Source organism: Stomoxys calcitrans, chromosome 1 (assembly GCF_963082655.1).
Source record: "Stomoxys calcitrans chromosome 1, idStoCalc2.1, whole genome shotgun sequence".
Lineage (NCBI taxonomy): Eukaryota > Metazoa > Arthropoda > Insecta > Diptera > Muscidae > Stomoxys > Stomoxys calcitrans.
In genome coordinates, this window is record NC_081552.1 from 138,545,563 (window position 1) to 138,689,741 (window position 144,179).

A 144,179-nucleotide genomic window follows, 5' to 3' on the forward strand; every position below is an offset into this window, starting at 1 on the left:
TGTGCAATTTCAACTCTCGTTCCAGGAGTTGTCATCCCATGGACGTATCGAAGACCGAGGAACAAATAGCACAGATAGGCATGCGGCTAAGTTCCGTGCATGCAAATCAAGTAAATACCCAACCCGATGAAAGAGACTTCTGGCACAAACCTGAAATCGTAGGAATGGTAAAACGAACCTTATTGACCCCATTGTGTACATACACAAGGAAATATCCCCATGCAGGGCCATGGGCCTGGTAATAATTGCAAATGTGTAATCGTGTCCACTTGTCGTAAAGTATTGTAACGTAGTCTGAGAGGTTCAAACACCCAGCGTAGCATAGACATTCAAGCCAATGTCATGATATAAAATAGTTAAAGTCGTCAGGCACTTAGGTCCATATCACAGTCGAGTAATTCAAAGCACTACAGATTAAAAAATGATTCAATATTAGGACGAATACATGCATTTAAATATATTTGCTATCAATAATTTGTCTTATCCTAAAATTGCACCATTAAAGAAAGTATAAATACTAGGACAAATACAAACATGTAGATAAAATAATTACAAAAAAAAAAAAAAATAATGAGTATCAACCCAATATTGCACTAAAACCAAAGTTTTATCTTAAATCCGCAATGATTCATATTTGAATATCCTTCACTTGATATAGTCCTATGGGCCTGCCTTGCAAATTCTCGAGTTCATACATATTGTGTCCTATGGGCGCTACTATACGGCATTTCAAAAACTTCTTGGAAAACTTTGCATTCCGGTCCTTCGCGAAATCGAAAAGTACTGTTTTCCGTCGATAAACCTGCTGATCCGAAAGGAATCTAACGACGCGGGCCCGGCTGTTGTGCCGTGTGGAGCTTCGTGCTTCTTCCTCTTGACCTTCTCGCGGATGAATTCAAGTTTCTCAGCGCTTTGAAGACCCTGAATTTCGTAATCGGACATGGATTTCAGCTTCTCACCAATTTATAATCCAAGCCGCTGGAAAACATGTGGTAGCCAAATAAACTAAAAAATGGGGTAACCCCGGTCGCCGAGTGAACCGAAGTGTGAAGGCCACAATCAATTTCAAACAAACAGAGATCCCAATCTCTGTTGTCCTCATCCAAATAAGATCTTATCGCAGCCAATACCGATTGATTAACCCTATACGAAGCGTTAGCTTGAGGAGAGTATACCGCAATCCGCATGTGATTAATCTTATAAGTGTGTATAAGATCTTGGAAACTCTTCGATGTAAATTGTGCCTCATTATCGCTGTGGATCATTTCAGGCACTCGAAATTTATGGAAGACCTCCTGAATCAAGAATTGTACCACGTTACTTGTGGTGGCCTCCCGCATTGCCTTCAATAACGTAAATTTGATGAAGCGATCCACAACAATAAAGATATAGGCATTTCCACTCTTCGACCGCGGATACTTTCCCAAAAAATCTATATACAATTTCTGAAAAGGCCGGTCGAGGACAACCTTTTCTCCAATCTCCGATCGTAGGATCTTATTGCACGGCTTCACCTCCCTACAAACCTGACAACTTGAAACATACTGCCATATCTCGCTGGTCATCTTCGGCCAGTAGAAGTAACGCTTTACTCTTTATTGGTCACACCTCCATGATCCAAGGTAAGCGATCCATGGGCCTTTCTGATCACTTCCTGGGTAACTCCAGATGGAATCCGTAACTTCCAGTTGCACTCATCCTCCAGATCATGATCAAATCCGGTCTTCTTTTTTTTCTGTCAGCCAACAAGCAGTGGATGTCCCCTATGAATGCAGTGCATTGCGTTGGCGAGATGAAATTGGAATTAGGAATTGGAGGGGGAAAAGGATGTAGTGCTATTGACATTTGTCTTAAATCTTTGGATGTCAAAGTGGATGGGAAAAACATTAGCTGGAAGTCGATTCCACATATGAACGGTTCGGGAGAAATAAGACTTCTCTCAATAATGCATTGTGCGGTCCGCTGGCCAATCAATTACAAACGGGTGTGTGTTCCTGGAATGTCTAGTTTCCTTGACATACATCCTTACATCAGGAATAAGAAGACGAATATCAGACGAACACACACCATGAAAGTACCGATAGCACAGCGCCAAACAACCCACATTGCGACGATGATGAAGGGAGGCAATACAGTTGGATACCCCACTGTCCCCAATCAACGCCAATCCGTCTTGAACTATGAGATCTGGCAATTGTTCCTCCTATGCTCCTCACTTCCAAATTCCTCGGACCCAAAATCCAATAACTCAGACCGCGACAACTCCCCCACGATCGCCTCCCGAGGAGTTCTGGACAGCATGTCTGCAACTATATTTTTGGAACAGAGGTGAGGGCCTTCTTCAAATCCTCAAGGGCATTTATTGCCGGCTCGGCCATCTCAAAGCGTTTCGCCTTCTTCAAGGTGTCGGTCAAAGGCGCTGAGATTGTGGCGAAATCCTTTATAAACCTCCTGTACCAGCCGGCGTTCACCAGAATACTCATTCTCGCAGGCTGCTTGGGATCTTGGAAACCGTTATGGCCAGCATTTTATCGGGGCCTGTCTTCAGCATTCCGTTCCCGATTGTCGTTTGAGGGCAACCCTGCTCGACGGTAACCCTGCTGTTGCAAAATGCTGGTGCAACTGACAGCAATGAAGTACAATGGCTGAAACATCCCAAGCCAATTTGCAATATATCTTCATTTTGTTTATTGTTTTTGTTTATTTTTAAGCCAATTTTTTCGTATAAATAGGCCCTTCTGGCAAATACTTGTTCTTTTCTATTCGTGATACCAAAAAAACATGTAAGTCGTGCTTTGCATTTTTTGTTGTAATTTTTATTGAACTTGTTAAAGTTTTAAAGTGTTAAATGTAAATTTTAACTTGAATCTTTATTTATTAATAGTGAATAAACAACACATTAACGTAACCTCACACCTTAAACACACACACACACATCAAATGTACAACCCTTATATTTAAAATACAAAACACATATCAAGCAAAATAAATATATCCAGCAGTTTCATCATTTCAAACATAAAGCCATACTTCAGTTTTATTATTTTGGAAGGCCAACTGGTGTGAGACGTTTATTCATCGGTTCACGAAGAAAAGAAAAGCAACAATTTTATTCAATGTTTAAAGTCATTTTGTGTTATATGTTTGGCGGCAAGTAAACAACGTTAAAAAAAAGCCGTGGACGGACGGACATTTTGTGTTATTTTTAATGCAAAATTTATTTTGAAGAAGCCAGCCCTCAAATTTTTGCCAAATTTTGCATTAAAATCAAGGCAGCCTTTTGTGTGAATTGTGTTACTTACCTTTGTGATCGAGATTCAGCCAAGTTTATGTCCAATTGTCAAGATCAGCCAAGAAGAACAAGCAGCAGAAGCACAAAAGGAACCCCGCCAGCCCGATATCAGCAATACGTCAGCGAAATGTCTGTCAACCACTCACCAAAGTCAGATACGCCAGCAAAAAGCCAACAAAAACAGCCACAGCTACAGCCAATAGACGGTACTACTCATGTCAATACGATTTATACGCCTTCTCAATTACAGTACCAGAAAACTGCAGCCAATTAACCAGCCGGGACATCAAAACCTGTAAATGAAGTCGGTGAGTTCATGAAGCAAATGAGAGTGCAAATGGAGCAGATGCAGCGTCAAATGCAGGTAATGCAAAGTGAGTACATTGCATCAACGAAGAAGATGCAAGCACAACTTGTTAATACTGCCAAACAAGTGGAAACGCAGTTAGCCAATCAAATGACGTCGACGTCGCTGTCCGCATTACCTACATCGACGCTGCCACAGCCGCCATCAAATATGCCAGAATCAATACTGCCAACATCTCAGCCATCACTGCCACCACCAAATCAGTCACAATATCAGCCGCCACAGAATCTTCTACAACAGCCGCCACAACTGTCGCCTCTACAACAGCAAGTTTATCAGCCAACGCCACAATATCCGCCGCCATCACGGTCTATGAATTCGGATATGTCTGTCCACAATTCGTATCCACAAAGTTTTATATCTGTTCCACACAAGAAAATTTATCCTCTTCCCACATTTTCAGGTCTTCCAGAAGAATGGCAAGCCTTTTATGAAGCGTACGAAAGCACCACAGCCGAATTTGGATATAACAGCCTCCACAACATTATGCGCCTCAGAGATGCTATCAAGGGTCGAGCCAGAGAAACCGTCGAATCGCTGCTAGGTAATTCTGCCAACGTCGACACCATTATAAAGGGTGATTTTTTTGAGGTTAGGATTTTCATGCATTAGTATTTGACAGATCACATGGGATTTCAGACATGGTGTCAAAGAGAAAGATGCTCAGTATGCTTTGACATTTCATCATGAACAGACTTACTAACAAGCAACGCTTGCAAATCATTGAATTTTATTACCAAAATCAGTGTTCGGTTCGAAATGTGTTCAAATTTTGACAAATTTTGTTCAGCGATGAGGCTCATTTCTGGTTGAATGGCTACGTAAATAAGCAAAATTGCCGCATTTGGAGTGAAGAGCAACCAGAAGCCGTTCAAGAACTGCCCATGCATCCCGAAAAATGCACTGTTTGGTGTGGTTTGTACGCTGGTGGAATCATTGGACCGTATTTTTCAAAGATGCTGTTGGACGCAACGTTACGGTGAATGAACACATTTCGAACCGAACACTGATTTTGGTAATAAAATTCAATGATTTGCAAGCGTTGCTCGTTAGTAAGTCTATTCATGATGAAATGTCAAAGCATACTGAGCATCTTTCTCTTTGACACCATGTCTGAAATCCCACGAGATCTGTCAAATACTAATGCATGAAAATCCTAACCTCAAAAAAATCACCCTTTACGAACGCTGCTTGAAACCTTTGGTCGTCCGGAACAGCTGATTAGAAGCCAAATTGAAAAGGTTCGTGCCATTCCACCTTTAGCCAATGACAACCTGGAAGCCCTGGTAAACTTCGCCAACAAAATCTCGAACATGGCCACATTTGTCAAGAACGTGAAGGGAGATCACCATCTTTCCAACCCTTCATTGTTGAGCGAACTGGTCGCTAAACTTTCCACAAGCCGCCAAATGCAGTGGGCCGAAAAATGCCTCCAATTACAACAACCAGCCACCATAGTTGACTTTGCAGAATGGCTATCAGTACTGCGTCGCCTGGCCAATATCGCCCATGACACCTTGCCGTCAACTTCGACCAATGCCGCATCAAACCGCCGCCATTTTGCTGCTACTGCACCGCCACCAAACCGAAAATACGTCAACGTCACTGTCAGCCAATGTCCAGTATGTAGGGTGAGTGCACTAACATAAAACACTGTACAGAATTTTTAAACATGTCCATCGACAAAAGATGGAACACTATAAAAGGGCTCAAGATTTGCTTTTGTTGTTTAAAACGGGCAGCCCATAATTTTGCCGAAAAATCATCGGTACACCAGGTTATTGGTGGAATTCTACCACAGAAAGTTCCTGCACATCAACACTGCCACTGCTATGAGCGAAATACGTCAAAAGTACTGGGTGCCATCACTGCGTCAACTATTAAACAGCATCCAGAGCCACTGTTCCGCCTGCAAACTTCGTCGAGCCAGGCCACGTCAACCCCAGATGTCTGCTTACCGATGGAGAGGGTGACCCCATACTTTCGAGCCTTCACATATACAGGACTTGATTATTTTGGCCCAGTAAGTGTTGGAATCCGCCGTCAACGTGAGAAAAGGTGGGTTGCTCTTTTTACCTGCTTTACAACCCGTGCCATCCACCTGGAGATTGCCACAGACCTATCCAGCGATGCTTGCCTGATGTGTATCCGCAACTTCATTAATAGAAGAGGTGTCCCTGTATCCATAAGAAGCGACAACGGGACCAATTTTGTTGGCATAGCAAAGAATTACAAGGTATTGATATGTTTTTGGATACTAATAGTCTCTCTTCAGGTTTGACGGCACTGGGCATCAAATGGATATTCAACACTCCGTTGAATCCAAGTGAAGGCGGCGTATGGGAACGGCTTGCGCAGTCCGTGAAGAAGGCATTGTACATCATGTTGAAGGAGCAGGCTCCAAAGCTCGAAACGCTCCAATCGTTTCTAATCGAAGCAGAGAACATCATCAATTCGAGACCCTTGACTCATCTACCTGTGACTCCCGAAGACCCGGAACCATTGACCCCGAATCATTTTCTGCTTGGGTGCACTAATTCAACCCAAACTCCGGCACCATATGAGCCCAGATTGATGTGTCTTCGAAAGCAGTGGCGTGTGGTGCAGAACTTAAAGAACGGCATGTGGCTTCAATGGCTGCATGAATATCTTCCTGAGCTGACGAGAAGGACGAAATGGTGTTTGCCATCACAACCGTTGGACGTGGGCTGCCTTGTTTTTATTTATGACCCAGATCTTCCAAGAAGCCAATGGAAAAGAGGGCGTGTCATCGAGCTCCATCGCGGCAAAGATGGTGTAGCACGTTCAGCCGAAGTGCGCACAGATGTGGGTGTCTACCGGCGTCCTGTTTCCAAGTTGGCCATACTAGACGTTGAAGACTCTGCTGGTGAAGGTGAAGCCTCCCCCTCTGGGTCAGTTCACGGGGGTGGGGATGTCGTTTGAGGGCAACCCTGCTCGACGGTAACCCTGCTGTTGCAAAATGCTGGTGCAACTGACAGCAATGAAGTACAATGGCTGAAATATCCCAAGCCAATTTGCAATATATCTTCATTTTGTTTATTGTTTTTGTTTATTTTTAAGCCAATTTTTTCGTATAAATAGGCCCTTCTGGCAAATACTTGTTATTTTCTATTCGTGATACCAAAAAAACATGTAAGTCGTGCTTTGCATTTTTTGTTGTAATTTTTATTGAACTTGTTAAAGTTTTAAAGTGTTAAATGTAAATTTTAACTTGAATCTTTATTTATTAATAGTGAATAAACAACACATTAACGTTACCTCACACCTTAAACACACACACACACATCAAATGTACAACACTTATATTTAAAATACAAAACACATATCAAGCAAAATAAATATTTATATCCAGCAGTTTCATCATTTCAAACATAAAGCCATACTTCAGTTTTATTATTTTGGAAGGCCAACTGGTGTGAGACGTTTATTCATCGGTTCACGAAGAAAAGAAAAGCAACACCGATAATAAACTCCAAGTATTTCAATTTCCTGAAACAGAACTGGGACTTCTGTCGCGACCTGCCTCAACAAACGCATATGTTCATCGAAATCGCTCGATATTACCAACAAATCGTCCAAGTAAATAAAGACGTTTTCCTTCAGGCGTTGGGCGGCATTACATGGCCCGAAGGGCATAATGCGAAATTGATAAAGGAGTTGCCCCGGTACCGTGAACTCTGTGTATGGCTTACTTTCCTCGTCTAACTCAATTTGCCAGAGGGCGTATTTCAAATCAACACTACTTATGAAATGGGTTTGTCGACTCTGCTAAGGATGCCATCAATATTTTGAAGGGGGTACTCATGTTGTTGTTGTAGCAGTTTATTGTGTACTATCTTTCGTCTGCTTGATTCTGTTGAGTGTCAAGACCCAGGAACTCCGCGGCTAAGATGGGGTGCGTCCACAGGGATCTCGGTCTGAGTCGAGTGGGTCTGGCCGGGCAGTTAAACAGGTGACGTGTATCGTGCGGTCCCTGGTTACAGTCGGGACATACATCTTGCACATCGGCATCAATCCTAGCTCTGTGGGAATTGAGGCGGCTGCATCTGCCGGAACGTAATTGAGCCAGAATCACTCTGGTTTGCCGGGGGAGGTCGATTTCTTCGGGTGCAATGGGTGGCGGTCGTTCTCCAAGGACTACATTCACCCGGTAGCCAATTAACGCGTCTGCTACCGTGTCTGCATAAATGTTGTTCAGACCCGCTTGATATGCCGCTTGATCTAGAGGTTCTCTCTTGTAGCGCTGGACCTCACGCTCTAGATTATGTAGATCTACCTTAAGGCTTCTGGGCGGTGGGTATCTATCCACAAGATGATGATTTGGATGATTTCTGCGATAACAGCCCAAAAGGTATTGCTTAGACAGCATGTAGTTATGTCTTCGCACTGGTAGGATCTTTGTCTCCTGGTGGAGGTGGTCCACATGAGAACTAAGGAGGCAGCCCGTCGCAGTTCGGAGGGCGGCATTCTGACAGATCTGAATATTATTCCACTGCGTGTCACAAAGCTGACGTGACCACACTGGCGCTGCATAACTTACCACAGACCGGCCAAATGCTTTGTACGTGGTCAACAAGGTTTCTTTGTCTGCACCCCAAGTGCTGCCAGCGAGTGACTTGAGGACCTTGTTTCTACTTTTGACTTTATTGCAGATTGCTGTGGCATGTGGGGAGAAAGTGTAGAAGCTGTCAAATGTGACGCCAAGTATTTTGGGACACTTGATGGTCGGAATCAATTCTCCATCGACCATCACAGTCAGCTCAGAATTCACCTCACGCGTATTTGTAGTGAACAGTGTGGCTGAAGATTTGGTGGCGGATATCTTCAGATTTCTTGCAGCGAAATATGAGGCAAGCTCGTTGAGGTAGACGTTCAACCTATCGCAGATGTCATCAATGGGTGGGGGGCCTGATGCCAAGATCGTACAGTCGTCCGCATATGATACGATCTCTATGATGTCTGGAGGAGGTGGGATGGAGGATAGGTAGAGGTTAAACAGAGCCGGAGATATCACCCCGCCTTGGGGAACTCCCTGTTTCACTCTACGGTGTTTCGACTTCTTATCCCTAAATTCCACAAATGACTGGCGGCCACACAGATAATTCGCGACCCAACGTTTAAGGCCTGGCTGGAGGGACGTGTTGGCGATGTCGTCAAATAATTTGGCATGGCTGACCGTGTCGAATGCCTTCGATAGGTCCAGTGCCACGAGGACCGTCCTATCACATGGCCTGGGTTGATTGAAGCCACGGCAAATGTGTGTGGTGATGGCATGCAAAGCTGTTGTTGTGCTGTGCAGTCTCCGAAATCCGTGTTGATGCTCGGCGAATGGAAATTCTCCTACGAGGCTCGGGAGGAGTAATGCCTCAAGCGTCTTGGCCACTGGTGAGAGAAGGGAGATCGGTCTGTACGACTCCCCCAAACTCGGGTTCTTACCAGGCTTCAGTAGCGGGATCACTCTGCCCATTTTCCAGACATCGGGAACTATAAGAGTGTTCAATGAGAGGTTAAGGACTGTGGTAAGGTACTCAACTCCAGGTAAATCCAAATTCTTCAGCATCAACGTAGAGATTCCGTCGGGGCCCAACGCCTTGGAAGGTTTGGCGCCACGGATGACATTCGTAACTTCGCCCACGGTAAATTGTGATGGCTGTTCATCGGCTCGGAGACCACGAATACGGCAAATGGCTCTCCTCCTTGCCCTGTCTCTCTCGGGATGCACAATAAATTGACGGTTGAACAACCTGGCGCATCTCTTCGGATCAGTCACGGTTAACTCGCCAAAAGTGACTGAGGTCCTGTCGTCCCGTCTACCGGGGTTCGAGAGAGATTTAAGAGTGGCCCACAATTTGCCTGCACCGGTGCCTAAGTTACATTGCTCCAAGTGTTCCAGCCACAAATTCCGCTTATGTTCGTTGACTACCCTGTTTATTTCCAGATTCAGCTCGCTGATTCTGGGGTTAGCGGGGTCCATAGCACGAATCCCATCACGCTCGTCTGCGAGTACCACTGCTTGCGCCGGGAAATTGGGTCGCACTTGCGGTATTCGACCGGCTGGTATAAAGCGAGCGGCTGCTGCGTTGATGATGTCTCGGAATTTCCTCTCGGCCACAAGCACATCAGAGGGGGGTGGCAGTTCATTGAAGCGGCGATTGGTATACTCTCTGAAGCCAGTCCAGTTGGCCTTCTTATAGTTGATGAACGTTCGGCGCTCAGAGGTTATGAAGTCGGGTGGTCGGTCGATGGTGAGGATTATGGGGAGGTGGTCTGACCCCAAAGAGATGACGGCTTGCCAGGATACGTCACTCAGGAGATCAGGGGATGCGATTGAGATGTCTGGCGAGCTGCTGCACCTCCTCGTGATCCTAGTGGGGGCATCCTCATTCACCGTGCAAAACGTGGAGCTATCTATCTGCTCTGCCAAAGCTATGCCACGCTGGTCGTTGCCTAGGGGAGAATGCCATGACGAGTGATGTGCATTGAAATCCCCCAGAACCAGACGACTATGGCCAGATAGCAACCCACTTATGTCGGGGCTGTAGGCCTGGCCATTAATCGGGACACAGCTGCCAACCGGCGGTATATACACGTTGTATATCTCTATCTCGGCAGTACCAGACTTGACTGCTACCCCCATACATTCCATGTATGGGTCACTAGCGTCAAGCGCAGGCGAGATAGGTCTATACTGCACGGAATGGTGTATAACGAAGGCCAATCCCCCACCTCCATTCCTTGAGCGATCCTTACGTAGCACATTGTAGCCGTGACAACTGTGCAAGCTGCAGGTGTTAGTCAGCTTTGTCTCCTGGATCGCTGCGACCGATATGCTCTTCCGACTCATAAAATCCACAATCTCATCAATCTTGCCTCGCAGTCCATTGCAGTTTAACTGCAGGAACGATACATTTCCCGACACTGGCCTGGCAATAGTAGGGCTAGGGTGCTGTCTTTGCATAAATTGCCGTACGGGAGAGGTCGGGGGGGTCACATAGTCCGACGACGAGGACGCCGAAGGCGACGACGGCGACGCTTGTGACCCACTGCTGGCTATGTTCGCACAGCACCTAGCGACATAGCTAGTATGACTATACTCCCGTAGCGAGGTTAGCCCAGAGCAAGAACGGAAATGTACCCACTCCAAGCACCGGTTACACCTCACCGACACTGACCGATGATGAAGGCGGTTCTGGCAAACGGAACAGAACCAGGGTCCGGGGTTCTTTTTAATCCCGGCACGGACCAGAAGCATACGGAGAAGGCACTCCGGGATGTGCCTCTCCCATGACGAAAAAAGACGAACACGTACACTGAGGCGGCAGCCCTTGCCGATGAAGATTCCATCGGGTCAATCCGGTGCGTACAACCGGCTGCCATGGGATTGGGATCTTTCACGGTAATCTTATTAACTTTCTGGCATCTAAGCAGAGACGATTCTTTCCCGGTTTACGAACTATGGTGGTTCGATTTTTAATGGGGCTGTTACTCTCCTCAATCACATTCAATTCCAACATATAGACCTCCTGATATAGGAGAGCCTAAACCGCTGGCGACATAGTGTAATGACTGTTCTTAAAGGGTTCCGCTCCCTCTATCAGTTTTATTGAATGTCTCTCAAGATGTGCCAATCCCAGTCCCTTCTCCTCAAAGGTATCGAATTCAGATATAACCTGTTGCAACGTCTGCCTCTGCCTGTCATGGAGAACATGGGGATTCAATTTATGCTCATTATCTTCCACAGCCAAATCCTTATGCAGCTTTTCTACATCGGGACACAAATTTAATTCCATTCGATGCTTTCTTCCTTCATATACTATTTCTACTTTAACTTCACCCACAATTCTATGCCCTTTTCCACCGGCAGTTCTGGCATTAGAAAATATTTTCTCAATACTACTACTTATTTTTTCTAGTTTTAACAGCCTTTTCCCAACACACTAACGGAGGCGCCTGTATCAGCAGTTCTTTCATAGGCAGGCCTTCTACCTCAACGTCAGCAAAAATTCTTGGATCTGATGGTAGGCTAAGTTTTTCTACAGACTCCACCAAAGTCTTTATCTTCCTAATAATATTCAGTTTAGATTTCTTCCAGGTATTCGTCCCCATTACTTGTCGGACGAGGAGGGGTTCTGAGGAGGACGTGTGTCCCCCGCATTGTCGACGCTCTTGTTCAGGTTTCCCTGTAAACAAGACTGACATTTAGGTGACGTTGTGCCCGTCTTTTCGCATTTATTGTTGTTGTTGTTGTAGCAGAATAGAGTTCTGGTTGTAGAATCACATTTCCTGAAAACATGTCCTAATTCTTGGTAGTTCCAGCACTTCAGAGGTTGTTTGGGCTGGCGATTATAATGGATTGCTGATACGTCTTCATAGTCCGTGACTTCGTATTCGCTATCAGACGGACATTCAACGCTTACTGCTCTCTTTGACCTAGATGGTGGTGCTATATTTCACGCCTGGGTGGTGGTAGATTTCACGTCTGGGAAAGTTTTTTCTGCCTCATTGCATTCTAATCTTAACTGCTCCACTGAGGAGACCTGGATCGGGTAAACAATCCTACCAATGCTATCATTAACGTTCTTTTTCATGATTTTTATTATGTCATACTCTGATATTGGCTGTACCAGTTTGGCTCTGATATGGCCCATATTCTGAAAGGACATGTCTATCGTCTCACTTGGCTGTTGTTTTCTTTGAACCAAATCTGTAAAAATGTCGATGTTTGACCTTGATGGTTGGTACTGGCTCAACAAACAGTGCTTCAACTGAGGCCAATCGCGGTATTTATTAGTCTTTTGTGACAACCAAAACCAAGACTCAGATGACCCCGATACAATGAGTGGGAAGTCTCGAAGAATTTCCTCCCTGAGAATACAATATTGTTGCCGATAATATTCCAGTCTGTATACTAACTCCTCGACCCCTAGATTCTGGTAGCTACCATCGAATTTCAGACCTATTTTACCGATTCTGATTCGATTATTGTCTTTGCCACGGTTAAATATATTATTTTTCCTTTCATTACCTGGGACCGAATTTTGTTACCTGTATGTAAACCTGTTCCAGCACTATCTTGGCTATTTCCTGAGGAACCTGCATCGGATATGGACGTTACCCTCGTTTGATTCAAAGTAATATCCCTAAAACTCTTAATGGCGTTTGATAACTGATCCACTGTTCTCCTAAGGTCCGCAATTTCATTCTGTATCATATGGACATTATTTTCCAAAGCCCTGTGCTGTCTCCACATCTAATCTGGAACCGTCGATGATGTCCCCCTTTGTTCATTCTGGCCTGTCCCCAAACCATTCTGTGGAAACCTCGTATTGGGGTTATTTGATCCTGGATTTATAGTTTGGGACAAATCTGTGACCTCAACCGGGTGACACGTTAGAACAACCCAAAAATTCAAGGTTCGAGGATTTCTCGTCGCTCCGATACGAATTCCTCCTCGTTCAATTCAATGACCGATATAAGAAAAAAAGAAGTAGACGTCCTACATTTGAGTGCCCTCGTCTATGGCTACATTGCCCTACAATTCTGGGCCAAATTTGCTCATAAAGATATTGCACCATATACCCAAATGAAAAATGCGAACCAATGCGGAAGGTATAAGAGATTGTTTACAATTCCCACCTTACGGTGGAGGGCATTCCGTTTATAACACCTCGAGATAATAATGCAAAGCGTTATTTTAATACGATACGGTATTGTTGTGGTATTAATTCACGGTGTTGCTTTGCTATCAATACCATTGATACCATGTCCGCTATATCGCTGGTTCAAACAAATGTAAAACAGAATCCGACGCACAATTTTCTAGTCCAATCTCCAAGAGAAATAAAAGCCCCCTTGCGACTAGATGGTTTTTCCTATTGAAAAGAAAATAACTTTTATTAGCTACCCCATCTTCACGGTATCTCTTTCCTTTTGTCAACACATACCTTTTTCTCTCTTTTTAATGAAGACAAAAAAAAATATAAGTTTAATCAAACCCCGAACACACAAAAAAAAGAAGAAAAAGCACCCATGCCAGCAAATGGGATTTATTTGGGTTCGGGAGAGCTGTGGTACAACCCGAACGCAAGGGGTAAGCTACTCCCGCCAAAAGACACAAAAAGAACCAGGCAGGAGACAAAATGCCTGCCAGTGAAGATCAGCAGTCGGCCACAAAGTACCACACACCATTGGCCGCGATGACACACAATCACAACCAGGACACGGCACATAACCGGACAACATGACAATGTGGCTGCAGTATCCAGGAGCTCTCTCCAACTTCTCAAGCAAATCTTTCCACTGGGAGTTGGAGATTATCGTGGTTGTAGAGGCCTCCACGTAGGATCTGTGGCCTCGCCCGCCGAGAGGTCCACGCAAAAATATTTCACGTACCCGTCCGGCAGTGTGGTTGTGTGAGACCCGCAACACTTTCCCTGAGTGTGACAAAATCCGCATCGATTTAGTTGTTGTTGTAGTAGTAGTGTGATTTGTTCTATCTTCCGTCGGCTTGATTCTGTTGAGTATCCAGATCCAGGATTTCTTGCAGCGAAAAAAGAGGCAAGTTCATTCAGGTAGATGTTTGACCTATCACAGATGTCATCAATGGGTGGGGGCCTGATGCCATGATCATACAATCGTCCGCATATGATACGATCTCTATGCTGTCTGGAGGGGGTGGAATGGAGGATAGGTAGCGATTAAACAGTGTCGGAGATATCACCCCGCTTTGGGAAGCTCTACTGTGTTTCGATTTCATATCTTATAACTGGCGACCACATAGATAATTCGCTACCCAGGCCTGGCTGGAGGGACATTGGCGATGCCCTTAAAGAGTTTGGCATGGCTGACAGTGTCGATATACTCCCGTAGTGACGTAAGGCCAGAGCTAGAACGGAAATGTACCTACTCCATGAGTTTCGAAATAGTAATCTAGAATGTTTGTTCTATGAAAAACAGTCTTGAGGTCGTATACCAAATTATAGGTAATAATCTTCCCTTTCATTTAGTATACACACTTTTTTGGACGAAGTCCATTTATGGTCCCCAGACGGAATTTTGTATCCTGCCCTCGAGTTTCGAAACAGAAATCTGGAAGGTTTGTTAAACGAAAAACAGTTCTGGGGTAAGTGTGGTATACCAACTTAAAGGTATTGATCTCCTCTTTGATTTTGTACTTTTTTGAACGAAGTCTATTTTCGGCCTCTAGAATGGAATAAGTTTATTCACAGCTTAATATTCTGGCGACAGAAGCTAAAAACGGTTGATAACATCCGCACATTCTGATTTTTTTTATGTAAGTGTCGCCCTGTAGTACTGCCATCGTACGAGTCAATATATTTATATTCATTTACAGGTGGTGGCAGTTGCCCAACAACAAAATATTGAGTGCACTATCTGTCAAAATCAGTGATTAGTGCAATTCTGATTTTGGGTACTAGTTCGCGCCATTTTTCGTTGTTTGTGTATGTTTTGGTTTATGTTTATGTTTAACTATAATACATACACACGACCAAAACTCGTTGACAGATAGTGCATTCGCGAGAAAAAATTGTACTCAGCTGTTTACGGTCCACTACCTGGTATTTATATCTTGGTACGAGTTATCTTGGTGGTTATCGTTGGTAACTTCACGCAGGAACGAAAATTTCGCCAGAAGTGTTTACTGCGCTTTTGCTCGAATCCTTTGTCCAAATCTGATCAACCAAATCAACAAGTCCCAAATCAGAACAAGCAAGGAAAGGCAAAGTCAGGCGATGTCGTCTTTATAAAAACCTACACCTACCCTTTAAGTGGAAATTAGGAGCTAATCTTATTCCGAACCGAATTGAATAGACTTCGGTGGAGGTTTTCAGATATATAACAATCCGTATCAAATTTCGAGCAAATGTGTTTAAAATTGCCCGATATATGTGCATATAAATCGGTATATATGTATATGGAAGCTAAATATAAATTTGAACCGATTTTGATGAACTTTAACAAAAATGTCTACAGTCATAAAATAACTAACTTTATATGCAAATTTTCGTGACAATCGATTGAAATTAACTCATTATTGCAAAATTGCTCAAAGTTGGACGAGCATATATGTATATGGGGGTTATATCTAAATCAAAGCCGATTTCGACCAAACTCTTTAAATATTGCTAAAGTCGCAGAGTCGTAAAATTGGGGTTTAAGACCCCTTTTTTATATAAACGATTTTTTTCAACAATGGTTGACGGTTCATATAAGTTTCACAATTTTTTACCATGGTCATACATCTAAAAGGTATAGATTATATCTAGCGGATAATTACTGACATAAATAAATCTTTTCCGTTTGGTTTTAGCGCTTCATATGTTACGTGTGCCCTACGCAGCAGGAAATGAGCTATGCTCCGGCCAGCTTGAACCGGTGTCTCTGCGTAGGTCCTAACCCGCCATTTTCGCCCGAGGCCCGTATCAATAAAGAAATTAACTTACCAACGTTAAATGCATCAAACAAAAACCCCAGGTTCCCCTAAGTGGGAGGAAGATGTTGTCCTCCAGCCGCCCTGCCCTACCGTGGTCATGAATATAATGTACATGAACAAAATCTCACTCACACTTACCTGCCGTATTCACGTCAAAACTCCCTTGAAATTCAAAATAGCACATTATTTTCTCCTTGCCTTATATATTCACGTTATAAAATCATGTTTTTTTTTTATTAAACTAAATTCTCTAAGGATGATGAAATGGTAGAAGTTAGATTTTTATCGTAAGAAACTAAAGGTAGTAATAAAAAACATAACTCATCAAACAAAAAAAAAAAAAATAAACAAGCAATATTTAGATAAAATTAAAAACAAAAACATTTGAAATTTGGCATAATTAAAAAAATGGGAGAATTTGCAAATCAAAAACCTTTTGCAATTCTGCATTTCTCTGATCAAAAAACATCTTCTCTGGAGTGCTTTTAGGAGTTTCCCTTATTGACTTTGCAACTTCCCTAACAGAATTTCATAAAAAAATTTAAAAAATGATTTAAAAGAGGAGCAATTCTCTTGTTTATCTCTGTTATTTTTGGTTTCATTGTGTGAATATAATTATCTTATGAGGCATTTCTCTGATTAAAAAACGTCTTTTCTGGAGTGCTTATAGGAGCTACCTTTATTGACTTGCCACAAGATTTGTCGCCTCACTCCCCGGGAGGTCTACGCAAAAATTGTCCTAATGTCCGTCCGGCAATGCAATTTGGAGGGACCCGCCACACACACAAGTAATTATGTAAGAGATTTTTTGGTCATTAACTGTTTTCATCATTCTTGTTTGAACCATTGAATGAAGCGGATGTTTTGTTACTTCATTATTTTTGAAAACAAAAATTAAGTCACTCAATAATAGCTACGATAGTGTTATCCATTAGGCAGTTGATGATCTGCGTCTGTTTCCAGTGGAGCGGGAGACCTAGAGCCCGAGAGTAGGCTTAGAATGGACTCCAAAGACCCAACAGCTGCGGTGGTGCTATCAGGTCGTAGTATATTGTCTGCTTCTGAAACCTCGATTGGTAGAGCGGCTCTACTAGCCGACAGACGACTGATAAGCAGGGGTTTTGACGAAGACACCTGGTTCAAGTCTTAAGGACAAGCCCGAGCCTATTCTATCTTTGCATGCCTATAATTTGCTTGGCCTTCGGCCTTTCCCGGCAAACAAACACGCGTTTTAAGAGGTTGGAATAATAGAAGACGCATCGCTCTCAGGTTTATTGAGAGGCTTAGTGTGAATGATCCTAAGACTCTCACTAATAGGGGATTCGCTGCGCAGTCAGCCAAAAGGCTGCGGTCACCTGGAGGGCATCCGATGCCTGAACTAGGGGGAACAATAGTAAGATGTATCCCAGAACCTTTGTTAATGTCGCTAGCAAATTTTGTAAGGAAGAACTCCTGGCGGAAACAGAAAACGAGGCTAACGTAACAGTGGTGGAAATTCTGAATCCTGACTTCGGTCTGGTTTCTGCTGATAAATCTTCACCATTTTAAGGTCGCTTCGGTGGCACTAAAAATCCTCCTGATGGCAGAGGGATAGAAATAGCAACCCTTGAAATAAATAAGTCTCATTACTGGTTGGCTTACCTATATATGGCACATCATTCGAAGATGCCGCCTTCAATCTTTTAGTTGCTGTTTGAAGCTGCTTCTGTAGGGAATAAGAACCTCATTGTAGGTAGTGATGCCAAAGCACATCACCAGATATGGGGAAGTTCGGATGTCAGCGAAAGGTGAGCTGCTTATCGAACGATTGGGACATGTATAAGGCTGAGCTAAGAAAATATTAGGCCGTGCTGAGAAATGCTCAGAGACAATCCTGGGTAGAATTCTGAAGCTCCGTGGAGGATATATTTGAGACCTCTAGGCTAAGGAAGATTCTGTCCTCGAGACCTATTACGATGGGATACATTCAGAAGTCAGAGAATGTGTGGACAATGTCTTGTGAGGAAAAACTAGAACTACAAATTAATACATATTTCCCGGAAAATTCTCCAACGGACAACGTGGCGCCAGAAGAGTTTGTCACTGGTATGCATTCGTCGGCGGTTATTAGGGAAATTGTGTCTGAGCCGAAAATCCTTTGGGCTATAAGAATATTCGATTCCTTTAATTCGCCAGGCCATGATGATGCATCACCGGTTGAATTACAAGCTGCGTCTGATAGACTGGTTCTTTGGGTTAGGGAGATATTCTCTGCTTGCATCAGCATGACATACATACATGCGGAATGGAGGACACATAAAGATCATTTTCATTCCGAAAGCAGAAAAACGCTACCACTAAGGCGAACGATTTTCATCTTATTAGTCTGTCATCCTTTATGCTGAAGACTCTTCAGAGTTTAATAGAAACATATCTTAGGTCGAAGATCCCTGGATATAGACTGTCTAGGCAGCAGCATGCATATAGTAAAGGCAAATCCAATGAAACAGAGCTTCACGACTTAGTCGGCTACATAGAGGGTTCTCTCGCTGTCAAGGAATATACAATGGTAGCTGTTATGGTGGAGTTCTAAGGTGGGTACAGGCTGGACGATAAATCGCCAGCCGATAGAGGTTGGAACTATCCCCTTTTGCATTGCCGGTATGCTGGCGTTTTGCGCGGCTATCGCTCGCCGGATGGGGGGTGGTTCTTGCCAGGGAAGTTCCTAACACCATACCAAAAAAATCATACCGGTCTTAAAATCAAACATGTACTGAGGCGGAAATAAGTCGACACACAAAAAGGTAACTTGAACAGGAAAAAAAAGGAAACCCAACTGCACGTCACACTCACGAATCACCTATTAGCATGGCAGCCTACCGATACGCTGCTTGGCTGGTGTCCCGCCAAGCTTTTGGCCCTCCCTCAGAGACTCCCCAAGGGTCTCTCCTTGATACCCCATTGCATCGCTGGGCATCCCCTGATCAGCACCTTTACTTACCCTGTACAAAAAAGAAGGATCCAAAATATACAGGAAAGTGAGAAGTTATAAAAGGAGTGTAAAACAAAAACCAATAGAAGTCAAGATCTATTAATAACATTCATTTGCCGGGGAATTGTCCCCCTCGAAGTTCATTCGCCCTCCTTCTTCAAAATGGTCAGCGGGTCTCTTTGACTGACAGACGGCCGTCCGTGTATTGTAGACAGTATTCGTTATGTCCGTCTGTCTTGTATAAATGTTCATATATGTATGTGTACCTTTTCTTTTTTTTCTTGTCTCTTACTAATATATTTCTTTCCTTATACTCTTCTTCTTTTTCAGGCTTCCTTTTAGGTTGGACAAGTGGCTACGGGGTCAAGGAACCCCAATCTAAAGTCTAGGACCTACCTAAGATAAGAGCTCATATCCTAGCGCCTATTTGGTTCCCTATATCCGGGACGAGATTACCGTGAAGAGCACTCCCTTGTCTAACCGAACAGTAAGTAACACTTTTCTATATTCTTCTTTGCTTTCGCTTATTCTCCTAGGCACAAATATATATATGTAAATTTATTTGTAAAATAATAAAATGTTTGTATCTGTTTTAAGTCGTCCGTCAGTGTCCTAGTCCTGGATATACCGCTGCAACCAGGAGGGCTGCAGAATGCTGGATCTCCCACGCTGGACTGGAGCGGTACTGGTGGCTGACGGTGGGAACGATGAGTTCGTGACTTTTACCGATATTTTGCGTGCTTAGCGCTTTCGTTGTGATTCTGCTGGCAGGTTCATATGCTTCGTGTGTATATTAGGTGATGGTTTACGAGCGTTTACAGCCTTCGAAATTGTTCACAGGTTTGATAATTAAAACAAGGGGAAAAAAATGTTCACCGTGTTTAAATAAACGCTACTGCCATCTATTAATAAAAAAATGCACTTTCCCACCATCGGTGGTGAAGGGGCTTTTCTGCTTCAAAAGCGTTCAAATTGATTATCGTGTTTTATTTAACTATTTCGCCAGGTAAAAGCACTGTATTCTCTTCTTCTTTTTCTTCTTCACGCCCACGTCTGCCAGCTCCAATCGTTGACATCAAAGAGAAGGAAAACCGGCAAGGAAGTAAGCCATCTTTCCCAAATTTCCCGTCATGGCAGACTTTCGACCAGTCCTTCCTTGAAGCTTTTCCTCCCCTTCCACCCGTTTCAACCACTGAACATAGGACACACCCAGGGCTGTTATCGTATGCCGACGTCATTCACAATAGTGTAAAACAAGAGCCTAAGGGGTCTGCCCACCGTTGGAAGCGCGCACACAACAAACCCAACCATCCTGCCGATATCCCTGTCAAAGGATGGGTGGGAAAAAGTGCGATTTCTCGCAGTGTACAAAGGTCTAAAATCCGGCTGTTTACGAAAGGGCAACCCTAAAAGATGATCCGAACTGACATCCCTATCTTCTCCTATCGATAAATCGTCCAATCAGAGGAATTCCTCGTTCAAATGGGGGAATTTGTCGTTCACTTGGCTCAACTCTTTTAAGAACATTTATGCAACACAGCTCAATTCTAGGGCCTGCCTCTCACTGGGGAAGGTGTCTAGGACCCGTCAACGTATACCACGCTGTAGCCTTTACCTTAAATAGATGATTTTCACAACTAAAATTTGCCCTTCCATACGTGTGTCCACTCCTTTATTCCCTATCGCCGCGTGCGAACCACCCTAATATGAAATGACATACGCGCCCTTCACTAGAGCCGGGCCTTTTGATATCAATTCGTGATGAATGAAATGGATAGCTAAAGGGCCAAAGAAGAAGAAATAACATCATTTTGTCAATGGGACGACCGCATCAGCACCAATGGAAGCAGAAATAAAATGGTAAGTATAATTGTGAAAAAAAGGAAAATTAGAAAATTAACTGGTGGCCGAGTATAATCAACAGAGTGTTTTAGTAAAAAAAAATATCGGTGCGTGCCCGTTGAAAACAAAATCAAAATAGTGCGAAAGTGAATAAAATACTATGAATGAAAACGGCAGTTGTGCGAGAGTGTGTGTGCGTGTGAAAAAGTTGCAGCAAATAAAAAACCCAATAAATTTGTCTAAAAATCGAATGAAATATCCAAGGAAAGTGTTGGCCAAGTTCACAGAATCACTAAAATACAATACAAAAACATCCAGCCCCAAATCAAAAATTTCAACCGAAGTGTCTTAGAAAACTAATAGCGCCAGTACCCAATAGCCACCAGTAGCTAAGGCCACTGGCTAACTGTGATGGCGAAAAATAATGAAAATTGTTAAAAAAGTTGGCGTCAGTCCAATACACCCACAAGTGTGTACACAACAAAAACAGGCCACTCACCAATTTCAATGGTGCTAGTGCGTAAAAGTGTAATGATAATAGTGTAGCGCAACGGTTGTAGGGTGACTTGTCGCTGGTTTTCTGCTTTATATTTTTTTGCTACAATTTAGCTACAAATTTTGTTCTATTTTTTTCTTATTTTCTATTTTTTTTATTTTTTTTTTCTCACGCGTTTGAATAACATCAGGCGTTAGAACAATAAAATTTATTTCGACCGGTCCGGGATTCGAACCTGGGCTTCCGGATTGCAAGGCGACGTCACTAACCGCTAGGCTATTCCTATAGTGTGGGTGGGTCTGTCGGAGTTGTGGTTTTCCTCTAAGTGCTTGTATAGGACCTCCGTGGGGCTTGATCTGGGCCTTGAGATCCATATTAGCATTGGCTTGATTGTGTTGAGGAAGGTTTTATTTTTGTATTGGTTTTTAGTACGTATACGTATACGCAGTTCCCGCAACAATTTAACGAAAATTAGCTGAATTAGCGCATTATTTCCAAGGCTTTTTATTTTATAAATAGAAGTTAGGCTCAGTGAAATTGTCTATTTCAATAAATTTTCTGGAGCCATTTAAGGGGTGAGACTATTGAATCCCGTCGCTAATGATTTTTTTTTAGATTCTATTTTTTTGTTGTTTTTTTTGCTTTTTTTTCTTTTTGATTTTTTTTGCTTCAGCAATATATTTTTTTTCTGCTGCACTTATTGGAGCCTTTTACTATTGCATCTTGACTGCTCCTGCTGCAATTTTTTTTTGGAACTTTTAACCTTGTTTTTGGTTGATCCCCATTCGCCTGGCTGGACTAGCTTTGTTTGAGATTGATGTTAGCTGTTTGGACCATCAAAGGCCGATTCTTTTTTTTGGGAACGGGAAACCCTCATCGACAAACCCGCGTATCCTTTCGATGATGAATTTGGGAGAAATTCGCCGACGGCTTTTGGGCATTTCATCGAGTAATTTGTGAAGATTGTGAAAACTTGGCCCTGCGTCTGGTTACCAGACCAAGAAGTGTTTTAGAAAGTGTAAAATTTTGTTGACTAAGTCTCTCAAACGTCCAGAGCTAAAATTTTTTTAAAGAGAATATATCAAAATTGGTTAAAAACCTGTAAAAAAAAAAAAAAAAAAAAAAAAAGTTTTATTTAAAGTAAAAATAGCTATAAATATTGATAGAAAAAAATTTGAACTCAAACTTTTGTAAGTGTTGTGCAATTTCAATGGTAAAAAGAAAAAGTCTAGAGACAAATAAAATAAAGAAAATTAGCTAAAACTGTTGTGCTAAAAATTAAAATTTTTTTTTAAAAAGAAAGTAAAAGACAGTGGTTAAAGACAAAAAAAAAAAGGGAAAAAAAACATAGACATTGAATGCGTGAGTGTGTAAGTGCTTTGTTGCTGATTTCACCAATTTCCTGTCCATATCCGCTTTTAAATACCTCCTTGGAATCGCTGTGTTGGAAAATATCCCGGAACCGGAACACTTGAAAGATCTTTCAACGGGGGACATTTTTCAAAGTGAGTAATTAAACACCCTTTTTGATTAGATTTTAATACCCACCGAAGTTCAACGTGGTATTCACCTTGTTTTTTTGGTGTAACTAAGCAAATATCATTCAAAGTGATCAAATGGCCGCTTAGCCATCATCCCATTAAGTGGTTGGTTGGCTCAGTGGTGGGGGTCGCTGACTCTGAAGTGAGAGGTCGTGGGATCGAGCCCGGGTTCGGTCATTTAATTTTTCTTTTCAAAATGTATTTTTTTTTGTCTAATTAATTAATTAGATCAATAATTTTTGTTTTTTTAAATAATTCCATTTTGGTTTGGATGATATTTGTTTGGTAACTCTCGTGGGTAAGGCAGTATATGGGAGGAAGAGGAAGCACTTGGGGCACTTTAATGTACCATACAGAGAAATAATTCTGATTAAAGCTACATACATACATCCAATGCATTTCGAATGTAATCCACCACGGCACAGTGGGTCGCAGGTTCATATCCCCGAACCAGAATGAAATTTTAAATGGATTTTCATTCTTAATTAAAGTTTTTGCCATTAACTTTTATTTTACATTTTCTTTTATATTTAAATTTTGCATGCACATTTGATTTAAATTAACCCCATGATATCCGAATGGGATATATTTCTTTCAGCTTTTTTTTTTCCTTTGAAATTGCACATACACCGGTTAGGTTTATTTGTCATTTAGCTAGGCTGTTAGCCTTTTAGTTTTGTTTCCTGTTTTTAAAGTAAAGGGATAGTTGTTTTTAGAATCATTGTTGCCTAAATTATTATTGGACTAGTTGCTATCTAAATAATTATTGTTACTTGAATTAGATTTGGTCTAGGCCACAATGAACGTTAATTATCTGGAAATTGTTTTAATGAATTTATTAATGCTGTTTAGGATTAAGGTTATGTGAAAGTTCAAGTTAGCTTTTTCTAGAATTTTAATGGATTATCTTGGATTTTGTTTAATAAACAACATAATGAATATTAGCTAAATTTCCGTTTTGTGATTCCGGGGCTACAAACATTTGAAGGGTAGGTACAGTGGGACCAATGGATAAATATGATATAACTTTGGGTTTCAGTCCTGGTCATGGATGGGCGGGCGTATTACGATGTGAACATCTCTGCATCGGTGGTAGACAAAACCCTCTCTTGAAAATTCCCCCTTTTTTTTACTTTCCTCTCTCTATTTCTCTCTCCCTCTCTTCTATCTTTCGCACGCACACTTTTAAAATAATATAGTGTAGACATCCCATAGTTTGAGTTTTCAGCCTTAAAGAACCTCCCCATTGCCGACGAGACAGAAGCCGGGAGCTAGCTGCGTGCTGCTGATTTCAGCTCAAACATTTCAGACCATCTTGGGGTTTACTAGACCTAGCGTTGTATGCTACATTATATTTTGGCGCCCAACGTGGGGCCCGACACACAAATTATTCATTATTTTTTTTCCATCTTTGGGTTTTATTCCAAATAGGCAGTGTGGGTCCTTAACTATATTTCATTTTCCCTCTAGAGATTTTTTTTTTTTCAGTTTATATCTATCGGTTGGTTGTTGTATAGGTTTGGAAGCTGTCTATGGATTTGAAAGCTATTGTCAGGCCGACCTATTCGCAACTCATCCCCCAATCTATCCCTTTGTATTTTCAACATTGACTTCTCTTTAATCTGGAAATGCTGTCATTGGACTTTTTTTTTTTTTGCTAGTGCCAGACCGGTTAGGGTGCTGTTAATGATGTTGATACCCTAAATATTCTTTTAGTTTAGTCCGGAATAGACTATTTGTCTTAAGTTCAAATTAGTACCGTCTAAACTCAACTCTTGCTTCTTCTTTTCTATTTCTTCTGAATTTTAAGAGATTGGTGATTTTTCTACTTTTTTTTATACCCTTCAAAATTTTTTGATTTCCCCGGGATCAGGAAAGAGCTATTTCTTGGTGGTTTTACTGTATATTTTTTATTTATATTTGAACGAAGTCGAAATATTGTGGCAGTTACTTAGAATTTGTAGTCGGATTCGAATAGTGAAGGTCGATCAATACTATAACTTTTTTTTTTTGCGTACATTTTGGTTTTTATAATGCCTTTACGTCATAGTTCGGAAGATTTGTCGAACACTGGTCGTCATCCAGAGTGCGGCATATGTTGTACATCGGTGGCTAAGGCGGCCTATTCTTACACTACAGCTTGTGGACACGTATTTCATAAGTCATGTCTCACAAATCACACTAAGACGTGCCCCAATTGCCCTGTTTGTGACACCGTTTTGACTTCACTTAGTATGTCCACAGCGGCACATGCAGGAATTGCTCCATCACCCATGGGTACCAGGTCACAGACACAAAGAGCTAGGGAATTTGATTCTTCTCGAGCTGGGATTCAAAATACGACTTCTCCTTCTGGTATTCAAAATACGACTTCTCCTCACAGTAATGAGGAAGCAGATGTAGCTGCGACTGTAATGAATCAGGGTGATAACCCGTCTACTTCACAGAATTTTGATGCCGGTCAGACTGATCCAATTAGGAGCATGGTTGAAGAGGCAGTGAGGGCACAGCATGATGAGCTGTTGGCGACTGTTAGTCAAAGATTGTCGAGTCTCATCGAGACTAATTTGGCTGCAGGCTTTAGTAGGTTGAATACTGTTCCCCAGGACAAAATTTCGTCCCGACATGTTTTTCCTCCACCCTCAACCCCTGTTGAAGTTCGAACCATTGAAAGGTTATTAGGTTTGCCAGAGAATAACAATGACGATAATAGGGGTAATCCTTTGAATCATTCCCAGGATAGGAGGCATGGTCCTACGTCTGATCGACAACCATCATCCCATTCGTATGTTTCTTTACGTCCAGATAAGGCTGGACATATTATTCTTAATTGGCGAATTAAATTTACAGGTGATTCTAATGGCATGTCCATCGACAATTTCTTATATAGAGTTGAGGCATTGACAAATCAAACCCTGAATGGTGATTTTGACTTACTTTGTGGCCATATTTCTACCCTTTTTGATGCTAAGGCTAGTGATTTTTACTGGCGGTACCACAGGTCGGTTTCTAGGATTCGTTGGCCGAATTTATGCAGGGCTTTACGGAAACAGTACCGTGACACTCGCACCGATGTCGACTTCCGTGAGATGATTAGGGACCGGAAGCAACGGTCTGGTGAGTCCTTTGACACCTTTTATGAGGCCATTGTTAGCATTGCCGATAAATTATCTGAACCTTTATCTGAGAATGTTTTAGTCGAAATTTTAAGAAGGAATCTTCTGCCGGAGATTCAACATGAAATTCTCAATTTACACATTTCTTCTGTTTCTCATTTACGTGAAATTTGTGGCCGTAGGGAGTTTTTCATGCAAGATGTTGCCAGGAAACAGACTTTTTCTAAACCAGTTGGCCATCGCGGCAAAATTAACGAGATTTTGGATGCCCCTTCATCTTCTGAGGAAAATGAGGAGCAGGTTTCTGCTATTTCTCTGGTTTGTTGGAATTGCCAGAAAACTGGGCACCGCTACCACGATTGTATGGAAGATCGCAGGGTGTTTTGCTACGGATGCGGTGCTTCAAATGTTTATAGACCAAAGTGTTCTGTTTGTAGTTCAAAAAACTCTTCAGCGAATGCACCGAAAGGTGCGTGCAAACCCCTAAAGAATCCTTGTGCGAGCACAGATTAAGCCCTGTTAATACTGTCGACAATCAACCTGATCTTAAACCCAATTCTACACCTTCTATTTTGACAACTCTGAATGATAGTCCAATTAGTCCGACTGGAAAATGCGATTTAGTCCCGAACAACAATGTTAAAGTTTTACGTTCTGGTTCTGATTCAAAACTCAGTTCGCCACCTAAATCTTCTCCACATCCCCCAACATATTTTAAACCATTTCATGTCCGCTTAGCGGAATATAATGCGAAAAGAGCCGAGATTTTTGGTAAGGCAGTTAGCTCTGTTAGAAGAGTGAGGTCCACCGGACGTATGAGGAATTTTTGGCGACAAATTAATCATACGCGGCATTTGCTGCTAAGTTCCATATATGACAAACCTAATGATATAAGACCTTACGCGCAAGTTGAACTGCTTGGTAAGATGATTAACGGCCTTTTAGACACAGGAGCTTCTGTTAGTTGCTTAGGTTCAAATGCTGCATTATACGCTTTACAGTCAAGTAAGGATATTAAGAAATTTAGCTCTTTTGTAAAGACAGCTGATGGCAAATGTCAGCCTGTTTCTGGTGTCATCAGTACCCCCATTTCTTTTAGAGGCCTTTCCAAGCCAATTAAACTATATATTGTTCCCGGTCTGTCGCAAGATTTGTACTTAGGCATCGATTTTTGGCGCGCTTTTGATTTATTACCTATGGGTCTCGTATCGGAAATTAATACCCGATTGTTTTCACCGGTTCTTTCGGAGATTTCTACCTTAGGAACTTTGACAGATATTGAACGTGGTCGTTTGCAATCTACCATTAATAGCTTTCCATCGTTTTCGAAGCAAGGTTTGGGCCGAATAAATGTCATATCGCATGTTATAGACGTTGGAGACGTAGCTCCGATTAAACAACGACACTTTCCGGTTTCACCAGCCATAGAAAAACTTATTTATGCCGAAATCGATAGGATGTTAGAGATGGACGTTATCGAAGAATCGGAAAGTGCCTGGTCTTCGCCAATGGTGCTAGTTCGCAAGCCTGGGAAAGTTCGTTTGTGCTTGGATAGCAGGAAGGTAAACTCAGTGACGGTCAAGGATGCTTATCCTTTGCCCCACATAGACGGCATCCTGAGTAGACTTCCTCGCGCCGAGTACATAACGAGCTTGGACCTCAAAGATGCGTTCTGGCAAATTCCCCTCGATAAGTCGTCGAAAGATAAAACAGCATTTACCGTTCCTGGCCGTCCCTTGTACCACTTCAAGGTCATGCCCTTTGGCCTTTGTAACGCGCCACAGACCATGTCAAGGTTGATGGACAAGGTGATACCGGCGCATTTGAGAACGGAAGTGTTTGTTTATCTGGATGACTTATTGATAATCTCTGACTCCTTCGATCGGCATATGGAAGTTTTAAAGGAAGTGGCGGATAGAATTCGGTCGGCGGGCTTGACTATTAATATTGAAAAGTCGAAATTTTGCGTTCCCGAAGTCAAATACCTTGGCCACGTCGTAGGAAACGGGGTAATACGAACAGATCCTGACAAGATATCTGCCATTGTTGAATTTCCACCGCCGCGTTCGGTCCGACAAATAAGACGGTTTCTGGGTATGTCCGGTTGGTACCGGAAGTTCATTAGGAACTACGCTTCTATTACCTCTCCTTTAACTGATTTGCTCAAAACTAATCGTAGATTTGTATGGTGCGATAATGCGCAATTAGCTTTCGATGAATTAAAGTCCATTTTGTCCACTGCCCCAGTGCTGCATAGTCCTGACTTCTCACAGCCGTTTTACATACACTGTGATGCTAGCAGTACTGGTATAGGAGGCGTGCTGGTGCAAAAAACTGCGGAGGGCGACGAGTTTCCCATCGCCTTCATGTCGAAGAAGCTCAATCAAGCCCAACGCAAATACTCTGTCACCGAACAGGAATGTTTAGCCGCCGTGCTAAGCATTAAAAAGTTTAGAGCGTATGTGGAAGGACATGAGTTCACAGTGATCACTGACCATGCGTCATTGAAGTGGCTCATGTCCCAAACTGACCTCAATTCTCGGTTGGCAAGATGGGCTTTGAGACTTCAGGGCTTTAGATTCAATATAGAGCATCGTAAAGGTAGCAGAAATGTAGTTCCAGATGCACTATCCCGTGCCAACACGGAGGATCTGTCCGGAATTGAGACTACGGCTTTAGATGGGTCCGGATTATTTGTCGATCTAGAATCGCCTCACTTCAAGAGCGAACATTACCTCGGGTTGTTGGAAACGGTCAATAAGACGATTGTAAAGACACCGGATCTGAGAGTTATTGACGGTTACCTTTATAGACGCGCGGAGCACTGCACCGGAGAGCAGTTACAGGATAACTTCGCCTGGAAATTATGGATACCCAAGGAAATGGTTAACGACTTGTTAATTAAAGCGCATAACGACCCCATATCGTCTCATTGCGGCATAAACAAAATGTTGGAAAGAATTCGAAGATTTTATTTTTGGCCGAATCTAGTAAATGACGTTCGGAACTTCGTTAATAAGTGTGAAATTTGCAAGGGAACTAAACACCCGAACATCGTTATGCGTCCACCGATGGGAAAGACACCGGAAACGGAAAGATGTTTTCAAAAGCTGTTTATAGACTTTTTAGGTCCTTACCCTAGATCGAAGTCTGGAAATGTTGGTATTTTTATTACCGTCGATCATTTGTCCAAATTTTGTTTTTTAGAACCCGTTAAGAAGTTCACCACTGATGTGGTTACCAAGTATCTGGAGCAGAAGATTTTTCATGTATTTGGAACGCCTGAAACAATTGTTTCAGATAATGGGTCCCAATTTAAGTCGAGTAATTTTTCCAAATTTCTTTCAAGTTTCGGAATCCATCATGTTTTTACGGCTGTTCATTCGCCCCAATCGAATGCCTCTGAGCGGGTCAACCGTTCAGTTCTGTCCGCAATAAGGGCTTACTTGAAACACGATCAAAGTAATTGGGATGAGTACCTCAGCAGCATCGCTTGCTCTTTACGTTCTTCGATACACACTTCGATAGGCACTACACCTTACTTTATGGCTTTCGGTCAACACATGGTAACTCATGGGCATACCTATTCTTTGCTCAGAAAACTGGAGATGCTAGAAGACAGGGCTATTAAATTTGATCGTGGAGATAACTTTGATATAATCAGAGATAGAGCTTCTAAAAATATGGAGAAACGGCGGCAGCAGAATGAACGTAATTACAATTTGCGATCTAGGCTTGTTAACTTCATTGTAGGTCAAGAGGTCTACAGGAGAAATTTTTCTCAAAGCTGTTTTGAAAAGGGGTATAACTCCAAATTGGCACCACCATTTTTAAAAGCTAGAGTCCGGAAGAAGATAGGAACGTGCTACTACGAAATAGAGGACTTAAGTGGGAAGAAAATTGGTATTTATCATGCAAAGGACCTTCGTATGTAAGAGAAATTTCAATCAGCTCCAGGCATTGTCAGCTTTGTGGTCTTCTATGAAACCCCCAAACCTGATTTTGGTGGGGGGGATTGTAGGGTGACTTGTCGCTGGTTTTCTGCTTTCTGCTTTATATTTTTTTGCTACAATTTAGCTTAAAATTTTGTTCTATTTTTTTCTTATTTTCTATTTTTTTTATTTTTTTTTTTTCTCACGCGTTTGAATAACATCAGGCGTTAGAACAATAAAATTTATTTCGACCGGTCCGGGATTCGAACCTGGGCTTCCGGATTGCAAGGCGACGTCACTAACCGCTAGGCTATTCCTATAGTGTGGGTGGGTCTGTCGGAGTTGTGGTTTTCCTCTAAGTGCTTGTATAGGACCTCCGTGGGGCTTGATCTGGGCCTTGAGATCCATATTAGCATTGGCTTGATTGTGTTGAGGAAGGTTTTATTTTTGTATTGGTTTTTAGTACGTATACGTATACGCAGTTCCCGCAACAATTTAACGAGAATTAGCTGAATTAGCGCATTATTTCCAAGGCTTTTTATTTTATAAATAGAAGTTAGGCTCAGTGAAATTGTCTATTTCAATAAATTTTCTGGAGCCATTTAAGGGGTGAGACTATTGAATCCCGTCGCTAATGATTTTTTTTTAGATTCTATTTTTTTGTTGTTTTTTTTGCTTTTTTTTCTTTTTGATTTTTTTTGCTTCAGCAATATATTTTTTTCTGCTGCACTTATTGGAGCCTTTTACTATTGCATCTTGACTGCTCCTGCTGCAATTTTTTTTTGGAACTTTTAACCTTGTTTTTGGTTGATCCCCATTCGCCTGGCTGGACTAGCTTTGTTTGAGATTGATGTTAGCTGTTTGGACCATCAAAGGCCGATTCTTTTTTTTGGGAACGGGAAACCCTCATCGACAAACCCGCGTATCCTTTCGATGATGAATTTGGGAGAAATTCGCCGACGGCTTTTGGGCATTTCATCGAGTAATTTGTGAAGATTGTGAAAACTTGGCCCTGCGTCTGGTTACCAGACCAAGAAGTGTTTTAGAAAGTGTAAAATTTTGTTGACTAAGTCTCTCAAACGTCCAGAGCTAAAATTTTTTTAAAGAGAATATATCAAAATTGGTTAAAAATCTGTAAAAAAAAAAAAAAAAAAAAAAAAAATTTTTATTTAAAGTAAAAATAGCTATAAATATTGATAGAAAAAAATTAGAACTCAAACTTTTGTAAGTGTTGTGCAATTTCAATGGTAAAAAGAAAAAGTCTAGAGACAAATAAAATAAAGAAAATTAGCTAAAACTGTTGTGCTAAAAATTAAAATTTTTTTTTAAAAAGAAAGTAAAAGACAGTGGTTAAAGACAAAAAAAAAAGGGAAAAAAAACATAGACATTGAATGCGTGAGTGTGTAAGTGCTTTGTTGCTGATTTCACCAATTTCCTGTCCATATCCGCTTTTAAATACCTCCTTGGAATCGCTGTGTTGGAAAATATCCCGGAACCGGAACACTTGAAAGATCTTTCAACGGGGGACATTTTTCAAAGTGAGTAATTAAACACCCTTTTTGATTAGATTTTAATACCCACCGAAGTTCAACGTGGTATTCACCTTGTTTTTTTGGTGTAACTAAGCAAATATCATTCAAAGTGATCAAATGGCCGCTTAGCCATCATCCCATTAAGTGGTTGGTTGGCTCAGTGGTGGGGGTCGCTGACTCTGAAGTGAGAGGTCGTGGGATCGAGCCCGGGTTCGGTCATTTAATTTTTCTTTTCAAAATGTATTTTTTTTTGTCTAATTAATTAATTAGATCAATAATTTTTGTTTTTTTAAATAATTCCATTTTGGTTTGGATGATATTTGTTTGGTAACTCTCGTGGGTAAGGCAGTATATGGGAGGAAGAGGAAGCACTTGGGGCACTTTAATGTACCATACAGAGAAATAATTCTGATTAAAGCTACATACATACATCCAATGCATTTCGAATGTAATCCACCACGGCACAGTGGGTCGCAGGTTCATATCCCCGAACCAGAATGAAATTTTAAATGGATTTTCATTCTTAATTAAAGTTTTTGCCATTAACTTTTCTTTTACATTTTCTTTTATATTTAAATTTTGCATGCACATTTGATTTATATTAACCCCATGATATCCGAATGGGATATATTTCTTTCAGCTTTTTTTTTTCCTTTGAAATTGCACATACACCGGTTAGGTTTATTTGTCATTTAGCTAGGCTGTTAGCCTTTTAGTTTTGTTTCCTGTTTTTAAAGTAAAGGGATAGTTGTTTTTAGAATCATTGTTGCCTAAATTATTATTGGACTAGTTGCTATCTAAATAATTATTGTTACTTGAATTAGATTTGGTCTAGGCCACAATGAACGTTAATTATCTGGAAATTGTTTTAATGAATTTATTAATGCTGTTTAGGATTAAGGTTATGTGAAAGTTCAAGTTAGCTTTTTCTAGAATTTTAATGGATTATCTTGGATTTTGTTTAATAAACAACATAATGAATATTAGCTAAATTTCCGTTTTGTGATTCCGGGGCTACAAACATTTGAAGGGTAGGTACAGTGGGACCAATGGATAAATATGATATAACTTTGGGTTTCAGTCCTGGTCATGGATGGGCGGGCGTATTACGATGTGAACATCTCTGCATCGGTGGTAGACAAAACCCTCTCTTGAAAATTCCCCCTTTTTTTTACTTTCCTCTCTCTATTTCTCTCTCCCTCTCTTCTATCTTTCGCACGCACACTTTTAAAATAATATAGTGTAGACATCCCATAGTTTGAGTTTTCAGCCTTAAAGAACCTCCCCATTGCCGACGAGACAGAAGCCGGAAGCTAGCTGCGTGCTGCTGATTTCAGCTCAAACATTTCAGACCATCTTGGGGTTTACTAGACCTAGCGTTGTATGCTACACGGTACCAAACGCAAGTGTGCGTAACCCACTCAAATAATGAATGGGGGTACGCTAATAAACGCGCCAATTCGTTTAGTGGAGTGAAACAAAAGTAAATTGTCATAGAAATCAACGAGTGAAAAGCCTGAATTGAAACACCAAGTGCAACAAAAACGAAGTGATGGAGTGAAGAAAAAAGACAAAGAGAATATAGGATCCTATTAAAAAGAATTGCGGACGGACAGCAAATTGATAATTAGAAAACTAATTGAAACTAGTAAAATACTCTAAATAAAAAAACTTGGAAAGTGTTAAGTAAGTCCCGGTTAATAATTGGAAAATGATCTGTGCTAAAGTGCGTAAAAAGAAAAAACGAAATAAGAGCATGACAGCTGTGAAACATAATACGAAGGAAGTTAAAAAAAATCGGGCAAAAGCCAAATTGGTTCGTGACTTTGTGAGTGCCGTAAAGAGTTCAATGACCTGAAAAGTGAAAGTGTAAGAGAAAGTTAGTGCGAAATATCAAAAGGATTTTAAAAAGTTAAAAAAAAGACGAAATAATAAGTGATTAAGAATACGCGATAACGATTATAAACTGGCCTTTTGGAAATTTGGAAAAATAAAACAAAGTGAAGTGTAGCAAAAAAAAAAAAAATAAAAACTAAAAACAGAAAACAGAAAACGGAAAAATCATGAGATTGAAACAGAAACTAACCGCTAGGAACTTTATTAAGTCAAGCATTTAGAGCGAAATGGCCAAAAGAGAAAAAAGAAATGGAAAAAAAACAATAAAAATTTAAAGCTTAAAACCTTATCAGGTGAATTGCACTAAATCAAAATTTCTCTTTTTCTACTTGCAGGTCCACAGAATACCTCCCAAGGAAATTGTTCACTACCTCATCGAGGACGAAGGACAACACCGGAGAAGCTTAAAGTAAAGGACAGGACCAGGACAGAACGGAAAGGAAAGGTATACCTCTTTACAGGTCCTGCCATGGATCCAAAGGAACTATACCACCAAGGCTTAACCCAATCCACCAGGAAACAGGTAAGTCCCTCTTTCATCCTTCACTCTCCTTGAACATCTGTCCGTAGACAGGAATCGTGGTGTCCCCTTGCGCTCCAAAAACGGGATTAGGCTTTGAAAAGTTTAGGAATTGCGTGAAAAAAAGGAGAAAAAAAATAATAAAGCCCACAGGTAAGAAGATGCGATCAGGTAATTATGAAAAAAAAATAATAAAATTCGATGCTGAGAAGTCTTGGTTGAGAATTAAGAGCCTGCGTAGGCATTGGTGGCTGACACCCTCCCCATACCGTTTACCAACCCCAGAGCATACGTGGTGCTTCTGACCACCCATCTGGAGATGTGTACCAGAGTCATCGTCACCGGATACCGCGTTTCCGGCTTATTTACCGCGGTGAATTCGCCTTGTGTCTCCCTCACACTGTGATTCCATCAGCTATAACTGTCGCCTGGCAGCTCATATTCCTCATTCGTCCTCCCCCCTTACTACGATGTGCATCCTAATGTCATAGTTTCGCTGGGGCACAGGGGGGTAGGCTCCGGAGGTCTATGACACGTCACAAGTTGGCCGCCCACCGACGTCAGCACACGATGGAATCACAACCCGAGGAAGCTTCTGTGGTACTCCGGTCACGAAAACTCCGGCGCCCATCTCCAAGAATTGGTGTAGAGGGCTCACCACTGAACCTTTGGCCAGTAAGCAAAGTGGGGAAAGCCACAGCCGCCAATGCAGCGAACGCGTGAGCTAAAATAAAGAACCTCGTGTAGAGAAAATGCCATAAACCTTGCGCCTTGCACATGCGCATAGGAAAATCATCAGAACAAATAAAAAGACAAAAACTGACAGAAAAAAGTGAAGTCGTGACTCAAAAACAAATTCATCAGAGAAGTACGCTCTCTTCCAAGCCAAAGAAAAAAAAAGGTATCAAAATTCGGGGTTCAGGAAAAAGAAGAAAAAGGAAACATATTGCCAAGAGCGCTACGCCACTCTGGCTTCGGGACACTATGCTATCCCATCCTAAGATAATAGTATACCAAAAAGAAATTCTCTATAACGACCTTATATCAAAAGCCTAGCCTATAAAAAGCAATCCGTACGCCATTCAAGGCAATTCAAACGGATAATAAAAACAAAAATAATAGCAATAACAAAATAACGAAGTTCATATGCAATTCAAAGCAAAAAGTAATTCATTTACCTAAACCTAAAATTCTAAACCTATGACTACTACCCATGGCCTTAAACTATTGCCTTAAATCTTTGGCGTGAAAGACGCCCAAAAATTTACCCTGAAGATCCTCCACTTCGTATAGAGAAGTCCCTACAGGCCGCACAATTCTACACTTGAAGAACTTTTTATCGAGTTTCGCGTTATAGTCCTTAGAAAAGCTACTTTGCCGAAAACTACGGCGAAACACTTCCTGTCCGGGCAAGAATTTAACTTGTCGGCAACGAAGATTGTAGGATTTTTCTCCCCTAAGGTAGGCGTTATGCAGGTTAGCTCTGATCAGCTCTCTGGTCTGCTCCATATTCTCCGAGTTAGGAATAAGGTCGATATCTGGGTCATTTAGTAGTTGAAGCTTACGCGCGATCTTGTAAACGCTGCCGTGATTTATCATGTTAACGCCGAACAAAGCGTAGTAAGGCGTCACGTTTATTGCACTATGCACCGACGAGCGCAGCGAACATTCCACCTCCGAAAGGTGCTTATCCCATTCGCGGTGGTCTTCCTTGAGGTACGCCCTTATCGCGGCCAGTACGGACTGGTTAACGCGCTCCGACGCGTTGGCCTGTGGCGAATGGGTAGCGGTCTTCATATGGTTAACACCGAAATTTTTAACCAAGTCCTGGAATTCCTTACTAATGAACTGTTTGCCATTGTCGGAGACAATGACTTCTGGAGTGCCAAACTTGTGGAAAACTTCTGAAATCAGAAACTTTACCACATTCTTGGCACTCGCCTTAGCCATTGCCTTCAACAGCACGTATTTAGACAAATGGTCTAAAACAATAAAAATAAAGGAATTCCCGGACTTGGAACGCGGATAGGGACCGAGGAAGTCAACGTAAATGCGTTGAAATGGACGCTCCACTTCAAATTCTTTGCCCATGGGTGGACGTAAAGTTGTGGTTGCCGGCTTCGTCTCTTTGCAAACCTGGCATTGTTTCACAAAACTTCGCACCTGCACAGCCATGTTTGGCCAGTAAAAGTACTCTTTTACACGGTGCAAAGTTTTGTGAAACCCGCCATGAGCCGATGTAGGTGGGCAATGAGCCCTTTCAATGACTTGTTCAGTCAGCTCGGCCGGCATCCACAACTTCCATGCGAAATCTTCACGCAATGGGTCGCCATCGTAATGTCGCGTTCTTTTGTAGGCGACACCATCGATAACCCGAAAGTCGGGTAAACTTGCCGCGTTCTCTTCGATACTCCGGGTAAGCTCTTGATAGGCGTCAGACTTAAAGGCTGGCGAGGAGAGATCCAACAACTGTCCTAAGTCCGCAGAAAGTTCGTCCATATCGTACCTAGACAAGGTATCCGGAACAATGTTCTGGGTACCCTGCCTATGTCGATATCGAACGTAAAGGACTGAAGATGGAGGCTCCACCTCGCCAGTCTTCCGCTTAAATCCCTATGGGACATCAACCATTTGAGGCTGCTATGGTCAGTGATTATGGTGAAAGCCATTAATTCAATATAAGGCCTGAATTTTTTTATTGCCATAACCACAGCCAAGCACTCTCTCTCCGTCACTGAATAATTCCTTTGAGCGGACGTTAATTTCTGTGAAAAATATGCAATGGGATGCTCTCCGCCCTCGTCATCCTTCTGAAATAGGACTGCTCCTATTCCCCGGTCGGAGGCATCACATTGCACATAGAAATGTCTATCAAAGCTCGGGTGAGAGAGTACTGGGCTTGTAATCAGGGCCTGTTTCAACTGATCAAAAGCAGCCTTCGCCTGGTCGGTAAAAACAAAAGCCTTACCCTTTTTAAGAGTATCGAAGATCGGGGTAGCTATCGTCGCGTACTCGGGAATAAACCGCCTATACCAGCCGGTAGCGCCCATAAAACTTCGCACTTGCTTGGCCGTCTTTGGGTAGTCAAATCGCGCTATAGTTTCAACCTTTGCTGGATCCGCCTTGAGAGTACCTCCACCAACAATATAGCCTAAGTATCGGAGCTCTTTGAAGCAAAATTTTGATTTTGCCACATTGATCGTGAGCCCCGCATTGGCTAACAATTCAGCCACACAGTTCAGCAACTCCAGGTGAGTGTAAAAATCTGGTGAAATCACCAAGAGGTCATCCAAGTAAACAAAAACACGGTCTCTTAGTGCTGCGGGAACCACTTTGTCCATTAACCGGCATAACCTCTGGGCTGCATTACACAACCCAAAAGGCATGACGGTAAAATGATAAAGAGGCCTCCCCGGCACCGTAAAGGCTGTCTTCTCCTTACTGGATTCGTCGAGGGGTATCTGCCAGAAAGCATCCTTTAGGTCAACACTAGATATAAAATAGGTGTCACCAAGCCGGCTGAGTAGACCTTCAATATGCGGAAGAGGATAAGCGTCCTTGACGGTGAGAGCATTAAGTTTGCGAGCATCAACACATAGTCTATTTTTCTCGCCCTTGCGGACAAGTGTCACTGGATGGCTCCAGGGACTTTCGCTTTGCTCTATCACACCCAAGGATAACATCCTATCCAACTCCGCATACATTAATTTCTGCACAGCTGGTGACACCGGATAGTGCTTACTTTTAACTGGAGTTGCATCACGAGTGTCGATTGTGTGTATCTCAGACTGTGTCCGTCCCAAGCCTTTTTTAGTAAAGCAGGGGAACTTTTTCATGACATCCTCCAAGCGTTTCCACTGGAAGTCTGACAACACATGGACTTTCTTGTCATCATTGATACCGCCGTCAGCTTCTTCACAAAGGCTGATATTGTTGGTGGTGATGCTCTCAATTTGGGCAAAAAGCTGAAACTTGCGCATAAAATCTATGCCAAGAAAAAGCGACCTTCCCAAAGACGGCACCAAAAAGAAGGTTATTTCATGCGACATTTTATTAAAAGTAACCGTGGCCGTGACGCGACCTACTATTTTATGAGGGCTTTCATCCGCGGTATGTATATATGAGTGGAATGGATGTACCACTAGATTCGCATGGCCGACGAAGTCGACGCAACCTTTCCCCAAACAGGATACCGTGGCACCGCTGTCGAGCAGACCCTCTATTTCTTGACCATTAATAACTAACCGTGTATAAAAGCGAGTGTCGTCACCCTCGTAGAGCGATGCGGCCGCAATTTGTCGCCGTAGAGCTTTCCTCTTTTTGTAACGCTCGCGCGCTTTCTTTACCTTATTGGAGATCCCAAACATCCTCGCCTTTGCCTCGTTATACTCTTGTACCCGGACATGTAAAGGCTTCAATTCTCTAAGCTTTGGGACAAGTGCAGAACTATGCGTATGCTGTTGGGGGTTCCTAAGAAGGGTGATCTTTCTATCAGGGGCTGGGACTGGAGTTAAACTGGTGTCGACCGCACCTCTCCAGTCTGAGGTGGGATCCTCTGTCGGTTTCCCTGACATTTCGGGCAGTTTCTGACGGTTACTCCATCATGACCACACCTGTAGCAAAAGAATTTTCTAGGCGCGGCACAATCCACCCAGCTATGACCTTCCAAACCACAATTCCAGCATTTCAGATTTGTTTTGCCTTGAATTGCATCCACTTCCATGGCCTCCGAAGGCAACTCTTCCTCCCAGGCTAATTCGTGAACGCGCTGCGGCCCTAGATTAGTTACTGTTGACGTTGGCTTGCAAGAAGATTTTCTGCCCTTTTGACTTCTCTGTAGAAGCTCCCCAAGTCGTTAACTCTCACTGAGAATATCATCTGTGCCAATGATGTTTTCAGGTTGCCCCTCATAATTTCCACCATCTCCGCCTCTCGATAGGGTTGCTTCTGCTGGTTTCGCAACTGAATCACCGCATTATAAAAATCTTCAAATGTTTCTTGGGGCTGCTGGCGACGATTGAGAATTTGTGTTTGAATCTGGAATTCGTTTTCAAACCGCTGGTATTGCGTCAGCAGAGCCCTCTCAATTTCTTCCCAAGATCGAAATTGGACAAACTTGCGGTGGTTCCAGTACCAGTCTAGCGCTGGTTTCTCCAAGAGCTGGTGAAACTTAGTTAGGAATTCGCCTTCCGGGCAATCATAATCTCTTTTAAGCTCTCCTACTCGAAAGATAAACTCCTGCCCGTTCATGGTTTTGGAGGTGCCATCAAATTTAATACCCCACTTGGTCAAATTTAGCTTGCTGGTCGAATCAGTGTGTGTACTGCCTCCAGGCCTTCCAAAATGTGAAGAAGGACCTGGAAAATGCGCCGGTTGCAACGGCGGCTGCAAATATGGCGGTGGCTCACTTGTGTTAGGCTGCTGTGGCCTCTCATTCAATGGCGTGTAATAGTTTGGCTGGGCTGAACCCCAGGAATTGCAGTACACCGATGGCACGCTGAGACCGCCGGCCTCCGAAACTGGTGGTGCTGGCATAGATGAGTGTGGGACAGTGCTGGTGGTTGGTACAAAAGGCGGTGGTTGTGAGTATACGGCCCCAGCCTGTTGATATGACGAGACTGGTGGAGCTACTGGCGCCTGCATATCTGACAAACCCCTAGGCGGATGCGTTTGCCCCAAAGACATGTGCTGTCCCTGGCCTAGTAGTGGTCTTCCAGGCTGTCCTGTTGCCAGCTGAGCCATTGGTACATTGTTCGTAGGAACGGAATTACCCACTCCTAACGATCGTTTAGTAGCTTCAACAATGGTAGGTATCAAGCTGTTGATTCTTTCAGTCTGCTCCCTCTCGAACTCTATTCGGGCTAGACCAACGGCTGAAGAGATAATTTCGCGCATGCCAATACTCATAGTCGGGTTTGCTGGAGGCACTGGGACGTTGAGACCAGTGAGTGGGCTAAAAGTTGGAGATGATACATGCCCTTGCGAGCTGAATGTGCTATTCAATAGCCGTGACAAATCGTCCATGCCTTGTGGTATTGGTGGAGCGACGGATGAACGCGCAGATGCGATCGGCGCATTGCTGGCTGACATTGTGGTTGTTGTTGTTGTGGTAGTGAAAGTCACAGCTGGTTGGGTTGTGCTCACCGGAAAATTCTGAGAAGTTCCTGGCTGCATCCTGGAATGGCCAGAATCTTCCCTATTTGCTGAACGAGTGTTAACCATTAGAGTAATATATCTGCCAACATAAAAAAAATAAATGCCAAAATCGAAATGTAAAGTGACTAACAGCCAAAAACTGTAAAAAACTCAAAAGGAAAAATATATCGCCGAAAAGGAAAACTCCTTTATGACTGCAAATGCTGAATGTATAGCCAAGAGGAAAACCCTTTGCGGGTAAGAAGCTGAAATGTCGTAAAATAAAGAAAACTCCAAAAATAAAAAAAAAATTAAGTGTCAAACTTTAAATGACAGAAACTAATAAGAAAAACAAAATTCTCTAAATAAAAAAAACAGAATGCGTAAAAAAAATGATTTGGTACCTCGAGATATGAGATAGATAACCTCCTGCTACTAAGGGAATAAATCTACCAAAGCAAAACCAGAAGAAAAAAAAAAAGACTACAAATTCATGTAATGGATCGGCGGTAGGTAACAAACTATCAAAAAGGTAAGTAAAGGTAAAATGATGTACGTATCGTATAGTGCCAGTGTATGCATGTTCTAATATAGGTATTTATTTTGATTCCAGGGTTTCGTGAGTGTAAACGCAAAAACAAAAAAACGATGAAACATGGAAAGATAGCTACGATGGACAACACGTGGAAACATAAAACTTTGTCTGGCCTTACAGCCCATGGACTAAGCCACGAATGCGTACGAAGACGAAGAAGAATGTGTATCCCGTGATAAAAAAAGGTAAGTCCAAAATCAAATAGGCTATAACTAACTTTAATATCATTGACTCTAAATATGGAAAGATGTAGGCAGAAGTAGACATTTTCCTCCAAGTCCAAAGGCATTTGATGACACAAGGTATCGCTACCACTAGTCACCAAGACCAAGGGCGAGGAGAAAATTGTCACTTTAACGCACATCCTGTAATCTCCAAGTATCTACCGCCTCCTTTGATGAAGCTTCTCGTCCTCCAGAGTCTCTCGACTCGACTGGGCGGGACTTCACCAAATGAGACGTCTTCCACTTGGCGATTACATAATGTGTAGAACCGATAGGAAAAAAAAATGAACGGGCTAATGCAATGATATTAGGGACAAAACTAAATTAAAACCAAAAAGCAATTAAAAGCTTACTTCCAAGAAGCTATCAAGACTTCTGGATTAAAATAATCGTACCCCAAAAGAAATTCTGTTTAGAAAAAGACTGCTTAACTTGGGTCTTAAATGTAGCAAACGCGTTAGGGACTCTTAAATGACCTAAACGGGACTCATCTTTGACTAACAAGTAAACTAAGACATTTTCTACACAAAACAAAAACTATTGACACTAAAAGGACTTAGCTCGGGCCCCACGTTGGGCGCCATTTTGTTATGGTGAAATTCTAAGGTGGGTACAGGCTGGACGATAAATCGCCAGCCGATAGAGGTTGGAACTGTCCCCTTTTGCATTGCCGGTATGCTGGCGTTTTGCGCGGCTATCGCTCGCCGGATGGGGGGTGGTTCTTGCCAGGGAAGTTCCTAACACTATACCAAAAAAATCATACCGGTCTTAAAATCAAACATGTACCGAGGCGGAAATAAGTCGACACACAAAAAGGTAACTTGAACAGGAAAAAAAAGGAAACCCAACTGCACGTCACACTCACGAATCACCTATCAGCATGGCAGCCTACCGATACGCTGCTTGGCTGGTGTTCCGCCAAGCTTTTGGCCCTCCCTCAGAGACTCCCCAAGGGTCTCTCCTTGATACCCCATTGCATCGCTGGGCATCCCCTGATCAGCACCTTTACTTACCCCTTTTGCTTTACCCTACCACCTTTCTAAAAATAGCCTAAGCCAACATGGTTAATCTTTCGTTAAACGTTATAAATGAAAGTGTTTATTTCCTTGGCAGCCGAATACACACAAAAATAAATCAAATTTTGAAATTGGAAAAAAGAAAATGAAATGAGTGAAAGTACAAAAAAGAAGGATCCAAAATATACAGGAAAGTGAGAAGTTGTAAAAGGAGTGTAAAACAAAAACCAATAGAAGTCAAGATCTATTAATAACATTCATTTGCCGGGGAATTGTCCCCCTCGAAGTTCATTCGCCCTCCTTCTTCAAAATGGTCAGCGGGTCTCTTTGACTGACAGACGGCCGTCCGTGTATTGTAGACAGTATTCGTTATGTCCGTCTGTCTTGTATAAATGTTCATATATGTATGTGTACCTTTTTTTTTTTCTTGGCTCTTACTAATATATTTCTTTCCTTATACTCTTCTTCTTTTTCAGGCTTCCTTTTAGGTTGGACAAGTGGCTACGGGGTCAAGGAACCCCAATCTAAAGTCTAGGACCTACCTAAGATAAGAGCTCATATCCTAGCGCCTATTTGGTTCCCTATATCCGGGACAAGATTACCGTGAAGAGCACTCCCTTGTCTAACCGAACAGTAAGTAACACTTTTCTATATTCTTCTTTGCTTTCGCTTATTCTCCTAGGCACAAATATATATATGTAAATTTATTTGTAAAATAATAAAATGTTTGTATCTGTTTTAAGTCGTCCGTCAGTGTCCTAGTCCTGGATATACCGCTGCAACCAGGAGGGCTGCAGAATGCTGGATCTCCCACGCTGGACTGGAGCGGTGCTGGTGGCTGACGGTGGGAACGATGAGTTTGTGACTTTTACCGATATTTTGCTTGCTTAGCGCTTTCGTTGTGATTCTGCTGGCAGGTTCATATGCTTCGTGTGTATATTAGGTGATGGTTTACGAGCGTTTACAGCCTTCGAAATTGTTCACAGGTTTGATAATTAAAACAAGGGGAAAAAAATGTTCACCGTGTTTAAATAAACGCTACTGCCATCTATTAATAAAAAAATGCACTTTCCCACCATCGGTGGTGAAGGGGTTTTTCTGCTTCAAAAGCGTCCAAATTGATTATCGTGTTTTATTTAATTATTTCGCCAGGTGAAAGCACTGTATTTTCTTCTTCACGCACACGTCTGCCAGCTCCAATCGTTGACATCAAAGAGAAGGAAAACCGGCAAGGAAGTAAGCCATCTTTCCCAAATTTCCCGTCATGGCAGACTTTCGACCAGTCCTTCCTTGACGCTTTTCCTCCCCTTCCACCCGTTTCAACCACTGAACATAGGACACACCCAGGGCTGTTATCGTGTGCCGACGTCATTCACAATAGTGTAAAACAAGAGCCTAAGGGGTCTGCCCACCGTTGGAAGCGCGCACACAACATAGCATTTCTTGATATTGAAGGTGCTTTCAATAATGTAAACCGACTCAATCATGAAGGAGTTGGAGTTTCTAGGCATCAACTCTACAGTAAGAAAGTTTATTAATAACTTACTTACTAAAAGATGCATTACGTCAGGCTTGGGATATGTGGATCTAAAAAGATGGGTCAGCAGAGAACACTTCAAAGAGGTGTACTGTCTCTTCTACTTTCGAATATAGCCATTAACAATATATTATTATCTCTGGAAGAAAAAAAGCGGTCGCGTATGATGATGACGTGGCAATTGCGGCTAGGGAAAAGTTTTTCAGCACTCTAAGAGATATACCTTAGGAAGCTCTACGTGCAACAGCGAAGTGTCTATGAAGGTGGTCTAGGTATAAACAGTGCAAGACAGAAGTAGTTCTTTTCAGCAGGAGATACAAGTTGCCTACAGTAGCACCTGTCTCCTTCGGAGGAAAGAATGTTCCATTTACAGAAAACGCAAAATATCTGGGTGTTTTTCCGGGCAGGAAAATGAACTTCAAATCCAACATTTTGGAAAGGAAAAGAAAGGCATCTCTTGCCCTATACACCTGCAAGGGAGCCATTGGCAAAAGTTGGGGTTAAGACCACGTGTCATGCATTGGGCATATACTGCAGTTGTCAGACCTATTATGCTATATGGTTGTTGTTGTTGTAGCAGTTTATTGTGTACTATCTTTCGTCTGCTTGATTCTGTTGAGTGTCAAGACCCAGGAACTCTGCGACTAAGATGGGGTGCGTCCACAGGGATCTGGGTCTGAGTCGAGTGGGTCTGGCCGGGCAGTTAAACAGGTGACGTGTATCGTGCGGTCCCTGGTTACAGTCGGGACATACATCTTGCACGTCGGCATCAATCCTAGCTCTGTGGGAATTGAGGCGGCTGCATCTGCCGGAACGTAATTGAGCCAGAATCACTCTGGTTTGCCGGGGGAGGTCGATTTCTTCGTGTGCAATGGGTGGCGGTCGTTCTCCAAGGACTACATTCACTCGGTAGCCAGTTAACGCGTCTGCTACCGTGTCTGCATGAATGTTGTTCAGACCCGCTTGATATGCCGCTTGATCTAGAGGTTCTCTCTTGTAGCGCTGGACCTCACGCTCTAGATCATGTAGATCTACCTTAAGGCTTCTGGGCGGTGGGTATCTATCCACAAGATGATGATTTGGATGATTTCTGCGATAACAGCCCAAAAGGTATTGCTTAGACAGCATGTAGTTATGTCTTCGCACTGGTAGGATCTTTGTCTCCTGGTGGAGGTGGTCCACATGAGAACTAAGGAGGCAGCCCGTCGCAGTTCGGAGGGCGGCATTCTGACAGATCTGAATATTATTCCACTGCGTGTCACAAAGCTGACGTGACCACACTGGCGCTGCATAACTTACCACAGACCGGCCAATTGCTTTGTACGTGGTCAACAAGGTTTCTTTGTCTGCACCCCAAGTGCTGCCAGCGAGTGACTTGAGGACCTTGTTTCTACTTTTGACTTTATTGCAGATTGCTGTGGCATGTGGGGAGAAAGTGTAGGAGCTGTCAAATGTGACGCCAAGTATTTTGGGACACTTGATGGTCGGAATCAATTCTCCATCGACCATCACAGTCAGCTCAGAATTCACCTCACGCGTATTTGTAGTGAACAGTGTGGCTGAAGATTTGGTGGCGGATATCTTCAGATTTCTTGCAGCGAAATATGAGGCAAGCTCGTTGAGGTAGACGTTCAACCTATCGCAGATGTCATCAATGGGTGGGGGGCCTGATGCCAAGATCGTACAGTCGTCCGCATATGATACGATCTCTATGCCGTCTGGAGGAGGTGGGATGGAGGATAGGTAGAGGTTAAACAGAGCCGGAGATATCACCCCGCCTTGGGGAACTCCCTGTTTCACTCTACGGTGTTTTGACTTCTTATCCCTAAATTCCACAAATGACTGGCGGCCACACAGATAATTCGCGACCCAACGTTTAAGGCCTGGCTGGAGGGACGTGTTGGCGATGTCCTAAAATAATTTGGCATGGCTGACCGTGTCGAATGCCTTCGATAGGTCCAATGCCACGAGGACCGTCCTATCACATGGCCTGGGTTGATTGAAGCCACGGCAAATGTGTGTGGTGATGGCATGCAAAGCTGTTGTTGTGCTGTGCAGTCTCCGAAATCCGTGTTGATGCTCGGCGAATGGAAATTCTCCTACGAGGCTCGGGAGGAGTAATGCCTCAAGCGTCTTAGCCACTGGTGAGAGAAGGGAGATCGGTCTGTACGACTCCCCCAAACTCGGGTCTTTACCAGGCTTCAGTAGCGGGATCACTCTGCCCATTTTCCAGACATCGGGAACTATAAGAGTGTTCAATGACAGGTTAAGGACAGTGGTAAGGTACTCAACTCCAGGTAAATCCAGATTCTTCAGCATCAACGTAGAGATTCCGTCGGGGCCCAACGCCTTGGAAGATTTGGCGCCACGGATGACATTCGTAACTTCGCCCACGGTAAATTGTGATGGCTGTTCATCGGCTCGGAGACCACGAATACGGCGAATGGCTCTCCTCCTTGCCCTGTCTCTCTCGGGATGCACGATAAATTGACGGTTGAACAACCTGGCGCATCTCTTCGGATCAGTCACGGTTAACTCGCCAAAAGTGACTGAGGTCCTGTCGTCCCGTCTACCGGGGTTCGAGAGAGACTTAACAGTGGCCCACAATTTGCCTGCACCGGTGCCTAAGTTACATTGCTCCAAGTGTTCCAGCCACAAATTCCGCTTGTGTTCGTTGACTACCCTGTTTATTTCCAGATTCAGCTCGCTGATTCTGGGGTTAGCGGGGTCCATAGCACGAATCCCATCACGCTCGTCTGCGAGTACCACTGCTTGCGCCTGGAAATTGGGTCGCACTTGCGGTATTCGACCGGCTGGTATAAAGCGAGCGGCTGCTGTGTTGATGATGTCTCGGAATTTCCTCTCGGCCACAAGCACATCAGAGGGGGGTGGCAGTTCATTGAAGCGGCGATTGGTATACTCTCTGAAGCCAGTCCAATTGGCCTTCTTGTAGTTGATGAACGTTCGGCGCTCAGAGGTTATGAAGTCGGGTGGTCGGTCGATGGTGAGGATTATGGGGAGGTGGTCTGACCCCAAAGAGATGACGGCTTGCCAGGATACGTCACTCAGGAGATCAGGGGATGCGATTGAGATGTCTGGCGAGCTGCTGCACCTCCTCGTAATCCTAGTGGGGGCATCCTCATTCATCGTGCAAAACGTGGAGCTATCTATCTGCTCTGCCAAAGCTATGCCACGCTGGTCGTTGCCTAGGGGAGAATGCCATGACGAGTGATGTGCATTGAAATCCCCCAGAACCAGACGACCATGGCCAGATAGCAACCCACTTATGTCGGGGCTGTAGGCCTGGCCATTAATCGGGGCACAGCTGCCAACCGGCGGTATATACACGTTGTATATCTCTATCTCGGCAGTACCAGACCCGACTGCTACCCCCATACATTCCATGTATGGGTCACTAGCGTCAAGCGCAGGCGAGATAGGTCTATACTGCACGGAATGGTGTATAACGAAGGCCAATCCCGCACCTCCATTCCTTGAGCGATCCTTACGTAGCACATTGTAGCCGTGACAACTGTGCAAGCTGCAGGTGTTAGTCAGCTTTGTCTCCTGGATCGCTGCGACCGATATGCTATTCCGACTCATAAAATCTACAATCTCATCAATCTTGCCTCGCAGTCCATTGCAGTTTAACTGCAGGAACGATACATTTCCCGACACTGGCCTGGCAATAGTAGGGCTAGGGTGCTGTCTTTGCATAAATTGCCGTACGGGAGAGGTCGGGGGGGTCACATAGTCCGACGACGAGGACGCCGAAGGCGACGACGGCGACGCTTGTGACCCACTGCTGGCTATGTTCGCACAGCACCTAGCGACATAGCCAGTATGACTATACTCCCGTAGCGAAGTTAGGCCAGAGCAAGAACGGAAATGTACCCACTCCAAGCACCTGTTACACCTCACCGACACTGACCGATGATGAAGGCGGTTCTGGCAAACGGAACAGAACCAGGGTCCGGGGTTCTTTTCAATCCCGGCACGGACCAAAAGCATACGGAGAAGGCACTCCGGGATGTGCCTCTCCCATGACGAAAAAAGACGAACACGTACACTGAGGCAGCAGCCCTTGCCGATGAAGATTCCATCGGGTCAATCCGGTACGTACAACCGGCTGCCATGGGATTGCCATTATAAATGGAATGTGCTGGTTCGAGGCAATTTGCCAACTTCTGCAGTCGCTTGTTGCAATTGTTACTTGGTCCACGCTTCTGCTATACACATCTTAAAAAATCAGTTGATGCTATATGGTCTTATGGTCTGGTGAAAGGCGCTTCAAAAGCCTACCTACTGTTCAATACTTAACTGGATCCAAAGGATGGCTTGTTTGTAAATCACAGCCGCACTGAGGACGGCACCATCTGATGCACTGAATTTATTGCTACATCTAATGCCTCTGGACATTGTGGCTAGACAAATTGCTGCAACCACTGCCGTGAGGCTAAGGGAGCATCATAATTGGTCATGTGGCGGTTACGGACATTGTGTCATCCATGATACTATGTCTGATGTTCCAGGTAGTGTGGATTACACCCTATCTGAGCCGCTTTTTGATAAAAAAAAGTACTGTGGCACTATTCCTGATAGAACCGAATGGAACTACTGGTAAAATAAGTTATATAGATTTCTATACGGATGGTTCCAAACTAGACGACCAGGTGGACTTTGGGGTGTACTATAAAGATCTACAGTGTGTATCAAGCGGAGATCCTTGCAATTAAGGAAGTGTAAGAATGGCTACTCTAAAGATCTAGAACTCGTCATAACGAAAAGATTATCCGACCACTGCAGTGTGTATCAAACGGAGATCCTTTCAATTAAGGACATGTTGAAGTGGCTAAGATATAATGTCATAACGACGATTGGCATAAATATGTTCTCAGACAGCCATTAAATCCCTGGAGAAAGTAGTTCTAAGCACAAAAGGTGGTTCCTAGTCTCGCAAGCTCGTCCGCTTAACAATTCCCTGGGACATCTCTGTGGCCCGGCACCCGGAACAGGTGAATTTTGAACTGTTCATCTATCTCGTTGAGAGATCTGCGACACTCGTGGCAATTGTAAAGCGGACGAGCTTACGAGACTAGGAACTACCTTACACATTTCAGGGAAACTGGAATCTGTGGGTATGCCTGCAGCGACATGTAAGCTAAGTTTTCAGGGCCAGGCCCACAGAACAACGTATGATAGATGGTCACAAAGAGGGGATGTGAGCATTCCAAAACTGTGTGGGCTGTTACGGGATATCTATTAGGACCATACAGACCGGAAGATTGAGGTCAGATCTGTGTGATGTTCATTGTTATCACGAGAAGTTTAGCTGCGAGCTATCGGGCGCGTCCACTGGTTGCGGATAGTGCGATGCTCCATACGGAGCAGCTGCAATGGCAGTCGCGGACAATCAACGGTATCGAGCGGAGAGTCTCAGTGAGAAGTCGGGCGGCACCGGCTCTTGCACAAATACTGATTTCATATGATGCTCGATATGAAAAGGCGAGTAATTGGCGCCTTTAAATAACCAATGGACACCTTGTTCGACGGGTGATCGGTCTTTTGGACCGGAACGAGCTTGCTCACCTACAGGAGCCAGAACTACTCTGGTTTGCCGGGAGAGGGCAATTTCTTTAGGTGCTTCATGTAGAAAAAAGGTTAATGTAAATACACTCACACATAAAGGGTGATTTTTTTGAGGTTAGGATTTTCATGCATTAGTATTTGACAGATCACGTGGGATTTCAGACATGGTGTCAAAGAGAAAGATGCTCAGTATGCTTTGACATTTCATCATGAATAGACTTACTGACGAGCAACGCTTGCAAATCATTGAATTTTATTACCAAAATCAGTGTTCGGTTCGAAATGTGTTCAAATTTTGACAAATTTTGTTCAGCGATGAGGCTCATTTCTGGTTGAATGGCTACGTAAATAAGCAAAATTGCCGCATTTGGAGTGAAGAGCAACCAGAAGCCGTTCAAGAACTGCCCATGCATCCCGAAAAATGCACTGTTTGGTGTGGTTTGTACGCTGGTGGAATCATTGGACCGTATTTTTTCAATGATGCTGTTGGACGCAACGTTACGGTGAATGAACACATTTCGAACCGAACACTGATTTTGGTAATAAAATTCAATGATTTGCAAGCGTTGCTCGTTAGTAAGTCTATTCATGATGAAATGTCAAAGCATACTAAGCATCTTTCTCTTTGACACCATGTCTGAAATCCCACGTGATCTGTCAAATACTAATGCATGAAAATCCTAACCTCAAAAAAATCACCCTTTACATAAAAGTGCATCGTCAATCTATTAGCACAGATAGCGGCTAGAAGGCGACCAGACAGAGATGTGAAAGTGCATGCATGCATTTAGATTGGTAGGCCCTTTATAGTTTCAACCACTCGTCCCATTTGCCATTTTAGTGGTGGTAAATTTTCATATTTTATTATCTCCATGGCATCAACGGATATGTTGTCACTTTGAGACTGTAATTTTGACCGCTCTTGCAGAAGAGTTAAATATGAACTTGTTGCGTGAGGGCTGCTGACCACATGGATCGTGAACCATCAATTGGTTATCACGCCAAAATGCACCACCTATTGTTTACAAATTTTCTTGCAGCTAATTTTTTTTGGGCCAGCAGAATTTACGGCGAGGACACATTTGTAAGGCCAGGGACCGTGTTAAATAGTCCTCTGACGGCGATGGACAGTGCACACAGCGATTCTCTCCTATTTTATGTGGCAAGGGTTTGTTTTATTGTCTTCTTGCCGGCTTGATGTGCTAATGCGTTTGGGTTTTGTCAGAAATGAAGAATGAATGGTGCTGCGCTGCTATGTAGATGTACAAGTGCCAGATGTCATGTTGGTTCCGGCGTTGTTACACTACGATGAACTAATTGGTACAGGGTTGGTACGTGTGCCATCCCTGAAAGCTGGTGGACGTAGAGAAATGGCAAAAAAAATGAGAAATTTAAAAAATGAGAAATTGAAAAAAATAAAATAACAACTTTCAGTTGAGAAAAAGAGAAAGTAGTTTTGGAAACTAACCCACACATTGAAAGTAGATGTGAAATGTGGGAGAACCGAGATTATAAAAAGGAGAATAGTAGCCAAAATCGTCCATATTGGTTTTAGAAAAAAAAGTCTCGGCGGTAACGAAGTTATGCAGATTTTCGCGGCTATTTAACGCTCTAGTGGTGCCCTATAGATGATTGTTTATGGGAAATATATAATTGGAGGCAGAAATAAATAAGCAAACGGCAAATTTATAAGTGAGTTTAAATGGATCAATGATGTATATAAGAGGACGATGAATGTACAAGGAGTTAATGTGTGTAAATTTCAATAGGTGCCGTGGTGATTGCGGAAGGAATTTTTCTGCTTGAAATTGAACAAGCCCTAGGAGGAAAGCCAAAGCGACTAGCTCACATCGGTAAGCGTGTGCATAATTTATTCTGTCCGTTCGCCCATACGGCGTTCCGCCGGGTTACGTTTTGGGTAACCACCAAATTGGTACCAAGAAAAGTACATGTTGTGGAACACCCTGTCCAAGTTGGGACACATAGCTGCTGAACAATTGCAGCATCGACTTCAACCTAAGTTGGGTGATATACGTGTGGGACGCATTGAGTGCTGGTATATTAATTGTTTTGTTCGGGAACAGATGGTGTCCCGGTGGAGACGATATACGTTCCACGAGATTTACAGCCCATAAAGTCCACACTGCGAGAGGATCCAAGACTGGCATACAGTCAGAAATAAAGCCCGCTGTTAGGCGCGTGCGTAAAAGAGGCAATTCGCCTCCATTCAATTTATTTTCCAACCCCTATTTATTTTGGTTATAAAATTAATGTAGTCATAGTAGTAGATAACCTAGTTTCATTTATTTTTTTTTTTATTTTATTTACTTGTTATTTTTTTTTATGATCTTCAATTTTATGTACAATTTTATTGACCATTTATAAATTTATTCTTATTTGATTTTGACGCTTTAAGGATTTAATAATTGATTAATTTTTTTTGTTTGTGACTTGTGAGGGACTGTACAAAACAGTGAGAGGGTTTTATTATTGCAACAGCCTGAATACTGAGGCAAATAGGAAAACGTCTACTTAACTGAGCTCATTTAGGTAGGGAAAGAAAGATCCTGATATAGTAATCCGGTCCACATTGGACACAGAACCCCATCCAAAGGTTTGTGTAGAACCCGCAAGATTAATCTGTTTTTTTTTTTTGCGTTTGTTGTGATTTTTTTTTTAAGAAAGAACATAATTAAATAATGCAAAGACGGGAATTTAGTGTTTGTATTTTTATTTATCTGATTCAATTAGATTCTTTTTTTTTATAATTAAATAAAGAGATATATATTATGTACTGTATTAACAGATTTGAAATGGAGTAAGTTTTTTTTCGTTTGGGAGGGGAAACGGTTGAAAGAGAGAAGTAAGTGGTAGAGGGAGGTAGTGGGGTCCATACCAAATGAGGCAAGGAGCATATGGACCATGGAAGGGTGGGCAGAGTGTGGGTCTGGAACACCAAAGGACTCAAATCCCAAAGAGTATCCCCGTGGTTTTGTAAGTGTTTGTGTTGTTAAATTTTGTGTGAATTCCTTAAAAAAAAAAAAATGATGTTAGACCATAGGCTAGTTTTGGGTGGGTTGAGGATCTCCCTGAGGCCGAAGAGCTGCCGGAAGGCCCAAGTTAGCGCATGTATGTGGTCCTAACAGAAATGGCGCCCAATGTAAAATCGATGCTTTCTAGTCACTAGTACTAAGAGTAAGGAGAATAAGTGCAATGTCATCTACGTATGTACTTGGTAATAGCCAAATTTTTGGATTCAATAGCCCAAATCGATCTAGTCAAATACCAATTATGTCTGGTTGGTATTGCATCCAGCCCTATATGGGAGAGGCTGTTTAAAGCGCAATATTAGATTAAGATATATTAGTTTAGGATTAGATTTAGAATATAAAAATGGGTCAAATGCAATATCTAGTTGTATATTTGTAACTATGAGTGTTTGTTATCGACCTGTGTCCCGTTTTGTTCGTATATGTTAGATTCGTTAGAAAAAGGAATACCACATACGTAGGATTTATGGCAGGCGAAGAATGATAGCCGTTACGGTAGGATGGATGCCGTGAGTCAGAGTGTCAGAAGGCCTTATTGCCATGAGGACTTTAGTTTCGAAAGGAGAGAAGTTAATTACCATGGTACAATGGTCCTATTTTAGGTATTCCATATAGATGTGCAATGTTTTACAAGATATTCTTTGGGATTTTTTTTTACACCTCATGAATCGATACGATATGAATACACTCCTAACACATACATCTCTCTGAGAATACAACCGTGAACCTCCTAATAGTTTGAATAGATTTGAATTTTACTGAATTTACGATTGATTTAGGTGAGCTAATAGCTAGTATATTTTTTTTATACAGTGAGAGGAAAAGGAAATAACGATACATTTATAACCCTATGGAAAGTAAACCTTTGCCAGGAAAGGGAATTAATAATAATAATACATTTTTATGGTATATACTGTCTTAAGTTTGAGAGATAACGGCTGGCAGAATTGAAATACCCGATTTACATTATTCCAATAAATCTGGGGGCGCGAATACGGATATCGTCGTGAATCAGAGCCTAGAGTAGGAAACCTTCTGGGTGATGAATACGAGGTCTCGCTCGGAAAGTAAAAGAGACCGGCCAACGACATTCAACGAGGAGTCTGAACGGTATAATCGTGAAACTAAGAAGAAGAAGATGAACAGTTTGAATAGTAATGTGGCTAGTAAGGATGGTCAGATTAGGGACTTATCTTCTACTATTAATCGACAACCTGCCCAGGGGGATGTGGCTAGTCCGGCATTCGTGGCACAAACCGCAACCGACAGTGGTGGCGAACGCTATTCGACTCCCGGCACACGGCCGACAGGGCTCTGGAAGACAGAATGAAAAATCTGATTAGTAACGAGGTAAATGATATAAGAAAGGCATTATTTACCTTGGTTAGAACCGTGCAGGGTATGGCCCTCGGAGGTAACAACGCCGCGAACGGAACAGGTAGCCGCAGCATGAGTACAAACGCGTCCCAGCCTGGATCCTCGGGCTCTAGTTCACAAAGGGACAGGCCACCCTCAACGAGCACGAACTACTCACAGTCACCTTTGAATGATGATCGATTGCGCATAAGAGTCGATAAATTCGGCATAAATTTTGATGGTAACACAATGAGACTCACCGTTGAGGAATTTATATTCCGCTTGGAGTGCCTACAGTCGCAATACGGAGTCCCGTGGGAGGAGATCTTAAGGGACTTTAGATTATTAGTATCTGGACCCGTATTGGAGTGGTTCTGGCAATCACAGAAACTAAGGAATTTCACCCAGTGGATTCAATTGAAGGATGCTCTCCTGTGCCAATATCGCTCTACCAAATCGGCGTTCGAAGCCATGAGACACTTGGTGGACAGAAAACAGTTGTCAAATGAACCGGTTGATGCGTATTTCCAGGCCATGGGACAGCTGAGATCTCGCTTGTTACACCCTATAACTGACCAAGACATGATTAGCATCATAAAGGTAAATGTCAAGGAAAATATTAAGATGGTGGTTTATCCGATGTCCATCGCCACCGTAGAGATGCTGCGTGTTGAGTGCAAAGAGGCCGAGAGGAATTTTCCAAGGCGAGATCCAAGGCCTGTGGCTCCTCACACGCGTCCTACGAGACATGTCAATGAAGTGGCCCTTGACGAATATGAATTTGACGAACACGAGACGCACCGGGAAGCCCCCGAATGTATTTCGGCTATTCGAACGAACATTCAGCAAAATAGGACCATCGTTTGCTGGAATTGTCGTGCAGAGGGCCACATGTTTATGGATTGCCCATCCTCCGAAAGGGGATTGTTTTGCTACCGATGCGGCAGACCAAATACTATTACCCCGAGATGCCAAAACTGCCAATCGGGAAACAGCAAGAGGGGCGTGGCGAACCCGGGGGAGACACGTCCGTCAGAAAACCCCGCAAAGTAGAAGTATTTCGGCGAAATCCAGAATCTGAAAAGAAGGAAGAAGAAAACAAGATTAGAACAGACAGTAAATGCCATGATTCATATGCCAGTCGCAGGCACTATATAACAATGGAAGAGAGACAAAGAAATTATGATAATGTTAAGGCCAGGATATTTGGTCAAGATGAAAATGCAGGCAATATATCAAGGCGTATCTTTAAAATTCGGCAAAAGACCGCAGATAGACGCAAGATTAAGCGTATGATAGTTGAGACATTAAATCGTGCAGAAATAAAGGGCAATGACCCTAGGGCATATGCCGAAATCCGTTTAAAGGATAAATTAATAAGAGGTTTGTTGGATACTGGCGCCTCAGTAAGCCTTCTTGGCAGAGGATGCAGAGAATTGATTGAAGAGCTATCGTTTGAAATAAAGCCGATTTACAACAATGTCACCACAGCCAGCGGACATAGCTACGGAGTGATTGGGAAGATCGAGTGTCCCGTTGAATATGAAAATAATAAAGAAAACATGACCTTATATTTATGCCCAGATTTGGAGCAAAACCTCTACTTAGGTATTGACTTCTGGCGCAAATTTAATCTAGCCCCAGGTATATTGGGCGTAGAAGAGATTAATATGGAAAAAGTCATCGAAGATTTTGGGAGTTCAGGCGCGCACCATCGGCTAAAACCTCATGTCCTGACGGAAGAACAACAGGCCAGATTGAACGAGGCCATTAAAGAATTTGACTCATTCGAGGAAAAAGGGCTTGGGTGTACCAAGCTGGAAAAGCATACTATCAAATTCATAGAGGGAGCGAGCCAGTGAAAGACAGGCACTACCCCATGTCGCCCGCAGTGCAACAAATCACATATGAAGAGATTGACAACATGCTTAAATTGAATGTTATAGAAGAAAGCGAGAGCCCGTGGAGTAACCGGACCACAGTGGTGAGGAAACCCGGAAAGAACCGGTTCTGCCTCGATGCCAGAAAGCTAAACAAGTTAACGGAGAAGGATGCCTATCCTCTCCAAAATATAGATGGAATATTAAGTCGGATTGATGAGACGTACTACATAAGTAGCGTCGATTTAAAGTATGCTTTCTGGCAGGTGGAAATGGACGAGGAGAGCAAAAAGTACACCGCTTTTACGGTACCGGGACGACCCTTGTACCAGTTTCGCGTCATGCCCTTTGGGCTATGCAACGCTGCACAACGTCTATGTCGCTTAATGGACAAGGTCGTCCCCGCCAGGCTCAAAGAAAACGTGTTCGTCTATCTGGATGACTTGCTGGTGATCTCTAGCGATTTCGACCAACACATGCGGCTTTTAAAAGAAGTGGCTAAATGTCTAAGAGATGCCAACCTCACTATCGGACTGAGGAAATCACAATTTTGTTTTAGAGAACTCAAATATCTCGGGTTTATTATTGGCGACGGTATGTTGAAAACCGATTTAAAGGTGCATGAAGGCATGGTCTTCAAACGCATGAGACAGGAAGGTAAGGAAGAATTAGGTGAATATGAGTGGAGATTATGGGTACCAGAGCCCTTGACCCACATTTTAATTCAGAAGGAACATGATTCACCTATGGCGGCTCATGGTGGTGTGACGAAGACGTTGAGTCGACTGAGACAGCAGTTTTATTGGCCCACTATGACGTCACAAGTCCGTCAATATGTTTCAAACTGCGTTACATGCAAAGAGACAAAAATGTCAACTATACCACACGTCCGACAATTGGCAATGAGGTGAAAACTGATCGGCCATTCCATAAAATTTATGTGGATTTTTTGGGGAAATATCCCCGGTCGAAAAGTGGGAACGCATATATTTTTATTGTCATGGACCACTTCACCAAATTCGTTTTCCTCAAGTCAATGAAAGAAGCTACGGCCAGCAATGTAGTACGATTTTTAGTGGAAGAAGTTTTCAGGAAGTTCGGAGTACCAGAAACTGTCCATAGTGACAATGGTGCACAGTTCTGTTCCAAACAATTTAAAGACATTATGACTGCTTATCAGATTAACCATATGAGAACCGCTCCATATTCCCCACAGTCGAACGCCTCAGAACGGGTTAATCAATCCGTCCTGGCGGCAATAAGGGCATACATGGAAGAGGACCACAGGGATTGGGTCCTCTATCTATCTGAAATCGAATGCGCCCTTCGTACCTCAGTACACGCAGCCACAGGTGTAACCCCATTTTTTGCCCTGTTTGGCTATCATATGTACACCAAAGGAGCCGATTATAAACTAGCAAGAAAGTTGCAGTCACTTACAGAGCATGAGATATCCAACCTAGACAAAAGAGATCGCCTGGAGCTCATTCGGCAGAAGATCAAACAGAATATGCATCAGGCCTATGAGGCGAGCGCAAAGATATATAACCGAAAGGCAATAGTCGTGAGATTTGTGCCAGGCCAGGAAGTTTTCCGGCGAAATTATATGCTCAGCGACTTCCAAAAGAATTTCAATGCGAAATTTGCGCGAAAGTTCACGAAATGTCGAGTGGTCAAGACGATAGGCAATAATATGTATGAACTGGAAGATCTCCAAGGTCGCCCAGTGGGTGTGGCTCACGCAAAGGACCTCAAAAGGTGATATATTAATTGTGATAAGTTGCCTGTGGCCAGAATACGACTGTGATACTAGGGACTAAGTGCAATATAGGTTAGATATTTATTTTTCGTGAATGTCATCTATATGTGTGTTCCTAGGTTAAACCCTATTGGGGGTGAACTTACCTTCAATCGACTCGAAGACGAATCACCACAGTCAAAGCCCTACTGGCTAACCGGATAACAGAATGGGCAAATGCATCTGATTAAGAGCCTGAAATTTCAAAGAAAGTAACAATGCTCTAGGTACACTGAAACGTTGTGAGAGATACTTCCCTGATGATACTATGCCCGGCTTGTGAGACACCAGGGTGTGGGAGTTCCCCACGTTTGTCTCTGGCGACGACAGGGAGATCCAGCACGATGCAGATGGCACTAAGGGAGGAATGATACCTTCAGCACATACGGGAGATGACGGACCTATGATGGACCACACCCGCACACCGTCCAGTCCTCTCGGGATTCGTCTCGCGCCGGAGTTTTGTTGCGTGAGGGCTGCTGACCACATGGATCGTGAACCATCAATTGGTTATCACGCCAAAATGCACCACCTATTGTTTACAAATTTTCTTGCAGCTAATTTTTTTTTTTGGGCCAGCAGAATTTACGGCGAGGACACATTTGTAAGGCCAGGGACCGTGTTAAATAGTCCTCTGACGGCAATGGACAGTGCACACAGCGATTCTCTCCTATTTTATGTGGCAAGGGTTTGTTTTATTGTCTTCTTGCCGGCTTGATGTGCTAATGCGTTTGGGTTTTGTCAGAAATGAAGAATGAATGGTGCTGCGCTGCTATGTAGATGTACAAGTGCCAGATGTCATGTTGGTTCCGGCGTTGTTACACTACGATGAACTAATTGGTACAGGGTTGGTACGTGTGCCATCCCTGAAAGCTGGTGGACGTAGAGGAATGGCAAAAAAAATGAGAAATTTAAAAAATGAGAAATTGAAAAAAATAAAATAACAACTTTCAGTTGAGAAAAAGAGAAAGTAGTTTTGGAAACTAACCCACACATTGAAAGTAGATGTGAAATGTGGGAGAACCGAGACTATAAAAAGGAGAATAGTAGCCAAAATCGTCCATATTGGATTTAGAAAAAAAGTCCCGGCGGTAACGAAGTTATGCAGATTTTCGCGGCTATTTAACGCTCTAGTGGTGCCCTATAGATGATTGTTTATGGGAAATATATAATTGGAGGCAGAAATAAATAAGCAAACGGCAAATTTATAAGTGAGTTTAAATGGATCAATGATGTATATAAGAGGACGATGAATGTACAAGGAGTTAATGTGTGTAAATTTCAATAGGTGCCGTGGTGATTGCGGAAGGAATTTTTCTGCTTGAAATTGAACAAGCCCTAGGAGGAAAGCCAAAGCGACTAGCTCACATCGGTAAGCGTGTGCATAATTTATTCTGTCCGTTCGTCCATACGGCGTTCCGCCGGGTTACGTCTTGGGTAACCACCAAATTGGTACCAAGAAAAGTACATGTTGTGGAACACTCTGTCCAAGTTGGGACACATAGCTGCTGAACAATTGCAGCATCGACTTCAACCTAAGTTGGGTGATATACGTGTGGGACGCATTGAGTGCTGGTATATTAATTGTTTTGTTCGGGAACAGATGGTGTCCCGGTGGAGACGATATACGTTCCACGAGATTTACAGCCCATAAAGTCCACACTGCGAGAGGATCCAAGACTGGCATACAGTCAGAAATAAAGCCCGCTGTTAGGCGCGTGCGTAAAAGAGGCAATTCGCCTCGATTCAATTTATTTTCCAACCCCTATTTATTTTGGTTATAAAATTAATGTAGTCATAGTAGTAGATAACCTAGTTTCATTTATTTTTTTTTATTTTATTTACTTGTTATTTTTTTTATGATCTTCAATTTTATGTACAATTTTATTGACCATTTATAAATTTATTCTTATTTGATTTTGACGCTTTAAGGATTTAATAATTGATTAATTTTTTTTGTTTGTGACTTGTAAGGGACTGTACAAAACAGTGAGAGGGTTTTATTATTGCAACAGCCTGAATACTGAGGCAAATAGGAAAACGTCTACTTAACTGAGCTCATTTAGGTAGGGAAAGAAAGATCCTGATATAGTAATCCGGTCCACATTGGACACAGAACCCCATCCAAAGGTTTGTGTAGAACCCGCAAGATTAATCTGTTTTTTTTTTTTGCGTTTGTTGTGATTTTTTTTTAAAGAAAGAACATAATTAAATAATGCAAAGACGGGAATTTAGTGTTTATATTTTTATTTATCTGATTCAATTAGATTCTTTTTTTTTATAATTAAATAAAGAGATATATATTATGTACTGTATTAACAGATTTGAAATGGAGTAAGTTTTTTTTCGTTTGGGAGGGGAAACGGTTGAAAGAGAGAAGTAAGTGGTAGAGGGAGATAGTGGGGTCCATACCAAATGAGGCAAGGAGCATGTGGACCATGGAAGGGTGGGCAGAGTGTGGGTCTGGAACACCAAAGGACTCAAATCCCAAAGAGTATCCCCGTGTGTTTTGTAAGTGTTTGTGTTGTTAAATTTTGTGTGAATTCCTTAAAAAAAAAAAAATGATGTTAGACCATAGGCTAGTTTTGGGTGGGTTGAGGATCTCCCTGAGGCCGAAGAGCTGCCGGAAGGCCCAAGTTAGCGCATGTATGTGGTCCTAACAAACTGCTCCACTTTCTCCAAAAAATCTGTTGCAATTCCGAAACCTTTTGCCAACTGTTGAGACGACCGAAATTTATTCATGACATATTTAGTTCGGGTATTGAAATAAGTGGGCCACCCACTAAAAAATTGCCAGGCGTTAATATTGGGTTGCCCAAAAAGTAATTGCGGATTTTTCATATAGTCGGCGGTGACAATTTTTTTCACAGCTTGTGACTCTGTAATTGCATTCTTTCTTCTGTCAGTTATCAGCTGTTACTTTTAGCTTGCTTTAGAAAAAAGTGTAAAAAAAAGTATATTTGATTAAAGTTTATTCTAAGTTTTATTAAAAATGCATTTACTTTCTTTTAAAAATCCGCAACTACTTTTTGGGCAACCCAATATATCCAGGTCTTCAGAAAGCGGGCAGTTCAAAATCGCAGAAATTTGGCAGACAAGCCGCTTCCCAGAGACCACCAAAATGTGGCGATCTGGGTGGAATAAATTTCCAATCAATGCCATCATCAAGAGAGGCCACCGTAGCGCACAGGTAAGCATGTCCGACTATGAAGCTGAACGCCTGGAATCGAATCCTGGCGAGACCATCAGAAAAAATGTAGGCGGTGGTTTTCCCCTCCTAATGCTGGTAACATTTGTGAGGTACTATGCCATGTAAAACTTCACTCAAAAGAGGTGTCGCATTGCGGCACGCCTTATCATTGAGCTTAAACTTGAATCGAACTGCACTCATTGATATGTGAGAAGTTTGCCCATGTTTCTTAGTGGAATGTTCATGGGCAAAATTTGCATTTGCATTTGCCATCATCAATGGCATTTAGTTGTGATTGCCTTGAAAACATTTGCTTCAATTCATCCAACTCATTTTTTGCTCCCACAAAATTATTCGCATTGTCGGACCAAATCGTTTAGGGTTTGCCTCTAGTGGCAACGAAGCGTCGTAGTGAGCACAAAAATGACGGTGTTGACAAGTCTTGGACAAACTCGACATGAGTTGCCTTTGTTGAAAAACAAACGAATGTTCATATATAGCATTTCACAGGAGGGCGGCTCTTTACCTCAGACTTGTAAAAGAATGGCCCACAAAAATCGATACCAGTTGTATGAAATGCTCTATTTGGTCTTACTCGGTCTGATGGCAAATTTCTCATAACGTTTTGTAGCAGTTTCGTCTTTTTTCGAAAGCATCGGACACACTTGGAAATAATGGAATATACCACCTTTCGTCCTCCGATTGGCCAAAATTGCTTCCGAATTGTAGCCAGCAAACACAGTGCTCCAGTATGCAGCAGCTTATGATGAAAATGCATCACCATTGACGCAGTAAAGGGATGCCTTTAGGTCAGAATAATGGGGTGTCGATCATCAAAGCCTAGCGTTGAGTTTTGGAGACGGCCACCAACTCGAATTAGACCAAAATCATCAATAATAAGTGCCAACGAATACAATTTGCTCGGGGAGACGATTCCCTTATTTGATTTCAACGCCTTATACTCTTCAGGAAAATGGACAAGCTGGATATTTTTGACAAGAATGAGAGTACCAAGCTTAATGTCATTAGAGGTTAATACTTCTGTTGGTGAGGGTAACGCTGGTGTTACCAATATTTGAATCAACTGTCAACAATTCGGAGAAATTTCCCCAGCCAACAACGTCATTTTGTTTATTTATTTTTTGTTGTAATTTATAATCATCTCATTGGTATAAATAAGCCTGTTAGCCCTTTATTAGCCTCTTTTGTCGCCATAGTAAAAAAAATAAGTGAGTCAAGTGCATTGTATAAAGTTTAAATTTTCATAATTTTATTGTGTTAAATTCATTTTAAAATGTTTATTATTACCTGTTTTTCTTTCAATTTAATATTTGCTTAAAGAGAATAAACAACCCCTATGTTAACAACATCAACAACGTGAACATCAACGGCATTGTTAACAACAACGATCACTCATTAACCATCAAATAAAATCTTTTAATTTGCCAAACGGAATTTAAGCCTTGTGTTTTTATTTGGAATCTGCCGGTTGTGGGTGAAGTTTATTCTGGATCGGTGACAAAGGAACATCTTTATTCTTTATTTATTCATTTGTTTGTGAAACCGTCGAAAGTGTTACGTCTTTGCTGTTTTTATGTCCGACAATCAGACGAAGAAAAGAACCAGTGGCCGAAACACCAAGGAATTCCTCCAGCCCGTTTTGATTCTGAGATATACGATATGTCGCTTACCCATTCGCCGAAAGCAAAAACGCCGTCTCACAACCCTCAAAACGAACCCTTAAATGCCGCTTCGACCAGTACACCTCCAGCCAACCTCAATAATGTTATTTCTTCTTCTTCTTCACAGCATCAAAAGACACCAGTCAATTCGCAAGCCTCAGTTCCAAAACCTGCAAATGAAATTATTGAGTTGAAGAAACACGCAAATGCACAAATGCAGCAAAAGCAACGTCAAATGCAGGCAATACAGACAGAGATTCTTGCTTCGACACAACAAATGCAAAATACCGCCAAACAAATGCAAGAACAATTCGCCAATTTACAATCACTGTCTGCAATGCCTTCTTTGATATCACTATTACAGCAAACACAAAGCCAAACACCGCAGCTGCACGTAAGTCATAACCCACCATCTTCACATTTGCCAACAAGTGAGACGCAAGAGCCATTAAATTCACCAGACCGCACATCGTATCACCAACCGCCACCAGGATCATCCATAACCTCACATATGTCTGTCCACAGTTCACACTCACAAAATTCATTACATTTGCCTCAGAAGAAAATTTATCCATTACCTATTTTTACAGGCCTTCCCGAAGAATGGCAGACATTTTACGAATCATTTGAAAGCACAACCACTGAATTTGGATACTCCAACTTACACAACATAATGCGCCTGAGAGATTCTTTAAAGGGCCGAGCAAAGGAATCTGTAGAATCCCTCTTAGGTAATTCAAGCAACGTCGCCGCCATTTTGGAACTGCTGCAAGAAACATTTGGCCGACCGGAACAGTTGATCAGGAGCCAAATTGAAAAAGTAAGGTCGGTGTCACCAATAGCCAATGACAATCTTGAGGCACTCGTCAATTACGCCAACAAAATAGGCAACATGGCCACATTTCTAAAGAACGCCAAAGGTGAGCACCATTTAACAAATCCTTCGCTTCTAAGTGAATTAGTGTCCAAGCTGTCAACCAATCGCCAAATGCAGTGGGCAGAAAAATGTCTGCAGCTTCAGGAACCAGCCACTATCGTTGATTTTGCAAATTGGCTTTCCACACTACGCCGCCTAGCCAATATGGTCAACGACACATTGCCAATTGCAAGCACATCTGCTAATCGCCGCCATGTACCAACAACTACTTCACAAACATCCACCCGAAAATTTGCCTGCGTTGGAGTTTCTTCTGGTTATCAATGTCCAGTTTGTAATGGTGAGTGCAAAGGCATTAAAAATTGTCCAACTTTTTTACAGATGTCACTGGATGACCGTTGGAGCAAAGTGAAGCAAATTAAAACATGCTTCAGTTGCTTAAAGAGAGGACATCAAGTAAAAAACTGCCACCAAAAAGGACGTTGTGGGGTAAATGGCTGCCAAAAACCACATCACTCACTATTGCACAAAACTTTTCCGGTATTGGAGTCTTCATCAGCCGTTTTGTCACAACCCAACATGAATACCGACGCAATAACACAACAAACCGAATCGCAATTAGACGCAAGAAGAAATTGCCATGCAACATGCCACACCGAAAACGTATTGTTCCAAATTCTGCCCATAACAATATACGGTAAGCAAAAACAACTCACGATCTACGCGTTTGTTGACGACGGAGCAAATGTATCAATGCTGCACACAGACATTGCAAACGAGCTAAATATACATGGCGAAAGAGATTTTTTGGAACTTCAGTGGCTAAATAATCACCGCACTTCACAAAACACCGAAAAAATTAATATTACGATTAGTGGAATTGGCCACTACAAAGATAAATATACAATTTCCAATATTTATTTATCAGCTGATCTGTCATTGCCAGTGCAGAGTTGCCACATGGCTCATTTTTTAAAATCCCAGGAATGTGAAAAAATCTCAAAATTTCCCGTGCATGATTATTCTAACGTGCGACCAATGATGATCTTGAGCCTGCAACACTCATTTTTGACCGTTCCCTTAGAAGTTCCACGTCTTATAAGTGAATTTGGGCCTATCGTTACAATAACAAGATTGGGAGCTATTTTATATGGACCGATACCAGGTGATAAAAATAACACTAATAAACATGTTTTGCATTTTCGTAGGTGTTCAAAAACTGAAAATAATCTACTCGGAGATATGAACAACATGATGCGTGGTTATTTTGATGTAGAAACATTGGGCATCAAAGTTGATACAAAACCACTGATTTCAAAGAAGAACGAAAGGGCGATGCAGTTATTGAACAAGGCTACAAAGTGGGTAAATGGCAGATACGAATGTCCTCTTTTATGGAAGGAGAATGTACCACTAATACCGGAGTCATACGACATGGCACTAAGACGTTTATATAGCATCGAGCAAAAAATGGCTAAAAATCGTGAGTATGGAATCGAATACAAAGCAAAAATCGATGATTATATTAAGAAAGGATACTGTCGGAAACTTACAACTGAAGAAAAAGAAGCCAAATATGATCGTGTTTTTTATATTCCACATTTTGGTGTGAAAAATCCCAACAAAAAAGGTATTCGTCTTGTATTTGATGCCGCCGCTGAAATTAATGAATTTTCTTTCCTAATATCAGGCCCAGACATAAACAATCCACTAATTACCATTCTTTTTAAATTTAGAGAAGGCCCAATCGCAGTATGCGGAGATATAAAGGAAATGTTTCATCAAATTGGTGTAACGAAAATGGACCAAAACTGCCAAAGATTTTTATGGAGGAATGGAGATGTGAATTCGCCAGTGGACATATATGTCATGGAGCGTCTGATATTCGGTGCCACTTGTTCCCCCACAATTGCCCAATTTGTGAAAAATTTAAATGCCAAAAAATTTTTGGATACACTCCCTAGAGCCGTTCGTGGTATCACAGATCGTCATTATGTGGATGACTATGTCGACTGTTTTCAGTCCGAAGAAGATGCAGTCAAAATATTAAAAGAAGTCATCAAAATTCACAAAGTTGCGGGATTCCACTTACATTGCATAAAATCCAACTCGAAAAAAGTGCTTGATGAGTGTGGTAACCCAGATGGCGATAAAGGTAGTAGTGGCAACACCTTTTGTTATGATGGAGTAGAACGAATACTCGGTATTCGATGGGTACCCGCAACAGATGTCTTTTGTTTTGATTTAAAACTAAATAAAGTGGACGGACGAATATTAAGTGGTAAAAAAATTCCAACCAAACGAGAGATGTTGTGTTTAAATATGTCGATCTACGACCCGTTTGGTTTTGTGAGTGACTTTATGGTGACGTCGAAAATTAAAATGCAAAGTGTGTGGAAGTCTGGTATACAATGGGATGAAGAGCTCCCTAAAGAAATATATGGCCGCTGGAAGTTTTGGTTAGCCCAATTGCCAAATATTGTGAAATTCAATGTGCCAAGGTATTATAATCCAACATACCATAATAATGATGTCGAACTTCACATATTTACTGACGCTAGTGAGGATGCAATGGCTGCGGTGGGTTATTGGCGTGTGGTAAGTAGTGATATCAAAGTAATTTTTGTGATGGGCAAGACAAGTTGTGCCCCAACTAGATTCCACACAACACCCAAGTTGGAATTACAGGCCGCCGTCATGGGAATACGGCTTAAAGAATTAATTATGAAAAACCATGAAAAATCGATTAAAAATATTGTTTTTTGGACAGATTCTACAACGGTGCTGCAGTGGATCAGGTCCGACCACAGGATGTACAAACAATACGTGGCAAATCGAGTGGCGGAAATTTTAGAAAGCAGTCAGGTGGAACAATGGAGGTGGTGTCCAGGTCCAAATAATACCGCAGATGAGGCAACAAGGGCAAATCTAACCAAAGAATATGACCCGAACGGAAGATGGACAAATGGCCCAAATTTTTTAATGAAAAATGAGGTGGAGTGGCCGAATGAAACAAAAACAAATTCAGGTGCTGATCGAGGTAAAGTGGAACTTCGTTCAAAGTATAGAGTGCTGGTGGCAAGGCAAGTACATTCAGTTATACCTGATATTAATCGTTTTTCGAAATATAGCAGATTAAAAAGGACTATGGCGTGGGTGCTTCGGTACATGCATAATTTGAGGTGTAAATTAAAACAAAGTGCTGGTAGATCTGGAGAGCTGTCAGTTGATGAGGAAGAAGAAGCAGAGAAGTATCTCTGTAAGCAAGTACAACAAGAGATGTTTGGAGACGATTTAGCCGATCTTGCTACAAGACAAAGGTTGTCAGAAAAGAGCGAACTCAAATCATTAAATCCGTTCATGGACACCGATGGTCTGTTACGTGTTTCCGGAAGAATTGATAATGCCACTTTCTTGTGTCTCGATGCCAGAAGGCCGATAATTCTACCAAAAAATCACCTGTTTACCAGCCTTTTAGTGGAATCCTACGACGTTCGTTTTTGCCACATCAATGTTGCCACAGTTATGAGCGAAGTTCGACAAAGGTTTTGGGTGCCATCTCTTCGTCAGCTTTTGAATAAAATCAAGCTCAGATGTCCTATGTGCAAAGTTAGTCGAGCTAAGCCTACACAACCGCAAATGGCTCCAGTACCTGTGGATCGTATTACCCCATATGTGCGACCTTTTTCATATACCGGCCTTGACTATTTTGGCCCTGTCAATGTTACCATTCGCCGTCGTAAAGAAAAAAGATGGGTAGCCCTATTTACCTGTTTAACCATCCGAGCCGTCCATCTTGAAATCTCCACCGATCTGTCTAGCGATGCCTGTCTGCTTTGTATACGGAATTTCATCAACCGAAGGGGCGTTCCAGTGATGATTCGAAGCGACAATGGGACAAATTTTGTTGGCATCGCCAAAGAGCTCCAAGGTACGTCTAATTTTCTCGATATTAATGATTCGTTTCGTTCAAGTATGACGGCTCTTGGCTTTAAATGGGTCTACAATACACCAAACAACCCTAGTGAAGGCGGCGTTTGGGAACGCTTAGTCCAGTCGGTGAAGAAGGCCTTGTATGCGATGTTGAAGGAACATGCTCCGAAATTGGAAACCCTTCAAGCTCTGCTCATGGAGGCGGAGAATATGGTGAATGCGAGGCCTTTAACTCATATTCCTGTTTCTCCTGATGATTCGGAGCCATTGACACCCAATCATTTCATTCTTGGATGTCCCAACTCAACTCATACACCAGCACCTTTTGAACCAAGGCTAATGTGCTTAAGAAAACAATGGCGAGTGTTGCAGAACATGAAAAATGGCTTGTGGAATCAGTGGGTGCGTGAGTATCTGCCAGATTTGACCCGACGCACAAAATGGTGTCTGCCTTCTCAGCCAATGAAAGTGGGATGCCTAGTCTTCTTGTGTGATGGTGAGCTGTCGAGAAGTCAATGGAAGAGAGGTCGAGTCATCCAATTGTTCCATGGCAAAGATGGTGTGGCAAGATCAGCTGAGGTCCGTACTAGTGCTGGTGTATATCGTCGTCCTGTTTCGAGATTAGCTGTCCTTGACGTTGAAGCACATGATGGTGAAGCCTCCCCCTCTGGGTCAGTTCACGGGGGTGGGGATGTTGGTTAGGGTAACCCTGGTGTTACCAATATTTGAATCAACTGTCAACAATTCGGAGAAATTTCCCCAGCCAACAACGTCATTTTGTTTATTTATTTTTTGTTGTAATTTATAATCATCTCATTGGTATAAATAAGCCTGTTAGCCCTTTATTAGCCTCTTTTGTCGCCATAGTAAAAAAAATAAGTGAGTCAAGTGCTTTGTATAAAGTTTAAATTTTCATAATTTTATTGTGTTAAATTCATTTTAAAATGTTTATTATTACCTGTTTTTCTTTCAATTTAATATTTGCTTAAAGAGAATAAACAACCCCTATGTTAACAACATCAACAACGTGAACATCAACGGCATTGTTAACAACAACGGCATTGTTAACAACAACGATCACTCATTAACCATCAAATAAAATCTTTTAATTTGCCAAACGGAATTTAAGCCTTGTGTTTTTATTTGGAATCTGCCGGTTGTGGGTGAAGTTTATTCTGGATCGGTGACAAAGGAACAACTTAAATTTCGCAGCTCAATTTACTTACTTACTTTTTTGGTTGTTTATTTGTTTTCAGTTTCACATACAACAAGATGTGTATGTGAAACTTATAATTATAGTATGTGACTTTTGTTGTATTATAAAAATTGTTACAATAGTTGATTTAATAATAAAATTTGTGTTGATAATAATCGCACAACAAAAAAAAAAGAGAAGATAATAAAACAAGTAACCTGTCATAAGTACACAAATTTTAACATAAATACAAGGTAACAAAATTATTAGAAATAATCATATAAAGCTTTCTTAAAAGCATTTGCGTTGCCAATAAATTGAATATGAGGAGGCAGAGAGTTCCAAAGACGAATAGCATTGCAGAAAAATTTACTTTAATTGGCTATGACAGAAAATTTGTTCCACTAGCCGAACGTAGAATAGCGTTCCAAGCGTCTCAATCTTCCGCGCTCATTCTAAAATAAAGTCTTGATCTTTCCATCGGGCTTTTGGCCGCTCAATTTGGAATATAAAAATTTAGAAACATACGCAAAAATTCGTTGCATTTTCGAAAAATAATTGCGATACTTACAATGTATCGACAAATCAGTGAGGGAAGTCGTCAGCAGTACATTTCTTCGGCGCTCAGGTAAGTCATCCACATAATTTGAAGTATAGGCAAGTTTGAAGTTTCATTTAGGAGTTCCCGAGGTGTCGCACCTCTTGACAAAATATCTGCTGGATTGAGTTTTGTTGGAACGTAATGCCAAGAAATTCGAGTCCCAAGTGACCGAATTCGAGAAATTCGATTGGCAACGAAAATGTTGAAGTTGGATGGTAGCTCTTGAAGCCAGGACAAAACCACCATCGAATCGGAACAACAATGGACTTCACAGTGAAACGCCAGAGATATCACAGCGGTATCAATCAACCCAGCTAGTAGACATGCAGCTGAAGTTCGAGCTTTGGTACAGTGAGAGACTTCAATGGAGCATCTCTCGACAGCACAGCAATTCAGATTTAATGATGTTGTTGAATTGGGACCTCACATTGACACATGCGCCGTAAGCAGCTAAGTTGGCATCGCGGAAACCATGAGTCTGCAAATTGAAACATGCCGTGGAAATGTGAAACGGTGGATCAGATCGAATTTCGAAATATACTCAATCCATGATGAATACAACGATTGAGGCAAGCTTTCATCCCATTGAAGACTGAGTTTCCACAGATGCTGCATAAACTTGTTTGCCTTTGTAATGACTGGACCAACTGGTGAGCTCCGGATCTTGAAGCAAGCTTTCACCACAACGCGCTGGCGGATGTATTAAACAATTACAAGGCAGATATTACCGCCTTACAGGAAATGCGATGAACTGGGAATGGCGTCACTACAACACTAAACGGTGACGAACTATACTATAGCTGCCATACATGAGGCATGAATTTGGCTGCGGAGACTGAAACACCTTGTCTCCAGCTTTACTCCGGTGGATGAGAAGCTAGCTAGAATCCGCATAAAAACCGAATTCTTCAACATCAGCCTTATTTGTGCCGACTGAAGACAAGGACGAGCAGACCAAGGATATTTTCTACTAGCGCCTAGAGAGAGAATATGACCGCTGCCCCGCTTATTAAATCGTTCTGGGAGATTTTAATGCAAAGATAGGGAAGGATGACATTCTTGGTTCAACAGTCGTTATCCACGTGATAATGTCTAGTATGAGTTGAGGCTGATAGATTTCGCCGCGGCAAAAAACATGGTAGTTAGAAGCACCAGATTTCAACATAAAAATATTCACAAAGCCACCCGATCAAAACACGAGAAACCAAATTGATCACGTTGTGATAGATGGAAGGCATTCATCCAGCATGTTAGATATACGATCGATCTGTGTAGCGAATGTAGATTATATATATATATGGATCATAACCTTGTTGCAGCAAAGGTTCGCACCCGTTTGTACATGACGAGGAAAGTACGATCTGGCACTGCACGGAAGCTAGACGTTGAAAAGATGCAAACACAACAGGTGGAAGTGGCACACTCCACTCGACTGACCCAACTCCTTGATGAAAGCACTCCTTGTACCAATGATGTTGTTGTTGTTGTTGTAGCAGTTTATTGTGTTCTATCTTTCGTCTGCTTGATTCTGTTTAGTGTCAAGACCCAGGAACTCTGCGACTAAGATGGGGTGCGTCCACAGGGATCTGGGTCTGAGTCGAGTGGGTCTGGCTGGGCAGTTAAACAGGTGACGTGTATCGTGCGGTCCCTATTTACAATCGGGACATACATCTTGCACGTCGGCATCAATCCTAGCTCTGTGGGAATTGAGGCGGCTGCATCTGCCGGAACGTAATTGAGCCAGAACTACTCTGGTTTGCCGGGGGAGGTCGATTTCTTCGGGTGCAATTGGTGGCGGTCGTTCTCCAAGGACTACATTCACCCGGTAGCCAATTACCGCGTCTGCTACCGTGTCTGCATGAATGTTGTTCAGACCCGCTTGATCTAGAGGTTCTCTCTTGTAGCGCTGAACCTCACGCTCTAGATCGTGTAGATCTACCTTAAGACTTCTGGGCGGTGGGTATCTATCCACAGGATGATGATTTGGATGGTTCCTGCGATAACAGCCCAAAAGGTATTGCTTAGACAGCATGTAGTTATGTCTTCGCACTGGTAGGATCTTTGTCTCCTGATGGAGGTGGTCCATATGAGAACTGAGGAGACAGCCCGTCGCAGTTCGGAGGGCGGCATTCTGACAGATCTGAATATTATTCCACTGCGTGTCACAAATTTGACGAGACCACACTGGCGCTGCATAACTTACCACAGACCGGCCAATTGCTTTGTACGTGGTCAACAAGGTTTCTTTGTCTGCACAACAAGTGCTGCCAGCGAGCGACTTGAGGACCTTGTTTCTACTTTTGACTTTATTGCAGATTGCTGTGGCATGTGAGGAGAATTTCTAAGAGCTGTCAAATGTGACGCCAAGTATTTTGGGACACTTGATGGTCGGAATCATTTCTTCATCGACCATCACAGTCAGCTCAGTATTCTCCTCACGCGTATTTGTAGTGAACAGTGTGGCTGAAGATTTGGTGGCGGATATCTTTAGATTTCTTGCAGCGAAATATAGGGTGATTTTTTTGAGGTTAGGATTTTCATGCATTAGTATTTGACAGATCACGTGGGATTTCAGACATGGTGTCAAAGAGAAAGATGCTCAGTATGCTTTGACATTTCATCATGAATAGACTTACTAACGAGCAACGCTTGCAAATCATTGAATTTTATTACCAAAATCAGTGTTCGGTTCGAAATGTGTTCATTCACCGTAACGTTGCGTCCAACAGCATTTTGAAAAAATACGGTCCAATGATTCCACCAGCGTACAAACCACACCAAACAGTGCATTTTTCGGGATGCATGGGCAGTTCTTGAACGGCTTCTGGTTGCTCTTCACTCCAAATGCGGCAATTTTGCTTATTTACGTAGCCATTCAACCAGAAATGAGCCTCATCGCTGAACAAAATTTGTCGATTCACTGAAAATGATTTCACTGAAAATGATTCACTGAAAATGATTTGCAAGCGTTGCTCGTTAGTAAGTCTATTCATGATGAAATGTCAAAGCATACTGAGCATCTTTCTCTTTGACACCATGTCTGAAATCCCACGTGATCTGTCAAATACTAATGCATGAAAATCCTAACCTCAAAAAAATCACCCTTTATAAGGCAAGCTCGTTGAGGTAGACGTTCAACCTATCGCAGATGTCATCAATGGGTGGGGGGCCTGATGCCATGATCGTACAATCGTCCGCATATGATACGATCTCTATGCCGTCTGGAGGGGGTGGAATGGAGGATAGGTAGAGGTTAAACAGTGCCGGAGATATCACCCCACCTTGGGGAACTCCCTGTTTCACTCTACGGTGTTTCGACTTCTTATCCCTAAATTCCACAAATGACTGGCGGCCACACAGATAATTCGCGACCCATCGTTTCAGGCCTGGCTGGAGGGACGTGTTGGCGATGTCCTCAAATAATTTGGCATGGCTGACCGTGTCGAATGCCTTCGATAGGTCCAGTGCCACGAGGACCGTCCTATCACATGGCCTGGGTTGATTGAAGCCACGGCAAATGTGTGTTGTGATGGCATGCAAAGCTGTTGTTGACTCCGAAATCCATGTTGATGCTCGGCGAATGGAAATTCTCCTTCGAGGCTCGGGAGGAGTAATGCCTCAAGCGTCTTTGCCACTGGTGAGAGAAGGGAGATCGATCTGTACGACTCCCCCACACTCGGGTCTTTTCCAGGCTTCAGTAGCGGGATCACTCTGACCATTTTCCAGACATCGGGAACTATAAGAGTGTTCAATGACAGGTTCAGGACAGTGGTAAGGTACTCAACTCCAGGTAAATCCAGAATCTTCAGCATCAATGTAGAGATTCCGTCGGGGCCCAACGCCTTGGAAGATTTGGCGCCACGAATGACATTCGTAACTTCGCCCACGGAAAATTGTGATGGCTGTTCATCGGCTCGGAGACCACGAATACGGCGAATGGCTCTCCTCCTTGCCCTGTCTCTCTCGGGATGCACAATAAATTGACGGTTGAACAACCTGGCGCATCTCTTCGGATCAGTCACGGTTGTCTCGCCAAAAGTGACTAAGGTCCTGTCGTCCCGTCTACCGGAGTTCGAGAGAGACTTAACAGTGCCCCATAGTTTGCCTGCACCGGTGCCTAAGTTACATTGCTCCAAGTGTTCCAGCCACAAATTCCGCTTATGTTCGTTGACTACCCTGTTTATTTCCAGATTCAGCTCGCTGATTCTGGGGTTAGCGGGGTCCATAGCACGAATCCCATCACGGTCGTCTGCGAGTACCACTCCTTGCGCCGGCAAATTGGGTCGCACTTGGGGTATTCGACCGGCTGGTATAATATATGATGTCTCGGAATTTCCTCTCGGCCACAAGTACATCAGAGGGGGGTGGCAGTTCACTGAAGCGGCGATTGGTTTACTCTCTGAAGCCAGTCCAATTGGCCTTCTTATAATTGATAAGCGTCCGGCGCTCAGAGGTTATGAAGTCGGGTGGTCGGTCGATGGTGAGAATTATGGGAAGGTGGTCTGACCCCAAAGAGATGACGGCTTGCCAGGATACGTCACTCAGGAGATCAGGGGATGCAATTGAGATGTCTGGCGAGCTGCTGCACCTCCTCGTAATCCTAGTGGGGGCATCCTCATTCACCGTGCAAAACGTGGAGCTATCTATCTGCTCTGCCAAAGCTATGCCACGCTGGTCGTTACCTAGGGGAGAATGCCATGACGTGTGATGTGCATTAAAATCCCCCAGAACCAGACGAGTATGGCCAGATAGCAACCCACTTATGTCGGGGTTGTAAGCCTGGCCATTAATCGGGACACAGCTACCAACCGGCGGTATATACACGTTGTATATCTCTATCTCGGCAGTACCAGACCTGACTGACCCCCATACATTCCATGTATGGGTCACTAGCGTCAAGCAATCCCCCACCTCCATTCCTTGAGCGATCCTTACGTAGCACATTGTAACCGTGAAAACTGTGCAACTGTCGGAAGCAAAACTTCCGACTCATAAAATCTACGATCTCATCGATCTTGCCACGCAGTCCGTTGCAGTTTACCTGCAAGAACGATACACTTCCCGGCACTGGCCTGGCAATAGTAGGGCTAGGGTGCTGTCGTTGCATAAATTGCCGTACGGGAGAGGTCGGGGGGTCACATAGTCCGACGACGAGGACGCCGAAAGCGACGACGGCGACGCTTGTGACCCACTGCTGGCTATGTTCGCACAGCACCTTGCGACATAGCCAGTATGACTATACTCCCGTAGTGAAGTTAGGCCAGAGCAAGAACGGAAAGGGACCCACTCCATGCACCGGTTACACCTCACCGACACCGACCGATGATGAAGGCGGTTCTGGCAAACCGAACAGAACCAGGGTCCGGGGTTCTTTTCTATCCCGGCACGGACCAGAAGTGTGCGGAGAAGGCACTCCGGGATGTGCCTCTCCCATGACGAAAAAAGACGAACACGTACACTGAGGCGGCAGCCCTTGCCGATGAGGATTCCATCGGGTCAATCCGGTGCGTACAACCGGCTGCCATGGGATTGTCAATGATATAATGGCGCAGTGGCAAACTATTGCCCACTCCATGTTAAATGCTGCGAAATCCGTACTTGGGTACCGGAAGCCTCCAAGAAACCCATGGTACGACCAAGAGTGTCGAGATAGAGTAACCCTGCAATCAGTAGCAACGCGTCAGATGAAGGAGAGGTAAAATTGCAAATTTTGCCCATGAACATTCCACTAAGGAACAGGGGCAAACTTCTCACATATCAATGAGTGCATTCCGATTCAAGTTTAAGCTCAATGATAAGGGGCCTCCTTTTTATAGCCAAGTCCGAACGGCGCGCCACAATTCGACATCTCTTTGGAGAGAAGTTTTACATGGCATAGTACCTCATAAATGTTGCCAGCATTAGGAGGGGAAAACCACCGCTGAAAAAAATTTTTTTTCTTATGGTCTCGTTAGGATTCGAACCCAAGCGTTCAGCTTCATAGGCGGACATGCTAACCTCTGCCCTACGGTGGTGAAGTAGAGGTATCGGGAGAAAAGGGGATAGGAGAAACGTCTTTTCCTCAGGAAGATAAGGGAAATGTAAAGACATGAGTGTGAGCGAATTGAGATGTACAGGAGTCAGAATGAAGTCCGGAAATTCTACCAAAGAATTAAACATCAAACTGATGGCTTTGGTGCAGGCACATCCTCCTGCAGATACAAAGAAGAAAATCTGGTAACTGACACAGATAGCACGATGAGGATATGGAAAGAACATGTTACCCAACTGCTTGTGTCCGACGTTGGCGGCGAAGAGGTTACCGCAGATCAATCACTGATGATAGAATAGAATGTTTACCTCCTAGTCAGAATAAGGTCCAAGTAACAGTGACCAGACTAAAGAACAACAAGACAGCTGGGTTACCAGCTAAACTATTTAAGACCGGAGGCGACACGCTGATAACGCGTATGCATCGGCTTATCTGCGCAATCTGGCTAGAAGAACGCATACCCGATGATTGGAACCTCAGCATACTATGTCCCGTACACAAGAAAGGAGACCAGACGGAATGTGCCTACAACAGAGGAATAAGTCTCCTCCCCATCGCATACCAGATACTCTCGAGCATACTGTGTGAATATCATGCTGGAGAAGATTATACGAGATGCAGATGTGAATAGATATGGAACACTAATCACAAGAGAACACATGCTACTAGCCTATGCCGACAACATCGACATCATAGGTCGGCCACCGGAAGTAGTAACTGCTGCCTTTGAAAGAATCGAAAGAGAATCTGTGAAAATAAGTCTGGTAGTAAATGGAGATAAATCGAAATAGATGTTTTCAACTCCCAAAACGCCTTGTGCAACCGGGCAGATAAAGAAAACGAAGAAAGTTGGGAACCACAATTTTGAGATAGTCATTAACTTTATCTACCTCGGCACCGCCGTAATCGAAACGAATGACACCAGTTTTGAGATTAAGCGAAGAATAATACTGGCAAACAGATGCTACTTTGGACTTAGTAAGCAGTTTAGAGACAAGGCCACCTCACGACAGACAAAGATTACACTATACAAGACACTGACAATACCCGTGTTGTTATATGGTTCTGAGGCATGGGTACTTGTGAAAGCAGATGAGGCAGTGCGTTAATGAAGAATATAGGAGATGTATGGACCCCGAGCTGTATGACGACGATAGCATAGTTAAACGCATCAAAACACAACGGGCGCGTTGGCTAGGTCATGTTGTCAGAATGGATGAAGAAGCTTCAGCAGAGAAGTCTTTTGAAGGCAAACACGGTGCTACACGCAAACCGAGAAGACCAAAAGCCCGATGGAAAGATCAAGTGGTGGGAGACACCTCGAAACATGGTGTTAGAGATTTTAGAATGAGCGCAAAAGATCGATGCTCTTGGAACAAATGTTCTGTCATAGCCAATTAAAGAAGAAGAAGAATGACTGGACCAATCAAACCCAATGGTTCGTAAAGACGGGCAATCGAAGACAATATGAACCGCTTTGTCACCACCTTGCAGTTATCAATGGGGTAAACGAAAAAATTAAATTGTCACTCTGAGGATCCCAAGTGAGCCAAGAGTTTTGGTGACATCGGTTCCGTCGTAAAAATTTAACAATGTTTCGCAGTCTTCTGTAGGAACATCTTGTAGAGCATCTGAATTGTTGGAGCACCATTTGCGAATCAAGAATTCGCCCTTTTTAAGCAAAGCTGCCACTTGATGCCTTAGTTCTTCGATCTCTGCTATGAAATTGCCACCGGAAAGCATGTCATTGCACGCATAACCAGGAATGCAGCGAGCTTTGTGCCATAGGTGACTGTTCAATTTATATGGTTTTATGGTTCTCTCGCCACAGAATGCATTAGAGGTAATCGTTAGGGTGAGGCACGAAGAACGAAAGGGCGATGCAGTTATTGAACAAGGCTACAAAGTGGGTAAATGGCAGATACGAATGTCCTCTTTTATGGAAGGAGAATGTACCACTAATACCGGAGTCATACGACATGGCACTAAGACGTTTATATAGCATCGAGCAAAAAATGGCTAAAAATCGTGAGTATGGAATCGAATACAAAGCAAAAATCGATGATTATATTAAGAAAGGATACTGTCGGAAACTTACAACTGAAGAAAAAGAAGCCAAATATGATCGTGTTTTTTATATTCCACATTTTGGTGTGAAAAATCCCAACAAAAAAGGTATTCGTCTTGTATTTGATGCCGCCGCTGAAATTAATGAATTTTCTTTCCTAATATCAGGCCCAGACATAAACAATCCACTAATTACCATTCTTTTTAAATTTAGAGAAGGCCCAATCGCAGTATGCGGAGATATAAAGGAAATGTTTTATCAAATTGGTGTAACGAAAATGGACCAAAACTGCCAAAGATTTTTATGGAGGAATGGAGATGTGAATTCGCCAGTGGACATATATGTCATGGAGCGTCTGATATTCAGTGCCACTTGTTCCCCCACAATTGCCCAATTTGTGAAAAATTTAAATGCCAAAAAATTTTTGGATACACTCCCTAGAGCCGTTCGTGGTATCACAGATCGTCATTATGTGGATGACTATGTCGACTGTTTTCAGTCCGAAGAAGATGCAGTCAAAATATTAAAAGAAGTCATCAAAATTCACAAAGTTGCGGGATTCCACTTACATTGCATAAAATCCAACTCGAAAAAAGTGCTTGATGAGTGTGGTAACCCAGATGGCGATAAAGGTAGTAGTGGCAACACCTTTTGTTATGATGGAGTAGAACGAATACTCGGTATTCGATGGGTACCCGCAACAGATGTCTTTTGTTTTGATTTAAAACTAAATAAAGTGGACGGACGAATATTAAGTGGTAAAAAAATTCCAACCAAACGAGAGATGTTGTGTTTAAATATGTCGATCTACGACCCGTTTGGTTTTGTGAGTGACTTTATGGTGACGTCGAAAATTAAAATGCAAAGTGTGTGGAAGTCTGGTATACAATGGGATGAAGAGCTCCCTAAAGAAATATATGGCCGCTGGAAGTTTTGGTTAGCCCAATTGCCAAATATTGTGAAATTCAATGTGCCAAGGTATTATAATCCAACATACCATAATAATGATGTCGAACTTCACATATTTACTGACGCTAGTGAGGATGCAATGGCTGCGGTGGGTTATTGGCGTGTGGTAAGTAGTGATATCAAAGTAATTTTTGTGATGGGCAAGACAAGTTGTGCCCCAACTAGATTCCACACAACACCCAAGTTGGAATTACAGGCCGCCGTCATGGGAATACGGCTTAAAGAATTAATTATGAAAAACCATGAAAAATCGATTAAAAATATTGTTTTTTGGACAGATTCTACAACGGTGCTGCAGTGGATCAGGTCCGACCACAGGATGTACAAACAATACGTGGCAAATCGAGTGGCGGAAATTTTAGAAAGCAGTCAGGTGGAACAATGGAGGTGGTGTCCAGGTCCAAATAATACCGCAGATGAGGCAACAAGGGCAAATCTAACCAAAGAATATGACCCGAACGGAAGATGGACAAATGGCCCAAATTTTTTAATGAAAAATGAGGTGGAGTGGCCGAATGAAACAAAAACAAATTCAGGTGCTGATCGAGGTAAAGTGGAACTTCGTTCAAAGTATAGAGTGCTGGTGGCAAGGCAAGTACATTCAGTTATACCTGATATTAATCGTTTTTCGAAATATAGCAGATTAAAAAGGACTATGGCGTGGGTGCTTCGGTACATGCATAATTTGAGGTGTAAATTAAAACAAAGTGCTGGTAGATCTGGAGAGCTGTCAGTTGATGAGGAAGAAGAAGCAGAGAAGTATCTCTGTAAGCAAGTACAACAAGAGATGTTTGGAGACGATTTAGCCGATCTTGCTACAAGACAAAGGTTGTCAGAAAAGATCGAACTCAAATCATTAAATCCGTTCATGGACACCGATGGTCTGTTACGTGTTTCCGGAAGAATTGATAATGCCACTTTCTTGTGTCTCGATGCCAGAAGGCCGATAATTCTACCAAAAAATCACCTGTTTACCAGCCTTTTAGTGGAATCCTACGACGTTCGTTTTTGCCACATCAATGTTGCCACAGTTATGAGCGAAGTTCGACAAAGGTTTTGGGTGCCATCTCTTCGTCAGCTTTTGAATAAAATCAAGCTCAGATGTCCTATGTGCAAAGTTAGTCGAGCTAAGCCTACACAACCGCAAATGGCTCCAGTACCTGTGGATCGTATTACCCCATATGTGCGACCTTTTTCATATACCGGCCTTGACTATTTTGGCCCTGTCAATGTTACCATTCGCCGTCGTAAAGAAAAAAGATGGGTAGCCCTATTTACCTGTTTAACCATCCGAGCCGTCCATCTTGAAATCTCCACCGATCTGTCTAGCGATGCCTGTCTGCTTTGTATACGGAATTTCATCAACCGAAGGGGCGTTCCAGTGATGATTCGAAGCGACAATGGGACAAATTTTGTTGGCATCGCCAAAGAGCTCCAAGGTACGTCTAATTTTCTCGATATTAATGATTCGTTTCGTTCAAGTATGACGGCTCTTGGCTTTAAATGGGTCTACAATACACCAAACAACCCTAGTGAAGGCGGCGTTTGGGAACGCTTAGTCCAGTCGGTGAAGAAGGCCTTGTATGCGATGTTGAAGGAACATGCGCCGAAATTGGAAACCCTTCAAGCTCTGCTCATGGAGGCGGAGAATATGGTGAATGCGAGGCCTTTAACTCATATTCCTGTTTCTCCTGATGATTCGGAGCCATTGACACCCAATCATTTCATTCTTGGATGTCCCAACTCAACTCATACACCAGCACCTTTTGAACCAAGGCTAATGTGCTTAAGAAAACAATGGCGAGTGTTGCAGAACATGAAAAATGGCTTGTGGAATCAGTGGGTGCGTGAGTATCTGCCAGATTTGACCCGACGCACAAAATGGTGTCTGCCTTCTCAGCCAATGAAAGTGGGATGCCTAGTCTTCTTGTGTGATGGTGAGCTGTCGAGAAGTCAATGGAAGAGAGGTCGAGTCATCCAATTGTTCCATGGCAAAGATGGTGTGGCAAGATCAGCTGAGGTCCGTACTAGTGCTGGTGTATATCGTCGTCCTGTTTCGAGATTAGCTGTCCTTGACGTTGAAGCACATGATGGTGAAGCCTCCCCCTCTGGGTCAGTTCACGGGGGTGGGGATGTTGGTTAGGGTAACCCTGGTGTTACCAATATTTGAATCAACTGTCAACAATTCGGAGAAATTTCCCCACCCAACAACGTCATTTTGTTTATTTATTTTTTGTTGTAATTTATAATCATCTCATTGGTATAAATAAGCCTGTTAGCCCTTTATTAGCCTCTTTTGTCGCCATAGTAAAAAAAATAAGTGAGTCAAGTGCTTTGTATAAAGTTTAAATTTTCATAATTTTATTGTGTTAAATTCATTTTAAAATGTTTATTATTACCTGTTTTTCTTTCAATTTAATATTTGCTTAAAGAGAATAAACAACCCCTATGTTAACAACATCAACAACGTGAACATCAACGGCATTGTTAACAACAACGGCATTGTTAACAACAACGATCACTCATTAACCATCAAATAAAATCTTTTAATTTGCCAAACGGAATTTAAGCCTTGTGTTTTTATTTGGAATCTGCCGGTTGTGGGTGAAGTTTATTCTGGATCGGTGACAAAGGAACAACTTAAATTTCGCAGCTCAATTTACTTACTTACTTTTTTGGTTGTTTATTTGTTTTCAGTTTCACATACAACAAGATGTGTATGTGAAACTTATAATTATAGTATGTGACTTTTGTTGTATTATAAAAATTGTTACAATAGTTGATTAAATAATAAAATTTGTGTTGATAATAATCGCACAACAAAAAAAAAGAGAAGATAATAAAACAAGTAACCTGTCATAAGTACACAAATTTTAACATAAATACAAGGTAACAAAATTATTAGAAATAATCATATAAAGCTTTCTTAAAAGCATTTGCGTTGCCAATAAATTGAATATGAGGAGGCAGAGAGTTCCAAAGACGAATAGCATTGCAGAAAAATTTACTTTAATTGGCTATGACAGAAAATTTGTTCCACTAGCCGAACGTAGAATAGCGTTCCAAGCGTCTCAATCTTCCGCGCTCATTCTAAAATAAAGTCTTGATCTTTCCATCGGGCTTTTGGCCGCTCAATTTGGAATATAAAAATTTAGAAACATACGCAAAAATTCGTTGCATTTTCGAAAAATAATTGCGATACTTACAATGTATCGACAAATCAGTGAGGGAAGTCGTCAGCAGTACATTTCTTCGGCGCTCAGGTAAGTCATCCACATAATTTGAAGTATAGGCAAGTTTGAAGTTTCATTTAGGAGTTCCCGAGGTGTCGCACCTCTTGACAAAATATCTGCTGGATTGAGTTTTGTTGGAACGTAATGCCAAGAAATTCGAGTCCCAAGTGACCGAATTCGAGAAATTCGATTGGCAACGAAAATGTTGAAGTTGGATGGTAGCTCTTGAAGCCAGGACAAAACCACCATCGAATCGGAACAACAATGGACTTCACAGTGAAACGCCAGAGATATAACAGCGGCATCAATCAACCCAGCTAGTAGACATGCAGCTGAAGTTCGAGCTTTGGTACAGTGAGAGACTTCAATGGAGCATCTCTCGACAGCACAGCAATTCAGATTTAATGATGTTGTTGAATTGGGACCTCACATTGACACATGCGCCGTAAGCAGCTAAGTTGGCATCGCGGAAACCATGAGTCTGCAAATTGAAACATGCCGTGGAAATGTGAAACGGTGGATCAGATCGAATTTCGAAATATACTCAATCCATGATGAATACAACGATTGAGGCAAGCTTTCATCCCATTGAAGACTGAGTTTCCACAGATGCTGCATAAACTTGTTTGCCTTTGTAATGACTGGACCAACTGGTGAGCTCCGGATCTTGAAGCAAGCTTTCACCACAACGCGCTGGCGGATGTATTAAACAATTACAAGGCAGATATTACCGCCTTACAGGAAATGCGATGAACTGGGAATGGCGTCACTACAACACTAAACGGTGACGAACTATACTATAGCTGCCATACATGAGGCATGAATTTGGCTGCGGAGACTGAAACACCTTGTCTCCAGCTTTACTCCGGTGGATGAGAAGCTAGCTAGAATCCGCATAAAAACCGAATTCTTCAACATCAGCCTTATTTGTGCCGACTGAAGACAAGGACGAGCAGACCAAGGATATTTTCTACTAGCGCCTAGAGAGAGAATATGACCGCTGCCCCGCTTATTAAATCGTTCTGGGAGATTTTAATGCAAAGATAGGGAAGGATGACATTCTTGGTTCAACAGTCGTTATCCACGTGATAATGTCTAGTATGAGTTGAGGCTGATAGATTTCGCCGCGGCAAAAAACATGGTAGTTAGAAGCACCAGATTTCAACATAAAAATATTCACAAAGCCACCCGATCAAAACACGAGAAACCAAATTGATCACGTTGTGATAGATGGAAGGCATTCATCCAGCATGTTAGATATACGATCGATCTGTGTAGCGAATGTAGATTATATATATATATGGATCATAACCTTGTTGCAGCAAAGGTTCGCACCCGTTTGTACATGACGAGGAAAGTACGATCTGGCACTGCACGGAAGCTAGACGTTGAAAAGATGCAAACACAACAGGTGGAAGTGGCACACTCCACTCGACTGACCCAACTCCTTGATGAAAGCACTCCTTGTACCAATGATGTTGTTGTTGTTGTTGTAGCAGTTTATTGTGTTCTATCTTTCGTCTGCTTGATTCTGTTTAGTGTCAAGACCCAGGAACTCTGCGACTAAGATGGGGTGCGTCCACAGGGATCTGGGTCTGAGTCGAGTGGGTCTGGCCGGGCAGTTAAACAGGTGACGTGTATCGTGCGGTCCCTATTTACAATCGGGACATACATCTTGCACGTCGGCATCAATCCTAGCTCTGTGGGAATTGAGGCGGCTGCATCTGCCGGAACGTAATTGAGCCAGAACTACTCTGGTTTGCCGGGGGAGGTCGATTTCTTCGGGTGCAATTGGTGGCGGTCGTTCTCCAAGGACTACATTCACCCGGTAGCCAATTACCGCGTCTGCTACCGTGTCTGCATGAATGTTGTTCAGACCCGCTTGATCTAGAGGTTCTCTCTTGTAGCGCTGAACCTCACGCTCTAGATCGTGTAGATCTACCTTAAGACTTCTGGGCGGTGGGTATCTATCCACAGGATGATGATTTGGATGGTTCCTGCGATAACAGCCCAAAAGGTATTGCTTAGACAGCATGTAGTTATGTCTTCGCACTGGTAGGATCTTTGTCTCCTGATGGAGGTGGTCCATATGAGAACTGAGGAGACAGCCCGTCGCAGTTCGGAGGGCGGCATTCTGACAGATCTGAATATTATTCCACTGCGTGTCACAAATTTGACGAGACCACACTGGCGCTGCATAACTTACCACAGACCGGCCAATTGCTTTGTACGTGGTCAACAAGGTTTCTTTGTCTGCACAACAAGTGCTGCCAGCGAGCGACTTGAGGACCTTGTTTCTACTTTTGACTTTATTGCAGATTGCTGTGGCATGTGAGGAGAATTTCTAAGAGCTGTCAAATGTGACGCCAAGTATTTTGGGACACTTGATGGTCGGAATCATTTCTTCATCGACCATCACAGTCAGCTCAGTATTCTCCTCACGCGTATTTGTAGTGAACAGTGTGGCTGAAGATTTGGTGGCGGATATCTTTAGATTTCTTGCAGCGAAATATAGGGTGATTTTTTTGAGGTTAGGATTTTCATGCATTAGTATTTGACAGATCACGTGGGATTTCAGACATGGTGTCAAAGAGAAAGATGCTCAGTATGCTTTGACATTTCATCATGAATAGACTTACTAACGAGCAACGCTTGCAAATCATTGAATTTTATTACCAAAATCAGTGTTCGGTTCGAAATGTGTTCATTCACCGTAACGTTGCGTCCAACAGCATCTTTGAAAAAATACGGTCCAATGATTCCACCAGCGTACAAACCACACCAAACAGTGCATTTTTCGGGATGCATGGGCAGTTCTTGAACGGCTTCTGGTTGCTCTTCACTCCAAATGCGGCAATTTTGCTTATTTACGTAGCCATTCAACCAGAAATGAGCCTCATCGCTGAACAAAATTTGTCGATTCACTGAAAATGATTTCACTGAAAATGATTCACTGAAAATGATTTGCAAGCGTTGCTCGTTAGTAAGTCTATTCATGATGAAATGTCAAAGCATACTGAGCATCTTTCTCTTTGACACCATGTCTGAAATCCCACGTGATCTGTCAAATACTAATGCATGAAAATCCTAACCTCAAAAAATCACCCTTTATAAGGCAAGCTCGTTGAGGTAGACGTTCAACCTATCGCAGATGTCATCAATGGGTGGGGGGCCTGATGCCATGATCGTACAATCGTCCGCATATGATACGATCTCTATGCCGTCTGGAGGGGGTGGAATGGAGGATAGGTAGAGGTTAAACAGTGCCGGAGATATCACCCCACCTTGGGGAACTCCCTGTTTCACTCTACGGTGTTTCGACTTCTTATCCCTAAATTCCACAAATGACTGGCGGCCACACAGATAATTCGCGACCCATCGTTTCAGGCCTGGCTGGAGGGACGTGTTGGCGATGTCCTCAAATAATTTGGCATGGCTGACCGTGTCGAATGCCTTCGATAGGTCCAGTGCCACGAGGACCGTCCTATCACATGGCCTGGGTTGATTGAAGCCACGGCAAATGTGTGTTGTGATGGCATGCAAAGCTGTTGTTGACTCCGAAATCCATGTTGATGCTCGGCGAATGGAAATTCTCCTTCGAGGCTCGGGAGGAGTAATGCTTCAAGCGTCTTTGCCACTGGTGAGAGAAGGGAGATCGATCTGTACGACTCCCCCACACTCGGGTCTTTTCCAGGCTTCAGTAGCGGGATCACTCTGACCATTTTCCAGACATCGGGAACTATAAGAGTGTTCAATGACAGGTTCAGGACAGTGGTAAGGTACTCAACTCCAGGTAAATCCAGAATCTTCAGCATCAATGTAGAGATTCCGTCGGGGCCCAACGCCTTGGAAGATTTGGCGCCACGAATGACATTCGTAACTTCGCCCACGGAAAATTGTGATGGCTGTTCATCGGCTCGGAGACCACGAATACGGCGAATGGCTCTCCTCCTTGCCCTGTCTCTCTCGGGATGCACAATAAATTGACGGTTGAACAACCTGGCGCATCTCTTCGGATCAGTCACGGTTGTCTCGCCAAAAGTGACTAAGGTCCTGTCGTCCCGTCTACCGGAGTTCGAGAGAGACTTAACAGTGCCCCATAGTTTGCCTGCACCGGTGCCTAAGTTACATTGCTCCAAGTGTTCCAGCCACAAATTCCGCTTATGTTCGTTGACTACCCTGTTTATTTCCAGATTCAGCTCGCTGATTCTGGGGTTAGCGGGGTCCATAGCACGAATCCCATCACGGTCGTCTGCGAGTACCACTCCTTGCGCCGGCAAATTGGGTCGCACTTGGGGTATTCGACCGGCTGGTATAATATATGATGTCTCGGAATTTCCTCTCGGCCACAAGTACATCAGAGGGGGGTGGCAGTTCACTGAAGCGGCGATTGGTTTACTCTCTGAAGCCAGTCCAATTGGCCTTCTTATAATTGATAAGCGTCCGGCGCTCAGAGGTTATGAAGTCGGGTGGTCGGTCGATGGTGAGAATTATGGGAAGGTGGTCTGACCCCAAAGAGATGACGGCTTGCCAGGATACGTCACTCAGGAGATCAGGGGATGCAATTGAGATGTCTGGCGAGCTGCTGCACCTCCTCGTAATCCTAGTGGGGGCATCCTCATTCACCGTGCAAAACGTGGAGCTATCTATCTGCTCTGCCAAAGCTATGCCACGCTGGTCGTTACCTAGGGGAGAATGCCATGACGTGTGATGTGCATTAAAATCCCCCAGAACCAGACGAGTATGGCCAGATAGCAACCCACTTATGTCGGGGTTGTAAGCCTGGCCATTAATCGGGACACAGCTACCAACCGGCGGTATATACACGTTGTATATCTCTATCTCGGCAGTACCAGACCTGACTGACCCCCATACATTCCATGTATGGGTCACTAGCGTCAAGCAATCCCCCACCTCCATTCCTTGAGCGATCCTTACGTAGCACATTGTAACCGTGAAAACTGTGCAACTGTCGGAAGCAAAACTTCCGACTCATAAAATCTACGATCTCATCGATCTTGCCACGCAGTCCGTTGCAGTTTACCTGCAAGAACGATACACTTCCCGGCACTGGCCTGGCAATAGTAGGGCTAGGGTGCTGTCGTTGCATAAATTGCCGTACGGGAGAGGTCGGGGGGTCACATAGTCCGACGACGAGGACGCCGAAAGCGACGACGGCGACGCTTGTGACCCACTGCTGGCTATGTTCGCACAGCACCTTGCGACATAGCCAGTATGACTATACTCCCGTAGTGAAGTTAGGCCAGAGCAAGAACGGAAATGGACCCACTCCATGCACCGGTTACACCTCACCGACACCGACCGATGATGAAGGCGGTTCTGGCAAACCGAACAGAACCAGGGTCCGGGGTTCTTTTCTATCCCGGCACGGACCAGAAGTGTGCGGAGAAGGCACTCCGGGATGTGCCTCTCCCATGACGAAAAAAGACGAACACGTACACTGAGGCGGCAGCCCTTGCCGATGAGGATTCCATCGGGTCAATCCGGTGCGTACAACCGGCTGCCATGGGATTGTCAATGATATAATGGCGCAGTGGCAAACTATTGCCCACTCCATGTTAAATGCTGCGAAATCCGTACTTGGGTACCGGAAGCCTCCAAGAAACCCATGGTACGACCAAGAGTGTCGAGATAGAGTAACCCTGCAATCAGTAGCAACGCGTCAGATGAAGGAGAGGTAAAATTGCAAATTTTGCCCATGAACATTCCACTAAGGAACAGGGGCAAACTTCTCACATATCAATGAGTGCATTCCGATTCAAGTTTAAGCTCAATGATAAGGGGCCTCCTTTTTATAGCCAAGTCCGAACGGCGCGCCACAATTCGACATCTCTTTGGAGAGAAGTTTTACATGGCATAGTACCTCATAAATGTTGCCAGCATTAGGAGGGGAAAACCACCGCTGAAAAAAATTTTTTTTCTTATGGTCTCGTTAGGATTCGAACCCAAGCGTTCAGCTTCATAGGCGGACATGCTAACCTCTGCCCTACGGTGGTGAAGTAGAGGTATCGGGAGAAAAGGGGATAGGAGAAACGTCTTTTCCTCAGGAAGATAAGGGAAATGTAAAGACATGAGTGTGAGCGAATTGAGATGTACAGGAGTCAGAATGAAGTCCGGAAATTCTACCAAAGAATTAAACATCAAACTGATGGCTTTGGTGCAGGCACATCCTCCTGCAGATACAAAGAAGAAAATCTGGTAACTGACACAGATAGCACGATGAGGATATGGAAAGAACATGTTACCCAACTGCTTGTGTCCGACGTTGGCGGCGAAGAGGTTACCGCAGATCAATCACTGATGATAGAATAGAATGTTTACCTCCTAGTCAGAATAAGGTCCAAGTAACAGTGACCAGACTAAAGAACAACAAGACAGCTGGGTTACCAGCTAAACTATTTAAGACCGGAGGCGACACGCTGATAACGCGTATGCATCGGCTTATCTGCGCAATCTGGCTAGAAGAACGCATACCCGATGATTGGAACCTCAGCATACTATGTCCCGTACACAAGAAAGGAGACAAGACGGAATGTGCCTACAACAGAGGAATAAGTCTCCTCCCCATCGCATACCAGATACTCTCGAGCATACTGTGTGAATATCATGCTGGAGAAGATTATACGAGATGCAGATGTGAATAGATATGGAACACTAATCACAAGAGAACACATGCTACTCGCCTATGCCGACAACATCGACATCATAGGTCGGCCACCGGAAGTAGTAACTGCTGCCTTTGAAAGAATCGAAAGAGAATCTGTGAAAATAAGTCTGGTAGTAAATGGAGATAAATCGAAATAGATGTTTTCAACTCCCAAAACGCCTTGTGCAACCGGGCAGATAAAGAAAACGAAGAAAGTTGGGAACCACAATTTTGAGATAGTCATTAACTTTATCTACCTCGGCACCGCCGTAATCGAAACGAATGACACCAGTTTTGAGATTAAGCGAAGAATAATACTGGCAAACAGATGCTACTTTGGACTTAGTAAGCAGTTTAGAGACAAGGCCACCTCACGACAGACAAAGATTACACTATACAAGACACTGACAATACCCGTGTTGTTATATGGTTCTGAGGCATGGGTACTTGTGAAAGCATATGAGGCAGTGCGTTAATGAAGAATATAGGAGATGTATGGACCCCGAGCTGTATGACGACGATAGCATAGTTAAACGCATCAAAACACAACGGGCGCGTTGGCTAGGTCATGTTGTCAGAATGGATGAAGAAGCTTCAGCAGAGAAGTCTTTTGAAGGCAAACACGGTGCTACACGCAAACCGAGAAGACCAAAAGCCCGATGGAAAGATCAAGTGGTGGGAGACACCTCGAAACATGGTGTTAGAGATTTTAGAATGAGCGCAAAAGATCGATGCTCTTGGAACAAATGTTCTGTCATAGCCAATTAAAGAAGAAGAAGAATGACTGGACCAATCAAACCCAATGGTTCGTAAAGACGGGCAATCGAAGACAATATGAACCGCTTTGTCACCACCTTGCAGTTATCAATGGGGTAAACGAAAAAATTAAATTGTCACTCTGAGGATCCCAAGTGAGCCAAGAGTTTTGGTGACATCGGTTCCGTCGTAAAAATTTAACAATGTTTCGCAGTCTTCTGTAGGAACATCTTGTAGAGCATCTGAATTGTTGGAGCACCATTTGCGAATCAAGAATTCGCCCTTTTTAAGCAAAGCTGCCACTTGATGCCTTAGTTCTTCGATCTCTGCTATGGAATTGCCACCGGAAAGCATGTCATTGCACGCATAACCAGGAATGCAGCGAGCTTTGTGCCATAGGTGACTGTTCAATTTATATGGTTTTATGGTTCTCTCGCCACAGAATGCATTAGAGGTAATCGTTAGGGTGAGGCACTCGTACACATCTGTACATTTTGCAAATGTCTCCACTTAGGTCACTTTGAAAAACCTATACCTGAGGAGGGTATTGAAAAGCTTTGGTTATAGAGTAGGGCCAGAATGCAAAATATCGTTTAATGATAGTCCGGTTGTAGTTTTTGCCTATCCAATAAAAACCACTCTTAGTTTGGTCGATTTGCTGTCCAGCTTTTGAACACAGTGGTGTAGCAAATAGTACTTCGAATCTGGTACCTGTGGCGAAATTAACGACGTATGGCTTAATGGAGCATACTCACTCATAAAAGCTGTATATTGAGCCTTTATTTCTGGATTCCGGTGAAACTTTCTTTCCAAGGACTTCAGCCCTTGCAATGCACGCTGGTATGAACCACCAAGTGATGAAACTCCTCTGCTTTCGATTTGCGGCAGCCGAACTGAATATGCCTCAGAAGGCAAACGAACGAAGTTGCTTAGAAAATGATTTTCGCGGTGGAGTTCATTTTCAGATCTGGATTCATCATGAATAAAGTTGGTTTCGATTTCCCAAAAAAATTTGACGACGGCTGAAAGCTTATCTTCTTCTTTAACCTCGGCATACGATACAGCAAGTGACCAGGATTGCCATTATGAAAACTACAAACTGCTTCGACCAGCCGAATAATGTTTTTGTAATACAGGACGATTGGCACAAATCTTAATTTGGCCGCCTGACATAAAATAAAACAATTCGGCACCAATTAACATCTCGATTTGATCCAGCTTGTTGAATGCTGGGTCTGCCAATTGTATGTATTGTATGGAAGTACCAAGACTTATAATCTCTTACGTGATTTTTGTGGGTTGTTAGGTTCAATATTTTTCAAAATGCAAATAAAACAAGTTTATTTCATCCTTTTCTCGACGTTTCGTCGGCTTTTTCCGACTTTTTCAAGAGTTTATTTAGTGAAATCTATTAACAAGAGACGCATTTAAAATATTTTGTTCTGTTTTGTTACTTTTATGGTTTTTACTTACATATGTTTACATTTGCATTATTCTCTTAATTTATTAATAAACTGGACATCACGACACATTTATAATAAATAAAAAAAATAAATAAAATGTATAATATTGCAGCGAAAAATTTAAAAGTAATATCACAGAACTTTGTTTACACGCTAAACTATTGCAACGGAATACTGAAGCTTTTTATTATCTTCGTCCTCTTTCGTGTTCATTGTTTGGCTTGTAATCTGTTATGTTTGGTGCCACTATTGCAGCAAACGAAGTGGTGAAATCACTATGGCAAGATTTCACAACCAAATCAACAGTTTTCTCAACCAGCATATTTCCGTCACTTATCCCGTAAACTGTGAATGAAACTCGGTGCAATTTAAACCAAGAATCTTTGCAAAACGATTTGCAATCAAGTTCAATTGGGATGCAGAATCTAAAATTGCACGACATGGCGCGAAATTCCCCCAACTTATTTTTGGCGAGGACAATGGCTGAGGCCAACAGCACGGTTCCACCTGTGGATGCTGATTTCCCAGATGAATTAGCCGACTAAATAAGCACTGATTGGGATGTTGATGGGTCCACTACATCAGATGGCTGAGTTGTTGGCGTTTGGTTCATATGCAACATTGTGCATTGTCCGCAAGCACTCGAATTGCACTTTTTCAACACATGGCCCTTTCAAAGACAATTAAGGCACAATTTCAAACGATTTGCATCCTTGAAACGAAGAGATGAAATATGTACAATTGACAATGTAATGGTTCATCGAATCACAAAAGGCAAACAACGGAGATGAACTTCCGGAGGCTACATGCACATAACGATTTTTAGATGTTTGTTTTTTGTTGTTTTGTTGAAAAGAGCTGACACAAACGACAAAATTATCCCAATTTTCCAACATTCGACATAGCCCGCATGTGGGAATTAAATTTATCACTAAGGTGACGTAAACCAATGGATGGGGAAGCTTCAACAGCTTTCAGCGAAAAAATTGCTTTTATGTGGGTCTGAAAATTTAACAATTTGTTATCAAAACGATTTTTCAACAATTTCACCGCTTCCATATAATTTGTCTCGTTTACCTCCAACGATTAAACTGTGTCCAAGGCGGCACCAGTTAAGCTTGAGCGCAGATGATAGAATTTCTCCAGGTCACTTAAATCCGTGCTGCTGTCAATTGTTGAGAACAGAGGGAAGCTCCACCAACCTTCGACAACTGTATCTCTGGTAGGCGTGTCGAAGATGTAGCTACCATCAACAGAAAATTGGCGCACCGTCGATGAACGTAGATTTGATTCCATTCTGCTGATGGAATTCATCTGCCGAGTCAATTTGGCCTTGATATCCAGATACAAGGTGGTTAACTTCATCCGTTCTTCACTTTCCATTTCGGCCGTTACCATCTCATCCAACGCTAACTAAGCCTCTTCGAATGAGGCGCTTATCTGCTCTACATAGTCGAAACGGACGGACAAATCTGCATCATATTCACCAAGCTGCGTCGGTGTAAGGGATTTTTTCAACATCTCCAACTGCTTCAGCATTGATGCAATCATGAAGGGCAATACATTTTTTGAATTTCCGCCATCACTCGCGTTATTAGTATGCTCTGCGTCTGTCATATTTCCTTTGTTTTTAATTTAACAACTTCGCGGAACTTCACAAAAAACTTTAAAAAATTAAAGAATTATTATCCGAATTGACAATATTTTTCTAGTGATCAACAAATAGATCACGTCGGGATCACCAATGTTTGAGTCTGTAATATTTTTTACTTTAAAAAAAAAAAAAATAATAAAGTTCCGAATTGAACAACTTTATTGACTTGCTTGTTGCAAACGAAAAAAAATAATGTTATATGCAAAGCAAAAAATGCAACTTCAACCAAAAATGCAACTGCATTCGTGTCAAGGTGGATTTATAAAGATGGTTTCACGCGAACAGCCTGTTGTTATCTTCTTTCTCGCATATTCTCTGCTCATGTACGCACACAAATTTCTTTGGATGTGTCGGCAAAACGTCTTTCAACTTAATGGCGGATTGCACCATATGATTCGTGTTTGTTTTACAAATGAGAACACCTTTAGTTGTTTCGCCATGTATAAAAAAAGGCTTCTAGTACAAAAAGGTTTATGAAAACACACTCACACAACATAAAAGTGCATCACCAATCTATTAGCACAGACAGAGATGCGCAGTCGAATGTGTGAAAGTGCAAGCATGCATTTAGTTTGAGGCAGGTAATAAATTGAGGCAGGTAATAAACAGGGCCGGACTTGCGGTGAACAGTCTGCATAAATGTTGTCTAGACCTGCTTGATCTAGAGGTTCTCTCTTGTAGCGCTAAACCTCACGCTCTAGATCATGTAGATCTACCATAAGGTTTCTGGGCGGTGGATACCTATCCACAAGATCATGATTTGAATGGTTTCTGCAATAACATCCCAAAAGGTGTTACTTAGATAGCATGGAGATGTGTTCGCACTGGTAGGATCTATGTCTCCTGATGGAGGTGGTCCACATGAGAACTGAGGAGACAGCCCGTCGCAGTTCGGAGGGCGGCATTCTGACAGATCTGAATATTATACCAATGCTTACAACAGACCGGCCAATTGCTTTGTACGTGGTCAACAAGGTTTCTTTGTCTGCACCACAAGTGCTGCCGGTAAGTGACTTAGGACCTTGATTCTAATTTTGACTTTATCGCAAATGTAAGGCAAAGTATTTTGGGACACTCGAGGAATTATTTCTCCATCGACTATCATAGTCAGCTCAGCATTCACCACACGCGTATTTGTAGTAAACAATGTGGATGAAGAGTTGGTGGCAGATATCTTCAGATTTCCTGCAGCGAAATATGAGAAAGACTTTCAACCTATAGCAGATGTCAACAATGGGTGGGGGCATGATGCCATGATCGTACAATCGTCCGCATATTATAGATCACTATTCCATCTGGAGGGGGTGGAATGGAGGATAGTTAGAACTTTAACAGTGCCGGAGATATCACCCCACCTTGGGGAACTCCCTGTTTCACTCTACGGTGCTTCGACTTCTTATCCCTAAATTTCACAAATGACCAGCGACCACACAGATAATTCGAAACCCAGCGTTTCAGGCCTGGCTGGAGGGACGTGTTGGCGATGTCCAACACGTGTGTCGAATGCCTTCGATAGGTCCAGTGCTACGAGGACTGTCCCATCACATGGCCTTGGCTGATTGAAGCCACGACAAATGTGTGCGGTGATGGCATGCAAAGCAGTTGTTGTGCTATGCAGTCTTCGAAATCCATGCATATGCTTGCCGAATGGAAATTCTCCTACGAGGCTCGGGGGAGTAATGTCTCAAGCGTCTTTGCTACTGGTGAGAGAAGGGAGATCGGTCTGTACGACTCCCACTTACTCAGGTCCTTTCCAGGCTTCTGTAGCGGGGTCACTCTGCCCATTTTCCAGACATGAGGAACTATAATAGTGTTCAAAGACAGGACAGACCGCAGTAAGGTACCCAACTACAGGTGAATCCAGATTCTTCAACATCAATGTAGAGATTCCGTTGGGTCCCAACGCCTTAGATGATTTGGCGCCAAGGATGACATTCGTAATTTTGCCCACGGTAAATTGTGATGGATGTCCATCGGCTCGGAACCACAGATACAGCGAATGGCCCCCCTTACCCTGTCAATCTCGGGATGCACAATAAATTGACGTGCACCTTTTTGGATCAGTCACGGTTACGTCGCCAAAAGTGACTGAGGTCGTGTCATGCCGTCCGTCCGATATGTCCGTACAAAGAATCCCAAAACGCTCGTCTGCGAGTACCACTGCCTGCGCCGGAAAATTGCGCCACACTCAAGAGATCAGGGGATGCAATGGATATGTCTGGCGAGCTGTTGCACCTCCTTGTAATCCTAGTGGGGGCATCCTCATTCACCGTGCAAAACGTGGAGCCGTCAATCTGCTCTGCCAAAGCCCTGCTACGCTGATCGTTACCTAGTGGAGAATGCCATGAAATATGATACGCATTAAAGTCCTCTAGAACAAAGCGATTATGGCCAGATAGTAATCCACTTATGTCGGGGTTGTAAGCTTGGCATTAATGGCCATGGGACACAGAAACCAACCGGCGGTATGTTCACTTGTATTGGTCTACCTCGGCAGTGACGGACCTGACTGCTATCCCCATGCACTCCATGTAGGTGTCACTAGCACTAGGCGCAGGCGAAATGGGTCTATATTGCACGAAATGGTGTATCACGAAGGCCAATCTCCCACCTCCATAGTCCGACGACGAGGACGCAGAAGGCGACAACGACGCGCTTGTGACCCACTGCTGTCTTTGTTCGTACAGCACCTTGCAACATATTCAGTATGACTATACTCCCGTATTGATGTGAGGCCAAAGCAAGATCGGAAATGTAGCCACTTCATGCACCGGTTACACCTCATCGACACCGACCGATGATGGAGGCGGTTCCATGACATAATTACCAGTTAGTGTACTGTAAACAGCTGAGTACAATTTTTTTCTCGAGAAGTGCACTATCTGTCAACGAGTTTTGGTTTTGTGTGCGTATTATAGTTATGAAGCATAACACACAAACAACGAAAAATGGCGCGAACTAGTTACATATACAAAATCAGGAAAAGAAGCGTGCGGAGAAGGCACTCCGGGATGTGCCTCTCCCATGACGAAAAAATACGAAAACGTACACTGGGGCGGCAACCCTTGCCGATGAATAACTCCATCTGGTTAATCCGGTTCGTACAACCGTCTGCCATGGGCTTCTTCCTTCATCTATCTCTGTGGGATCACAATGTACGAAAACGTCTAAGCGAGTCCGATGGTAGACTGCCACTTAAACCTAAGCTAAACATGTGCAATGTATAATAAAAGATACTCTGGTGTCGGATAACCTATTTTAGTTCAATTTTGTAAAAATTTTGCTTAGCCGATAGTATTGATAGAAAAAATATTTATCGATATTTAGACAAAAAATAAAATATTGATAGTGCATCGACATTTTGCCAGCTCTAGACAAAATACCAGACATGAACGAAATTAGGGGTGTGGTATGGAAAACAAGTAATTGTAATAGTATTGGTGAACACAAATGTGTATGCGTCACATGTACACAAAACCATCAGTCATGGCTGAAAAATCTAAATCATTAGATTTTTTCGATGAATGGCGTCTATCTTCTACCGTTTTTATTGCGAAAAAAAAGCTGGTCTCATTTGTACAACAACCACAATTCATATTATACAATCCGCCATTTTGCCGTCAACTGATCGTCGTTTTGCCAAAACACGCATACAAATTTGTGCGCGGAGAATATGCGAGAAAGTAGATAACAACAAAGATAATGCAAACAAAAATCTGACAACTTCATACCGTCAAATCCGGCCGTCTATTAGCAGCTGTCCTCAATAATCAGCCTTGTCCACCTTTTTCAATCAGCCTTGTACCGTTTAAAAGAAATGTGTTATCATTAATTGACAGTCATTGAAAAACACGTTTTGTGCCAAATAAAGTTATAAAATGGGAAGTAAAGTATAAAAAATTAAATAAAATCAAAGAAAAGAAAAGAGAAAATCGAATTACCGTTTTTGGCAAAAGCTGAAATCAACACGTACTCACGATGATTACCATTATGATGTGCCGTCTAAAAGGGCCATAAGGATGTTCTTTTTCGAGATTACTTTTTAGTATATAGCATGACATAATTACCAGCTAGTGTATTGTAAACAGCTGAGTACAAGTATTTCCCGCGAAGTGCACTATCTGCCAACGAGTTTTGATTGTGTGTGTGTTATAGTTAAGAACTATAGCACACAGAAACAACAAAAATTGCGCGAACTAGTTACATACGCAAAATCAGAGTTGCACTAATCACTGATTTTGACAGATAGTACACACAATATTTTGTTGTTGGGCAACTGCCACTACCTGTAAATGAATATATACTTGCTATATAAGCGCACAATAAGCCGATTACTGCCTTAAGGCGCTATTACACGGCATGTAGATGTCTTATGGCATGACACTTTTTGTATGCACATGTACAAAAAGTGTGAAAATGTTTGTCAAAATTGTCAATTTACATACGATCCATAAGTTTTGCTATCACACCTGTTATTTTCGTACGACATAACCCAAACATTTGAGCAAAAGCTGATTTTTCACGCGTAAAAATTGTTAAAGTTGTGAGTCACGTGGTTAAAGCATAAATTTGCGAAAACAATTTAATTTGGGGTTGCTTTTACTCGACTGACAACAAAGCAGCTGATTTCTTTATATTTTTACAAGAAGGAATTAAGCACGCTCCAATCGAAAAAAATTACATGTGCTATTTTGAAAAGTGATTTTCATATGTTAGTTTCGTTCGTATCACACATGTACAACTTTACATGTGCTAATTTTGACATGTCATAAGCTACATGCCGTGTAATAGAGCTTTTAGGTGTATGTCAGTGGCATGGGGCGGATTAATAACCGCACCCTCTTTTCAACCTAAACAAATTTATTAATTTGCGAAAAAAATATATGAAACTATAAGTTCAGATAAAAAATGTCTTTTGATATGAATATAAAAACAAATAATTACTGTCAAATTTCGCTGGTGAAACAATTAAGTATTTCAGCGACTTTTCCGAAAGCAGTTTAGAATACCAACCCTTACTGTACATTCATAGAGATGTGTGATTTAAATGTACTATGTAAGTTGCCCATTTAAGAAACCATTTCACTAGTTTTGCCCTGTGGATTTTGCCTGCTGTGTGCTACCGCTATCAAGGCTGCTCAGAAATTATTTATCGTTATCGTTTATTGTGTTGATAATACAGTTCTGTTATTAATCACCCTTTGTGGGGTTCTTATTATATCTGTAAATTGTGATCACCAAATCATCAATTTGGTTCTGGAATTTGTCCTCATATTAGGAAAATGACATCATATGTGCGAGCATTGTATGAGTTTTCTGGGGAGCCAGGAACATCCGAAATTTCCATTGCAGTTGGTGAAGTTTTACAAGTTCTTCGAACAGATGTGGGCGAAGGCTGGTGGGAAGGTAAAAATTCTAAAGGAGAAGTGGGTCTGTTTCCTGCTGCTTATGTTGAAGTCATGTCCGCGGCTGAAGCTAAACCTCATCAACAGCCTGCCATTTCTCAAAATTTATCTTCGGATGCACCTAATGCTGGCCGATACGACTCAATGGCTGATGACTATAATGATGGTGATGACTGGGAAGATGATTGGGATGATGATAATGACACTTATTCCGAAATTGGGCCGAGTAATAACAGTTTAAAGCAACATGATAAACATATGACACATTCGTCAAGCAATTACGATAACAAAAATCTACCTGCTACTCCCAGCGAAGATTTCTTTCAATCTTCGGTGTCGGGGAATAACAACACATCAACCCTTAAAAAATCTAGCATGTTTGGTAAAAGCTCTGATTCTTTTATCCTTGGTCTTGGAAATAGGGATAGATTGCCAGACAACGAGTTGATCTATATTGTGCCTTACGAAAATTTTTACCAGTGGCAGCCCAATTATCAATCCTATTCTGTCATAGTTGCCAGTCCTAAAAAGGAGACGAAATTCAAAGGCATGAAAACCTTTATAGCATACCAGTTGACGCCAAGTTTCAATAATATATCAGTAAGTACAGATCGAAAGTTATTACTATGTGTGAAAATAATTAAAAATTTAAACAGCATAATTATTTTGTAATTAAGTTTAGATTTAGATTTATTAGTTTGTTTTCACATACAACAAGAGAACAATGATCTAATTACAGTATGTGAGATATTAATGAAATTTAACACAGTCTTATACATATCTTCCCTCCAAACATTTGGAAGTGACTTTCACTCCCTCCCAGAATAGTTATTTTTTAGGTCCTTTTGTATGATAGTTTGTAGAGATTTCATGATTTAAAACAACAAAATACATTACTGTCGGAATTCTATTTATCATGTTTCGCTAATTAGTTTCTCATAATCAACTGTTATTGCTACAAATTTAAAAATAGATTTTCTGTTGTTGTTTTGGACGCTAACTCAAAAAACCCCACCCAAGAGAATAAATGTTTACTTAGCCTTCTGTAATGAAGAAAGGCGCGTAGCACAGGGGGTATGTTTACGCCTCACAATCGTAAGGTTAGCTATTCAAATCCCAGCCAAGGAGAATCATTTCAAATAAGATCTTCGACTATTAATCTAGATATGAAAAAGAAATAAATTAGAAAAAGAAATAAAAATAAGCTTCGCTCTACCAGGAAAAAAACACATTTGGCATAACAATATTTATTTTTATTAATGACGTTGAAAATCGAATTTTACACTTTTTTTAGTCCCTTTTTAGTCACTCATGGGTATATATCGCCAAGTGGCACGTTTTCTCCCGTACCTAGACACTAATTAGAGTAAAAAATGATATCGCCTGAGATTGTTTTCAACTTCCTTGAGTGCAGATTTAGTGACTCGCACGATAGAAAATGTTTACAGGGTTCTTTATATATAAAAATCAATTTGTGTTTGTTTGTTCCGTATAGACTCAAAAACCACTGAACTGATTGCCTTGAAATTTTCACGGTTCGTGTAGGTTGGTCTGGAAGGAAACATAGGCTATATAATTTTTTGATATCGGAAGGGGCGGATCCTCCCCCTTACCCCAAAAGTACTGCCCAAAGATATAAGTGGACCGATCGTAATAATAAGAGATTCAAATCAAAGTTATTCAGGAGTATACTACGAATTTCATATTTAAAATTGGGTCCAAGTAACTGGGGGACCGCCTCAACCCCGAAACCCCCTATAATAGACTTATTGGACGATCATGACAATTTGGAACTAAAATGAAAGGTTTTCCGGAGAAGATTACGAATATGGTCAGGAAGGAGGAATAGGCTTAAAATTTGTTGATATCGGCAGTTGCCGGGCCCTCGCCCGTTACGCCAAAAACACCACTCAAAATCAACGTGAACCGATAAAGCCAATATGGGTATCAAATAAAAGGTATTGGAGAGTAGTATACGAAAATGTTATTTTCATTTGAGTCTAAGTAACCATCGCCCCGCCACAATCCCAAAACTCCACCAAATAGACATATTGGACGTTCATGTCAATATGGGGCTCAAATGAAAGGTATTCGAGAGTAGGTTACGAATCTGGCAAACAAAAACAAAAACCAGATCGAAGTATTGGGGGTCACCCCACCCCCCAAAACCGCCCCAAATGGACATATTACTCATCATGACTTTGTTCAGTAGAATCAAAAACGGCTCAACCGATTTTCTTAAAATTTTCACAGCTTGTGTAAGTTTGTCTGGAAGGAAACAAATAGTTTTAGATATCGCATGGGGGCGGACTCTCCTTACCACAAGAAGGGCACCCAAAACCAAAAGGGGACGCGTAGGCACAATATGCGTATCAAATGAAAGGCATTGGAGACTAGAAAACGAATATAGTATTAAAATTTGGATCTAAGTACTTAGCGGGCCGCCCCAACCCTCAAATGAAAGGTATACGAATAAGATATTAAAATTTGTGATCAAGTCTAGGTGGTGCTTTTCGTCCTAAAAATACGTCAAATAGTTTAATTGACCCATTATGACAATATAGGACTCAAATGAAAGGTATTTGAGAGTAGAAAACGAATTCGATATCCAATTTTGGAGCCAAGTGTTTGGGGTCACGCCCTACAGCAGCCTAAAGCAAACTGAACTGATTTTCCGACTATGGCAATATACAGCTCAAATCAACGGTATTTGGGAGTAAAGAACGAATTTGATATTTATTTTCAGGGAAAAGCGCCGATGCCCGCCCCAAAACTCCCTCCAAGCGGCTCATATTTACCGACCATGGCAATATGAAGCTGAAATTAAATTAATTTTGGAGTGGAGCACGAATTTAATATCCATACTTGATTCGAAATGGCTGAGGTGCCATCCGTCCCCTAAAAAGCACTTTTCATTACCCAAATTTTCAAAAACACCAGATCTCGAAGATTGATAATGTGATTCGTTCTCACAGTCTCCAAAAACAAGACATGGCTTCTATATTTGGGGTCGGGTGCCTCCGTGGCCACCTAAAACACGCCAAATGGATATATGTACCAATCGCGACAATATAGAGCCCAAACAAAAAACCAATTTGATATCCAATTGAAGAGCCATGTGTTTGAGGAGCCACCCCATCCCAAAATACCTCCTAATTATATTAAAGCTATTTGGGGTTTATTTTCGGGAAATTGTTACCCATTTTCGGGAAGATGGCCCTGGGGTCCACCCCACCCTCAAGCATAACTTATTTTTCGATCATGCTATTATGGGGCTCATTAAAAATGTATTTGAAAGTATAGCACGAATCTTATATTTACTTTAAGGGCCAAGTGTCTTGATGGCCACCCACCCCCGAAATACCCCTAAACCGGAAATATTTACCAATACGGTATTTTAGGACTCAAAAGAAGGCATTTGGGATTAGAGCAGGGGCATTGCCCTGGAACCGAGCAGGCCAAACTTCTCACACATCAATGAGTGCTTTCCGATTTAAGCTTAAAATCAATGATAAGGGACCTTTTTATAGCCAAATCTGAAAGGCGTGCCACAGTGCGACACCTTTTTGGTACATCGCAAATATCGCCAGTATTAAGAGAGGATAAACACCGCTTTAAATTTTGTCGGATGTTTTAGCCAGGATTCGAACGCAGAGGTTCAGCGTCATAGGCGGACATAGGCTACTGTTGCACGAATTCGATATCCACATTCAGGGCAGAGTGTCCCCATACTAAAAAGATATTAGAGAGTTAAAGAAGGCGCAGCGGAGCGGCCAGACACTTATTGACACTCAACAGAATCAAGCAGACGAAAGATAAAACACAACAAACTGCTACAACAACAACAACAACTATGCGTAGTTTGTAGCAGTTTGTTGTGTTCTATCTTTCGTCTGATTCTGTTAAGTGTCAAGATTTAGAAACTCTGCGACTAAGATGGGTGCATCCAGAGGGATGTGGGTTTGAGTCGAACTACTCTGGTTTCGGGGGAGGTCAATTTCTTCAGGTGCAATGGGAGGAGGTCGTTCTCCAGGGACTACATTCACCCGTTAGCTATTTACCCCATCTGCTACCATGTCTGCATGAATGTTGTCTTGACCTGCTTAATATACCGCTTGATCTAGAAGTTCTTTCTTGTAGCGCTGAACCCCATGCTCTAAATCATGACGATCTACCTTAAGGTTTATGGGCGATGGATATCTATCCACGAGATGATGATTTGGATGATCTGTGCGATAACAGCCCAAAAGGTATTGCTCAGACAGCATGTAGTTAGCCCGTCGCAGTTCGGAGGGCGGCATTTTGACAGATCTGAACATTATTCCACTGCGTGTCACAAAGTTGACGAGACCACACTGGCGCTACATAACTTACCACAGATCGGTCACTTGCTTTGTACGTGGTCAACAAGGTTTCTTTGTCTGCCCCACAAGTGCTGCCAGCGAGTGACTTGAGGACCTTGTTTCTACTTTTAACTTTATTGCAGATTGCTGTGGCATGTGAGGAGAATTTCTAAGAGCTGTCAAATGTGACGCCAAGTATTTTGGGACACTTGATGGTCGGAATCATTTCTCCATCGACCATCACAGTCAGCTCAGTATTCACCTCACGCGTATTTGTAGTGAACAGTGTTGCTAAAGATTTGGTGGCGGATATATTCAGATTTCTTGCAGCGAAATATGAGGCAAGCTCGTTGAGGTAGACGTTCAACCTATCGCAGACGTAGACGTTCAACCTGGGTGGGGGCCTGATGCCATGATCGTACAATCATCCGCATATGATACGATCTCTATGCCGTCTGGAGGAGGTGGGATGGAGGATAGGTAGAGGTTAAACAGAGCCGGAGATATCACCCCACCTTGGGGAACTCCCTGTTTCACTCTACGGTGTTTCGACTTCTTATCCCTAAATTCCACGAATGACTGGCGGCCACACAGATAATTCGCGATAATACCCATCGTTTCAGGCCTGGCTGGAGGGACGTGTTGGCGATGTCCTTAAAAAAATTGGCATGGTTGACCGTATCGAATGCCTTCGATAGGTCCAGTGCCACGAGGACCGTCCTATCACATGGCCTGGGTTGATTGAAGCCACGGCAAATGTGTGTGGTGATGGCATGCAAAGCTGTTGTTGACTCCGAAATCCATGTTGATGCTCGGCGAATGGAAATTCTCCTACGAGGCTCAGGAGGAGTAATGCCTCAAGCGTTGTTGTTGTTGTAGCAGTGTGTTATACACTGAGGCGGCAGCCCTTGCCGATGAAGAACTCCATCGGGTCAATCCGGTACGTACAACCGGCTGCCATGGGATTGCGTCAAGCGTCTTTGCCACTGGTGAGAGAAGAGAGATTGGTCTGTACGACTCCCCCAAACTCGGGTCTTTTCCAGGCGTCAGTAACGGGATCACTCTGCCCATTTTCCAGACATCGGGAACTATAAGAGTGTTCAATGACAGGTTGAGGACAGTGGTAAGGTAATCAACTCCAGAGAATCCAGATTCTTCAGCATCAATGTAGAGATTCCGTCGGGGCCCAACGGCTTGAAGGATTTGGTGCCACGGATGACATTCGTAACTTCGCCCACGGTAAATTGTGATGGCTGTTCATCGGCTCGGAGACCACGAATACGACGAATGGCTCTCCTCCTTGCCCTGTCTCTCTCGGGATGCACAATAAATTGACGGTTGAACAACCTGGCGCATCTCTTCGGATCAGGCACGGTTATCTCGCCAAAAGTGATTGAGGTCCTGTCGTCCCGTCTACCGGGGTTCGAGAGAGACTTAACAGTGGCCCACAGTTTGCCTAAGTTACATTGCTCCAAGTGTTCCAGCCACAAATTTCGCTTATGTTCGTTGACTACCGTGTTTATTTCCAGATTCAGCTCGCTGATTCTGGGGTTAGCGGGGTCCATAGCACGAATCTCATCACGCTCGTCTGCGAGTACCACTGCTTGCGCCGGGAAATTGGGTCGCACTTGGGGTATTCGACCGGCTGGTATAATATATGATGTCTCGGAATTTCCTCTCGGCCACAAGTACATCAGAGGGGGGTGGCAGTTCACTGAAGCGGCGATTGGTATACTCCCTGAAGCCAGTCCAATTGGCCTTCTTATAATTGAGAAACGTCCGGCGCTCAGAGGTTATGAAGTCGGGTGGTCGGTCGATGGTGAAAATTATGGGGAGGTGGTCTGACCCCAAAGAGATGACGGCTTGCCAGGATACGTCACTCAGGAGATCAGGGGATGTAATTGAGATGTCTAGCGAGCTGCTGCACCTCCTCGTAATCCTAGTGGGGGCATCCTCAATTACCGTGCAAAACGTGGAGCTATCTATCTGTTCTGCCAAAGCTATGCCACACTGGTCGTTACCAAGGGAAGAATGCCATGAAGTGTGATGCGCATTAAAATCCCCCAGAACCAGACGCTTATGGCCAGATAGCAACCCACTTATGTCGGGGTTGTAAGCCTGGCCATTCATCGGGACACAGCTACCAACCGGGCAGGCGAGATAGGTCTATACTGCACGGAATGGTGTATAACGAAGGCCAATCCCCCACCTCCATTCCTTGAGCGATCCTTACGTAGCACATTGTAACCGTGACAACTGTGCAAGCTGTAGGTGTTGGTCAGCTTTGTCTCCTGGATCGCTGCGACCACTATGCTCTTCCGACTCATAAAGTCTACGATCTCATCGATCTTGCCACGCAGTCCGTTGCAGTTTAACTGCAAGAACGATACACTTCCCGGCACTGGCCTGGCAATAGTAGGGATAGGGTGCTGTCGTTGCATAAATTGCCGTACGGGAGAGGTCGGGGGGGGTCACATAGTCCGACGACGAGGACGCCGAAGGCGACCTATGACTATACTCCCGTAGTGAAGTTAGGCCAGAGCAAGAACGGAAATGTACCCACTCCATGCACCGGTTACACCTCACCGACACCGACCGATGATGAAGGCGGTTCTGGCAAACTGAGCAGAACGAGGGTCCGGGGTTCTTTTCAATCCCGGCACGGACCAGAAGCGTGCGGAGAAGGCACTCCGGGATGTGCCTCTCCCATGACGAAAAAAGACGAACACGTACACTGAGGCGGCAGCCCTTGCCGATGAGGATTCTATCAGGTCAATCCGGTGCGTACAACCGGCTGCCTTGGGATTGGTCAAAAATAGGTAATGCCCTGATGCCATGATCGTACAATCGTCCGCATATGAAACGATCTCTATGCCGTCTGGAAAGAGTGGAATGGAGGATAGGTAGACGTTAAAAATTGTGATATCTACCTGTTTCACTCTACGGTGCTTTGACATCTTATTCCACAAATGACTGACGACCACACTGATAATTCGCAACCCGGTTGAATGCTTTCGATAGGTACAGTGCCACGAGGGCTGTCCCATCACATGGCCTTGGCTGATTGAAGCCACGACAAATGTGTGCGGTGATGGCATGCAAAGCAGTTGTTGTGCTATGCAGTCTTCGAAATCCATGTTGATGCTCGGCGAAATGAAATTCTTCTACGAGGCTCGGGAGGAGTAATGCCTCAAGCGTCTTTGCTGCTGGTGAGAGAAGGGAGATCGGTCTGTACGACTCCCCCAAACTCGAGTCCTTTCCAGGCTTCAATAGCGTGATTACTCTGCCCATTTTCCAAACATCGGGAACTATAAGAGTGTTCTATAACTATAAGACAGGTTGAGGACAGTGATCCGAGGAAAACCAGATTCATTAGCATCAGTGTAGAGATTCCGTCGCAGCCCAACGCCTTGGAGGATTTGGATGACATTCGTAACGGAGACCACGGATACGGCGAATGGCTCTCCTCCTTGCCCTGTCACTCTCGGGATGCATTATAAATTGACGGTTGAGCAACCTGGCACATCTCTTCGAATCAGTCACGGTTACGTCGCCACTTGGGGTATTCGACCGGCTGGTACAAAGCGAGCGGCTGCTGCGTTAATTACGTCTGCCAGTTCTCTGAAGGGGCGATTGGTGTACTCTCTGAAGCCAGCCCAATCGGCCTTCCTCTGATAGATAAGTGTCCAAGTCCAGAGCACCAATAGGAGTGGCGATAAAATGCCTCCTGTGGCATAATTAAAAAAAAAAATAATTTTGATCGAATATTTTTTAGAATTCCAATAAACTTTTTTTTTTGTTTAAACGGTGCTAGTTTTTTTAATATAAAACTACTCTATTCGGCTTTTCACGTGACAACTGTCAAACCCCATATACAAAATTGTATATGAAAAAAGTGTGAAAAATTAAAATGTTTTTTAGGCCAATGATTTAAAAGTATCATTAGGTAAGCAGGATTCTGTTGGTACAGAAAATCTGCCGTGATTTTTGCCACGTATATGCGTAACATTGAGTGATATTAACTGCTTCGAATTGATTCATTCTACACCATAAACTTGACATAGTGCAGTAAATCCAACATTTTTGTACTCTCTGTAGGCAAACCCATTACAAACCAAAACTGAACCCGGTGGTTGGGTTAAATTTTTTTGTGCAAATGAACACAAAATTTCGATTTCACTTGGACAATCCATATATCCATATATTGTCTCTATTGGCCTTCATGATCCGCATTAGCGTTTGGAGGTTATTTGGAGGATTTAATTGTTTCCTAATATTCATACTATACTTACAAAGACCATTGATTTAACTCCCATTTTGTCCCGGTAGCTTCATTCCAGTCTTTTTCTGTTTCGGGCGGTTCCTCACTTGACAAAAGTTGACACTTGCTATAAAATTAAAATCTGATTTGTATACCACTGTCAATGAACTTTTATATTTATTTTTTTTTATTTATAATTTTACTTAACTTATAGTAAATATAAGAGAAGTATCAAAAGGTAATCAGTAGCGTTGGCTGATATGGCCATCAGCTAAGCCTATTAAAAATTGTATATCTACTCAAATAATTGCGTTAATTCGGGATATAAATTCAAATACTATGTTAATGTTTTCTTCGCTAGATGTTTTTAGAATAACTACTCCTTTATTGCGAAGCAGCATTTTTAGTTTTCGTTTCGAGAGACGTGTTATTTCAAGCTCTTAAAAAAACACATACGTTATAAGCCACTGTGACAAAAAATAAATCGCCTAAATACATCAAATAATACACCCTGTCAGCCTTATTTATGGGCTTAAAATCTATTTTAACTATTATACACTTTTTGCTTAATAAACTGATTTTAAAATTGTGTATTCACAAACACATAATAACAGTCAAATAACTATGAAACATTTTTAGAATTTTTTGAAGTTTTATCTGGCAATTCCGGCTATTTGACAATTTCAAATTATTAATAAAAATATACAATGTTGTGAAGCACAGCAAGTGCAACGATAACAGTCTTCGCATTTGATAGACTAACCGTCATTCCATCTAACAAACAACGAAATCGCTGCTTCCACACCCCAAAACACCTCTCTACTGTATTCCTTGTTGCAATATGAGCAACATTGCAGCGTTCTTCCTTTTCGTTGTTAGTGCGCAGGAGAGGAGTAAATAGATAATGCGTCAACTGATATCCTGAATCTCCAAGTAAACGACCCCGGAATTCTTTTTTTTCAAATCGTTCCTTAATAGAAGATTCATTAAATATCCGACAATCATGAGTACTTCCTCTCCACCTAGCAACTATGTCGCGAATTTTCAATTGGGCATCACACACAACCTAAAAATGAAATTCTAATTTTTTATTATGCTCCTTCGATTAGTAAATCACCTCACACCTGTACATTCAGTGAATAGAATCCTTTCCGGTTTATATAATATTGGGCAAGATCTCCACCAGTTTTTTTTATTTTAACATGAGTTCCATCAATTGCTCCAATAACGCCCGGAAAGTTTCTAATGGCCTTAAAATCTCTCATTATTACGGCTTGCTCTTCGAGACATGTCGGCATGTTTATGTATTCCATACCATGACGAGCCAAAGCGCGAGCAACTCTATTGCATATTCTTGAAACCGTTGGTTGGGCTAATCCGTGCAAATCTCCCGCATCATCTTGAACCTAGAAACAGGATTTTGCCAATAAAAGGATTATTATTATTTATTAATAGATTTTTGAGTACACAATGATAGAGGTTTGAGATTCAGTGTTGTTGTAAATCTATAAAGCTGGCATAGCAAGAATGCTGTTAGCCATATAATTCATTGATATTACCAAAGGTTGGCTGATTATAGTATGTTAATCTATGTTATATAAAGTTGTTTACATATTGGAGACTATAAAAAAGAGAAAGTGCTATTTTAAAAGTTAAATTCATTTTGTATAAAGTTTCTATATCTAATACAATTTTCTAAATATTTGTATAGAGATAAAAAATTCGTGCCATTCAATATGCTTATTACTTCGTTTACATTAAGTGTGGGCTTATTAAAGTAAATAATTCTGAGATTTGTGTATATTGGGCACGAGCCGATAAAGTGGAAGGTGTTCTCGGTTTCGTCTGTGTTACAAATTGAGCAAACGCCATCGGTATTGTCTCTGAAAGATCTAGCATTTAAATTAAGTAACCCGCCTCTAGCCTTTACAATGATACTTGTAGCACGTGAAGATAAGTTCGCAGTGAGTTCCGGTATCCTGGTGTATTCAAGCTGTGGGTAAAGGTCATGGAACTGTGAGCCTTTTGCCCTAACCTCAAAATCTAATCTCTCCTTTGATTTAAGTAGTTCTATAACTTCTTTCCAGTACGAGGGTAAATGTGTCGCGTTGTAGTGCAAAGAAAATTGCAGAGATTGGCATATATTGGACCATTCTTCTGCCCAAGACATATTCAGTTCTATGATCTTCAGCGCAAGAATACGTGGTAATCGTCGACAGTCTAGTTGGAGTACTCTGTCAATGTAGCAAAAATGTGTCTTCAATGTAGAACAGAAAAGTGAATTGAATCCAGTTTCCAGATATAACATGTAGTTAGGCGTATTGTTAGGCAGATATAACATTTTCTTAATAAAGAATCTAAACAATTTCTCCACGTCCTCATATCTTACACATCCCCAAATTTCTGCGGCATAACACATTATAGACTTTGAACACGATTCAAAAATTTTAAGTTTATTAGCCTTCGATATTTTTGGGTGATTAATATATCTTGACCAAGTAGAATTTATCGCCATTTTAGACGCAGTGAGCTTGTTCTGAAGATGTTTTCTAAAAGATAAGTTGTAACTTAATTCGACACCAAGGTAAGTGTAACTATTCACAATTTCGATATTCTGATTCCCAAACCGCCAATTCAAGTTTCTAGCGACTCTTGTGCCCTTCCGGAAAATAAGTATCTTAGATTTGGCAAGGTTTACCTTCAGACTCCATGTCAAACAATACTCCTCAAGAACGTTAATCATATCTTGTAACCCTTCTGCAGTTTCAGACAGAATGACAATGTCGTCTGCATACAAAAGAACTTTAATGTTAGTATCTGCTACGTTCACACCTCCTGGTAAGGAATCGGGTAAGTCATTAACATATAAAGAAAACAGTACTGGGCTGAGTGTACAACCCTGCTTCACTCCTGTTTCCACCGAAAAGTAATCTGAGAATGCATTTCCGTCCCAGATTTTACTCGTAGTATTTTCATACAATAGTTGCAATATCCGCACAATCTTCGTAGAGAGTCCATAGCTTGACAATTTATAAAATAAGCTGTTTCTGGGGATCAGATCGAAAGCAGATGAGAAATCTACAAAGAAAGCGTAGGTAGCCTTGTTCTTCAAATTATTCAAATTAACAATGTTGACCAGATTGAATATATTGTCAAGCGTGGAGTACTCTTTTCTGAACCCAGACTGGAACTCATTTAGAATGTCATTTCTTTCTATCCAAGCAGATATCCGATTCAAAAGCAAAGAGTTAAAGATCTTACAGTTAGTGTTTAGAAGTGAAAGTCCCCTATAATTAGCCGCAATGTTAACGTCACCTTTTTTAAACAACGGTATCAAGGTAGATTCTCTGAAAGATAACGGAATCCTTTCATTAAGGAATATAGTGTTGAAGACAGCCAATATTTCTTCTAGAAAATTGCGAGGAGCGTATTTATAGAACTCATAAGGGATTCCATCCAGCCCTGGAGACTTATTTCTTCTAAGCCCTTTAATAACAAAGAATAGTTCACACAGTTCAAAGGGAGAGTCAAGGAATGGGTCGACGTAATAAGGCAAACACCAGTGTATGTTCTCGGATTCCTTTCGGTTAAGTAGTAATGCCTTAAAATGTACCATGTAATCATCAGCATTAAGATTTCCTTTTGAATTTTGTGATCTATTCTTCAATGAATTCGACAAGTTCCACCAATCCTTGCTACTCGTTACTCTGTCCAGTCTTCTGAGGTTCTCATTATAATATTCCAATTTCTTCCTACTACATAGTCTTTGAAACTTGGTTCTCGATGAATAATATCTTTTCTTATTAACATCAGTATGGAGAGCCCTAAACGCTTTAAGGTTCCTGCGCATTACTGAACGCAAACGGAAGCATGTCCAATCAAACCACGGCTGTTTAGGCTCAAAAAATTTCCTGTTTGTGTTTTTGACATGTGCCTGTCTAATCTTTTGCGTTATACCGCAGATCATGTCGTCCACAGACATATCTGCACGGTAGTATCCATTCACTGGGGTGTTACCCAGATTTAACCCGTATTGAGTCATATTTCTATCGCTCCAATAAAGTCTTCTAGTATCATTCTGTTTAGTCACATTGCTAGAATGCTTTGGGATTTTAAGCTGGAGACAGATGGGCATGTGGTCTGAAAACGGCTTAGCAAGTATTGCAAAATTCTCAATATATTGCAACAAATCAGATGAGCAAATGCAGTAATCTATCAATGAGCTTCCCATTACACCAAAGAAACTAAGTTTTCCATCCAAATCACCTAAAGTCCTTCCATTTACCACAATACCACCTATGTCCTCAATCATATTCAAAAGCCGTCTCCCTTGTGTATTTATATTCTTATCTTTAGAGCACCTAATTACATTTATATGAGGTTGGTCCCTGATTATATTTTCGTCCAGGACTTGTTGTTCACCTATTCTTGCATTTAGATCTCCCATAATACAGAAGCTGGTTGGATTTAGACTGCTCAAAAATGATACAAACTTATCTGCATCGTTCTTCCAGCTCGTACTATTCAGATAGGTCGGGATAAGTTGGAATAAATTTCCGTCAATATTCACAGATAGCATTGTATGGCTATTGCATTCGGTAAAGTTTAGCTTGTATTTCTTTTTCATTTCTCTTTTGTAACCGAATAGGCAACCTCCACTAGCACGACCCGATTTATGTATTTTAATTGCTTCAACCCAGTGTAGGCAATAATTTTGAAAAAATGATGAGAAATAAGTTTGTTTATTAGCAACAACATGGGTTTCAAACAAAAAGAAAATATCAAACTTATTTAAAAAGGTTATAAAGGATTAAATAATAAAAGGATTAAATTTAATCATTTAACAACAAGTAAATAAACCTCTCTGCGACCCCAACAACGCAAAGCAACCATATCTTGTAGTTCGGCCGGAGTCCCGTGCCCTCTTTTGCTTAATTCAATATCATTTTTTATTAGACCAATAATTTTTTTTGCCGTTGATTTCTTAAACCGATATTTGGCTTTAAAGTGATGGTCCGGAATAGAAAATGGATCAACTCTTTCTTTGTAAACTCGTGGACGTCTCCTTTTAAAAGTCTGCTCCAATCTCCCTATAAATTTCAAAAGAATGAGAAACAAGTAAAAACGCATTAAGTTCGGCCGTGCCGAACTTTGGATGTCGTGGCTCTAAGTACAACTCATTGCTTCAAATTTCATCGACATCGTACAAAAACTGCGGTCTTTATGGCCTGAAGACCCTAAATCGGTCTATATGGCAGCTATATCCAAATATCGTTAGATTTTGCCCAATCAAGAACTTAACCTGCGTATAGAAGAAATACGAGTCTGTGCAAAATTTCAGCTCAATATCTCAATTTTTAAAGACTGTATCGTGTTCTCAACAGACAGACGGACGGACATGGCTAGATCGTCTTAGATTTTTATGACGATCAAGAATATATATACTTTGTAAGGTCGGAAATGGATATTTCGATGTGTTGCAAACGGAATGACTAAATGAATGAATCCTATGGTGGTGGGTATAAAAATACACGGATTTTCATTCCTTTCGCTAGCCGCTCAAAATTTTGCTAAATATTCTTATAAGTTTAAGTAAGCTGCCATATAAAACAATCTCCTAGTTTGCCTTTTTGGGCCTTAGAAGGCGCATTTATTATCCGATTTGGCTGGAATTTTTCCCATAGTGTTTTGTTATGACTTTTAACTACTATGGGAAGTACGGTACATCCTCCGAAAAAGCTTCCATAAACCGTTTTCCCGGTTAGATTATTTGAGCCTCTAGAGATGATCTTTTGATAACATGTAACATGGTCAATAACGTTACATAGCGTATATACAAATCGGTCTCAGCATTTGAGGTGTCATTGACAAAACTTGTCAATTGCAATCCATGGTGGAAGGTCTATAAGATTCGGCCCGGCCGAACTTAACGCGCTTTAATTTGTTCTATACTTACTTATTTCACCGATTACATTAAGTGCATCAATTTTTATAAGATTTTTCGCTATTCACAAATTTAATCAAACGTTTCACATTTATTTAAAGTGGTTTATGCTCGTGCAACTGAGAAATGTCATTTTAAAATGGTGTTAAACAAGGGTAAAACCAATAATAACTTTTTCAAATTTAAAATTGGTTTATTAAGGGTAAAATAGGCTATTATGTGTTTGTGAATACAAAAAACAACATTTTATCCTATTTTCGGTTATAGAGCTCTTTTAAATGTTTGTGAATAAGGCTGTGTGTCTATAAACACTCACACAAAGTCTGTTCAAGCGTTTGTTCGGTAAATAATTGCAAGTAATTTGTGCAGAAAATTGTCAAATAAAAGAAACCAAGTAAAGTTACAACAATTACAAATCAAAACAAAATAATAGAATACATTTTCAGTGGGAGTCAATGACAAGCGTCAACTAAGAGAGCATATTAACTGTTAATACATTACAAATTGTTATAACTTCGATAACATCAATCAAGTAATTACCCTGTGAACTCGAAGCACTAAACTGCCTGACATAGTTACCGATTTTTTTTCAAAGATGTTCGAAGTAAATGATTGCGATGTTACACAGACAAATACCATGGTTGATAGCGATGTAGTGCTACAAGACACAAGATCACCTAAACGTGATAGGGAAAGCTTTAATCATTTGGAAACCTGTCAAAAACTCCCCGCTTATCGGATTCTCCCTTCAGATTGGTACATATGCTTGATGAGCGCTTCAGTCGGAATAAGAACCAATTTAAATGATGTCAACTCTCGAGTATTTAAATTAGAAAAAGTCGCTGGGGAGATTAATCACACCAAATCCGAAATAGACAACATTAGAATCCAACTCTTAACGCAAGAGAATGCACACGTTGCATAAGAAGTTGCACAAAAATAAGTTATTATTGAATTCTATTGAGTTCACATCTACATCCCAATATTATATCAACGAAAATCTCTTTAATACAAATTACAAGTTCCTTCAAGATGCGATACACTTAAAGAAGAAAGGTCTTATAAAGTGTGCATACACATTAAGAGGACTTGCTTACTTAAACATTTCGATGATAGCGAGCCAATATGCATATTTCATCTTAAAATTATTGAAAATTTTCGTGCTTCGGAAGAAATACCTAATACAGAAATAAAGTTAGACTTACAGTACGAATGTTCATAATATTGCTGATTTTTTATGTATTCTCAAATTTACAACTTATTATTCTAAAGGTTATTTTTTCCTTTTCTTCTTACAACTTTAATTATCTAATTTATGTTTTTTCTTTAATACAAGCAGGAATATTCTTTTTTAAACGCGAAGCTCTTTCTTATCTATTTATTACACTCTATGACGTATGTGATTAGTGTAGATGGAGATTCTAAAGACGTAAATCGAAATCTACCGCATATTTTAGCAAGACAAAGAGATGGTTTGAAGATATGCCACATAAATTCTCAAAGTGTAGTAAACAAGATTGATGAGTTCAAGTATATATTCGAAAATGCGGAAGTCGATATATGTCTCTCAGAGACTTGGTTACGCACTGCAATACCAGATAGCTTGACAAACTTGGATGGATATATTGTATTCAGATCTGATAGAGAACGTCGTGGAGGTGGTGTTGCCATTTATGCAAGGAACACGTCAAAAGCCAAATTCCGATTAAAATCTAATCCTGAGGATCAAATGGAATATATTTTCGTGGAGCTTTTATCCAACTTGAAAAAAATCTTGATTGGTTGTGTCTACCAACCAAGCAATACAATAAATTTGAATCAAATTCGTAACGTCTTCGAGACTATAACATTGGGATATAATGATGTCATTATAGTTGGGGACTTTAATTCCAATATTCTTATAGATTCCAAATTGACAGACAATATGTTAGCACTGGGTCTCTCCTATTAATTCTAGAAACCAAACTCATTTTTCGTCTACTGGTAATACCCTTTTGGATATGTTCTTTGTGAATAATACTTTTGATACTTCGCTTTATGACCAAATATCTGCCCCTTGTTTTTCAAGACATGATTTGATTTATCTGGCTTACAATTTCACTGTGTCAAAGACAATGAAGAAGTTTTCGTACCGCGACTTCAAAAATGTTGACTATTCTGCCTCAGATGAAACGATTCAGGAAGTCTATTGCAATGGGATATATGATCTTATATCTATCGATGAGAAATGTAGCTTTCTTCAAGATAACATTGGACGTATCTAAGATGCAATAGTCCCCATTCAGACTAAGATGTAGAAATCGGATACTAAGGGACCTAGCCTACTCCAGGTGGAAACGTTTTAAAACGCTTAAACTTCATGAGGAATTCCGCACGACAAGAAATAAAGTTAATGCACTTATTAGTGATGCAAAATTACGATATTATTCGTCCAAAAACGATATCGGGATTGGCGAATCCAAGGCAATTTCTAATTACCATGGTGATATAAATGAATTGAATGAAACTTTTGTTAATATTCCGACCTTAGATATAGACTAGACTTTTTACCAAGACACTAATAGTCTTTCGGATTGCAGTTTTGAGTTTAGATGTGTATCGCACCACGAAAATTTACATTATCTTAGATCAGTCAAATCAAATGCTATTGGTTTTGATAACATTGACCCAAGATTCATTAGAATATTAGTTCCTCTTCTTCTACGTTATTTTACTCATATCTTTAATTCAAATCTATTCACCAGTGTATATCCGACTATTTGGAAAAGATCAAAGATAATACCAATCCCTAAATCGAATAATGATTTCCGTTCGATTTCTATATTATGTAACCTCTCGAAAGTTTTCGAGAAGGTTTTGCATAAACAAATGTCCGAATATCCCCATCATGAATCTATATTGTCCGATAGACCATCCGGGTTTCGTGCACATCATAGTTGCGTTAGTGCATTACTTGAAGTTTCGGAATCAATTAGGAGCGAAATTGATGATGGCAATGTTACTTTCCTCTCTCGTCCTACTAGATCATTCAAAAGCTTTCGACTCGGTTGATCATCATAATTCATATATGTATGAAGCTCAGAAGATTTTTCAGAGCCAATTCGAGTGCCTAAGAGAGTTCCACAAGGCTCAATAAAGGGAGCTCCACAAGGCTCAAACGATCTTCCTACCCAGCTAGTCCATAGTCAAATCTATGTATGCTGATGACGTTCAGTTATTCCTTAGCGGCTCTGTTAATAATATTAGTGAATGCGTTGCAAAACTCATAGAGGACCTGTCCCATGTCTATAAGTGGGCTACAGCAAATGGTTTATTTCTGAACCCCCAGACATCGAAAGTGATTGTTTTTCACTAAAATAAAAGTTTTAGTTTGCGAGACCTGGATATCACTATAAATCAACAGAAAATTGATATTGTGTCTAGTGTTAAGAATTTAGGTGTGATTTTTAACAGTTCTTCAACTTGGTCAAAACATATAAATCCCATTGCCGGGTAGACATATGCAAAGCTACGTGCACTGTGGATAACACACTCTTATACACCAATCGAAAGACATATCTAATTCCTAGTCTGATCTATGGGTGTGAACTTTTTTCAAACTGCGATTCACTAAGCTTACGAAAATTAAATATAGTATTCAACAGGCATGTCTATGACATAAGAAGGACTCAACATGTTTCTCACTTGGCTACTTCCCTTTATGGCTGTAGCTTCGACAATCTACTTAGAACTAGATCTCTACTATTCTTACATAAAATCATTTGGAAGCAAACACCTAAATACCTCTATGACAAAATAATATTTGTCCGGTCTAGAAGGGGTAGGAAACTTGTCCCTTTTAGAAGAAGGAGCTTAGTATCTGAATGGCAGATATATACGAGTACCCTACGTCTTTGGAATACTCTTCCTCACAATATCTAAAACATCAGCAACGCGTCAATTTTTAAAAAAAGACTTTCCATTTTTCTTCGATATTAGATGTTAAAATTTTTTTTCTTTTAAACAATATTATTTTCTAACAAGAGAGTTGTACCTCGATTGTCGACAATCGCGTAAGCGGTATTGTTAGAATTTTTTGAAGCATCTGTAAACCATAGTATCGAGTCAATCCCAAGACAGCCGGTTGTTCGTACCGGATTGACCCGATGAAGTCCTTCATCGGCAAGGGCTGGTGCCTCTGTGTACAACACACTGCTAGAACAACAACAATAGTATCCAGCATAGTATCCAGTTATTCTGTTTGGCCGCAAAAAGGTTAAAATAATGTTTGTATGTTTCATTAGGAGTGTTGTCCTTGCCTAATGACGCCAGCGAAATTTCTGGGTACATCCATGCAGGATAAGTTATTTTGAATTTGGTAATTCTTTGTTTAAACTCGATGATGTTGTTCTTGATGCAATCATATGAAACTTATGGAACTTTTGGAGTTCTTTTAGCTGATATTATGTTAGACATGTCGCCGTCAATAATTGATTGGTTGAGAGACAGAACTTTAGGTACCAGTCCGCTTTTTGTTTCTATTATTCTCTTTTCTATAGCTGGGAGTTCAGATTCAATTCTAATTTTTTATCTGTGTAATTCGGTAAGCGAAAATACTGGCTCTTATGTAATCGTGATATGTCGGTTTTATGCACTGTAGTGTTTATTTTGACTGCTTCCAAGCAAATAAAGACCGTAGTCAATTTTGCGTAGAACCATAGTTTTTACCAGATAGACCAGTGTATTTATATGAGAAAAACTTTTAGATGCAAGGTATTTGAGGCCTTTCCTTAATTTGTGCACATGTTTTCCTCAGCGATAACTCTCATCGTAAATTATGCCAAGGATTTTAAGTTGACTTACTTGAGGCAATACTATATTGTCGATTTGAAGTTCGCTGGGAGAACAGTGATGTTTTCTGCATACATGAAATGTAGAGGATTTTGTTAACGAAATTTTGGCGCCTGATCTATTAGCCCAGTTGTTAATATACCGAATAACTTTCTCAAAGAGTTCGTTAGTTTTGCTATTATACCGATTAATGCTTAGTACGTATATGTCATCGGCGTATAGACAATGATATAATTTCGGGGTTTTTTTAAATTAAAGTAATTACTTACTTCTTTACATTATTGGATTTCTGGTCATTGTTTATTGTTGGCACGGTGACCATGACCACAGTTAATGCATTGAATCTTAGAGCAAGGCGTTGGGTCATGAGTTGTAGATGAGCATACCTTGCATATTGATGAAATGTGCGAAATAGTTTTGCATTGAATAGCATTAGGAACATATTCTTTTACTTGTCAAGTTGTGATACCAACATCGATGGTTTTCGGTAGCTCAAACATATTGAAACGTCAAATATATAACGGTGTTTATCGTCCAGATACATCGTTATTTTTTGGTAGCCAAATACTCCTTCGTCTTTCATACCTTTTAAAATATCCTGTTCGGCGAGATCCGTCAACAATTTTGCAAAATTTTCCCATGAAGATTCCACAAAGGAACAGGGGCGAACTTCTCACATATCAATGAGTGCTGTCCGATTCAAGTTTAAGCTCAATGATAAAGGGCCTCCTTTTTTTATAGCCGAGTCCGAACGGCGTGCCGCAGTGCGACACCTCTTTGGAGAAAAGTTTTACAGGGCACCTCACAAATGTTGCCAGCGTTAGGAAGGAAAAACCACCGTTGAAAATAGGCGGACATGCAAACTTCTGTACTACGGTGGCCTCCACCGTATAAGAGGGGGATATTATAACGAATTTCCCAGCGAAAATTTTGCATTGGTTTTTTGTTTTTTACGTTTCGGAGATGATCCTTGATCGAGGATATCAAAATAATTTCCTCCAGGGGGACGCAATAACGCAGCCGCAGTCTTGCAACGTAGATTGAGTGAAGTCTCGACTAAGAGAAAATTTTAAATAAAACGCAAACGCAGGAAACTTAGTTGTGTATAAAAAACAAGAGCACAACTGTTCACAATGAGTGTTGACTTGCAACTGAGAACTTTTATATGAATCCCATATTGTATCGATCGGCCCACTTGTTCTCTTGAGCAGCCCCCCTGCTTACTTCCAAATTTGAAATCCATATATATACTCTACACTAGAACATTTTCCACCCAGATACTTTGTCCCTTATATTAATATCAGATTGTCCCTACATGCCCATATGTCTTGTTTTGGAGTTTTATGAAGTGGCCCGCCCAACACACACTTTGCCCTATATATTTATACGACATTCGTATTTTACTCTCAAGCCCTTTTATTTAGGACCCTTTTACAGGCAGACAATAGACAAATCGTTCGATATAGATACACACATGTCCGTTTATGGAGTGGAACGGCTCTTTACCTTTCAGGCCAAATTTTTTGTATCAGAATTGTATTCTTCTTCCAAATACGTTTCATTTGACACCCAATTTTCCTAATCGTATAACATGTTAATTTTGTGGATGAAGCGCTATCCCAGTGTTTTAAACCAGTTTCGTGTCTTGGATTGTCATAAGGGGGCAAACAAATTATAGCTAAAATCTGAGGAAAATAAAAAAATTGTTCTCAGCTGTTCGTATGAACCAACCTTATAAGTGCATCCTGTATGAGACATCCTTCATGACATGGTAACATTCCAACACACAAACTATCAAACAAAGCAGCTCTTTGACATAATGACATAGAAGAAGAAGAACATGTAATGTTTTTGAGTCTGTAAAAACAAACAGGTTTTTACAAAATAAGAAAATGACATGACCCATTCCTTAAAATAAACAAAAATGCTTCATTGAGTGACTGAGGGGGACCGTTCACAACCAGTGTTGCCGTTTATGGTAGGTTGGTAGGCCGACCTTAAATTTTGGTAGGTTTTGCCAAATAAATATCTTATCTATATATATAAAAATAAATTTGTGTTTGTATGTAATCTTATATATAAAAATCAATTTGTGTTTGTTTGTATGTTTGTGTGTGCCTTATTGACCCAGAAACGGCTGAACCGATTTTCTTGAAATTTTCACAGATGGTGCATAATGATCCAGTGTTGAAAATAGGGTACTACAGTTTTTGATATCTGAAGGGGGGGCGGACCCTCCCCCTTACCCTAATTTTCAGAAACGCCAGATCTCGGAGATGGGTGGTGCGATTTAAGCGAAATTTTGTGTGCTCTCATATACCCTAAAAATAAAAATTTGGTATCCAAATTTCGGATGGGGTACCATGGGGGGCCGCCCCACCCTAAAACCTACCAAACATGTATTTAGACCAATCACGACAATATGGGACTCAAATGAAAGTTATTCAAGATCAGAAAACGTATCTGATATCCATTTGTCGGACTAAGTGCTAGGGGGACCAGCCCAAGCCCCAAAACACCCCTATATGGGACATATTTACCGACCATGGCAATATGGGACTCAAATGAAAGGTATTTGCGAGTAGAATACGAATCTGATATCCAAATGTGGGACCACGTTTCTGGGGGGTGGAACCCTTCCCCAAAACACCCCCAAACAGGACTTATTTGCTGACCATGGAAATATGGGGCTTAAATAAAAGGTATTTGAGTGTAGAATTAGAATCTGATATCTTAATAGGGGAGCAAGTGTTTGGGGGCCTCCTCTCTCCAAAACCTCCCCCAAAGGGGACACATTTACGACCATAGCCACATGGGGCTCAAATTAAAGGTCTTTGGGAGTAAATCACAAATCTGATATCAATATTCGGGAAAAGTGTCTATGGGGCCACCCGACCCCCACAACACCACCCAAATAGTAAGTATTTGCTGACTTTTGAAATATGAGGCTCAAATAAGAGGGTTTTTAAAGTGAAACACGAATCCGATATATATTTTCCAGGCCAACTCACTGAATGGCCGCCCATCCCCCAAAACACCCCCCAAGCGGGTCATGTTTGCCGAATATGGAAATATGGGGCTCAAATTAAAGGTATTTGGGAGTAGACCACGTATCTGATATCAACATTAGGGGCCAACTGTCTAGCGGACGTCCCACCACCATAACAACTCACAAATAGGACGTATTTGCTCACCAAGACAATTTGGGTCTTAAAGAGAGTGGAACTAAATATTCATAGTTTTTAGGGCCAATACCCCAAACCGGTCATATTTGCTGACTTTTGCAATAAGGAGTTTAAATGAGATTAGAAAACGAATTTGATATCCAATATTGAGGGCAATGACAATATGGGGTTCAAATAAATGATATATAAATATATGAGAATGGAGCACGTTGCTGATATTTTCCGGGCTTAGTGTTTGGAGGACCACGCCAATCCCCAAAACACTCCTAAATCGGGCATATTTACCTACCATGTCAATGTGGAGCTTAAATGAGAAGTATTGGGGTGTAGAGCAAGAATTGATACCCATCTTCGGGACCTATTTTCTGGGGGTCAACCCCTTTCCCAAAATACCCCACAAACAGCAATTTTTTAGTGACCATCGCAATATGGGGCTCAAATAAAGATATTTGGGAGTAGAATACGAATTTGATATCCAAATGTAGGACCATGTATTTAGGGTATCACCCCTTTCCCAAAACACCCCCAAAGTTAAAAAATTTTTCGACCATGTCAATATGTGGCTCTAATGAAAGGTATTTGAGATTAGAAAACGAATTTAATAACCTATTTTGGGGCCATATGTTTGGGGACTCTTCTTCAGCCAATGACAATATTGGGTTTAAATAAATGGTATTTGAGACAAGAGCACGATGCTGATATTTTTTCAGGCCCAAGTATCTGGGGAACCACCTCTCCCCCGAAAACACCACTAAATCAGACAACATGAGAATATCGGGCTGAAATGAAGTGTTTTAAGGGAGTACACCTTACATCCATAGCAATATGGGGCTCAAATGAAAGGTCTTTGGGAGTAAATCACGAGTCTGATATCAATATTCGGGAAAAGTGGCTATGGGGCCACCACCAACCAAATAGGAAGTTTTTGCTGACTATTGCAATATGAGGCTCAAATTAAAGGTATTTGGGTGTAGACCACGTATCTGATATCAACATTAGGGACCAACTGTCTAGAGGACGTCCCACCACCATAACAACCCCCAAATAGGAAGTCTTTTGCTCATCAAGACAATTTGGGTCTTAAAGAGAGTCGAACTAAACATTTAAAATTTTTAGGGCCAATACCCCAAAACCGGAGATATTTGCTGACTTTTGCAAAAAGGAGTTTAAATGAGATTAGAAAACAAATTTGATATCCAATTTTGAGGCCAATGGCAATATGGGGTTCAAATAAATGATATATGAGAATAGAGCACGTTGCTGATATATTTTCCGGGCTTAGTGTTTGGGACCACCCCAATCCCCAAAACACCCCTAAATAAGCCAAATTTACCGACCATGTCAATGTGGAGCTTAAATGAAAGGTATTGGGAGGTAGAGCAAGAATTGCTACCCACCTTCGGGACCAATTTTCTGGGGGTCTACCGCTTTCCCACAAACAGAAATTTTTTACTGGCTATCGCAATATGAGGCTCAAATAAAGGTATTTGGGTAGCATGGTATTTCACTAAAAACTCTTTAATTTTCAAAATGAATATTCAAAGGAAAATTATGTATGTCCCATGTAAAGTAAAAGAAGGCGCAGGGGAGCGGGCCCAGTTCAGATAGTATGACATAAAAAATTAGGTCCAAGCGATTGGGGGTCGCCCCACCCACAAAAAGCCCCCCAAAATGGGAATATTTTTCTATCATAGCTAGATGACACTCAAATGAAAGCCATTTGAGAGCAGATTACGAATATAACAATCCCATGGCAGCCGGTTGTACGTACTGGATTGACCCGATGGAATCCTTCATCGACAAGGGCTGCCGCCTCGCTGTACAACACACTACTACAACAACATAATATCAATCCCATGGCAGCCGGTTGTACGTACCGGATTGACCCGATGGAATCTTCATCGGCAAGGGCTGCCGCCTCAGTGTACGTGTTCGTCTTTTTTCGTCATGGGAGAGGCACATCCCGGAGTGCCTTCTCCGTATGCTTTTGGTCCGTGCCGGGATTGAAAAGAACCCCGGACCCTGGTTCTGTTCCGTTTGCCAGAACCGCCTTCATCATCGGTCAGTGTCGGTGAGGTGTAACAGGTGCTTGGAGTGGGTACATTTCCGTTCTTGCTCTGGCCTAACTTCGCTACGGGAGTATAGTCATACTGGCTATGTCGCTAGGTGCTGTGCGAACATAGCCAGCAGTGGGTCACAAGCGTCGCCGTCGTCGCCTTCGGCGTCCTCGTCGTCGGACTATGTGACCCCCCCGACCTCTCCCGTACGGCAATTTATGCAACGACAGCACCCTAGCCCTACTATTTCCAGGCCAGTGTCGGGAAATGTATCGTTCCTGCAGTTAAACCGCAATGGACTGCGAGGCAAGATTGATGAGATTGTAGATTTTATGAGTCGGAAGAGCATATCGGTCGCAGCGATCCAGGAGACAAAGCTGACTAACACCTGCAGCTTGCACAGTTGTCACGGCTACAATGTGCTACGTAAGGATCGCTCAAGGAATGGAGGTGGGGGATTGGCCTTCGTTATACACCATTCCGTGCAGTATAGACCTATCTCGCCTGCGCTTGACGCTAGTGACCCATACATGGAATATATGGGGGTAGCAGTCAGGTCTGGTACTGCCGAGATAGAGATATACAACGTGTATATACCGCCGGTTGGCAGCTGTGCCCCGATTAATGGCCAGGCCTACAGCCCCGACATAAGTGGGTTGCTATCTGGCCATGGTCGTCTGGTTCTGGGGGATTTCAATGCACATCACTCGTCATGGCATTCTCCCCTAGGCAACGACCAGCGTGGCATAGCTTTGGCAGAGCAGATAGATAGCTCCACGTTTTGCACGGTGAATGAGGATGCCCCCACTAGGATTACGAGGAGGTGCAGCAGCTCGCCAGACATCTCAATCGCATCCCCTGATCTCCTGAGTGACGTATCCTGGCAAGCCGTCATCTCTTTGGGGTCAGACCACCTCCCCATAATCCTCACCATCGACCGACCACCCGACTTCATAACCTCTGAGCGCCGAACGTTCATCAACTACAAGAAGGCCAATTGGACTGGCTTCAGAGAGTATACCAATCGCCGCTTCAATGAACTGCCACCCCCCTCTGATGTGCTTGTGGCCGAGAGGAAATTCCGAGACATCATCAACGCAGCAGCCGCTCGCTTTATACCAGCCGGTCGAATACCGCAAGTGCGACCCAATTTCCCGGCGCAAGCAGTGGTACTCGCAGACGAGCGTGATGGGATTCGTGCTATGGACCCCGCTAACCCCAGAATCAGCGAGCTGAATCTGGAAATAAACAGGGTAGTCAACGAACATAAGCGGAATTTGTGGCTGGAACACTTGGAGCAATGTAACTTAGGCACCGGTGCAGGCAAATTGTGGGCCACTGTTAAGTCTCTCTCGAACCCCGGTACACGGGACGACAGGACCTCAGTCACTTTTGGCGAGTTAACCGTGACTGATCCGAAGAGATGCGCCAGGTTGTTCAACCGTCAATTTATCGTGCATCCCGAGAGAGACAGGGCAAGGAGGAGAGCCATTCGCCGTATTCGTGGTCTCCGAGCCGATGAACAGCCATCACAATTTACCGTGGGCGAAGTTACGAATGTCATCCGTGGCGCCAAATCTTCCAAGGCGTTGGGCCCCGACGGAATCTCTACATTGATGCTGAAGAATCTGGATTTACCTGGAGTTGAGTACCTTACCACTGTCCTTAACCTGTCATTGAACACTCTTATAGTTCCCGATGTCTGGAAAATGGGCAGAGTGATCCCGCTACTGAAGCCTGGTAAAGACCCGAGTTTGGGGGAGTCGTACAGACCGATCTCCCTTCTCTCACCAGTGGCTAAGACGCTTGAGGCATTACCCCTCCCGAGCCTCGTAGGAGAATTTCCATTCGCCGAGCATCAACATTAATTTCGGAGACTGCACAGCACAACAACAGCTTTGCATGCCATCACCACACACATTTGCCGTGGCTTCAATCAACCCAGGCCATGTGATAGGACGGTCCTCGTGGCATTGGACCTATCGAAGGCATTCGACACGGTCAGCCATGCCAAATTATTTGAGGACATCGCCAACACGTCCCTCCAGCCAGGCCTTAAACGTTGGGTCGCGAATTATCTGTGTGGCCGCCAGTCATTTGTGGAATTTAGGGATAAGAAGTCAAAACACCGTAGAGTGAAACAGGGAGTTCCCCAAGGCGGGGTGATATCTCCGGCTCTGTTTAACCTCTACCTATCCTCCATCCCACCTCCTCCAGACGGCATAGAGATCGTATCATATGCGGACGACTGTACGATCTTGGCATCAGGCCCCCCACCCATTGATGACATCTGCGATAGGTTGAACGTCTACCTCAACGAGCTTGCCTCATATTTCGCTGCAAGAAATCTGAAGATATCCGCCACCAAATCTTCAGCCACACTGTTCACTACAAATACGCGTGAGGTGAATTCTGAGCTGACTGTGATGGTCGATGGAGAATTGATTCCGACCATCAAGTGTCCCAAAATACTTGGCGTCACATTTGACAGCTCCTACACTTTCTCCCCACATGCCACAGCAATCTGCAATAAAGTCAAAAGTAGAAACAAGGTCCTCAAGTCACTCGCTGGCAGCACTTGGGGTGCAGACAAAGAAACCTTGTTGACCACGTACAAAGCAATTGGCCGGTCTGTGGTAAGTTATGCAGCGCCAGTGTGGTCACGTCAGCTTTGTGACACGCAGTGGAATAATATTCAGATCTGTCAGAATGCCGCCCTCCGAACTGCGACGGGCTGCCTCCTTAGTTCTCATGTGGACCACCTCCACCAGGAGACAAAGATCCTACCAGTGCGAAGACATAACTACATGCTGTCTAAGCAATATCTTTTGGGCTGTTATCGCAGAAATCATCCAAATCATCATCTTGTGGATAGATACCCACCGCCCAGAAGCCTTAAGGTAGATCTACATGATCTAGAGCGTGAGGTCCAGCGCTACAAGAGAGAACCTCTAGATCAAGCGGCATATCAAGCGGGTCTGAACAACATTCATGCAGACACGGTAGCAGACGCGTTAACTGGCAACCGAGTGAATGTAGTCCTTGGAGAACGACCGCCACCCATTGCACCCGAAGAAATCGACCTCCCCCGGCAAACCAGAGTGATTCTGGCTCAATTACGTTCCGGCAGATGCAGCCGCCTCAATTCCCACAGAGCTAGGATTGATGCCGACGTGCAAGATGTATGTCCCGACTGTAACCAGGGACCGCACGATACACGTCACCTGTTTAACTGCCCGGCCAGACCCACTCGACTCAGACCCAGATCCCTGTGGACGCACCCCATCTTAGTCGCGGAGTTCCTGGGTCTTGACACTCAACAGAATCAAGCAGACGAAAGATAGTACACAATAAACTGCTACAACAACAACAACAACAACATAATATTAAACTTTATGTCCAAGAATCTAGGTGGTGCTTTATCTCCTAAAATCGCCTCCAATAGGTTATTTGACCGATTAAAACAATGGAGGATCAAGTGATAGATATTTTTGAGAAGAGTGCGCTATTCAAATTTGTGCTCAAGTGGCAGATTGGGTGTGGCGCTCAATCCTCATATAGACGCCCTCCACCAAACGGCTGCATACACTAATCATGACAATATGGGGTTAAATTAAAGGTATCAGGTTGTGGACTACGAATCTGATATCTTTATTCTGCTCATATATCTAGCGGACCACCTCACCCCAAAACAGTCAATCATAATGACCTGACAGGACACCGTGCGAATTAATTAATGAGTGGGGACACAAATAAATGTAGGCCGCCATACCCCCAAAATTATGACGTTCAGCGTGATAGGAGGAGTTGCAAACTTTAACGTTAGGATTGCAACCATTTTTAGCTCATCGATAGACAAGACCAAACGACGTGGCTTTGGGCAACACTTTTTAGTTGCCTAGGAGTGCCGCCCACCCCAAAAACCGGGCTGGGCTCTGCTACTCTATTATTATAAAAATAAAATTGTTGCTCTTTGTTACAGGACGTCCCACCACCATAACAACCCCCAAATAGGAAGTCTTTGCTCATCAAGACAATTTGGGTCTTAAAGAGAGTCGAACTAAACATTTAAAATTTTTAGGGCCAATACCCCAAAACCGGAGATATTTGCTGACTTTTGCAAAAAGGAGTTTAAATGAGATTAGAAAACAAATTTGATATCCAATTTTGAGGCCAATGGCAATATGGGGTTCAAATAAATGATATATGAGAATAGAGCACGTTGCTGATATATTTTCCGGGCTTAGTGTTTGGGACCACCCCAATCCCCAAAACACCCCTAAATAAGCCAAATTTACCGACCATTAGGTGCCTAGTACGAACTTGGCATAAAAATGTGACCCTAAGTGTTAGGGGGTTCCCCACCCCCAAAAACACCACCCAACAGGACACTTTCACCGCTTTGGGCAATATGGGTATCAAATGAGAGGTATTTAAAAGTAGAGCATGTACTTGGCATAAAAATGTTACCCTAAGTGTCGGGGGGATCCCCCACAACCAAAAACACCACCCAACAGGACATTTTTACCGCTTTGGGTAATATGAGTATCAAATGAACGGTTTTTAAAAGTAGAGTACAAATTTGACATACAAATCCTTGGTGGCTGAGAGGTCTATGACATAAGAGGTCGAATCTAATGTTAATATAAAGATTCAAGTATCTGGGTCACGTGCTACCGTTCTGCCGTTTAGCAAGACATATCGATTGCGACAATAAAGGACTCAAATAAATTGTCTTTTTGGTCTTAGCGTCGGGGAGACCGACTCACTCCTCCTCCTTTCAAACCAGTCATGTTTGCTTAATATGGCAATAAATAATAGGTATTTGTTAGTAGAAAGCGAATTTGATATCCAATTTTGAGTCCACTTGCTTGGGGTCGTGTCACCCTTTAACCTCCCCCTAAATAAATGGAAAGTAGAGCTCAAGTAAAAGAAAATTGAGAGTAGAGCACGATGTTGTTAATTTTTCAGGGCTAAGTGCGTGGGTGGCCGCCCCACCCTATATAATCCTCAAACTGGACACATTTTTGGATTACGACACTTTCGGGGCAAACCAAAATCAAGAAAATGAAGTTGATCTAACATTCAAACTTTTTGGGTGGACCCTCCCCTTACACTATTTTCAAAAACGACAGATCTCGAAGACGGGTGGGGCTATTTAAGCGAAAGTTAGTTTGTTTATAATAACTCAAAAACAAATTTGATATCCTTATTTTAGGTGGGATATCTAGGGGGACCGCCCTACATCCAAAGCCCGCCAAGTGGAAATATAAATCAATAAGGACAACATGGGACTCAAATGTTGAGACTACCACGAATCTGATATCTCGGGGTCCAACTTACCCTCAAAAATACCCCCATACCGGACATATTTACCGACCATAGCAATATAATGTTCAAATGAAAGGTATTTAAAGTAGAGCACCTATATGATATCCACATTGGGGCGAAATATGTGAAATGCCATACCAGCACCCTCAAACATAACTTATTTCCTGATAGTGCCAGTATAAGGCTCAGATAAAATAAGAGAGATAAAGAAGACGCAGCGGAGAGGACCTTGTCCAGCTAGTATATGTATATAAAAATATATTTGTTTTTTTTTTTGTATGTATGTTCCGTATAGACTCAAAAAGGCTGAACCGATTTTTTTGAAATGTTCACATATGGTGCATAATGATCTCGTGGTGAAAATAGGGTACTAAATTTTTTGATATCTGTAGGGGATGCAGAGATGCAGACCCTCGTCCTTACCCTAATTTTCAGAAACATCAGATCTCGGAGATGGGTGATGCGATTTAAGCGAAATTTTGTGTGCCTTTTTATAGTAACCTAAAATCTAAAATATAGTATCAAAATTTCGGATGGGGTACCTAACAGGGCCGCCCCACCCTCAAATCTTACCAAATATATATATATTGACCATTGATCTGAAGGGGATGCAGACCCTCCCTCTTACCCTCATTTTCAGGAACATCAGATCTCGGAGATGGGTAATGCGACTTAAGCGAACTTTTGTGTGCCCTTTTATAGTAACCTAAAATCTAAAATGTAGTATCCAAATTTCGGATGGATACTACAAAACTTACCAAATATATATACAGACCAATCAAGACAATATGGGACTAAAATGAAAGGTATTTAAGATTAGAAAAACGTATCTGATATCCAATTGTCGGACTAAGTGTGTGGGGGCCCCCCCAACCCCCAAACCCCAAAACACCCCTAAATCGGGCTTATTTACCGACCATGGCAATAAGGGACTTAAATTAAAGGTATTTGCGTGTAAAATACGAATCTGATCAACAAATGTGGGACCAAATTTCTGGGGGTCCACCTCCTCCCCAAAACACCCCCAAACAGGACGTATTTACAGGACGTATTTACCAAATAGGACGTATTTGCTGACCATTGCAATATGGGGCTTAAATAAGAGGTATAGTAGAGAGTAGATCACGAATATGATATATATTTTCATGGCCAATTCACTGAGGGGGCGCCCCATCCCCGAAACACACCCCAAACCGATCATGTTTGGCGACTATGGAAATATGGGGCTCAATTGAAAGTTATTTGAGAGCAGATCACCAATCTAATATCAACATTCGGGACCAACTGTTTTGGGGACGTCTCACCCCCATAAGAACCCCCAAATACGACGTTTTTGCTCATCATGACAATTTCAGTCTTAAAGAGAGTGGAGCTCGATATTGATAGTTTTTAGGGCCGGTCATATTTGCTGACTTTTGCAATAAGGGGTTTAAATGAACGATATTTGAGATTAGAAAACGAATTCGATATCCAATTTTTGAGGCCAATAGCAATATGGGGTTCAAATAAGTGATATATGAGAGAAGAGCACGATACTGATATATTTTCAGGGCTAAGTGTTTGGGGGACCACCTCACTCCCCTAAATCGGGCATATTTACGGACAATGTCAATGTGGGGCTCGAACGAAAAGTATTGGGGAGAAGAACCCACTTTAGGGACCAATTTTCTGGGGTTCTACCCCTTCCTCAAAACAACCCACAAACAGCAAATTATTTACTGACCATCGCAATATCGGGCTGAAATAAAGATATTTGGGAGGTCAATGCGAATCTGAAACCAAATGTGGGGCCATGTATTTGGCGCACCCTTTCCCAAAACACACACCTTGAATATTCCACTAAGGAAATGGGGCAAACTTCTCACATATCAATTAGTGCAGTGCGATTCAAGTTAAAGCTCAATTATAAGGCGCATCCTTTTTATGGCCGAGTCTAAACGGTTCGACACTTCTTTGGAGAGAAGTTTTACATGGCATAGTACCTCACAAATGTTGCCAGCATTAGGAGGAAAAACCACCGCTGTACATTTTTTTCTTTCTCTGGTGGTCTCGTTTGGATTCGAACCCAGGCATTCAGCGTCATAGGCGGACATGCTAACCTCTGCGCTACGGTGGTACGTACCGGATTGACTCGATGGATTCCTTCATCGCCAAGGGCTGCCGCTTCAGTGTACAAAACTGCTACAACAACAACACACACTATTTTTGCAGCATGGTATTATCTAGAAGCTCTTTAATTGTCGAAAATAAATATTCAAAGAATAATTTTGTTCCATATATAGTAAAAGAAGGAAAAATCCCCAGGGATAACTAAACCCTTTTTTTTTAAATCAATGTACTATGACTCGTGCTTAAAATTTCAATCAAAATCATTTGATATAATCATTTACTTAATTTACTTTAATTGGCTATGACAGAACATTAGTTCCACACGAACGTAAAATAGCTACTCGATCTTCTGCGCTCATTTTATAATCTCTGACACTAGGTTTCGAGGTGTCTCCCACCACTTGATCTTTCGCGTGTACCACCGTGTATGCCTTCAAAAGACTTTTTTGTTGGAGCTTCTACATCCATTCTGACAACATGACCTAGCCAATGCAGCCGTTGTATTTTGATACGTGTAACTATGCTATCGTCGTCATACAGCTCGTGGTTCATACGACGGCTATATTCTCCATTAACGCAAACTGGTCCATATGTTTTTCGAAGAATCTTTCTCTCAAACACTCCAAGCACTACCTCGTCTGCTTTCACAAGTACCCATGCCTCAGATCCATATAACATCACGGGTATTATCGGTCTTGTATAGTGTAATCTTTGAGAGGTGGCCTTGTTTCTAAACTGCTTACTTAATCCAAGGTAGCATCTGTTTGCCAGTATTATTCTTCGCTTTATTTCAAAACAGTTGTCATTCGTTTCGGTTACGGCGGTGCCGGAGTAGTTAAAGTTGCTGACTATCTCCATATTGTGGTCCCAACTTTCTCCATTTTCTTTATCTGAAAGTTTGTACCAGGCGTTTAGGGCTGAAAGTGCAAAGTGCTGGTAGGTGTTGATTTGTCCTTCTCGGGTCTTTTTGGATTTAGCAGGTCTAAAGCCGCATTGATGGGGCCCATTATCTCATAGACTTTTTAATCTTTCACACAGTACGCTCAAGAGTACCTTGTATGCGATGGGGAGGAGACTTATACCTCTGTAGTTGGCGCATTCCGTCTTGTCTCCTTTCTTGTGTACGGGACATAGTATGTTGAGGCTCTGCGTTTTTTCATCACAGAATCATTATTCACTGCGAGTATTTGAAGAAAATAGATTACGTCGTCTAAATGGACATACAAACAAAAAAAATATTGTTTTTTTACATAATAAACATATGAAACATTACATATTGCAAAATACTGCATCCTCTGCCCTACTTCTTTAAACTTTTCACCAACTATTTCGTTCATTGAGTGCATAGTATAGCCACACAATTAGCTATTTTGACTGAGCAGAACCATTCATAACCGGCTATCTTTTTAATTTTCATCTCTATGTGTTTTAATACAATAAGTGATACCCACCCGCCTACTGCATACGACCTGTACTGTAGTTACAAAATTTGTTGTCTTATTGTGTAGGCTCCCAATAGATATACAGAGAAACAACAACGAAATTGCAAATGCAGTGTCTTTAGAAATTGGCTGACCAACATGCCGAGTAGAGCCACGCACATCACATCCCCATAACACCCTAATCTACTATTAATAGTGATACTCTTTCTCTCGCACATCTACCAGTTGTTTCTCTTACTCTCACCACTAATATTTCCACCTATGGCTTTGCATTCACACCCATAACGAATGCTTTCGAAAAACAACCAACAACAATCCCCCTCTTTACCCTTATTTTCAGAAACTCCAGATCTCGGAGATGTGTGGTGCGATTTAAGCGAAATTTTGTGTGCTTTCTTATAGTAACCTAAAAACAAAAATTTTGTATCCAAATTGTGGATGGAGTACCTAGGAGGACGCCCCACCCCAAAACCTACCAAATATATATATAGACCAATCACGACAATATAGGATTCAAATGAAAGGTATTTAAGAGTAGAATACGAATCTGATACCCAAATGTGCGAACAAGTGTTGGGGTGCCGCTCCTCCCTAAAAACCCCCCCAAACAGGACTTATTTACTGACTATCGCTATATGGGGCTCAAATAGAAGTCGAGTGTAGAATACAAATATGATATCCAAATGAGGAACCAAGTGTTTTGGGGGCCAACCTACCCCATAACACCACCCAAATAGGAAGTATTTGCTGACTATTGCAATATGGGGCTCAAATAAGAGGTGGGACCCCAACCCCCAAAACACCTCTAAATCGGATAATTTACCGACCATGGCAATATGGGACTCAACTGAAAGGTATTTAAGATTAGAATACGAATCTGATACCCAAATGTGCGAACAAGTGTTGGGGTGCCGCCCCTCCCTAAAAACAGCCCCAAACAGGACTTATTTACTGACTATCGCTATACGGGGCTCAAATAGAAGGTATTCGAGTGTAGAATACGAATATGATATCCAAATGTGGAACCAAGTGTTTTGGGGGCCAACCCACCCCATAACACCACCCAAATTTTCAACTATTCTTAGCACATTTGTTTAAAGTCATAACAAAACACCTCATGCAAAATTTCAGCCAAATCGGATAATAATTGCGTCCTCTAGTGGCTCAAGAAATCAAGACCCCAGATCGGTTTATATAGCAGCTATATCAGATTATGGACCGATTTGAAGTATTCTTAATACAATTGTTGGAAGTCATAACAAAACACGTCATGCAAAATTTCAGCCAAATCGGATAGGATTTGCGCATTCTAGACGCTCAAGAAGTCAAGACCCCGGATAGGTTAATAGGACAGCTATATCAGGTTATGGACCGATTTCAACCATACTCAGGCTCATACTCTAGCGGCTCAAGAAGTCAAGGTTCCGTATCGGTTTATAAAGGGTGATTTTTTTGAGGTTAGGATTTTCATGCATTAGTATTTGACAGATCACGTGGGATTTCAGACATGGTGTCAAAGAGAAAGATGCTCAGTATGCTTTGACATTTCATCATGAATAGACTTACTAACGAGCAACGCTTGCAAATCATTGAATTTTATTACCAAAATCAGTGTTCGGTTCGAAATGTGTTCATTCACCGTAACGTTGCGTCCAACAGCATCTTTGAAAAAATACGGTCCAATGATTCCACCAGCGTACAAACCACACCAAACAGTGCATTTTTCGGGATGCATGGGTAGTTCTTGAACGGCTTCTGGTTGCTCTTCACTCCAAATGCGGCAATTTTGCTTATTTACGTAGCCATTCAACCAGAAATGAGCCTCATCGCTGAACAAAATTTGTCAAAATTTGAACACATTTCGAACCGAACACTGATTTTGGTAATAAAATTCAATGATTTGCAAGCGTTGCTCGTTAGTAAGTCTATTCATGATGAAATGTCAAAGCATACTGAGCATCTCTCTCTTTGACACCATGTCTGAAATCCCACGTGATCTGTCAAATATTAATGCATGAAAATCCTAACCTCAAAAAAATCACCCTTTATGTCAGCTATATCAAAACGTGGATTAATATAGCCCATTTACAATCCCAACCAACCTACATTAATAAGAAGTATTTGTTCAAAATTTCAAGCGGCTAGCTTTACTCCTTCGAAAGTTAGCCTGCTTTCGACAGACAGACGGACGGACGGATGGACATGGCTATATATACTTTATGGGGTCTTAGACGAACATTTCGTTGAGTTACAAACAAAATGACGAAATTTGTACACCCCCATCCTATGGTGGAGGATTTGCAGCAATAAGTTCTTCACTAAGTGGAAATTTGACATTCACTCAAATGCGTGGACGAAACGTTTTTAAACTTGGGTCAACATAATAAAAAAGATGAATTTTGTTTGGAATTCGTTCATTGTTTTTTAAATATTTACCAATTTCCAGCAAATGTAGCTGTCTTATTCTTTTTTTTTGTGATAATAGTAACAAACAAAAAATTTACCAAAAAGTGCTGGTGGTTATTGTGTTTAAATGTTTTATTCAAACTGAAAATTATGTATTCATATGAAAATACAGAAATACTAAATGACAATGTCTACTCGATAGGTTAACAAAATTAAAAGTAGTAATATAAAAAGGTGTTTTTACATTCATTTAACAACACTCTCCCTGAATGTAAACTCCTTTCATTAAATTCAAAGTAATAACATAAATAGTAGATATTGTGTGGATTTACAAAAGACCGAACTTATTTCTAAGATATTGCAATTTTTGCGATGATACAGCTTTGGTAAATACATCAGCTAACATTTCGTTTGTAGGAATGTATTCCAAAGTTACTTCTTCTTCATCAATTTTCTGCCTTATAAACTTGGCTTTTATATCCACGTGTTTTGTTCTATTAGAGTAGTTATTGTTCAAAGCAACATGAATCGCTCCCTTGTTGTCGCAGAAGATTTTCATAGCTTCTTCAATTTTTGGATTAAGCTCCATCTCGAGTTTTTTTAGATACACAGATTCCTGTATCGCAGCAGTTAAAGACATGAACTCTGCTTCTGTTGACGACAAAGCTTCAGTCTTCTGTTTCTTAGTTGCCCATGACACAGCTGCTGATTGATGCAAGAACACATATCCGGTGCATCGCAGTAGCCTTTTATGTTAGATTCTTTCAAATCAGCTCTATAAACAAGTTGTGAATCTAAAGTCCCCTTGAGGTATCGCATTACCCGCTTTGCGGCTTCCCAATGAGCTTTTCCAGGATTTTTGCTAAATCGGCTTAACATATTTACAGCATAGGTAATATCTGGACGCGATACTTGTGATGCAAACAAAAGACATCCAACTGCTTGCATATATGGAACTTGCGACATTTCTTTAATTTCTTTTTGATTCTTGGGACACATTGAAGTTAAAAGTTTTTGATTCACATCTATTGGCGTTGTTGTGGGATTGCAATCAAACATTCCAAAACGTTTTAAAACATCTTCAATATATTTTGATTGGTCGATCTTTATACTATTTTTTTCTCGTGTTATCCGCATACCAAGTATATTTGACACCTCTCCCATGTCCTTCATTTTGAATGCCTTCGATAACTTTTTCTTTAAATTCATAATTATCTTTATTTTGTCGGAAAAAAAAGAACATCATCGACGTATATTGCTACATATAATTTAAATTCGTCTGTTACTTTAAAGTATATGCATTGGTCGATTTCGCTACGAATAAGCCCCATCTTTAAAAACTCAGCATTTATAGTCTCGTTCCAGACTCTTCCAGACAGTTTCAATCCATATATTGATTTTAAAAGTTTACACACCTTCTTTGAACCATCCTTGAAACCTTCCGGTTGCTGCATATATATGGTTTCTTTGAGACTCCCGTTAAGATACGCACTAACTGCATCCATTTGATGTATCATCATATTATATTTAGCGGCCAAAGAAACTAAATATTTTATGGAACTGCATCTTACAACTGGTGCGAATGTTTCATTAAAATATATACCTTCTCGCTGAGTGAACCCTTTCGCAACAAGCCGTGCTTTAAACTTCATAGGCGTGCCATCATCATTGTACTTTGTTTTGAAAACCCATTTAGATTGAATCGACTTTTCACCTGGTGGAAGTTCAGTCAAGATCCATGTTTTATTTGCATCCAACGAACTAATTTCTTCTTCCATCGCTGTTTTCCAATCACTTGCGTTTTCCGATGATATTGCTTCTTGAAAATTGCCAGGATCACTTGAAACATAATCTGTGGCGCAAAAAGTCGACGACTGTTGTCTTTTTGCAGCAATGCGCTCAGATTTCCTGACAGGTCCCTCGTGATTCATTTGTCTGTTGTTTGTTCTCGATGACCATGGGCTATCGCATTGTCTTTCATTTTCTTCAGCATTTGAAAAACACTCTGAGTCTGCATATTCATCTTCTGTGTCAGAGCCTTCAATCGGATTTTCGTTTGGTGTTAACGTTTCGTTCATGTCAGCCAATACAGAATCCTTATCATTAAAGCTCGATGTGGATGTTGATTCATTCTTCAATACATTATCATTGTCTCTCTCCCTTGAATCAATGTCCGCATGTTGTACAATTTCGGGATAGTACAAATTTTGTTGATTGCCTGAATCCATATTGACTTTCCCGTGCTCTAAAAACACAACATCACGACTTTCTATGATTTCGTTTTTCTGGGTGTTCAATAGTCTATACGCCTTGCGGTTTGCACTGTAGCCCACCATTATACAATCTATTGATTTTGAGTCCAACTTATATCTCTTTGAACCAACACTGGACATCCAAATACTCTCAAAAACTTCAAATTGGGACGACGGTTTGACCAAATTCCTTCTGGACACTTTTCCAATCCTCTACACGGAACTCTATTTATCAAAAATGCTCCAGTAACAGCAGCCTCAGCCCAGAATCGGTTATCCAGACAACTATCGATTAACATACAACGTACTCTCTCGATTATAGTACGATTCATTCTTTCAGCTACCCCATTTTGTTCAGGCGAATATGGACAGGTAGTTTGGTGAATTATTCCATGGTCTTTCAAAAATTTAGAAAACTCTAAACTCACATATTCGCCTCCATTATCAGATCAAAGGATTTTGATTTTCTTTCCAGTTTTTTTCCGCTAGATTTTTGAATTCCACAAACTTAGAGTACACTTCTGATTTTCTGGCAATTGGATACACAAAAACTTTTCTAGAGAAATCATCCACGAATGTAACCATAAAACGCTTGCCGGAGAAAGATTCAGCTTGTAACGGTCCAACGACATCAGAATGAATAATCTCCAAGAGTTCTTTAGCTCGTGTGCCTTCTTCTCTATTCGGTTTACGAGTCTGTTTGCCTTTTACACACACCGTGCACGGATCCAAATTTTTCATAGAAAAATTAACTCCAAAACTTGCCTTTTTTACTGCTTCTAAATTTGTGTTGCAAATATGTCCCATTCTGCGATGCCAAATATTAAAATCATTAGTAACCGAAAATGCGTTTGAATTCGAACTGCCAATATTACATTCCAAGCGGTATAAATCATTGGTTACCTTCGCAGAAGCCACAACATTCTTTCTGTCACCAACAATTTTACACGAATCACCTTCAAATATGACTTTTTTACCATTTCTGGTGATTTGTCTGACAGAAAGCAAATTTGCACATAAATTTGGAACATATTCCACATCTTTTATTGTCACAAGGCCCGATTTCTTTCCCTGGTTAACTTCCAAGTCTATATCTCCAACGCAGTTCTTCTTTATTTGGCACAATGACCTTCCTTCCTTCAAAATTCCTCTTGTTATACATATATTCATCAGAATTGATCATGTGGTTACTTGCACCACTATCTATATACCACGACGAAGCATTCGTGTTCGCATTGGTAAAGGCATTTGCACAGAGGACAGATTCAGATCTAGCAAATAAAAGTTCAGACTTCTTACCAGATTTTCCTTTGACAGCTTGGTTGGAGTCATTTCGGTTTGGACAATTTTTAGCGATGTGGCCAATCTTGTTACAATTATAGCAGACGAATTGCTTTTTGGTCTTCTTGCTTGATTTGGCTTGAAGAACAGCATCTTTTTCACAGGTCTGGTCGAACTTTGCGTCTTGCAACAAAAGATTCTTGACAATATCAACGGTCAATTTTTCTTTAGAATTCTCTACGGCCATTACCAAAGGTTTAAAATCGTCGCTCAATCCAGCTAACATCAATGATGCTGTTAGTTCATCGTCTATATTGAGGCCTGCGTTGTTTACCTTGATCGCCATGATAACCAGCTCATTTACGTAGTCTTGAACAGATGTATAATCCTTTAACTTAATATTGACCAGCTGCTTCAATAGCTCGACTTTCCGAGTTAGTCCTGTATCTTCATACGCTTTAAGCAATGCATGCAGCTTTGGCAGTCGTTGCTGTAGCGATGTGTCCATAATTATTGGGGTCAATCATTAGCGTAATTTCTGCTAAAGCTCTTTCGTCAACTTCCGTGTTGGGCATTGCCTCCTTGACAGCCTTCCAGCATCCTTTTATCACCAATAATGATTTTGCTTGTCTCTTCCAGACATCAAAATTCTCCCTGCCCTTTAATCGCTCTAAAGGAGTTGATAATTGGTTGCTGGCCATATTTTTCTCCAAAATTTTTTTGTTCACAAAAAAAAACCGATTGAAAAAAATTATTCTTCCGTGTCTATAGGCCCATAACCTATTGTGTTTAAATGTTTTATTCAAACTGAAAATTATGTATTCATATGAAAATACAGAAATACTAAATGACAATGTCTACTCGATAGGTTAACAAAATTAAAAGTAGTAATATAAAAGGTGTTTTACATTCATTTAACAACAGTGGTAGTACATGGAAGGTTTTCTATATGTCTTTCTTTTGCAAAAACGCTTTTGTGTGGATTTCTTCAGCAAGGGAAACAATGTTTTTTTTGTTTTGAAAACTTTCCACAGCGAACGATCTTAATTCCTACCTATAAGCCTAGTACTGACATCATTCACGGTGAAAATGCCTATTAAATAATTGCGAAATCCGACGGACTCTAATCTTCGCCAGAACACAAACAAAAGTCGAACATCAACACACAATAAGGCAACAGCATTGCAGCAATTAATTGCAATTAATTGAAGCGAAAGTTCTACTGACGCAGCGACATGTCGCTACAATTTGGCTTATACAACTCAGTACCGCTTCTACGGAATGTGTTCGCATTTAATTTTTTTATAATTCGCTTTGACAGTGTTCGGACGAAAATTTAGAGTCAGTAGTAGGCTTTAGGCAGAAAATGCGTTTCCTTTGTAATATATCCCGATTTCGTTTGGCACCACACCAAACTCATCGGTAGGAGTTTGTATTTTTTATATGATTAAAAAAAGGAATTTTCGTTGCATTTTCGATTCGTGTCACTATTTGTGAGCAAATATAGTTCTTCCACTTTTATTTTTTGTGATAACACCACGCAAACCACACAATTTATCAAAATAATGCTGGTGGTAAAACAAATGATTGGAGAGTTGTCTATGAGTCTTTCTATTGCAAAAAAACGCTTTTTTGAGCATTTATACAATAAGGGAAACAATGTTTTGTACGAAATTTCCACAGCGAACAAACATAATAACCCCCTTATGGTGTTGTACAGCATAAATTCTTTGGTTTTGAGTGGTGATACATGTGGGTGCGGTGAGTTGAGTAGTCCGATTTGTTCATCATTTAAATTTTATTTAATCGGTCTTGGGACTTTTATAGTATGTGACGCACAATGTGACGCGTTTCCAAATGCTGTAATTCCGTGCTGTAGATATGACTCATCCAGGCAGTTTCTTTTGTCACGGACAATGGTGCACGGTTATTCAAATGGAAGAGTACATATGACTTTTCGAATCTTTTTTAGATTCTGAATATGGGGTTTTCAGTTAAAATGTTGATCAATAAGACTCCTAACTTGTTATAGGTATCAACAACTTTAATTTAAGTTTAGCATCTGTCATTTATGAATGTTGAAGTTTGTTTATTTATATGAAATCAGTCATAGTCGTGAAATTTGTTGTTAGCATTACTCTTTTGTATATGTGGATGTGTTGTGTGCATTATTTTCGTTTTAGAGGGGTTGATTATTAAGCCATTATCATGACACCATTTAAAGACATTATATAAACTGCAGTTTCCAATTTCTCGTTAGATACATTAAATAACACATGTAAAAGCTGGCTAAGTTCGGCCGGTCCGAATCTTATATATATCCACCATGGATCGCTTTTGTCAAGTCCAGTGAATGACTTTTTCTATAAATATATATGAGCTACATCAAGTTATTGACCGATATGGACCATACTTGTCATGGCTGTTAGAAGTCATACAAAAATACCATCTCCAAAATTTCAGGCAAATCGAATAAAAATTGCTCCCTCCAGCAGCTCAGAGTGTCAAAATGGAAGATCGGTTTATACGGCAGCTATATCAGATTATAAACAGACCATACTTAACACAGTTGTTGGAAGTCATACCAAAAATATGTATGCAAAATTTCAACCAAATTGGATAAAAATTGCGCACTCCAGAAGTTCAAAAAGTCTAATCTGGAGATCGGTTTATATCGGCGGCTATATAAGATTATGGACTGATTTGAACCACACATTGCACAGTTGTTGGAAGTCATTCCCCAATGTAATCTGCAAAATTTCAGCTAAATCGGATAAGAATTGCGCCCTCTAGAAGCTCAAGAAGTCAAGACCCAAGATCGGTTTATATGGCAGCTATATCAGGTTATGGACCGATAAATAAATAAACTGTATTTTATGGAGATAAAAAACTACACTCTTATTTTTCTCGATTTAATTTATTTTGTCTAGCCACGCTACTTTGTGTCTGTAATGGTAGAAGCGAGACATATATTTGACTCATTCTCACTTTTTTTCGAAGTGAGATCGGTTTATATGGCGGCTACATCAGGATATGGACTGATTTGGACCACACTTTGCACAGTTGTTGGAAGTCATTCCTCAAAGTTATGTGCAAAATTTCAGAAAAATCGGATAAGAATTGCGCCCTCTAGAAGCTCAAAAATCAGGAACCAAGCTCCTTGCGGAATTTTTTGGGTTTCTTCCAGTTTGTGACGATGCAGGCTGGTATCGAGAAGGAAGATATTCCTTCTCGACCAATGGCGCATGCTTGGATACCAAGGATTCCCTCAGATCCTGAAGTGATACTTGGAAAACTAAGGGAATGGAATCCCAACCTTTCAACCACCGGAAGATTGGTAGATTGGATGAGGCTGATGGTGACCGGAGACATGCTGTATTCGTACTAAACTCCGGCTGTCGCAGACCTCAACAAGTCCGAAGGGGTTATATCCTACGGATTCAACAAGTTGAAACTGAAGGTCTATAGAACCTTCGACCACATCGCTAAAGTCTGGCGGTGCCCAGTGTCCTGAGGAAGAGTGGTTCCACAGCTTTCTCACCTGCCCCTGGATGCGTACGGAAACTCAACATGACAAGTTCTAACGAATCTTGTGAGTATGAACTCCTGGTGGAATAAAAAGACGAGGCTAACACAACAATGGTGCAAGTTCTGAATCCTGACTATGGTCCGATTTCTACAGACAAATCTCCACCATTGTAAGACCGTTTCGGCGGCACAAAAGGTTCTCCGTATGGCTGGGGGAACCATGGGTGTGTGGAGGAATGGTACGTGTACTAAGAATTCCGGGATTTAAACTTCTCAAGGGTACTGGTAATGGGAGACACAGAGTCTGTATTCTTGCAAAGGGTAGTCTAAATGTTTTTCTTCTTCCGTCGCTAAACACTGAAGATTTAGTAGTAGCCAGCCTTGAAAGAAACAAGTCTCACTACTGGCTGGCTTCCCTATATATGGCACACGATTCAGTGATGCCGCTTTCAAACCTTAAGTCGCTGGTTGAAGCGGCTTCTGTAGGAAATAATAGCCTCATTATAGGAAGTGATGCTAATGGACATCACCAGAAACAGGCAGGGGTACTAGATATTACCTTTGTATAGGAAGATATAAGTGGAATAATATGCGACTGGGAAGTGTTGGATGACCACAGTATCTCTGATCATCGCTATATTAGTTTAACCTTGGAGAAAATACCGCAAAAGTGGTCCCTCGGCTAAACAGAAAAAAGGCGGATTGGGATAAATTTCGCCACAAATTATGCACCACTATCACTTCTAGACTAGAAGTGGAAACTACGGAGGATATAGATATCATGGTCAAGCGGATCACGAAGGCCCTGAATGACTCGATTGTGTCAGCATGCCTTAGTGCCAAGCCAAGAGGCAAACAGCGACCGCTATGGTGGAACCCAGAGGTGGTTGGTCTAAGGAAAGACTGCAGAAAACTCTTCAATAGAGCAAGCACCACACGATTGGGACATCTATAAGGCTGAACTAAGAAAATTTAAAGGCGTGCTTAGAAAGGTCCAGAACAAATCCTCGGTAGATTTGTGGAGGATACATATGAGGCCTCTAGGCTAAGGAAGATTCTGTCCTCGAGACCTATTACGGTGAGCTATATATATATATATCAGAATGTCATATATACCTGTTGGATGGAGGGACACGAAGGTCATTTTCATTCCGAAAGCAGGAAAACCCTACCACACGAAGGCGAAAGATTTTCGTCCTATTAGTCTGTCATCCCTTATGCTGAATACTCTTGAGAGGTTGATAAAAACATATCTTAGGGCAAAGATCCCTGGAGATCGCCTGTCGCGGCAGCAGCATGCATATAGTAAAGGCAAATACACTGAAACAGTCCTTCACGATCTAGCCGGCTACATAGAGGGTTCTCTCGCTGTCAAGGAATATACAATGGTAGCATTTCTTGACATTGAAGGTGCTTTCAATAATGTAAAACCGACGTCAATCATGAAGGAGTTGGAGTTTCTAGGCATCAACTCTACCCTACGAAAGTTTATTAATAACTTACTTAATGAAAGATGCATTACGGCAGGCTTGGGATCTGCGGATCTAAAAAGATGGGTCAGCAGAGTAACTCCTCAAGGAGGTGCACTGTCTCCTTTACTTTGTAATATAGCCATTAATAATATATTATTGTCTCTGGAAGAAAAAGGCGTAAAAGTGGTCGCGTATGACGATATCGTGGCAATTGCGGTTTGGGAAAAGTTTCCCAGCACTCTAAGAGATATTTTTCAGGAAGCTCTACTTGCAACAGCAAAGTGGGCTACCGAAAGTTGTTTGGGTATAAATCCGTGCAAGACAGAAGTAGTTCTTTTCAGCAGGAGATACAAGTTGCCTATAGTGGAACCTGTCTCCTTGGGTGGAGAGAATGTTCCATTTACAGAAAGCGCAAAATACCTGGGTCTTTTGCTGGACAGGAAATTGAACTTCAAATCCAACATTTTGAAAAGGGCAAGAAAGGCCACTCTTGCGCCATACACCTGCAGGAGAGCCATTGGCAAAAGTTTGGGGTTTAGACCGCGTGTCATGCATTTGGTATAAATTGCAGTTGTCAGACCTATTATGCTATATGGTGTTGTGGTCTGGTGGACGGCGCTTCAAAAATCCACCTGCTGCTCAATACTTAACCGGATCCAAATGATGGCTTGTTTGTGCATCACAGCCGCACTGAGGACGACACCATCTGATGCACTGAATTTAATGCTACATCCTATGCCTCTGGACATTGTGGCTACCCAAATTGCAGCGATCACTGCCGTGAGGTTAAGGGAGCTTTCTCATTGGTCATGTGGCGGCTTCGGACACTGTGTTATCCTTAATACAATAACCGATGTTCTAGGCAGTGTGGATTACACCCTACCTGAGCCGCTTTTTGATAAAAATGACTGTACCTGGTTGCACCGATTGGAACTATGATATCCCTGGTAACAGAAGTTACATAGACTTCTATACGGATGGTTGCAAACTAAACGACCAGGTGGGCTTTGGGGTGCACTGTAAAGATCTAGAACTGGTCATATCGAAGAGGTTACCCGATCACTGCAGTGTGTATCAAGCAGAGATCCTTGCAATTAAGGAAGTGGTGGAATGGCTAAGATATAATGTCATCACGACGATTGGCATTAATATCGTCTAAGACAGCCAGGCTGCCATTAAATCCTTGGAGAACGTATTTCTGAACACAAAAACCGCCCTCGACTGTCGCATATCTCTCAAGATGGCTGAACAGTTCAAAATTCACCTGTTCTGGGTGCCGGGCCACAGAGATATCCCATTGAATTGTAAAGCGGACGACCGTGCGAGTCTGGGAACTACCTTACACACTCCAGGGACACTGGAATCTGTGAGTATGCCTCTAGCGACATGTAAGCTAAGTTTTCAGGACCAGGTCCGAAGGGCAACGAATGATAGATGGTCACAAAGAGTGGGCTGTGAGCATTCCAAAACTATGTGGCCTCATCTAGTCTTGAAGAGGTCTACTGCTTTGCTTTCATTGGCTAGAACAGACGTCTCAGTCATTGTGTTCGTCATAACAGATCACTGTCTAATCGGAAAACATGCTGACAGTCTGACAAACTGTCACTTGAATCTAACCTGTAAATAGTGCCGATATTCATATTCAATTAATGAATACTAATCAAAACAAAGGTGAAACAATGGTTGAGTACTACTATAGCATGTTAGCTATCGTTCGTTGTGGCGCTTTTGACGATAAAGAGATAATTAAATATATTATTGACGGGTTGTATGATGAGGTTTGCACAAGTGCGACAGAATGTGCCGGTAAAGAAAGACTTTGAACGTAAAACCAAAGAGGACACAAGTGACAATAAATCGAAAAATTACCGTAGTGGTCCGGTGTGTTATAATTGCCGCGAGGAAGGACACACATTATCAAATTGTCCTAAGCCACCGAAAAGCGCAAAAAAATCTGTGAATGTAATTGTAAACACGAAAATAATAACCAAGGACGTGAAAATGAATGATTTGAATTTCATTGCAATAATCTATTCGGGAAGTGCGCGGGAGGTGAATATCGTTGTGCGCGTAAGAACTCAAGTATTAATAAACAAATGACGGGCAATGCTATGACTGTGAAATTTTTGTTGGCGATGATAAAGAAGTGACCTGTGAAGTTCTAATTGGATTGGGCATTATGGTGAATGGTCGAGTGGTGATTGAAAATGGGCAGTGCCAGGTGTTTTCTTTAAAAGATAATAATATTCAGTGTGGTGAAGATTTATTGAGTTTATTGAATAATTATTCGATTTGTTTCAGTTAGAACTTAAATGGACTTAGAAAATGTAATACAATAAAGATGGAGATATCGGTAACATCTCCCAAACCAGTCGTGAGAAAACCATATGCCATACCGATTCCAAAATAACAAGTGGTCGACCGAATAGTGAACGAGCTTTTGGATTTGGACATTATCCGTCCGTCATCAACCGATTGTACAAATGGTGAGGACGGACTATGTGCGGATTTCCGGGATAAATGGCCAATGCCAACTGTGGATGGTGCGCTGTCGACACTTTCAGATAAAATGTATTTACAACTCTTGATTTTTAATGTCCGGGTAATACCATATAAAAGTAGATAAACATTCCAAAAATTACCCTGCGTTCATTACTCACAGTGTCATTTTGAATTAAATGGAACGCCTTTCGGGTTTAAGAATACATCATGTACGTTCCAGAAGATGATGATGATGAAGCCAATTGAGCCGATGAGGGTAAAGTTGTTAGCTATGTCGACGAAGCTATACTTTTAAGGAAGACCTGCGGAATTTTAAAGAATTTTTTTAAATTATCCGACGAGAGGGGCTAAA

The 144,179-nt window shown here is 41.9% G+C and overlaps 4 protein-coding genes and 4 long non-coding RNA genes across 13 annotated transcripts in view; 5 read left to right on the forward strand and 3 right to left on the reverse strand.

The window, feature by feature from the left end:
* The first annotated feature begins 19,257 nt into the window (after window positions 1–19,257).
* LOC131994203 (uncharacterized) lies at window positions 19,258–20,027 on the forward strand. The gene is made up of 3 exons (XR_009396529.1): window positions 19,258–19,361; window positions 19,436–19,592; window positions 19,703–20,027. It is a non-coding gene; the product is annotated as an uncharacterized LOC131994203 (long non-coding RNA).
* An 862-nt stretch (window positions 20,028–20,889) lies between these two features.
* On the forward strand, window positions 20,890–67,965 carry LOC131994214 (uncharacterized). 3 transcript variants are annotated; one of them, XM_059360745.1, is made up of 3 exons: window positions 20,890–20,965; window positions 33,796–33,983; window positions 62,160–67,965. In XM_059360745.1, the coding sequence occupies exons 2-3, from the start codon at window positions 33,930–33,932 to the stop codon at window positions 67,542–67,544; spliced, it is 5,439 nt and encodes a 1,812-aa protein (XP_059216728.1). In that variant the 5' UTR covers window positions 20,890–20,965; window positions 33,796–33,929; the 3' UTR covers window positions 67,545–67,965. The 3 variants fall into 3 exon arrangements, with proteins under 3 accessions (XP_059216728.1, XP_059216730.1, XP_059216729.1); XM_059360747.1 differs by lacking the exons at window positions 20,890–20,965; window positions 33,796–33,983 and having other exon boundaries at window positions 61,930–65,410; window positions 66,041–67,965; XM_059360746.1 differs by lacking the exons at window positions 20,890–20,965; window positions 33,796–33,983 and having other exon boundaries at window positions 61,930–64,539; window positions 64,651–67,965.
* Window positions 33,991–43,068, forward strand: LOC131994216 (uncharacterized). The gene is made up of 3 exons (XR_009396539.1): window positions 33,991–40,895; window positions 42,427–42,583; window positions 42,694–43,068. It is a non-coding gene; the product is annotated as an uncharacterized LOC131994216 (long non-coding RNA).
* LOC131994217 (uncharacterized) lies at window positions 53,650–57,358 on the reverse strand. Its single transcript, XR_009396540.1, has 3 exons — window positions 57,268–57,358; window positions 53,743–54,559; window positions 53,650–53,666 (listed from the first exon to the last, which is right to left on the reverse strand). It is a non-coding gene; the product is annotated as an uncharacterized LOC131994217 (long non-coding RNA).
* LOC131994215 (uncharacterized) lies at window positions 61,786–62,480 on the reverse strand. Its single transcript, XR_009396538.1, has 2 exons — window positions 62,395–62,480; window positions 61,786–62,202 (listed from the first exon to the last, which is right to left on the reverse strand). It is a non-coding gene; the product is annotated as an uncharacterized LOC131994215 (long non-coding RNA).
* A 9,096-nt stretch (window positions 67,966–77,061) lies between the features above and the next one.
* On the forward strand, window positions 77,062–80,270 carry LOC131994043 (uncharacterized). 4 transcript variants are annotated; one of them, XM_059360163.1, is made up of 2 exons: window positions 77,062–77,715; window positions 78,346–80,270. In XM_059360163.1, the coding sequence occupies exons 1-2, from the start codon at window positions 77,084–77,086 to the stop codon at window positions 79,847–79,849; spliced, it is 2,136 nt and encodes a 711-aa protein (XP_059216146.1). In that variant the 5' UTR covers window positions 77,062–77,083; the 3' UTR covers window positions 79,850–80,270. The 4 variants fall into 4 exon arrangements, with proteins under 4 accessions (XP_059216146.1, XP_059216147.1, XP_059216148.1 ...); XM_059360164.1 differs by having other exon boundaries at window positions 77,627–77,715; window positions 77,985–80,270; XM_059360165.1 differs by lacking the exon at window positions 77,062–77,715 and adding an exon at window positions 77,723–77,812 and having other exon boundaries at window positions 77,985–80,270.
* A 16,348-nt stretch (window positions 80,271–96,618) lies between these two features.
* Window positions 96,619–144,179, forward strand: part of LOC106095286 (sorting nexin-33) — a 51,607-nt gene continuing 4,046 nt past the window's right edge. The window contains exon 1 of the mRNA XM_059365920.1: window positions 96,619–97,484. Coding sequence (XP_059221903.1) covers window positions 96,762–97,484 — 723 coding nt within the window. The 5' untranslated portion in view covers window positions 96,619–96,761. The remainder of the gene's footprint in view (window positions 97,485–144,179) is intronic.
* LOC131996333 (putative nuclease HARBI1) lies at window positions 106,207–110,775 on the reverse strand. The gene is made up of 2 exons (XM_059365927.1): window positions 110,349–110,775; window positions 106,207–106,894 (listed from the first exon to the last, which is right to left on the reverse strand). Exons 1-2 carry the CDS (start codon window positions 110,616–110,618, stop codon window positions 106,607–106,609), a joined length of 558 nt encoding a protein of 185 aa, XP_059221910.1. The 5' UTR covers window positions 110,619–110,775; the 3' UTR covers window positions 106,207–106,606.

What these genes read in the sequence shown, in the direction of transcription:
- LOC131994043 (XM_059360163.1), top strand. Translation starts at nt 77,084, where the DNA reads ATGGAGCGTCTGATATTCAGTGCCACTTGTTCCCCCACAATTGCCCAA. An exon ending in GTGAAATTCAATGTGCCAAG is followed by an intron (nt 77,716 to 78,345) that starts GTATTATAATCC and finishes TTCGAAATATAG; the next exon opens with CAGATTAAAAAGGACTATGG.
- LOC131996333 (XM_059365927.1), bottom strand. Translation starts at nt 110,618, where the DNA reads ATGCGTTTTTACTTGTTTCTCATTCTTTTGAAATTTATAGGGAGATTG. An exon ending in GTTGTTGGGGTCGCAGAGAG is followed by an intron (nt 106,895 to 110,348) that starts GTTTATTTACTT and finishes TCCTGTTTCTAG; the next exon opens with GTTCAAGATGATGCGGGAGA.
- LOC131994214 (XM_059360745.1), top strand. Translation starts at nt 33,930, where the DNA reads ATGGATCCAAAGGAACTATACCACCAAGGCTTAACCCAATCCACCAGG. An exon ending in CCCAATCCACCAGGAAACAG is followed by an intron (nt 33,984 to 62,159) that starts GTAAGTCCCTCT and finishes TCTTCTTCACAG; the next exon opens with CATCAAAAGACACCAGTCAA.